General features: G+C 45.9%; 1 protein-coding gene, 1 long non-coding RNA gene and 1 other non-coding gene across 11 annotated transcripts; 1 reads left to right on the top strand and 2 right to left on the bottom strand.

Annotated features, from left to right (window-relative positions):
* Positions 1–19,521: 19,521 nt before the first annotated feature.
* LOC132342605 (uncharacterized) lies at positions 19,522–27,322 on the bottom strand. Its single transcript, XR_009491053.1, has 2 exons — positions 26,518–27,322; positions 19,522–22,826 (listed from the first exon to the last, which is right to left on the bottom strand). It is a non-coding gene; the product is annotated as an uncharacterized lncRNA (long non-coding RNA).
* A 30,878-nt stretch (positions 27,323–58,200) lies between these two features.
* SFSWAP (splicing factor SWAP) lies at positions 58,201–139,222 on the top strand. 9 transcript variants are annotated; one of them, XM_005217656.5, is made up of 19 exons: positions 58,201–58,568; positions 61,103–61,272; positions 61,856–61,987; positions 66,166–66,251; positions 74,299–74,524; positions 75,429–75,541; positions 76,429–76,564; positions 96,086–96,326; positions 97,275–97,406; positions 97,977–98,070; positions 98,827–98,998; positions 105,792–106,022; positions 107,073–107,263; positions 118,882–119,147; positions 123,792–123,947; positions 125,189–125,314; positions 137,065–137,220; positions 138,502–138,574; positions 138,907–139,222. In XM_005217656.5, the coding sequence occupies exons 1-19, from the start codon at positions 58,351–58,353 to the stop codon at positions 138,970–138,972; spliced, it is 2,985 nt and encodes a 994-aa protein (XP_005217713.1). In that variant the 5' UTR covers positions 58,201–58,350; the 3' UTR covers positions 138,973–139,222. The 9 variants fall into 9 exon arrangements, with proteins under 9 accessions (XP_005217713.1, XP_005217714.1, XP_024832950.1 ...); XM_010813821.3 differs by lacking the exon at positions 58,201–58,568 and adding an exon at positions 59,022–60,695 and having other exon boundaries at positions 61,103–61,225; XM_005217657.5 differs by lacking the exon at positions 105,792–106,022.
* On the bottom strand, positions 99,171–99,259 carry MIR2285AF-2 (microRNA mir-2285af-2). Its single transcript, NR_107827.1, has one exon. It is a non-coding gene; the product is annotated as a microRNA mir-2285af-2 (primary transcript).
* Positions 139,223–144,179: the final 4,957 nt, after the last annotated feature.

Below are 144,179 nucleotides of genomic sequence, written 5' to 3'. Positions count from 1 at the left end.
AGCTATCGTATCACTTGTGATACGAGTGTTAGCAGGAGACCTTCATGTGGGGTATGGTTTCCTATCATGATGCAATACCCTGTTAAGTTTAATCTAACATTTACTTTTGTTTCAAGAGTGTGCTTGGAGCTTTGGAAGAGGATCATTCATGAGCAGTATAAAACTCAAGAAAATTATAAAGCTTTAGCCAGACTCATTAAGTAAAAGGAGAAAAATAAGAGAAATGAAAGAGGAGAAGGTACTACTGAAACCGCAGAAACACCAAGCAGCCTAACAGGGTACTATGAATAACATACACCAATAAAGTTGGCAACCTAGAGGAAATGAATAAATTCCTAGAATTTGTGGTCCCCTAAGGCTGAATCAGAAAGAAATAGAAGATATAAACAAACCAATTCTCGGGAATTAAGTTGAACAAGTTTTTTAAAAACTCCCAACAAGCAAAAATCTAGGGTCACAAGGCTTCACAGGTGAATTCTACCAAACACTTAAAGAGATAACAGCCATCCTTCTCAAACTACTCCAAAAAATTTAAGAGGAAGGAGTGCTTCTGAACTCATTCTACTAGGCATCACCATGATACCAAAGTCAGACACAAATATCACAAAAAAGGAAAATTACAGGCAAATATCACTGATAAACATAGATGCAAAAATGTTCAACAAAATATTAACAAATCAAATTCAACAATATAGTAAAAGGCTCATATACCACAATCAAACTGGATTTATCCTAGATATGCAAAAATGGTTTAATATCCACATATCAGTCAATGTGATACACCACATTAATAGACTGAAAAGTAAAAATTATCATCTCAATAGATGCAGGAAAACCTTTTTTTGCCAAAAACTTTTTACAAAAGTCACATCCATGATAAAGCTAATAAAGTGGGCATGGGGAAACATACCTCAACATAATAAAGGTCACATATGACAAACCTACAACCAACATCACACTCAGTACTGAAAAGCTGAAAATACATTCTCTAAGATCAAGAGCAAGGCAAGGATGCCTACCATTACCACTTTTATTGAGCATAGTATTGGAAACCCTGGCCACAGAAATCAGAAAAGAAAAAGACAAAAAAGAATCCAAATCTGAAAGAAAGAAGTGACTATCACTGTTTGCAGATAATGATATTATTTAGAGAAAATCCTAACGATGTCACCAAAAATCTGTTAGAACTAATAAACTAATTCACTGAAGTTGTAGGATGCAAAATCAACTTACAGAAATCTGTTGTGTTTCTATACACTATAAATGAACTATCAGAGAAATTAAGAAAATAATCTAATTTACAACTGCATCAAAGAGAAGAAAATACCTAGGAATAAATCTAACCAAAGAGGGGGAAAAAACCTATACTCAGAGAACTGTAAGATATTGATTTAAAAAATGAAGACAACACAAACAAATGAAAAACTATACCATGACTATGTATTGGAAAATTTTATATTGTAAAAATGACTATACTACTGAAGGCAACCTGCAGATTCAACACAATCATTATAAAAATACCAATAGCATTTTTCACAGAACCAGAACCAATCATTCTACAGTTTGAATGGAAACACAAATACCCTGAATAGCCAAAACAAATCTTGAGAAAGAGAAACAAAGTTGGAGGTATCATGTTCCCTGGTTTCAAACTATACTACAAAGTTACAATAACCAAAAAGTATAGTGCTGGCACCAAAACAGATACATAGATGAATGGAACCCAATAGAAATCCCCAAAGTAAAGCACATATGGTCAATTGATCTATGACACAGGAGGCAAGAATATACAATAGGGAAAAAATAGGCTTTTCATAAATGGTGTTGGGAAAACTGGACAACTGCATGTGAAAGAATCAAACTGGACTACTTTCCTACACTATTTGCAAAAAAAAAAAAAAAATCCTCTAAATGAATTAAAGATTTAAATGTTAAAATGATCTTAAACCATAAAACTCCTAGAAGAAAGCAGACAGTCTGCTCTTCAACATTGGTCTTAGCAGTATTTGTTTATATGTACCTGCAGACAAGAGGGGCTTCCCTGATAGCTCAGCTGGTAAAGAATCCACCTGTAATGCAGAAGACCCGGGTTTGATCCCTGGGTTGGGAAGATCCCCTGGAGAAGGGAAAGGCTATTCATTCTAGTATCTGGCCTGGAGAATTCCATGAACTGTATATAGTCTGTGGGGTCACAAAGAGTTCAACCCAACTGAGCCACTTTCATTTTCACTTTCAGACAAGAGAGATAAAGCAAAATAAATGGGACTACATCAAACTATAAAGCTTTTGCACAGTGAAGAAAACCAACAAGACAAAAAGGCAGTCTACTGAATAGGAGAAGACATTTGCAAATGTCCTGAGTCGCTAAGTTGTGTCCCACTCTTTGTGACCCCTTGGACTGTAGCCCGCTAAGCTCCTCTGTCCCTGGGGATTCTCCAGGCAAGAATACTGGAGTGGGTTGCCATTCCCTCCTCCAGGGAATCTTCCCAACCCAGGATCAAACCTAGGTCTCCCACATTGCAGGCTAATTCTTTACCAACTGAGCCACCAGGAAATAACACATCAAATAAGGGGTTAATATCCAAAATATACAAAGAACTTGTATAACTCAGCATTTGAAAAAAACAATTTAAAATTGGGAAAAGGTCCTGAATAGATATTTTGTCAAAGAAGACATTTAGATGGTCAACAGACACATGAAAAGATGCTCAACATCAGGGAAATATAAGTCAAAACCACAATGAGATATCACCTTAGACTTGTCAGAATGGCTGTTATCAAAAAAACAACAAATAAATCTTGGCAAGGATTCAGAGAAAAGGGAACCCTCATGCACTGTTGGTAAGAATGTAAAATTGGTATAGCCACTATGGAAAACAGTATGGAAGTTTCCCAAAAACTTAAAAATAGAACTAACATATAATTCACCAATTCCACTTCTGGTTATTTTTTCAAAGAAACAAAAAGTCTAGTTCAAAAGATACATGCACCCCAATGTTAACAGCAACATTGTTTATAATAGCCTAAATATGGAAACAACCCAAGTGTCCATCGCCTGATGAATGGATAAGAAAGATGTGATATGTATGTGCAATGGAATATTACTTGGCCATAAAAAGAGTGAAATTTTGCCATCTGCAACAGTGTGGATGGACCTGGAGGGTATGGTGCCAAGTGAAATAAGTCGGACAAAGAAAGACAATCATATGATTTCAACTGTATGTGGAACCTAAAAGCTCAGATAAGAATGAACACAACGAAACAGAAGCACAGACACAGAAAACAAAGCTGTGGTTGCCAGAGGGTAGGGTGATGTGGGGATAAGTGAAATAGTGAGGGAGATTAAGAGGTATTAACTTCCAGCCATAAAACAGAAAAATCAGGATGACATGATGTACAGCATAAGAATATACTCAGTAACACTAATTACTGGTACGGTGACAGATTGTAGATAGACTTTACAAGGTGAACAGTTTATAATGCATAAAAGTATCAAATCACTATGTTGTACACCCAAAACTAGTATAATATTACGTCAATTATACTTCAATTAAAAAATAATAAGAAATCTCAAGAAAATAAGGAAATTGTGTTAGTCAACACTCAGTTTTACTTTCAAGCAGCCATATTCTTCTCTCTCCATATTCTCTTTCTGTCTGTGTGCAAACTTTGATTTCCTTTGCCTCATATTGACTGTTCCCCACAGACCACCTAAACTGCTATAGAGACTCACACTTTCAATATAATCCCTCGATATATAACAGATAAGATCCTTCCCTCCATGATTCTGATTCAGAGGTCTCTACATGTTCCAGTGGGTGTCAGCACCCCAGCTTTAGACCAGTTACCACAGCTAGGAAAGGGACTCAATTAAGAAGGCTGAAATTATGTTTAAGAGAAGCATCTTCCAGAATGAGGTGGTGTGATATCTTACTGCATCGTGTATGTGGATGATAAATGCATGAGTGACACCCACATGCACCCCTTTCCCAAGAGTTTTTCACATGATATCCTATTTCATTCTCAAAACCTCATTGCCAACTACTTCAATTTTGCAGGTGAATAAATTAACATTCAGAGAGAAAAATTAATTTTCCATACTGATTAACCCACTGGGTGGTGGGGCTGAGATTCTAATACACATCTGACTCTTAGTGCCACCTGCTTTCTGTGCCACTGATTACAAGAACAGTTACTAAACTTCTGCTTTCAATAGTCTTTCTAGGACACTTGAAAGTTATTTTTCCCCATAATGATGTTTCCTAGGTTCAATCAAAGGTCTCTTCTAAGACTTCTCATCTTCCTTTAGCATGTACATTGATGGCTTATTTGAAACATTTTCATGGGCTGCAGAGAAGTACACTGTCAACCACATCTAATGGACCACTGCTCATCATATGCTTCTGTCACAGGAGGAGACAAGTATGTGACTCCTGACTTTGGAAGGAAAGGTGAGCTTTCACCAAATGCATACACACATAACATGCTCACATATAATCACACTCAAATATACATATACACACTCACAAAGACACATGTATGAACACATAGTCACCTTTGAGAAGTCACCCCAATATGCTCTTTGACATGCATCTTCTTCTCCCCACATCTCATGGAGCCTGGGTCTAGGCACTATGTCAGTTCTGCCCAGAGGAAAGAAGTCAGGGCACTTGTGCACATTGAGCTGGACACAACTGCATATTTCGTTACGGAGCCTGAACAAGTCACTGCTTCTCTCAGAAGAATGGCATTCGAGTAGTGGAAAGCTACCAGATGGACAAGGAGATCATTTTGATCCGGAGCTAGATCTTCCTTCTGCACAGCATCACACTACTTGGATTACAACTTATATGCCCTATGCAAAGTTGGTCCTGAATATGTGACAATGACACCTGAAGGGCAACCTACCATCCATGTGTATGATGTGGGTGAAGAGGAATTCCCAAGTTCAGCTGGTGTTCAGCTTTCCAGGACCATGAGATTACACATGGCTAAGTCCCTGGAGGGCTGTGGCATCATTACACCATCCATCCATCCATCCATGTTAACCAAGCTCCTAATATGTGCAAGGAAATGCTACATTTTTAGGTAAGCAAATAAGAGGAGAAGAATTAGAGGTACAGTAGTCATAACAGGCTGAACTGTGCTGCATGAACAAGATCAAATTTTCATTAGTTTAGAATATTAAAGATTTGTTCATCACTCATGCTACATGTTCATCATGAGTCATTGCAGGTGGACCAGCCAACAACATAAATGCTGGCAGTTGCCAAGAATAAAGAGAGTCCTTGAGAGTTTCACATTGGCAATTAAATGCTTTGATTGGACGGGCATGTGTCATTTTCATTCAAAACTCATTTGAAGTGCAGTCTCCTTGTTTGCAGAAGGGTGATGAGCAGATATACATGGTGAACATCACTGTGACATCACATTGGGACTGTCTCTTTTATCGTGGTTTTGCCCTCCAACTTTTCCAAGGCTTGCTTCTGGCTCAGACCTGGAGTTTAGGACATGGAACATCTTTATTCACCTGTAGTTTTGTCCTAGGGACCTTTCTATGGAGAATGAGACTTGACATTGCTACTTCCCTGTATTCACCATCCTGTAAGGACTAGATAACAAATCCTTACTGATGATCTATAGATAATGAGTCACTCACTTGTGATGGAAACTTTAGCAATGCCCCACCACCCACTCTTGTGGTATAGGATTTCCTAAGATGCTCCTAAGAAACTACTTCTTACTGGAGGACAGGTGCTATCGGGTGACTAGGATGACCATATATATGGAACAATCTTCCAATGACTATGGACTTTCCTTAAGGCAGGCAATTCATCTGCGAGGAAGGAGATGAATTTGTAAATCTGAAAAGTTTGCAAGTGTCACATTTTTTAGTTCACATCACAATACTCGCTTTTATGTTTCTCTAGAGCACTAGTTTAAAAAAAAATATGTCACTTTCTATTCCATATAAAGGGAGGTGGACTTGAGACTGAACATCATGGGATTTTATGTCCTAATGCTCTCCGGTATTTTGGTTGAGGTTTTTGGTTCACAGGTGTGGGCTCTCCTTCCATGGAAGGCAGCACAGGAGATGCCAAGCCCATTATCTCTGGAAGACATTCCCTCTTGGCTGAACAATGGCTTTGGCCAATCTTGTACAGGATACACGTGTGAAAAGCATAAGTCCTTGTCCACACTGTTTAGGGTTAATTACTTTATGACTTCAGTTTTCGGGGCTCCAAAATCACTGCAGATGGTGATTGCAGCCATGAAATTAAAAGACGCTTACTCCTTGGAAGGAAAGTTATGACCAACCTAGACACCATATTAAAAAGCAGAGACATTACTTTGTCAACAAAAGTCCGTCTAGTCAAGGCTATGGTTTTTCCAGTGGTCATGTATGGATGTGAGAGTTGCACTACAAAGAAAGCTGAGCACCTAAGACTTGGTGCTTTTGAACTGTGGTGTTGGAGAAGACTCTTGAGAGTCCCTTGGACTGCAAGGAGATTCAACCAGTCCATTCTGAAGGAGATCAGTCCTGAGTGTTCATTGGAAGGACTGATGCTGAAGCTGAAACTCCAATATTTTGGCCACCTGATGCAAAGAGCTGACTCATTTGAAAAGACCCTGATGCTGGGAAAGATTGAGGGCAGAAGGAGAAGGGGATGACAGAGGATGGGATGGTTGGATGGCATCACCGACTCAATGGACATGAGTTTGGGTAAACTCCGGGAGCTGGTGATGGACAGGGAGGCCTGGTGTGCTGTGGTTCATGGGGTCGCAAAGAGTCGGACGAAACTGAACTGTGTTCATAATACCCATTTATTTTATATAAATGATGTCAGTGGTTTATACTCTTCTTTTTTAATATTAATTTATTTTTGGCTATATTGGGTCTCAGTTGCCACATGCACCATCTTCATTGTGGCACAAGGGCTTCTCTCTAGTTGTGGCATGCGGGCTTCAGAGTGTAAGGGCTCTATGGCTGTAGCTCATGGGCTTAGTTGCTCTGCAGCATGTGGGTTCTTAGTTCCCCAACAAGGGGTCAAACCCACACCCCTGCATTGGAAGACAGACTCTTAACCACTGGACCACCAGGGAAGTCCCTATACTCTTCTTTTACCTTCCACACCATGGTTGGAAGAACCATGGCCCAGATACATATAGGTTCCATCTACAAACTGCACTTGCCCCCGAGTCTTGGTCAAGCCATCTAATATCTGTTGAGATTCAGGGTTCTCCTCTGATCAATGACATCATAACGCTTAGCCCTTGCGGCTGTGGGGAGGGTTAGCAAGGATGGGAGTGTGGGGTGGATTTCCATTCTTCTTCGTGAAAAAGAGCAGGACCCTATGGTCCTTGCCCCTCCATGTCCTCTGCCTGCCTTTTGCCTGTGGAAAAACTTCAGTCAAAAAATAAGTTTAATTAGAGAAGTGAGAAAATGCAGAAGCAAAATAAAACAGGACGAAATAATAATAGTTTAGCCATTAAGCATAGTCAAGAACTTTTAGTTCCTTCTCAAGGGCTAAAGATAATATTCTGAGCCATACCCTGTGAGCTGTCTTATAGATACTGAAACCCCCCCACCAGGTGGAATAAATTAACTGCATGAAGACCAGACTGTAGCCAAGACATTAACTGCCACAATTCCAAGAACTGGCCTCAAAGAAATGGGAACAAACTGATCCTAGAACTGAAGATTAACTGTACTTAAAACAATCAAGAAAACACTGCTCAGAACACTGATGACCAATTTCAAGATGACAGTCAGAGCTGACTGTGCTGTATCTGCATGTAGCCTTCTCCCTTTGTCTATAAAAGCTCTTGCCCACTGATTGTCATCAAGGGGCTGGAAGGGGTTGGCCTTTGGACATGAATTCATACTACCCGCCCCCACCCCAGTTGCCAGCATCCAAAATAAAGCAAACTTTCCTTTCCACCAACCTTGCCTCTTCATCGGCTTTTGAGTGGCAAGCAGCCAAACCCCTGCTTTCAGTAACGTTACCTGTGGCTCTGGCCTGAGAGGCGTGGAGGCTGTGGAAGCCCAGAGGTGATCCAGAGTCTCTTTTTGTCCATTTCCTCAGGAGACAAGACCAACTTTACCTGCCTGGGGTCAGGAACCTGGCTGGGATTCTTGGGCAGCAGTTGGTTTTTTTCTTACATGCTTTTCACCTGGCTAGGATTTAGGTGCATGGTTTTTGAAACATTTTTGGAGATTGAGGAGGAGTCCTATACAGGACACTATACCCGTGCAAAGTTCCAAGAACTGAGAGAAACCCATTTACTGTCATGTTTCATGGTGAAACATCAGTGTTTTCCCGCTGAAGTCAGGAAAACATATAATGTCACTGACATGGACTTTTGTTGAAGGATCTGGGTAATGAGTGGCACAAGAAAAAAAGTGGTAGAATACTGCAAAGGAAGAGATGCAACCATTCACATGTGCAGAATAGACAATTGTCTATATGCATGCATGCCAAGACGCTTCAGTTATGTCTGACTCTGTGTGACCCTGTGGACTGTAGCCTGCCAGGCCTCTCTGTCCATGGGATTCTCCAGGCAAGAATACTGGAGTGGGTTGCTGTGCCCTCCTCCAGGGGATCTTCCCAACCTGGGGATTGAACCCATGTCTCTTACTTGTCCTAGCATTAGCAGGCATGTTCTTTATCACTAGCGCCAACTGAGAAGCCCAACTGCCTACACAGAAAACCCAATAACGTATTGTATACCCACGATTCCAAACCACTTTAATTTTTATTACTTCAATAAACTACAATATAAAATGGTAAAAAAAAAAAGAAAAGAAAAAAAAAGAAAACCCAATAACGAATATCACAAATCATAAGGACATAAAGAAAAATTCAATATAAAAAATCAAGATTGTCCTCATTATTAGCAATAATCAATTAGAAGACTCAATGCAAAAGTAATTTTCAATTTACAATAGCAGTGAGATTTTAACATACATGAGTGAACCTAACTAATGTGCGAGATCTTTACAAAGATGATGGCACATCTCTGCAAGACACCGAAACTCCCTGACAGGAGGGAGCAGCAATTTGCTGCATCCCTAAATAGGAAGCCTCAACATTACGTGGCTGACTTTCTTCCATTTTCATCTACATGTTCAGTACAATACCAACCAAAAGCTCAACATAGATTTTTAGAGATATTGACAAAATTCATCTTGAAGAGAAATGGCAAGAACAGTAAAGATAAGTAGTGTTAGTCGCTCAGTCGTGTCTGACCCTTTGCGACCCTGTAGACTGTAGCTTACCAGGCTCCTCTGTCCATGGAATTCTCCAGACAGGAATACTGGAGTGGGTAGCCATTGCCTTCTGCAGAGGATCTTCTGACCCAGGGATTGAACCCAGGTCTCCTGCATTGTGGGCCTTTCCTGGTAGCTCACCTAGTAAAGAATCCACCTGCAATGCAGGAGACCCTGATTCAATTCCTGAGTCAGGAAGTTCCCCTGGAGAGGGGATAGGCTATGGACTCCAATATTCTTGGGCTTCCCTGGTAGCTCAGCTGGTAAAGAATCCACCTGCAATGTGGGAGACACCAGGTTGATTCCTGGGTCAGGAAGATCCCCTGGAGGAAGAATAGTCTACCCACTCCAGTATTCTTGCCTGGAGAATCCCCATGGACAAAGGAGCCTGGCAGAGTACAGTCCATAGGGTCGCAAAGAGTCAGACACGACTGAATGACTAAGCACAGCACAGCACTCCTGCATTGCAGGTGGATTCTTTACCATCTGAGCCACCAGACGGAAGCCCCCCAAAGATAAGAAAGGAAGAAGAAAAAGAGGAAGGTGGGGGAGAGGGAAAAGGGGGAGGATGGAGAGGAAGAGGGGGGAAGTGGTGATTCTCTCTCCAGGTTGGGCACATAACAAAAGTACATAATAAGGAGTGGTGGAGCTGACTGAGTAGAGCAAACAGATCAAGCAGGCATAATGAGAAGTCCAGAAACAGATTCATTAACATACGTGATATTAATATACAAAAAAAGATATGTATCGAATCCTCAGGGATCAATGGCATTAAATGGTGTTGAGACACTTGTCTACTATTACGAAAGAAAAATAAAGTTAATCTTCAGCCTCACACCATTTCCCAAAGTGATTTCAGGTGAATTGCAGACCTAAATGTAGAACAAAACTATAAAAGCATTGGGCAAAATATAAGAAAGTATAACTTGGAGAGACAAAAGACCTCAAACAAGACACAGAAGATGCAAAGGCTAAAATACAGAACACATAAGCTTGACTACCTCAAAATTTAAAATCCCTATACGACTCAAGATACAGTTAAGAATTACCCACAGACTTGGAGAAAACACTCACACCATACAAAACAAAGGATCACAAATAGAACATGTCATCCCTTTCAAATAGTAATATGAAAAAGATAAGATAAGCAACTGGTAGAAATTCAGGCAAAGGATATAAACACACAATTTGTGAGAGAGAAATTACAAATGACCAACAGACATGAAAAATTCTCAGCTCAGTAGGAATGAGGGGAAAACACGTTAAAACAAGATATCCTTTCTCACCTATTTGATTGGCAAACCTGTGCAGGACAGACAACAGAATGTGTGAAACAGGATTCTCACATGCTGCTGGTGAGAATGTAGTTTGAATGGGTTTTTGTGGAGAGGAATCTGGGCACATCTATTGGTACAAAGACCTCACACACCCTGGCTTCTCCACCTCCCAGATCTAACCTGGAGACATGCCCATACGTGTGCAAAGTGGGTGAGAGACAGAGCATTCCCCACGACGTTCCCTGAAGGAGTCAGAGCTCGGAGAAAAAATTAAATGTTTTGCAGCAGAATCAATGTAGAGGAATCTGGTGGTTACGGTTCACAGAGCCTCGGAAGCCTGGGGGAGGGTTTGCTGTAAAAGGATATGTGAGATAGTGTGGTTGTCAGGGAGGGGCGTGCAGCTGCCCACCCCCGAACTATGACGCAGTGAGGCTGGGTTGGGGGTCTGTAAGTCTCACAAGGTGGTCATCACTGCAGGATGGACAGCGAATCTCAGCAAAGTAGTGCCTGTGCTTCCCTGGCTGGGCCAGACCCGCCCAGTGGGCAGCGCCCTGACTTGTCAGTGTTTGCACCATACCGATCCTTGTGGTATTAGGTTTATGGGGCTCTCTCACCTTTCACAAGGATTAGCTGGTGTTGGACTTCAGAGACACAGGATGGAGGCTGTGGAGACATGGCTACCAGGTCCATGATGAGAGTGCATCCTGCCCACAGGGCACTGCAGCCTGGTTCAGTGTAGACCCCGTTCCTCCCTTATCACCAGCACATTGAAACATGCCTCCTGACCCAGGAGGCTGCAGGGGTCCTCTCCCCTTGCTGGTCCTGGGCCTCAAACACATCAACCTCTGAAGTTTGCAACCGAGAGAGATTGTTGAGTATATTTAGATTCCTCTCTGTGAATGCAGGTGAAATTGTAATGAGCAAGATTAGTGATGCATGGGGTATTGTGTGATGCATACAGAAGAAATTACCCCTCTGCTAAGCCAGCTCTGTGCTTTCATACACATTGGATCGATACTGGGAAAACAAACACAGGCACCAGGCATCCTGGGGACCCATTCTGGGGGAGAATCCATGGCAGGAAATGCTGCACTAATTAGCAGAGGAAACCACAATGGTCTGTCCTCAGGGGTCCCTCAGGAGGCTTTGTGGAAAGGACCCGGGACATGATGGGTTACATGGGAACCCCCCAGGGTTCTGAGCATGGGCCCCGACCCACAGGGGAAGACACAGGGGTTGCTGAGCCCCTAAAGTTTTGCTACTCAGACTGGGGTCTGTGGACCAGCAGCATCTGCATCACCAGCAGCTTGTTATAAATGCAGATTCCCAGGCTCTCCCCTCCACATCTGCCCTATGGTTGGAAAAGAACCCTGAGCATGCTCAGGACACATGGCTGCCCAGGGTAAAGACCACACTTCCCAGCCTCCGTTGCAGCCTCAGAGGCCGTCTGGCCAATGGATTTGAGTTCTGACCAATGCACTATGAGCAGAGGTCACAGGAACAACTTGTGGGATACCCTGAGAGGATGGAGGGGAGCCCTCCTCTCTCCCATTCAACCCATTCAATGGCTGAATGAGGCCCAGTCAGCTTGGGTCAGCTTATTATCCAGGCCCAGGAGGACCCAAGGGAAAAGGAGATTTTGTGAACTTTGGAGAAATGTGACCTGCTTCACGTGGTGATCAATTAGACCCCTGTGGCGGGGCTTCCAAAGCTGTGACATAGGGGTGATGATGGTGGTGGTGATGGTGATGGTGATGAAGATGGTGCCTTTTGCCAGGGAGATGAGGAGCTGTGATGAGGGAATGGCACAGCTTGGGGCAGGAGATGCATGTGGGTTCCCCAACCCTGTATTACAGGCCTCATTGAGCCTGGGGTCCTGGAAGGCTCACTGACATAGCAAACCCCGTTTCCTGCACAAGATCAGTGGTTCCCGTCATACGTGGCTGAGGGGAATCAGGAATGGACATCAGCGGCAGGTGCTGGGACACTATGCTAATGGGGTTGATGTGCCCACCTCCTGGGGAGTTTCCAGGGGATGCATCAGAGCCATCCCTGCAAGGAGGTGGGCTGGGGGTCCCCCGGCTGCTATCTACATTCCAAAGCACATTAGCCTGGATCTGGAGGCAGAAGTGTCACAGACCTGCCTGAGCATCTTGCCTCGTGTTTAATTGCACTCTCCAGTCCTTCTCTGTGAATGCCTATTCCTAGCATCCGCCCACTTCTTTGTCAGGTTTTCTCTGCTTATTATTGATTGGTGGAAGCCCCTTAGATGGTTCTGTGCCAAACCTTTGTCTGTTAAACATGACAAATGTCCTTCCACGTCTGCCCTGTGTCTTTGCCCTTGTGTGGGGGGTGGCGTTTTCCCTTGAGGGTCTACAGTTAATCACAAGCTCTGTGAAATGAGTTTTCTCACCTGCCCCTCCACTCTGCTCTCTCCAGCAACCAGTGGACGTTTCTCAACTAAATTGAATTCAGGGCAAGGCTTTGGAGAACTCAAGCCATCAGGAGGGAGAAAGTCTAATAACACAATTTTCCTGGCAGTTTCTGTTTTGACACATTTCCCCAGGAGATGGATTCAAGCTGGAGGCATTTGTGACCAGGCCGATCTTTGCCTGGAGACTGGGAGGCACCCGTCCCTGCAGGCGTCCCTGGAGCCCCTCCCAGTGGAGGTGAAAGGCCGGAGGTGGAGCTTGGGGGAATCTTTGAAGACCCCCAGGAACACAGGCTCTGGGGTCAGAGCTGTGGCATTTAGGGGGAGCCCGCAGACCCCAGCTGTTTTCTGGGCCCTGACCTCCCTGCTCCGGGCTGCCCCTCACTGAGCATCCTGCTATCGGGGTCCAGGTCTGGAGGAGCGCCCCTGGACTTGTGGATCTGGGGCTGTCTCAGCGTTCAGGTCTCTCCTAAGGACTGGGAGAGCAGCAGTCCTTCCCCTTCCTGCCTGGACCCCATCTCTGTAGGATGAATAATGCATTTCTCTAAAGCCTGTGATGAATGGTGAGGGCAGAGCATTTGCCCTGGGCTGTGAGCGGATTTGCTGCCCTGCGTGCTCATGAGAGAACCTGACTGAGAGCTGCGAGCTGGGCCTCCTGTGGGAGCTTGGGGGTGGGGTGGGGAGGGGAGAACCAGGAGCCCCAGGGACAACACAGAGCAGGGGGGCTGGTGGCCATCGGAGCCAATGTGCATGTCACCTGAAGGCTGCCCTCGCCCCCAGGGGTCCCTGTGCCCCTGCACCTCCTGGTTCCATGCCTGGGGGCCCCCCTCCACCTCTCTCGGGCCACAACCCCCGAAGTCAGCTTCCAGAGTAGCCTCAGATATGACCGTCCTCATTCAGGTGGCTTCCTGTATGACTCAAATGTTCATATTTGCATCTAAACTATTGTAAATATAAAAATGAGTAGCAAAATTTATGCTAACAACCTAAAATTTTAATTTTATTTACATACATAAAATAGCAGATGAAAAAGCCCATGGCAAGTCTAGAGCAACCATGGAAGAAAGAAAGAGCTCACATTGCAGTCCCAGTAACAGTGATTCTTCCTGATTCTAGAACAAGGGGCTCTGCAGTTCATCTTGCTTTGGGCCCACAAATCTTGCCCCTGACTACTCCTGAGAGCCCCTGGGGGGTTGCCATGTCCCCAGGCTCACCCTCACCCCCAGGCCTGCACCAGGCTCTCAGTGGGGTGGCGGGGGAGGCGCCAGTCCATGCCTGAACTGTGTCCCTGGAGACCCCACTTCTCTGAGGTCAGCTCTGCTGGCTCTGGGGCTTGGGGGATTGTCTAGGCTGCTGGGGAAAAGCTCTGCTCTTTGGGGCACGTGTGACCCTCAGAAGGGGCTGGGGGACTGAGGACGAGGGGTCCTGGGGGGTCTTGAAACAGGAGGCCCAGGGACAACTTGGAGGCCCCTCCAATCCCCACCCCTTGTGCTGAGGCCTCTGTGGGGCCCCAGGATTGCAGGTCCCTAGAAGACAGGGTGATCCTGCAGGAAGTGTGGGGAGGCCCTTGCAGAGCCCTGACAGGCTGCCCCTCCCCCTGCTGAGTACACTCACATTCCCAAGGGCTGTTTGAGCCAAGGGTAGCACTTAGCCCAGGTCTATGGACATAGGTGAGCAGAGAAGCTGGGAGCATCCATCCTGGGGTTCATGCTGTCCTGTCCCCAGGATGGATGCTCAAGGACAAATTGGAATCATCACCCAGAGTTGTTCTCCGCAGGGAGCACCCTCCCAAGCTCCTGTCAATCACACACAGTTTAGAAAGAAATGCATGAATTAAAACATTCGACAAGCTGTGAGTCATGCACATGGTGCCCAACGAATTGAAAAGAAAATCTTGAAAAATGCAGGCCTTACTTCATTCTGCACCACAAAAATGAATGTGCTGCTCAGGCTCATAAATTTTTGGAAAGGTATTTTTGTCAAAGAATCAGAAACATTCTATGCTCTCACAGCTATGACACAAGATCACAGCCTCCTCCAACCAGGAGAGACTCCCCTCAGTCCCTGGAGATGCCCAGGGACCTTCACCCATGGGACCACGTGGGATCCTCAGCATTGAGGGCTTGGATGGTCCCAGAGCTGGGATGGATTGAATTTAAGAGGATCCCTGGAATGCCAGAATTCATAGACAAGCTTGTTGATCGTGGAGAAGCCAGAGGTGAAACAGCAGGAAAATGGGGTGCCGACAGGTGACAAAGGGTGTCACACTCTGGAGCATCAGGAAGATGGGTCTTGCCCAGTCTTCCCTGTGTGAGTTCTTCCCACCGCCATGTACATGCCAGCTGTCCTGTGTGTCTATAGAAAGATTTATTGTGAGGAGTTGGAACAGATACTTGTGGAGGTCTGTGCATCCAAAATCTGCAGGGTAGGCTGGAGACCCAGGAGAGCTGATGGTGAAGTCCCAGTCCGAAAGCCATCTGCTGCAAAACTCCCCCTTGACCTTAGGGTGGTCAATCTTTTGTTGTATTCAGGCCATCACCTGATTGGATGAGGCCCACCCACACTAGGGAGGACAATCTGCTTTACTACTCAGCGTCCCCTGATTCAAATGTCGATCTCATCTAGAAACACCCTCACAGAACACTGACCAACTACCTGGGCACCGTAGCCCTGCCAGGCTGACACATAAAACCACACCTCACAGCCCCTCTCTCACATGTGCCCAGGCCATCCATGTCTGATGTCTCTACTGGGGAAACCATCCTGATGTGAACTCAGGACCAGGGGTAGGAAGGATGCAGGTGTGCAGAGGGTGGAGGGTAGTGTTGTTCCTGGCCTCAAGGTGTGAGCAAAGCAACATTACAGCAAAGCAGTGTCCTGTTGGGGGTCCACAGGGAGGTTGGGGGTGAACAGGCCAGTGAAGAGGGCAGGGGCAGACATGGGGTGGAGCTCACGGATGGGGAGCCCTAGTGGATGTCAGCTCCTTCGGGCCCAGCAGAGGGGCCCCTTCCCAGGTGCAACTCTCTGCCCTCCCCTTGGTTCATGGGGGTATGATTCTTTGTGTCCACTCAACCCCTGAGAGGTGAGGGCTCATCTACCTACCATGAGGGAAGCTTGTGGAGCAGGCAGGTGACCCATAGGAGCCCATTAGAGACAGGTCATATCTGAGTTAGAACCTGGGGAACCCAGGGAGCTCTCATCCCACTACCCAGGACCCTAGAAGGTTGTGGCTGGAGCTGCTGCCACCACCTCATCACCTTGGAGATTTTTCAAACTCATTAACAAGCTTTGAACAAGTAAATCGTGTTTTCTTTTATAATAGCAACAAACATTAAGGCCCATTATAAAAGTGGAATAGAGTCAATGTTCCATTGTAGAGAGGAAAAGATGACGGTTTAGACTTTCTGTAATAACCAAGAGTGTATAAACAAATATCATAATGATGTGAGAATTGCACTGTGCCAAGAGCATCGCTTATTTCCAGCTGTGGCCATTTCTGCTCCAGAAAGAACACCCCCCAACTGGTAACTGGCTGCTGAGGAGACCTCTGTGGCCTCTGCCTGAGAATTTACAAGGTCACTGTCACGAGCCGCTCGTCCACCTCGTGGTGTAGACAGGGTGAGCATAGAAGTGTTTATGCTGCTCTCAGAGTGACCTGCTAAGTGTGCATTAAATAACATCAGCTCGCTCTGCATCGCTTGCCTTGGAGTAATTTTAATAACAAGCTAAGTAGGTAAAACAAGTGGAGAAATGAGCTACTTCCTGCTCCCTCCCATCAGCTGCCCCCATAGCAGCACTGAAGTCTTCATTAAATCCATAGCTCTGGAACGCACTGAGGATAAAATCCAAACTCCTCCCCGTGACTGAGTCAGAACACACTGCCTTCCCCACCTCCCACATCTTCCTCCTCCCGCCCCCTCCCAGCCACACTGGCCTTCTGTCTCTGAGCCCCTGGGTCCCTGGCCTCAGGGCCTTTGCACGTGCTCTTCCCTCTGCCTGAGCACTCTTCCTGCCTGTGGTCCGCTGGCTCCTCCTCACAGTGCAGGTCTCCCTCAGAGGAGCCTCAGACCAGCCAGGACAGAGACCCCGTTCTGCCTGCCCAGCCCCCTAGAGCCTTGTCGTCTTTCACTTCTCAGCCCTAGCACTGTGGATTTATCTGATGTCTGTGTGCATGCTCAGCCGCTTCAGTCATATCCAACTCTTTGTGAACCTATGAACTATAGCCTGACAGGCTCCTCTGTCCATGGGAATTTCCAGGCAAGAATACTAGAATGGATTGCATGCCGTCCTCCAGGGAATCCTCCTGACCCTGATATTGAACCCGCGTTGCAACAATTCTTCACCCACTGAGCCACCTGGAAACCCTGTCTAACGTCTCCATGTACTCATTTCCACAGGGTCCTCTACCTGTCCTGGAGTAAACCAGCACCCGGCACGCAGCAGGTGCCGCAACCAGTGTGTGTTGAGCGAGTGAACGCAGGCCTTGTTCAAGGTGACGGTGGGCTGTGAGAGGTCAGTTACCAGGTCCAACTTAGATACCAAGGCGAGCAGAGGAGGAGAGTCTAAGGTCATGGATTCACAGGTGGACCCAGAAAGACTGTTTCAGCTGACATTTACAGCATATCACAAACAGCAGGATATTAATTATTAAACTCTATCAAACTCATTTACCTTTAGGCAAAGCCAGAAATCAGGCTTTGCAGTCACCTATCCTTCTGTAAATTGCATTCTCAAGACAGCTCCCGAGAGCAAGTGAAAGCTCCATCCTCCATCACGTTCCTGTCGCTCTGACCTCCACCCCCAGTTCTGAGCTCCTGCTTTTGTCCACCTGGGATCTGAGCACCGCACACAGGACAACAGGTGGGACCAGGACTTCTCAGACACAGATGTGCGCCCGCCCTCCTGGACTCATGAGAACCATTCCTGCCGCATCGTGATCACCACCCCAGAGCTGTGGTGTGAGAACCCTGCGGGAACCGCACAGCCCAGCTGGGCCCACATGCACCTGTCCTTCGGGCTTCCCTTCGGGTGGCGCTAGCGGTAAAGAATCCACCTGCCAAAGCAGGACACAAGAGACGCAGGTTGGAAATGGCAACCTGCTCCAGTATTCTTGCCTGGAAAATTCCATGGACAGAGAAGCCTGACGGGCTACAGTCCATAGGGTCACAAAGAGTCAGACACGACTGAGTGAGCACACACCTGTCCTTCTTTGACCCTCTTTTCTTTTCTTTTTTTTTTTTTCTTTTAAAATCCCTGACATAACTCTAGACAGCTAACATGCACAAGTCCGTCGAGACCCGGGTGCGTCCTGCCCGCGCTGTGCACGCTGGCGGCTTAGTCAAGCTGGCCACATTGCTCTTTTCATCAATGTAGACAGCTTTTAGAACCACTGCCTCAATTATTGGAAATCACAATGCACTCAGCTTAAATGACTGACGACTACGCTAGTCTGTCCTCGAGCCGAAGGGGCACCCGTCTTCCTCCACCTCCGGCGCCCGCGGCCCGCCTGCAGCGCAGAGCCTCGCGGCCCGGCCGCCGCCGCCGCCGCCGCCGCCGCCCTCCAGAGGGGCCGCGCGGGCGCTCTTCGCTCGGCGGGACCCGCCTGCCGCCGACCCTCTTTTCTTGACACAGCCTCCTTGCCTCCAATGAACCCACGTCTGGCACCGACAGCCCTTCCTTCCAGGCAAGTGGGCTCCACTCCAGCATCAGACCCAACTTCCCGCTGTGCCTCTTGACCGAAAGGGACCCTCCACCCACCAGCTGCCAAGAGAGCCATTATTTCCTCAAATAAATACCCTGCGCCTGGAATCACCCTGCACCCTCACTTTTCTCAGCAGGAATGTTGAAGCCGAGACCCCCTCCCTCCAGACCAGCTGTGCGGGCTCTGGGCTCCTGCAGCTCTGAGCCACCCTGCCTCTCCCAGGGGTGCACCAGGGCCAGGGCTGGGTAGCCCCGGGGAAGGTGAGCGCAGCTGGTGCAGGTTGGTCTGGGGAACAAGAAGCACTGCCTTTAGGAGGGGCGGATGCTCTTCTGTTCTCCGCAGTCTCCACCCACCCCCATGACTCACCTCCAGGCACCTGCACTCCTCACATTCCTGTGTGTCCCAAGGACACGTGAGTTCATGGCCTTGCCCTCAATCATTGTGGGGAGCTGTGGGTTGGAGCTGGACATGAGGGGCTGAGCTGCCTGGAAGTGAGGGTCCCACACTTAGTGTCATCCTGGCAAGACCCCCCTCTTCCCAGGGCTCTGAGCCTCCTAGATGGTTTTGGGTAAATTAGAAATGGACCCTTCCTCACACTTGTTACTGCCATCTGCCAGGAAACCATCCCAGTGTGTGTGACTCCTACATGACTGTGGTGTGAGCTGTGCTGTTTGAGTGACACAGCACGCAACCTGAACAACAGCGCCTGGCAGCCCTGCCTCCTCCTCTGCCGTGCCCCCTGCTCCTTCATCCTTCCCCAGGGTGCCAATCACCAGCCGACCTTGTATATTTTATCTAATAAATGTCTGTTTCACCTTTTGAATATATTCTCCATGAGGGCTGAGAGTTCGGTCTGTTTTATTCAAGATTGCGTTCCAGAGAATAAAACTGTCTAACATAAAGTAGGGACTCAACAAAAATGTGTTGAATAAATGAACAAATGAATGCAGGAGTAAGTTCTCCTTCTTTCCCCTCTGCATCTTCCGTTGTCACCAGCAGAGACAGTGAGCAGAGGTCACTGAGTTATGTGCTGCCCTGACCAGCCTCAGGGATCTTGGGCTTGATCCAGGGGAGATGCTCAGAGCAAATTTGGGGCAAATTCCTGTTTGTAGAAGCTGCATCTGGGCACAGCTGCCAGGGACTCAATTATGCTGTTAAGTGAAGACAAAGAAAATGAACCAAGTTAGTTTATTAGGTTTGAATGACTGCACAGCTGCCGAGGAGCCACTAGTGAAAAGTCAAGCTTTGACAGAAGTTTTGACTTCTGTAGAATTAAATGTTTACATTCAATATTAAATTCCTGAGCAGTGGAGGTGGGCTGGGAGTGGTGGTGCCTGAGGGAGGAGATCACTTCCTAATTAGATGGAGGGAAGCTGATTCCATCTCGTGGGATCCTATTCTAATAACATAATCTCCACCCCATGACCTGGCGACTCTGTGAAACTCCAGAGAAAGAAGCAGTTTATTTTCATTGCTTTAAAGATGATAAAATGTATAAAACATCCCACTTCTGCTCCAGTGAAGGGTCAGTGAGCTCAGGGGTCTGTCACCTCCTCCCAGGTTTATCCTGAGGCTTTTGCACACACAGGATAGGGGTGTTAATCCAGCAGTTGTTGGTGCTCAGACAGTCGTTGAGGGACAATCACACCCAAACTGACTTTAATCCCAGGAGTTCTACTCACATGACTGAAGCTGCAGGGGCAGGTGGGGGCCAGATTCCAGTCGGCAGGTCCTGGGGTTCAAGGGACGTTGTTACCGGGTCTCCCTGAATCAGACACTGTCTCTGTCTCCAGTGAGTCCTCATCCAGGGAGCCTCTCCCCTCCTGGAGTACACCGTCCACTCCCAGCTTAGGACTCATATGCTCTCTGCTGACCCTCCTTTCCATTGTTCCAGACCCTGGGGTCCCACATCACATGCCCAATGCAATGGTTCCTCATCCTGAGCCCCTCCCTGTGACCTGGGCCCTGGGGCCACTCTGGAGCCTGGCAGCAGACACGGGGGTAACAGTGCCACCTTAGGTCCACACACCAGACAGGAGGGGGACTGCCTCCAGGGATGGTGGGAGTGGACCGTGCTCACAAACCAGGAGACGCCAGCACCCAGGACCCAGGTGAGCAAACAGGGCTCCCAACAGGTGACTGAGCTGCTGGGCCACACGGCTGGCAGGAAGCAAAACTGGGGTCCCAGGGGCTTCCATCTGTCTGTTTGTGTGCCTGCGGGGCCCTGTCCTCACCAATCCCCCCCAGGCTGTGTGTGCAGTGGCCACTCCCACTCGAGCATCTCTCCTGCTCCCTGAGTTGGAGGTAAGATGTCATGTGGATGTTCTGTGTATGTGAAGGGAAATGATGACAGGGACTCAGGAGGAGCTGGGCAGTCTGCTCCTCAGAGATGATGGAACGACATGTGGCCGCAGAGTGAAACAGATACACAGCTCCTGGGTCAGTGCAGGAACTTGCTGACCCGAAGCCCTCTGTCCCAGATGGACTCGCCCGCCCCCCTCCATCTCCTGGGGTGCAAGGCTCCGATGGGTACATCTTTCTGGTAGAGAAATGGCAGCTCCTGATTGACTGCTGTGCAGGCAGAGAGGGAAGTGGAAGGCACAGCAGGGACTTGGAAACAGAAATTCAGTAAGCACCCTGATTATAAAGGCGAGAGCTGAGAGTCAGGGGAGGGCACCCTGAGTTTGGCCACAGAGGAAACTACTGCCACAAGAGGGCTGGAGAGTGATTGTTGGGAGGGGTGAGCAGACCAGGGGCTGGGTCTCCATCAAGTCCAGAGGGTCAGGCACAGGTGTCCAGAGTCCTCTCCCCCGAGAAGCCACCCAAGAGATCATGCCGGCAGGTCATGCCAGCACCTGTGACACGGTGTCACCATGGAAGCTCATCAGACACTCAGTGCCCAGAGTTGCATTGGGGGCTGGCCAAGTAGCCACCCTCTGCCTGGCATGTCCTCAAATCCCAGACCCAGGAGGGAAGCAGGTGCCCAGCATCAACCATGTTGTCTTCACAATGGTTTAGATGGGAGGATGGGCATGGGGGAAGTCCTCTTTAGCACTGAGAAAAAATTCCCATCCATATCGGGAACTCTCCATGGTCCTGCTCACAGGCCCTTACCCAAAACAACTGCCAGCAGCCTTTCTAAGAATCGTGGTTCATGTGCCAGGTTAACTCTTTTCTGTACATTTTCTCAACAGGGCTGTTCAAGGAACAAGATGGAGGTCCAGAGAGTTCACAGGCCATTCCCACAAGGGGACCCTGCAGAGAGTTAGTGCATCCAGAGATGAGGACAGGAGGGAAAAAGAGGAAGACTGCACCTGACTCCCCACAGAAAAGTCAGCTTGAAAACAACACACGGTCCACAACCTTCATGAGATGGTTACAACTGGGTGAATAGACACGAAACATATGGAGATGTCATTGTGACATGGATGAGATAAAGCAGCAGGGGGGTTTGTAAAGAAGTGGGGGTTTTATGAGTCTCCAGTCCAGGTTCGATGCACGATACTGGATGCTTGGGGCTGGTGCACTGGGACGACCCAGAGGGATAGTATGGGGAGGGAGGAGGGAGGAGGGTTGAGGATGGGGAACACATGTATACCTGTGACAGATTCATTTTGATATATGGCAAAACCAATACAATATTGTAAAGTTAAATGAAATAAAATTTAAAAAAAGAAATAGGGGTTTTGTAGGTAACTGGAGGTAAGGTGTTATCAGTTTAAAACACACAGTTATGTCTATAAGATGTCTTCTGTAATCCCATTGGTAACCACTCAGAAAATACCTATGGAGGATGTACCCAAAAAATGAGAAAGAAATCAAACATATCACTATATGAAAAACAAAACACAATGGAAGGCAGTAAGAGACGAAAGTCACTAAAGACATACAGAAAACAATGTATAATGGCAATAGAAAGCCCTTCCCCATCAGTAATTTACATGTAATTTAATTACATGTAAACGGGTTAAACTCCCCAGTCAAAACGTATTGAGTGGCTGATGAATAAACAAACAAGATCCAAGTATATGCTGCCTACAAGAGTCTCACCTTAACACACGAGGATGGGGACTTCCCTGGTGGTCCAGTGGATAAGACTCTGAGGTTCCAGTGCAGAGGACATGGGTTTGATCCCTGGTCAGAGAACTGAGTTCGCATGTGTCATGCGATGTAGCCAAAAAAACAAAAAAAAAAACAAATTAGACTCAGGGACAGACACAGGCTTAAAGTAAAAAGATGGAAACAGATCCTCCACCAAACAGTGACCAGAAGTGAGCAGGGGGAGCTATACTTATACCTGATCTCACATTATAGACTTTAAGTAAATACAGTCACAAGAAACAAAGAACATTGTATGATGATGAACGGTCAATTCAGGAAGACATAACAATTGTAAAAATATATCCACGCAACACATAGTTCCAAATCACAGGAAGCAGCATTGGTAGAACTGAGGCGAGGCATAGATAGTGATGCAGTGACAGCAGGAGATGCAGCTCACTTCCAGTGAGTGATGGATCAGCTGGACAGAAGTTCAATAGAGAGACACAGGCTAAAGTAACACCGCAGGCACACGCAGAGCATTGCACCCAATAATGGCAGATACACACCCTCCCCCAGTTCACACAGCGCATCCCCCAGCAGAGACAACACACTAGGGCACAAAATGAGCCTTATCCACTTTAAGAAAATTGAGATCATACAAGTATCTTTCCTGACCAAAGCGGAATGAAACTAGAAATTGGCAACAAAGAAAAGCCAAGAACTCACAAACACATGGAAATTAAGACACGGTCTCTTAAACAATCCATGGGGAAAGAGGGAATCACAAGGGAAATTAGAAAATATCTCGAGATGAATGAAAATGGAACTCCTCATACCAAAACTTATTTGATCCAGCAAAAGCAGTGCTAAGAGGGAAGGTTATAGTAAATGCCTACATTTAAGGAGAAGAAAGCTCTCAAATGAGCAACCTAACATTACACCTCAAGGAACTAGAAAAAGGAGAGCAAATTAAACTAAAAGTTAGCAGATGAAATATTTAAGATTACTCCAGGAATAAATAAAATAAGAATAGAAAAAAATCAATGAAAGTAAATTTGTTTTTTAAGGATCAATAAAATTGGCAAATGCTTAGCTAGAAGAAAAACAGAGAAAAGACTTAAAAATCAGAAATGAAACAGAGACATTATAACTGATGCCATGGAAATACACACAATCATGAGACTTTCTTAAACAATCACATCCACAAATTGGACAACTGAGAAGAAATGGATAAATTCCTAGAAACATACAACCTACCAAGACTGAATCAGGAAGAAATAGAAAATCAGACTTCCAATGAATAAGGAGGTTGAATCATTAATCCAACATCCCAACAGAGAAAAGCCCAGGACCAGGTGGCTTCAGTGGTGAATTCTACCAAGCATCTGAAAATTAACACCAATCCTTCTTAAACTCTTCCAGAGAGTTCAAGAGGAGAGGACACTTCCAAACCCATTCCATGAGGTCCATGTTATGTTGTTAAATCCAAATCAGACAGAGATAGTATAGAGAACTAAACCAATATCCCTGGTAAATATTGATGCAGAAATCCCAGCAGGCCCTAAGATCCTCCAGAACCCCTGGAGAGAGGCTAGAAATGAGATGGCTGGGACCCACCTCCTTCCCATCCACCCCCCTTCCCTGGCCTCATGGGACCCCGGGGGCCCTCTTGTTTGGACAAGAAGCCAGCAGCATCTGATGCTGGTCAGGCAATCATGCTGCAACAAAGACTCCAATGGAGCTGATGAGGGGCCAGGTTGGAGGGGCACCTGCCTTCTCATTAGCTGGCCTAACGAGCCTGCACCCCATGGACCCCATCTCAATGAATTATCAGCTGCTAATCAAAGGGACAATTGCCAAAACCACCCCACTACATCGTGGGAGGGAGCGAGTGGGAGACTCCACCCCACCCCAGCCTCCAGGGACACCTCAGATGTGATTAAGTACATATCCTGAGACAGACAGAGGTGAGTGTCCTCCTCCCATCCCGACTCCCAGAGCCGAGAGGCCAGCAGAAGTACCCAAGTCCACTGGTGCTGGATTTGGTATGAAAAGGTCTGGGCTGGGGGAGAGGTGGTTTTAAAGACAAACAGATTGTATAGCTTCCCTGCTCCACACCCTCCAGTGGTTTCTTGACATCCTGGAGCAACACAGTTTCAAGCTTGATCTTCAAGGCCCCTCTGATGCCCTCAGTTTACTTCCCCACTCCCCTCCCTTCTCTCTGTGCAGCTCCCACTTCAGGACTTTGCACCTGCCATGCCCACTCCCAGGACAGCCCTTCTACCATCCTTACCGACTCTCCCCCTATCTTCTCCCAGTCATCTGCAAAGCACCGCCCCTCAGGAGCTCTGTCCTGACCCAGGCCCTGCCCTGCACACCCACTGCCCAGTCACCTTGCTCCCTTTCCCCATGCATTTCTGTTCACTCCCCTACACATGTATTGCTCTGTCTGCTCACGGATCTGGGCAGCTCCATCTCTGAGGTTCCTGGGACTGCTCAGGGTCATCCTTGGAAGTTCCCTTCCTGAGCTCTGACCCAGGAGGCTTCCCTCCGTTTCCCTTGCCTCCTCCCACAGACCTTTCCCATCTGCCTTTCAGGAGCCTGGCCCAGCTGCAAGAGCTCCTTAGCCTCCCTTGTTCCTCTGGTCCAGGCCGCGATCAGGTCTGAACTTCTAGCTCTCCCTTCACTTGCTGGGCCCTCAGCCCAGGGCAGCAGAGCCAGTGGACATATCCTCTGTCCACTGTCACTTGGAGACAGGCGAGCCCTCACACCTGGCAAGGACTTTGTTCCTCCATTGCCAGGAGGTCACGCAGTGATGCTAAAAAGTCAACAGTATGGAACTGGCCTGACCATTTAGACTAAGATACTGAGGCCAGTGGTGGTGTTGATGGTGTTTGATGTCCCTAAATAGCTTTTTTAGCACAAGGGTCTGGGCAGGGCCATGTCCCCTCACAGCCAGGTCCTGGGTGGTCCAGTTGCACTAAGAGCCCAGATGGAGTCTGCCATCCCAGGAGGGCTGTCACCAGGGCCTTAAAGAGCTGGAACCCTGCCCATCCTTCCCCAGGGGCAGCACAGCCACTGCGCCCTCACACCTGTAGGGGGCGCCATTCATACATGCACCCCTCTCCCCTTCAGATTCTCCCTCTTTGATGGAGAAACTACCAGGTTGCAAGATCCCATCAGCACCTGCCTCTGCTGCTCATTCTCACACTCACTTTGAAATTAGAACACTTATTTCTCTTACGACCGTGTCCATTCTTGGTTTGCAAATCACTCTGCAGAAACTCCCCATCCAGTAATTTCCCTGCCCTGCTTTTCCCTGGTAATGATCACCCACAATTAACGAGCTATGTTGGATTAAAGTCATAAAGAACAGAGCTCGTGTGAGCAGGTCCTGGAGGAGTCGTTCCGTGAGTGAATGGAGCAGCCTCAGGGAAGGGCCCGCTGTGCCTGGGCTCCCTCCATGGGGAGGCTCACCCCCTGGTGGATGCGCCATTTCTGGAACTTAAAATCCCCACGTGGGTACCCAAGGGGCTGCTTCAAAGGTGGTTCTGGATGCCGGGACCTCCCTAGCCCCTCTGCCCAGCTGCCCCAGCTCCTCTCTGCCCCACCCTTCAGGTAGACCATGACTCAGGGACCCAGGACTGCTCCACAGGTGACACAGCTCCTGACACCCAGCCAGCTCATGGGAGCAGAGAGCCCATAGGAAGGCTGGGCTCCGAGGCTGCTCCTGGCTGCACTCGCTCTCCCGGCTGACCTCCAGGAGACTCCTCGGACACCTCGTGACCCTCACCTGCTCTCAGGGGCCCAGGCCTGGCCACGTGCACATCTCATACCCTGGCCGCCGCCTTCGGTTCAGGGCTGGACACAGGCCCCGAGTCAGAGAGGTGAGACGCTGTCGCGGACGTCTGCCCGGACTCTGATCACGTGGAGGGCCTGCTTTCTCCGGGGCTGGAAGCTGCAGGACGCCTGCCCGCGCTCAGTAACCGCGCCCGCTCAGGTCCAGGGAGACAGTCTGTGCGCAGAGATGGGAGGGGCGGCCTCAGGCTGCTGTCCGAGCTCGGTCACCCCAAGGATGCTCTGCCCGGGACTGTCAGTTACAGAAGACGGCGCTCGCTCTCTGCGCTCACCTAGTGTGTGATGAGATCCTGTGACTTGTGACCAAAACCTCTGGACACTTGACCGTTGTTAACATTGAACAATAACACAGTTTTATATGAGCTGAGAAGGAGGAACTGAGGCCAAAGCAAGGAAGAAAAGCCCTCCCTGTCCCCACACCCCCTCGGGCCCCTCCCCTCTGATGTCACTCTTCCTGCAGGGACAGCGGGGACAAGAGACGCCTCTTCCTCCAGATCCTGTTTCCGTCACCCCTCAGCTGGCCCTGGAGTCATGCCTCCCCACCCTCTGGACACAGCAAGTCAGCCTTCTCACAGGTTTGCAAGCTCAGAGGAGGGACAGGCTCCCAGGGGGACCAGCTGTGGCCCCACCTGAGAGAGAGGCTCCAAACAAAGTGCCACTGGGATGGGGTGGGGTGTGTTCCCTGCAGGGGCTTCTACAGACTGGTTATTAGTGTTATTGCTCAGACCCTGGTCCTGCATCCTTGGGGAGAAAACCACGTGTGTCCTTAAAAAAGACAACAGAAAGGTCAGGAAATCAGAGAGACCCCAGGAAAGGGGCATCTGCCTCAGGAGGACTTGGTTGAAGCCAGTTCTGGTCCTTCCCGGTCAGAGCTGGTAGCTTTGGGAGATTCAGGAAAATGAGATGGAATCTGGGGCACAGAATGTGAGGTGGGATGGGGCGGAGGAGCAGAAGGCTTTTCCTGTTTGCGTCACCTAAGCCAGAGCCGCTTATGCGAGAACAAGATTCACTAGTCTTTTATGCGGTTAATCTGATACTGCTTGGAGGTGTTTGAGTAACAACTTCACTAAGTATTAAAAGAGAGGAATCAAGGACTTTCCTGACAATGCAGTGGTTAAGACTCCACCATTCCACTGAAGGAGGCAAGAGTTTGATCCTGGTCTGGGAGCTAAGATCCCACATGCCATGCAAGGTAGCCAAAAAAAATTTTTTTATAAAGGGGGAAGGGCAAAGAAATTTGTTGGCTTATGTATAAGGGCAATTCATGGGATGAAGGCTCTGGGCACAGCTGGACCTTGAATTTGCCCCTGCTGTATGTCTTTGTGTTCTCTGTCTGTCTTTGTGTCTCTCCTGACATTACCAGGCAGTTGTCTCCCTGTGGTCACACCGGGGGGCACCTAGCACCTTCAGGCTTATACTTCCCAGATCTCTCTCTCTCCTGAGGGCAGAGAAGGGGACTACATGGTCCAATTTCCCTGTGGACCACAGAGTGTTCCCTGTGCCCAAGAAATGGACTGTCCCCAGTCACCAGACTTGAATGACATGCCTCCTGCTGAGTGTATAGCTGGGTTCTGCCCCCTCGAGTGAGGGACTGAGAACATGGTTGTGGTTCCCGAGGAGATGCTGGGCGGGTGCATGTGTACACACGCTCATCTGCACTCACAAATGCCATGCACACATATGTACACACACACCTATTCCAGATGGAACAGAGAAAGCCCTGGACTGGGAACTGAGAGCTCCCTTTCTGATGGGGAACCCCAGGCCGGCACTTTCTGGGGGATGCTCACCGCCCACCTGTTTATCAGGGTGTGGTGAGTGTGGACTCTAACCAGGTGGGACCAAGATCAGGACAGGACAGGTCAGGCAGAGGGTGAAGGGCAAGTGGATGGTCCATTCTAGTTAAGCAAATGGGGAGCAGGGTGCAGGAATGTGACCACATGGCTTCTAGGTCAGCATCCACCCACCCTTCCCATCCTCCCCACTAGTGAAGAGCCACACCAGCTTCCTGTCCAGGGAGGACTTGGAGGGAGGGATGGGGCCTCAGGGGGACAGAGGCAGGGGCTGTGGATACTGAGTGGACCAGACTAGCCTCCAGCGAGTGAGGCTCAGGAGGACTGGCAGGAAGCCATAAGAGGTTTCCTCTACTCTCTGATTCCCCAGGGAAGCTCTCTGGGGTACTAGGGGCACACACAGCTTTCCTGTGTGGACAGACAGAGATGGGAGCCCCCCAGGTAGGGTCCATGGAGAGGAGATGAGTGAGACCCTGCAGTGCACACCTGGCCCCATGGCCCTGGGCACATGTAGAGAGGAGGTCAGGGCCCTGGGTGTCCCCAGGAAGCGGGATCAGGGGACAGAGGTGAGGCAGAGGGTCACATTCCTCGGGCATCCTGCACAGCTGACTGATGCTGGGTACTCCCCTCCACAGACACACAGTTGATGTAGGTCACTGGGCACCTGGGTACCATGGTGACGGTGCCATAGCAACCCCCACCCCTGCAGTCTCCACACCAGTGCAGGTGGAATTAATGAGTTTAGATTCATTTAGTAAAGTAATTGACCTGGGGAGTCAGAATCTAAAGCCACTTTGGATGCTAGGCTCTGGCCATCCAGGACCCACCATGAGAGGACAGAGAGAAGACGAGATCACAGGTGGGATCAAGAAGGAGCCAGAGCTCCACGACTCCTGTCTGCCATCACCGCTGCCTCTGTGGCTGTGGGCAGGGGAAGAAGAAGGAGGGGCCAGGGCTGAAGGTGTGGGGTATGTTTACATGGTCCCTGTGGCTGGCAGCTTGCACGTTGGGTGGTTCACACTTGGGACATCATCAGGACCATAGCAACCCCGAGTCCCTCCCAGGCTCCCTCCCACTTCCTCCCAGGTACCATCTCCTCAATCCTGCCTCCCACTTCACCATGTACTTGTTTTTGTTTTAACCCCCTTCATGCATCCTTCACACACAGAAGTGACTGTGATCACTCTGCACATTTACGGGATGTAATCATCCAGCCCTGATCCCCTGTGACTTGCTTATTGTGTTCAACTTGAGTTTTTGAGCATCTCTGTGTTAAAGGGCCTATTGAACATGCATTCTCAAAGCTGTATACAATTATTTGTACCACAATTTATTATCCATTCGATGGCTATTCATTCCGCACATTTATTGCTTTGTTCTGTGAACAATGCTTCCATGTAGCTTGTCGAGAAGATTAAATTCATCTATCTTATGTATCCATCCATCTTTCTGTCTACCTACACTGAGTGCCATGCCTGGCAGACAGAAGGAGCCACAGGTGTGTCATTACCATCCCTCACTGTAGGATCAGAGACAGTGCCTGAATTGGGCATTGTTAGCCGTGCCATGTGAATACACAGGTACACTAATTCACACACTCACATTCACCCTCACACAAGCATACACTCCATGGCTGGATGTTATCAAAAGACACCGTGGACTGATGTGGAGAATGTGGCCCCACCCCCCATCAGTCTCATCTCTGACCTGTGACAGCTACACAGGGAAATAGACCCCAAGCAAGTCCAGCCAGGCTCTCTGGACAGACAGAGGTGCAGGGTTCTGGCCTAGGGGAAGGGGTGAGAAGGAGAGGCTAGGAGAGGTTTTCTAGGGCTAGAGGGAGGTGAGATTTCCCCAGACCAGAGAGCTGGGATCCACGGGCATGAGGTGTCAGAGGTTTACCAGCTGTCCACCACTAGGGGAATCTGAGGGCTCCGTGGAGACACACCAGCACACCTCATCCCACGGGGAATCAGTAGTGAGATGGCTTGCTGACCTCAGCATGGGGCCCCAGACTCATTCCCACAAGTCTGGGGGCCGCAGCCGGGTGGTCCAACGACCTCTGAGAACGTAAAGATCCAAACACACTGCTCCAGAGTGAAGCTGACCCGAGGTAGCATCTCCTGACCTCCATCCTGCTTCGGTCTCCACCCCAGAAGCCAGAGCCCCTGCCCAAGTTCCCTAGAAGGTCTGGGGGAGGGGAGGAGTCTGGGGATGAGTGATTTGTTTATGAGCGAGCTCATTGCAGGATATTCTCCACAAAGTGGTCTTTTCCTGTTTTCCTCACAGATGTAAACCCACTGCTCAGGGCACCGTGGACACATGGTATGTAGTCAACATACCAGCAGGATGTGGCAGGACTCACAGGTCTCCCCTGGGAGGTGGGGCCCTGCTGGGATAGGGTCCAAGGGGCCAATGAGCAGGCAGGAGAAGCCGGCGCTGAGATCAACCCAGAAAGAGGAGTTCCCACTGTAACCAAAATTGGGGTCCAGCTGTTCACTGCGTGAAAGCCAATCAAGAGGCCAGGTTGGTGGAAAGGAAAGTTTGCTTTATTTTGGATGCTAGGGGTGAGAGCAGACTCCTGTCCAAAGGACTTCCACTGACCACCAGCGGGCAAGAGCTTTTCTAGGCTGAGGGAGGGGGCTACATGCAGAAACAGCATGGTCAGCTCTGCCGGTCATCTTGAAACTGATCATCAGTGGTCTGACCAGCATTGATTGTTTTAAGTAGTTAATCTTCAGTTTCAGGGTCAGTTTGTTCCCATTTCTTGGAGGCCAGTTCTCAGAACTGTGGAAGCTTATGTCATGGCTACAGTCTGGTCATCATGTAGTTAATTTCTTCCACCTGGTAGGGGTTTCAGACTCTATAAGCCAGCTCACATGAGATGGCTCAGAATATTGTCTACAGCCCTTGATGCTGCTGCTGCTGCTGCTAAGTCGCTTCAGTCGTGTCTGACTCTGTGCGACCCCATAGACGGCAGCCCCCCAGGCTCCTCTGTCCGTGGGATTCTCCAGGCAAGAACACTGGAGTGGGTTGCCATTTCCTCCTCCAATGCATGAAAGTGAAAAGTCAAAGTGAAGTCGCTCAGTCGTGTCCGACTCCTAGCGACCCCATGGATTGCAGCCTACCAGGCTCCTCCGTCCATGGGATTTTCCAGGCAAGAGTACTGGAGTGGGGTGCCATTGCCTTCTCCACTACAGCCCTTGAGAAGGAACTAAAAGTCCTCTGTGTTGCTTAATGACTGGAATGTTATTACTTGGTCTCCTTTGACTGTTTTCCTTTGTTTCTGTATTTTCTCACTTCTCTGGTTAAATTTATTCTTTAGCCAAAGTTTTCCAGAGACAAAAGGCAGGCAGAGGGCATGGTGGATGTTGGGGGGAGAACCATAGAGTCCTGCTCTGCTTCACTGGGAGCAGCAGGACTCAAGATGAGAGAGGGAAAGAGCACTCCTGCTGAAGGAGGCTGGGGTTGTGCCTGTGTTGCTTTAACGAGGTTATCTGTCTACTCCCCACAACTCAGTGATGCCAACATGATGGCGGTCCCCATTTCACAGATGGGCAAACTGAGAGTCTGGGCAGTGCCATCATTGTCTCATGTCTCAAGGCTGTGAGGTAGATTCTGGCTCAGGTTTGGGCAACCTCTCCACCTGTGCTTTTCACGTCCTTCTGCCCCAGAGGTGGGTGTTCTGCTGGCACCTCCTGGAGTCCTTGGCATATGGAGACCATGGGGCCTCCTATCCTGAATCCCAGGTTCTTCCCCACCCACTACAGCTGAGGTTCTGGCTTTTCTTTCCTCCCCCTCTCCCACCAGCACAGATGCAGACCTGGGGGCAGCAATTCATAATGTCAGGGGAAAGCCACCTTGGATGGCACCTGGTCAGGACCTTTCTGACTCAGTCTCCACAGACTCTACATCACCAGCAGATAAACTTTGGTGGGAATCCTGGGGCAGTAAACTGCAGTAAGCTCACTACCAGGAAGTAAGGGCACAGCTATGGCTCCAGGGATGTGAACCTGAGTGACAGAGCAGATGAAGCTTTATCAGGAGCCCAGCATCCCAAGTCATCAGTCTGCAATCCAGTTCTCATGGGCTGAAGACTTAATTTGTCACTCAGGTGTGAAATAGGCAGGGCTTTCAGCCCTTTTTCCATGGTGTGGGAATGATGGATGATGTTTGAATGCACATCACTTTCCCCAGGGCTTAACTAAAGTCTGACAAGCCCAGAGAGCTTGTACAGAGGGTGAGTGGACACAGCAGTTCTTGAACCCCACACGACGACCTTCAATGAAAGTCATTCTCATAGAAACTAACAACACTGTAAAGCAATTATACTCCAAAAAAAAAAAAAACCTACAAACCACATTTAATGTTTGCTTAATTGAATCAAAATTCTAAAGTCAAACATTATCACAGAGTTAAACTTTTTGCCCTCAAATTATCCATGTATTGCTTTCAAAAGTCAAATAAGTTACTTTTAAAAGGCCGAAAAATTTGAAAATATTATTTTCCTTAGTTTGGGGAACTCATAGTACCACTGCTGGTTTTGAAGTTGGTCTGTGTTTGTGCATGTACGAGCCAAACACAAGATCCCATGTGTGCTGTGCTCAGTCACTTCAGTCATGTCTGACTCTTTGCAACCCCATAGACTGTAGCCCACCAGGCTCCTCTGTCCATGGGATTCTCCAGGCAAGAATACTGGAGTGGGTTGCCATGCCCTCCTCCAGGGGATCTTCCCAACTGAGGGATCGAACCTGTGTCTCTTGCATCTCCTGCATTGTAGGCAAATTCTTTACCACTGAGCGACTGGGAAAGCCCATACAAGAGCCTATAAGCAACTCTTAAGTTAAAATCTAAAAGAAAAAAAAAAAAGGTTACTCTCCACCACTGACTCTGAGCTTTTCCTCCCACCACCCCTCCACCTCTTTTGTGAATGGCTTTCCTTTAGGGGTTGACCCCCATATACCCCCCATCAGTTCAGTTCAGTTCAGTCGCTCAGTCGTGTCTGACTCTTTGCGACCCCATGAATTGCAGCACGCCAGGCCTCCCTGTCCATCACCAACTCCCGGAGTTCACTCAGACTCATGTCCATCGAGTCAGTGATGCCATCCAGCCATCTCATCCTCTGGCGTCCCCTTCTTATCCTGCCCCCAATCCTGCCCAGCATCAGGGTCTTTTCCAATGAGTCAACTCTTCGCATGAGGTGGCCAAAGTACTGGAGTTTCAGCTTCAGCATCATTCCTTCCAAAGAAATCCCAGGGCTGATCTCCTTCAGAATGGACTGGTTGGATCTCCTTGCAGTCCAAGGGACTCTCAAGAGTCTTCTCCAACACCACAGTTCAAAAGCATCAATTCTTCGGCGCTCAGCCTCCTTCACAGTCCAACTCTCACATCCACACATGACCACTGGAAAAACCATAGCCTTGACTAGACGGACCTTTGTTGGCAAAGTAATGTCTCTGCTTTTCAATATGCTGTCTAGGTTGGTCATAACTTTCCTTCCAAGGAGTAAGCATCTTTTAATTTCATGGCTGCAGTCACCATCTGCAGTGATTTTGGAGCCCAGAAAAATAAAGTCTGACACTGTTTCCACTGTTTCCCCATCTGTTTCCCATGAAGTGATGGGACCGGATGCCATGATCTTCGTTTTCTGAATGTTGGGTTTTAAGCCAACTTTTTCACTCTCCACTTTCACTTTCATCAAGAGGCTTTTTAGTTCCTCTTCACTTTCTGCCATACCGACCCGTATGTCAGTGCTTGTGGTCTAGGGAGGCCCTTTATGTTTTCCTACCTGTGAATCGTATGACTTGAGTCCAGGTAATAAATTAACAGCATCCCTTCTCACAGCATTATTTGGGGTTTGGGCATGTGACCCAACCTGGACCAATCAGAGTCTTATCAGGGCTGTTGCAGGAGCTATTTGGGGAAGTCAGTTGCTTTCTCTGGAGAGCAGATGAGGTTGGAGGACCTGCAGCATTGATGAGGCTACAGCCAGAGGGGGTCTAAGGGCCATCAGGGGACACTGGGGGACCTGAGGTTGAAACCCACACAGAAGGCAGAGCTCAGAGGATAGACAGATGACTTCCATATGGTATCTTCAGAGACACCAATGCAGTCACACCTAAGTCCAAGTAAAATACATAGATTCCTCTATTACATGAGCCCTCTAGCTACTGACTAGAGTCAGGGTTTCTGGTGCCTTCCACAGAAAGTGCCCTCTCCACAGCCATGGACAACTAACCTCAGGGTGGTGAGCAGATGTCACACTGGCTGGAACCTTAACCTTCCCCCACCCCACAAGACTGCAGATGAGTGTGCAGCTAGTGACAGCCAAGTGACCAAAAGTCAGTTACTCTAGTAAATCCTTTTATTTGTTAAAAACTAAAAAAAATTCCCAATCTTGATGCCTTGCTATATATAAAAAGTTGCTTTTAAGACTGCACAAAAAAGATAGTGACACAGTGGTGTGTTTTAGAGGTGGGATAAGAACAACTGAACATGGGACTTGCCTAGTGGTCCGGTGGTTAAAATCCACCTGCCAATGCAGGAGACATGGGTTCAATCACTAGTCCGGGAAAATTGCACATGCCGAGAGGCAACTAAGCCCATGCACCGCAGCTACTGAATCAGCGTTCCAGGGCCCCAAGAGCCACACCTAATGAGCCCTTGAGCTGCAACTACTAAGGTCTGTGTGCCCTAGAACCTGTGCTCTGCAATGAGAAGCCACCACAATGAGAGGCCCGTGCACCACAACAAGGAGTAGTCTCCTCTCACTGAAACTAGAGAAAGCCTGAGCAAAGCAATAAAGACCTAGCACAGCCATATAAAAAACAATTTTAAAAAATGAACAGAACCAGTTCTACTAGTAGAGTCTGACGCTGCTGTGAGCTGTGTCCTCCTGCTTCAACCATCCTTGTCCCCTGCTTCCCTGCAGGAGAACCCTGGCTTGATTACTGTGTCTCAGTGTGTTCCTACTTGGGTTTATCCTGCCTGGGACTCTCTGTGCTTTCTGGACTTTGTTGACTATTTCCTTTCCCATGTTAGGAAAGTTTTCAACTATTATCTCTTCAAATATTTTCTCAGGTCCTTTCTCTCTCTCTTCTCCTTCTGGGACCCCTATAATGCCTGTAATACCAATGGTGTGTTTCATATTGTCCCAGAGGTCTCTTAGGCTGTCTTTTTTTTTTTTTTTTCATTCTTTTCTGAAGCAGTGATTTCTACTATTCTGACCTCCAGGTCATTGATCCATTCTAATGCCTCAGTTATTCTGCTATTGATTCCTTCTAGTGTATTTTCATCTTTGTTTGTTCTTTACAACTGTTCTTTACAAAAAACAGTTTGACCTGTTCTTTGCAGGTCTTTGGTGAACATTTCTTGCATCTTCTCCATTGTTTTCCTGAGATCCTGGATCATCTTCACTATCATTATTCTGATTTATTTTTCTGGAAGGTTGCCTGTCTCCACTTCATTTATTTGTTTTTCTGGGGTTTTCTCTTGTTCCTTTATCTGGGACATAACTTTCTACTTTTTCATCCTGATTAACTTTCATCATGATTAATTTAGCCTCCTTCTTAGATGCTAAGAGCCTTGTGTAAGCTTCCTGATGGGAGTGCCTGGCAATGGGAAACACTGGCTTTCTCTCTGGTGGGCAGGGCCTTGCTCAGTAAAACTTAAATCCAATTATCTGCTGATTGATGGGGTTGTTCAGCTCAGTTCAGTCACTCAGTCGTGTTTGACTTTCTGTGACCCCATGGATGGCAGCAGGCTTCCCAAGCCATTGCCAACTTCCAGAGCTTGCTCAAACTCATGTCCATAGAGTCAGTAATGCCATCCAACCATCTCATCCTCTGTCGTCCCCATCTCCCCCCCACTTCAATCTTTCCCAGCATCAGGGTCTTTTCCAATGAGTCAGTTCTTTGCATCAAGTGGCCAAAGTATTGGAGCTTCGGCTTCAGCATCAGTCCTTCCAATGAATATTCAGGACTGATTTCCTTTAGGATGGACTGGTTTGATCTCCTTGCAGTTAAGGGACTCTCAAGAACACCACAGTTCAAAAGCATCAATTCTTCGGCTCTCAGCTTTCTTTATGGTCCAACTCTCATATCTGTATGTGACTACTGGAAAAACCATAGATTTGACTATATGGACCCTTGTCAGCAAAGTAATGTCTCTGCTTTTTAATATGCTGTCTAGGTTAATCATAGCTTTTCTTCCAAGGAGCAAAGCATCTTTTAATTTCATGGCTGCAGTAGCCCACACCCATTTGTGGTGCTTCCCACCAAAGTGTCTAAACCAGCACACCTGGGTTTAATCACATGGCAGATGAGCCCCATGGTGCCTGCAGAGGCTTCTTGAGTGGGAAGCAGGAGGGTCGTTGGGTGAGCGCATGAAACTGCAGGAACAGCAACTGTTACGTCCTCTTGAAGCCTTTGGGTGGTATTTGGGGGGCTCTGAAGAGCTCCAGTACCACAGTCCTTTATGTCTCAGCACAGAAAAGATTTCAGCCAGAGGCAAAGTGATAGATAAGAAGTGATTTACTAGAAGAGGACACTTGTGAGGCTTACAAGTGGGCAGGTGAGGAGGTGCCTTGACCCAAGAACTTACTGGGCTACAGTTTTATGATCATGGGAAAAGTGGGGAGAAAAAGAACTTCATTGTCTTTCTTGTGTAGACATCATGCTTCCAACATCAGCTCCTCCTCCAGGTTGAGCTGAGTTTTCTTTTCCCTGCATGGTCATGCTAGGTCTGTGTACAAACAATATGTCCTAGGGATCATTAACTTACTGAGCAGGATGTGGGTCTCCTGCCACCATTGTTTTACTGTTTGGAGTGCACATCTCATGCTTCTGTTGCACAGTTTTGTTGCTAAGCAAGCCTGCTTGCTTGGTTTTGTGTTTAAATAAACATGCTTTTGGAGTAATCATTACTTTACAAGGGTCTCCCATATTTTTTCTACTTACAATCCCCTAATGAGAGTAACTATTTAATCATCTACTTTATCCCTTTATTTTGTCCCTATCATTCTGGCTTAAACAACACCATAAGTCACATCATCTAAGGGTCATTCAGATGGGGGTCTCCTCCCCTCCCCAGACAGGGGAGCATGGAGTTCACTGCCAGTGGGTGCATCCTTGTACTCATTTCTGCCCTGTGAACATGGAAGTTATATTCACCTATATTATGCTTTAAATAGAGCTTGAAATGTGCCCAATTGAGGAAATATTTACACATGATCAAGGAAATGTGACAGAAAAAAAGGTTCAACTGCAGGAAATGGCCCTGTTCTTGGAAGGAATCCAGATAGGAGTGCAGGCCCTGCGTGATGAGGCCACTGCAGAGACTTCATCCTGCACCTTTCCCTTCCCTGTCTCTGGAGCCATGTCCTCAGGATGTGCTTCCTTCCTCTGTGTGGAATACCTGCTGAGCCATCAAAGAGAGAAAGGGTAGTGGGAGACGTGGCCACAGGTCCTTCCTGAAATGCCCCCCCACCCATTCCCCTGAATGCCCAGAAGGTGTGCAGTGACCCTTAGGACCGAACACAGGCTGGGCAGGTGTCCTCTCAGGTGCCCCACAGGTGAGGGCAAGGGGCGATGACGGGGATGGGCACAGAGGCTACTCCACGTCCTGTTACTTCTCAAGGAGGAAGCTTTCCCTTCTGCCTGTGCCCAGTAATGGAGTCTGCACACAAAAAAACTCTACATCCTCTCCAAGACATGTCAGGCATCATGGAACCATAGCTTCCCACTGCGCTTGCTCGTGACACCAAACACCTAGTCTATGCCCATGGAATTGTCCACTTCTGGTAGCAAGCTGGCCAGCACATCCTCTCTGTGTCTAAAGGACATGGGGCAGCTCTTGTCGGTCCTGAAACTGATTAGTGTCATTTCTGGGGCCTCCAAAGAGCTCCGGTACCACAGTCCTTTATGTCTCAGCACAGGAAAGAATTCAGCAAGAGGCAAAATGATAGATAAGAAGTAATTTATTGGAATAGGATGATTGTGAGGCTTACAAGTGGGTGGGCAAGAGAAGGCATGCCCAATAACATACTGGGTTACAGTTTTAGAATCAAAGGAAAAGTGAGAAGAGGGAAAATTTTTCTTTGTCTCTTTTGAGATGTCATGCTTCCATCATCAGCTCCTCTTCCAGGAGGAAGCTGGCATGGGAGTTTGGGCATGGGAGTTTTCTTGTCCCTACATGGTCATGTTAGGTCCACAAACAACTGTTTTTCATGTGTGCAGAGAGCATGTCTTAGGGACGGGATCATCACTTACTGAGCTTACTGGGCAGGATGTGGGTTTCATACCACCACTGTTTTATTGTTTTGGGGTATATCTCATGCTTCTACTGGAGAAGGCGATGGCACCCCCACACCAGTAGTCTTGCCTGGAAAATCCCATGGATGGAGGAGCCTGGTAGACTGCAGTCCATGGGGTCGCTAAGAGTCGGACACGACTGAGCGACTTCACTTTCACTTTTCACTTTCATGCATTGGAGAAGGAAATGGCAACCCACTTCGTATTCTTGCCTGGAGAATCCCAGGGACGGGGGAGCTGGTGGGCTGCCATCTATGGGGTCACACAGAGTCAGACACGACTGAAGCAACTTAGCAGCAGCAGCAGCATGCTTCTACTGTATGATTTTGTTGCTAATCAAGCCTGCTTTCTTGAGTAATTATTACCTTAACAGGGGTCTCCCACATTTTTTCTACTTACAATCCCCTAGGGGGGTTAACTATTTAATCACCTACTTTGTCACTTTACTCTGTCCCTATCAATACCACAGTCAGAAGAGATGTAAAGGTGAATGAGACCTGAGATGCCTCCAGTAGGGTTGGAGGCAGGACCAAGATTATATGAAGATCTCCCAAGACCCCAGGGGCAGCTGCTGTGGATTGACCTGGCTAGAGAGGGTTACCAAGTCTAAGCTCGTACTCCTTCCCACACAACAGGCCAATAATTGAGAGAGGAGTTATTGGGACAAGGAATAGTGACTTTATTGGGAAAGCCAGCTAACGGAGGGAGAAGATGGTAGACTCATGCCCCAAAGAACCATCTTGCCTGAGTTAGAATTCAGGCTCCTTTTATACTAAAAGTGGAGGAAATAAGGTCAAACACTTCATGGTTCCCATCAGCCTCCGGATGGGCTGTGTTAATTACGTCCTCCCTGCAGTCACTCACAGGTGGACCTGATCAGGCTATTTCTTGTGAGCCAAACATAAGTACTTTAGCTTAATGCTCATTGCGTGGGAGCTGGGGTGCCCAGAGATGAGCCATTATGTAAAATTTAAGCTTATTGGCAACATCCCCTCAGTGATTATCCTGTAATAGAATACAAAGCGTTCTTCCCTATTACAAGAGGACAGGAGAGGGAGGAGGTGGTGAGCCTGGACCCCAGGAGGTGACTGGTAGCAGAGACAAGGGAGTGGAGTCATAGAGGGAACTCCTGGGAGGGTGAGCTCCCCACCCCAAGCTCAGGGGGTGAGGGTGAGATCTAATGCACATTTTCTATCAACTGATTAAATTTATCTTAGCTCCAAGCAGCAAGGGACACTCACTGGTCCAGCGTCCTCTGTATCCTGCTTCTCCTCCTGCATCATGTGACCTCACATGCCACAAACCAAAGCCCACAGCTCACAGGGGATGGAGCAGGCATGGTTTCAGTCTCTCTGACCCTAAAGTCACTGATGAACCACTTCCCCGCCCCGGTGGGGAAGCAGGGACTGGACATAGTGGGTCCATTGGTCTATGAGGACAAGGGTCCAGGGCTCCTGGGGAAATAGCTAACTCTGGGGCTGGAGCAGGAAACACACAGGTGAGCGGGTAGCCTCTGGTGGTGTCAGAGATGAAGGAAGTGTGAGCACATGTGCACACACACATAGGCCCATGTACATAATCACAGGACAGCACAAATGGTCCACTGGAAAGAGCTCCCATGGCCAAACTGGCAGAATTTGAACAAGGAACGTAAACTTATATTGCCTTGTAACTCAAAGTTTGAAATAAACACCATGAATTTATACTGATATTGAGTAAATAAATGGTGAAGGATATTCAAATCTCCAGTGCAGAAAAATCCCCAATAAAGTAAGTAGATCTCCCTCCTCAAGCAGGTGGACTTTTAAGTGTGGGCTGAGTCAGTGACTTCCTTCCAAGGAGGACAGTGTGGAAAGGAGGGAATGGTAACTGTACAGGAGAAACCCTCAGACACTGCCTGGCCAGGCAATCAAGGTCAACATCAAGTGATGAGTCATGCTGATGGGAGGTGTTCTGGCTGATGGGATGGGAGGGCACTTCATCTCTGTACACCCATCACCCCAGGGTAATCATGAGAAAAACACGAGACAAATCCCAGCATGAGATGTCCCACAAAGCACCTGACCAGCGCTCCTTGAAACTATCCAGGTCATCAAAACTGTCCAGGTAATCAAAACAAGGAAAGGGAGAAACTCTGAGCCAAAATAAACCTAGGAGACACATATTTAAATGTAGTGTGGTCCCTGGAAGGGATCTGGGAACAGAAAAGGGACATTCGGGGCAAGTGAGGAAATCTGATGAAGTGTGGAATTCAGTTAAAAATGTATCCATGTGAAGTCAACTATACTCCAATAAAAAACTATTTTAGAAATTAATAACAATATCAGTTGCACCAAAAAATGCATCAATGTTCATTCATTGATAGTGACAAATGTACAATGTCAGTCACTGCAGAAGCTGGCTTGCAGTAGATGGAAACCATCTGTACCATCTTTGCAATAATTCTGTAAATCCAAAAGTGTTCTAAAATGTGAAGTGTATTAAAATTATATGAATACATATAGTGGGCACTGGGGTTGTGGAAAAAAGGGTGAAGATCCATGACCCTTGAAGTTCATTTCCAGCATGAAGTTGGATGTTGCCATGAGAACCCCAGTCCTGAAAGATCTGCTCATCTCCCCAAGGCAACCAAAGCACTCTCAGCACATTATACTTGTATGTGTGGTTATGCTTCGTTTACTTCCACCCCAAATGAGGTATGTGATGCTTGAAAGCATGGAGTATATAAAGGGATTCAGTAGGGGGACTTTCTTCTTTGTTACTTTGGCCACAAAGCCTCCTGATAGCCTCATTGGAGATAGTCAGGATGTAAACAAGTTTATACATATATATGGATGTATATCTATAGGGCTTTCCTGCTGGCTCAGATGGTAAAGAATCCACCTTCAATGCAGGAGACCCAGGTTCAATCCCTGAGCCATGAAGATCCCCTGGAGAAGAGAATGGCCCTCACTACAGTATCCTTGCCAGGAGGATCCCAAGGACAGAAAAGCCTGGTGGGCTACAGTCCATGGGGTTGCAAAGATTCAGACACGATTTGAGCAACTAACACACATACATGTGTATCTATACATACGGTTTGTCTACAAATGGTAACACATATATATTTGTATACTATACAACCTTCCTTTTCTCAATGAACAAAAATCTCAAAGATTCTTCTGCATTAGAACTACCTGGCCATCACTATGGTCCAAGCCTGCAGGGCATCCATGGTTCAGACGCCCACGATTCACTGAAGTGATTTCCTCTCTGCAGACATTTATCTCTGTCTTTTGTTAGAACAGACAAGCCTGCAGTGAACATCCTGGCACTGACGTCCTTGTGCGCATCACAGCACTATTTTTAATGCCTGCTCAGAGAGCTGCGGGAATATTGCATGATCATTTATATAATGGATCCCTGTTTTTAAACATTTAGATTGCCTCCAATTTTTCCACCATTATAAATAGCATTGCTATGATCATAAATCTTCATACACACCCCGGAATATTTCCCTGGGATGAATTTCTAGAAGGAGGTGCTGAGTAAACAGGTTTTAACCTTAAAGCTGCTTCAAGTTCATTTCATAAGAGCTGAGTCAGGCCTGCTTTGTCTGGTGGTGCAGGCTGCACACTGCTGGGAGGTCTCAGAAGGAGCAGGAAGGAGCCCCTGGTCCACTCCTCAGGTATCCAGGTGTCCCCTGGAGCAGAGAGCTTTTTCTCATCTGCACAAAGCCACTGCAGATGCTAGCAGGGCTCTAGCTGAATTGTCAGAGTTTGAGGTCAGAGGAGCCTTCTGAGTGGAACCACCTGCCTGGGCGCCAGAGCCCCAGGGAGTGGGGTCAGTGCCAGCAACTGGTCTCATTTAGGTGGCCCTGCGCATCACCTGGGGTGAGGGGCAGTGAGATCTCCCTTCTATCAACAGCCCTGGGCCTGTTACCAGCAGCAGGCACGGAGTCCCCCACCGGTCCCCAGCTGAGCGATGCTTCCCTGGGTGCTGAGGGCTTGCCCATCCCCATAAATCACCCCACGTGGACTGTCCATGTCCTGTGGTCCTGAGAGCCTGTGGACCCCAGAATGGAGGGCAGGGCCTGGGCAGCAGAGCGATGGTGCTGGGGGCAGTGGGGAAGTCCCTGCCCCTGACACGGGGGTTGGATGGATGGGGCTGGGGGTGCTGCTGAGCTGTGGGGCCCCTGGTCATGACCAGCACAGCGTGAGGTGTCAGAGTCCAGATAGCAAGCTATAGAAGGGAAATCAGGGTAGTAGGGAGATGCAGACAGACACTGTTTTGTGAAAACCCAGTCCCCGGGCTGGGGAGCCACCTCTGTCTCCAGGGGCCTGCTGGGGGTCACCCAGCACCTCTGCCATGAGGGTGGGTGTCTCAGCTGAACTCTCCCAAGGTTGTCATGATTATACTTTCTGGTAAAATCCTGGCAGAGAGGCAGCCTCCATCCACAGCAAATAACAGCAGTCACCTAGGAGCAATAGAGTGGATCTAAGTGGATGAAAATACACTTAGAGTAACCTCTTCTATGACGATGTTCCAGACAGGTTTGCAGGGTCTGAATGGAAGCAGCCCTTCCAGGCGACCCTATGATGGGAGAGTCAGGACCATATTCACCGCAGAGGCAGCAGCAAGAGTTCGGGAGCTTCCAGCAGCCTTTGATTGCAGTTAATGCACTGACCTTGTTCGATTTCAAACCCCTGCTTGGTGCAAAAGCGGCTCTTCGGAGACAATGGGCTTTTAATGATCACCCTTGACCTTGTCAGCTCTGTGACTAAATTTACGAGAGAGAGAGAGAGAGAGAGAGAGAGAGAGAGAGAGAGAGAGAGAAACAGAGACAGGGACAGAGAGAGGGAGAGAGAAGAAATGGCATCAGGACTGTCTTCTGGGAGGTGCAGGGCGGCCCTGCCAGGACCCTAGTCTCTAGTCCTGTGAGGTGGAGTCTGGGCAGGGGAGAAATTTGGCATTCTCCTTTTTCCTTCCTTTGCAAAGAGAGGAGGAACGAGAGCCAGAGGATGGGGGCGGAGAGAGGAAGAGAAACATCTCATGTCTGCTCCGGGGTCGGGAAGCACTGATCCCAGTGGGCACGTCCACGGGTACCCCTGATGGTGTCAGACCGGATCAGGGAGAGAGCAGGGCAGCTGGGCAGCTGGAAGGGTGGTGCTCATGACACAGTCAGCTGCCACCACCTCCCAACCCTCCCCGCCCTGTGGCTTTGAGCTCACCTGGCCCCTGACAATTGTTAGTGTTGAAATAACATGAATGAGTCTCTAAATGTGGTGAACAGGTACTGCCCCAAGTTCCCTAAGTGCCCAGCCTTCTGCCAGGCTCCCACATAGATCCCTCAGGACCCAGTGACTAAGGGGTTAATGCCTGGCGAGACTGAGTCAGGGAGGGTTTGGGGAGGGACACACTGAGTCCCCAGGGAAAGCTACTCCCCAGCCCCACAACAGTGTTTCCACACCAGAATCACCAGAATGTGGCCAAACATTCCAGTTCTTTGAGAGTAGTTTCCAAATATGTAAATATTGCTTCAGACTTTTATGTACTTTTTTTTTTTTTTTTTTTTGGCCAAACTATAAGGCATGCAGAATCTTAGCTCCCCGACCAGGGTGAAACCCATGCCCACCCCACCCGCCGGCCCCCAGCAGTGGAAGGCAGAGTTGTAAGCACTGGACCATCAGGAAGTTCCCAGATTTTAAAAAAAACCCTCTGTGGATCAAACTTGACCCATTCCAGACTGAATGCAGACCGTAGGCAGCAGGGAGAGCTTTTTGGTCCAAAACCCACCTACGTCTTCAGTTCATTTCAGTTCAGTCGCTCAGTCGTGTCTGACTCTTTACGACCCCATGAACCACAGCACACCAGGCCTCCCTGGCCATCACCAACTCCCAAAGTCCACCCAAACCCATGTCCATTGAGTTGGTGATGCCATCCAACCATCTCATCCTCTGTCATCCCCTTCTCCTGTCCTCAATCTTTCCCAGCATCAGGGTCTTTTCCAATGAGTTAGCTCTTCGCATCAGGTGGCCAAAGTATTGGAGTTTCCACTTCAACATTAGTCCTTCCAATGATCACCCAGGACTGATCTCCTTTAGGATGGACTGGTTGGATCTCCTTGCAGTCCAAGGGACTCTCAAGAGTCTTCTCCAACACCACAGTTTAAAAGCATCTGCACTCAGCTTTCTTTATAGTCCAACTCTCACATCCATACATGACCACTGGAAAAACCATAGCCTTGACTAGACGGACCTTTGTTGGCAAAGTAATGTCTCTGCTTTTTAATATGTTGTCTAGGTTGGTCATAACTTTCCTTCCAAGGAGTAAGCATCTTTTAATTTCATGGCTGCAATCACCATCTGCAGTGATTTTGGAAAATCACTGCAGAAAAATAAAGTCAGCCACTGTTTCCACTGTTTCCCCATCTATGGGTCATGAAGTGATGGTACCAGATGCCATGATCTTAGTTTTCTGAATGTTGAGCCGTCTGCTGCTGCTGCTGCTGCTGCTAAGTCACTTCAGTTGTGTCCAACTCTGTGTGACCCCCATAGACGGCAGCCCACCAGGCTCCGCCGTCCCTGGGATTCTCCAGGCAAGAACACTGGAGTGGGTTGCCATTTCCTTCTCCAATGCATGAAAGGGAAAAGTGAAAGTGAACTCGCTCAGTCAAGTCTGACTCTTAGTGACCCCATGGACTGCAGCCTATCAGGCTCCTCCGTCCATGGGATTTTCCAGACAAGGGGTTGAGCTGTCTACACCCCCTAAATTCTGCAGAGCTTCAGGACCCCTAAACCCACCAATTTTCATTTACATGGGGATTCAGACTTGGAAGCCCAGTGGAGCCAGGGCATTTGGGGACATTGCCCAGGGGGTGCTCAGGTGGGTTTTCTCCCTTTGACAATCCCCTCCCCCACTCATTCAGAAGACCCTGATTGGGCTCCCAGGGCCATGGGCAGGGCTGTGAAAAGCCCAGACAGGTTTACTCAGCACCTTGACAGAGTGAATGTGATCCCTGAGATTTAACTCTGGGAACACAACAGTGCCCCAGATACAGGAAACACTGTTTGTCACCATCATTTCTATGCTATTCACTCACCAACCATCATTTATATGCTAATCAGCCTCTCAAGCCTGTTGGACACCAGGTATTACTTGCCTCCATTTCTGTGTCTGGTCCCAGCACTGAAGTCACACCTCTGGGCTTCTTAAATCAGAACTTCCGGGTTTAGCCCACACCCCACTGCTTGTTACCACCTCAGAGTCTGCCAGGTTGGGTGCCCCGGCTGCCAGCCTCTTAGGCAGGAGGTAGATGGTTCCCACTGACCCCCCCTGACCCCAGGCCCTGGGAATCAGAAGGCAGAGGCCAGCTCTCTGTGGATTGGGCTCAGATTACGAAGACTGTCCGTGCACGTGCTGGCCTCACTGGCTTTTACTGGGTGAATACCTCCCTAACAGATCCTCCTAATGGCAAAACTACACAGCGCTGGTAGTGCGGGGGCAACAAATCCACCTGCCAATGCAGGAGACGCAGGTTTGAATCCTAGGCAGGGAACTAAGATCTCACTTCAAACCACGCCCACTGCTGTCTCTCTGAGATCAGATGCATCATCCAGCAAGGAGGCCCACTGGGAGGACATTTCTCTTCCTGGAGCCCCCAGAGGAGGCAGCCATGGTGGGGGTGAAACAGTCCCACTCCCTGAGGAAGCACATCCCTACAGGGCAATCCAAGGGGACAATTATGGGGCAGACGCTCGGGCTGTTCCAGGGGTCTGAGAAGCACTGATCCCCTCAGGGTCCCCCTGCCAGAGCCCCTTCATTAAAGCATGATTTGGCTGGCTCAAATCACATTTAAAAGCATGTAAAACAGAGATTGCAAAGTGGTGACCTGAAGGAGAGATGTTTGTTTGGCCAGCTTCTTCCGACTTTAAAAAGCAGCAAAAGAGGTTCACATTAACACCCCAGACTTTTCACCTGCTCGTCAGCAGCCCTGGGCTAAGGTCCTCTTCAGCACTGTGGCATCCTCATTGGCGTCATATGCCTGACATGTTTCATATTCCAGATGCAGAGGCCAAGACTATTTGGAGATTGCTTTTTTAAATAAAATTTGTATTGGAGTATAATTGCTTTCCAACGTTTCTGCTGTATAACAGTGTGAATCAGCTCTATGTATACATATATCCCCTCCCTCTTGGACCTCCCTCCCACCCTGCCATCCCACCCCTCTATGTCATCACAGAGCACTGAGCTGAGCTGCCTGTGCTCTTCAGCAGCTTCCCCCTGGCTGTCTCTCACACATGGTAGTGTATATGTCAATCCTAACCTCCAACTTGTCCCATCCTCCCATTCTTCCCATGTCCATGTGTCCATTCTCCATGTCTGCGTCTCTATTTCTGTTTTGCAAATAGGCTCATCTGTACCTTTTTCCTAGATTTCACATATATGTATTAATATATGATTATTTGTCTGTTTCTGACTTACTTCACTCTGAATCATAGACTGTAGGTCTATCCACATCATTACAAATGACCTAATTTTGCTCCTTGTTATGGCTGAGTAATATTCTGTTGTATATATGTACCTGATTTTCTTTATCACTTCATCTGTCAGTGGACACTTGGCGGACTCTTAAAGAACCAGGTTGTTTTGGGGGTTTTAAGGTTTTGAGGCTTAGAAAAGATTTAATATGGGATAGATCAGTGAGTGGATAGCTGATTTGCCAAGACCACCTGCTCCTTGTGGAAGGAAATCCACTAAGAATTGGTCTCAGTGTCTCAGGGGAAAAAAACATTTTCCCACTTTGCTTCTGCCACTGATTTGGAGCAGAGTCTTGAGTGAAAGACAGGGTCTTTCAAGAATGACCCTGCATGAGGGCAGTTTAGTGCCACCATTTTCATTCTTTCAGGGCTCATTTGACAGGTGGCAAAGAATGTTACTTGACAACAGCATACTAAATGTTCTCATGCCTGTTTCACAAATCACCAGTGAGCCTGCAAACACTTTATACATTATGTCATGCCATGCTCTGCTGTGCTAAGTCGCTTCATGTCTGACTCTTTGCGACCCTATGGACTGTAGCCTACCAGGCTTCTCTATCCATGAGATTCTCCAGGCAAGAATACTGGAGTGAATTGCCATGCCCTCCTCCAGGGGATCTTCCCGACCCAGGGATCAAACCCCATCTCCTGCAGCTCCCACATTATAGGTGGATACTTTAGTAGTGAGCCACAGGGGAAGCCGGCTTGTACATTATGCATGCCCCAAAATTAACCCCCCCACCACCACCACCGTGAGGGGCTGAATGCTGCCTGCAGTGTCCTGGGCTCAGAGTGCCATGGAGCAACTAAGCTCAAGGGCTACAACTACCCATGCTCCACAACAAAACAAGCTTCCACAATGAGAAGCCTGAGCACCACAACTAGAGAGTAGCCCCCAATCTCTGCAACCAGAGAGAAGCCTGTGCAGTCAGGGAGATCCAGCACAGTCAAAAATAAATACATATATAAAATTTTTTTTTAAAAAAAGGAACTATGTCAGTATATCACAACATATGGAAAAGGCCATGATTTTTATATGAGCAAAAGATTTTAATAGGCACTTCACCAAAGAATATATCTGAATGGCTAAGTACATGAAAAGACACTCAATATTATTCATCATTAGGGAAAAGCAAACTAAAGCCATAATGAGGTACACACCCCCTAGAATGGCTGTGAAATCAAAACGATGGACTATGGAAAATGATGCAGCTATTTGGAAAACAGTTTGGCAGTTCCCCAAAAGTTAAATACAGAGTTACACATGTCTTCATTTCCCACTGCTGCTGTAACAAATGACCACAAATTCAGTGGCTTGAAACAACACAAATGTATTGTCTTACACCTCTGGAGGTCAGGAGTCTTAGAGGCTGAAGCCCAGGTGCCAGCAGGGCTGGTTCCACCTGAAGTCTCCAGGGGAGACTCTGTTTCTTGCCTTCTTCTCTTCTAGAGGCATTGGCATCCAATCTGCTTCCATGTTCAAGGCTGGCCCCCCTGACTCCCAACTCCCTCTTATGTGGACCCTTGTGACCACACTGAGCCCAAGCGGATGATCCGGGATAATCTACCTCAAGATCCTTAACTTAATCCCATCTGCAAAGCCTCTCTGGCCACGCTAGGCCACATTCACAGTGAATGTGTGGGTACTGACGCTGAGACACATCTAACAGGAAAGGTGAAATGGGTATTCCAGATAATGGCTGGGAGGCACGAGACAGCTCAGGGTCAACTGCCGACGGATTTCACACAGGAAACCACTTCCCTTCTTCCCGACTCTCACAGAGCACCTCAAGCTCTGACCCCAAATTTATCACAATGGCTCGATTCAGATGAAACAGTCCATGAATGATACCAAACAGTGAAACTGGAATACAACTTCAATGGATAAAATGATGACAGGTAACAATTTGGTCGAGGGTAAAACGGATATCCTCATTTTCTTTAAGATTTTTAAAGTAACATTTTTTTCTTAAAAGCTAATATGTGCATAACAGGAAACCAAAAAACAAAGGCATTCATATCACAGGCAGTTGACCGTCTGATGTATCCTTCTAGGTGTCATGTGCGTATTTTTGAAACTAAGAAATCCATTTTTATGCAACTAAGATCACACAGTTATGTATCAGGCTGTCCCACACATCATGAATATTTACCATTTCAAAGTCCCAAAGCTATGAATATTCTGATAACCAAGAATATACTATATCAACTCAATCTGGAAGGAAAAAAAAAAAGCAATCCTGCCTTTCTTGGTGACAAAAATTTCAGAAAACACAAAAATGGCAACAGGCCTCTAAAGATACTAGCAGAGTTATGACTAAAATATTACATCCCCTTAACGTTCAATTAAAAATGAGACATAAAGCAACAGAGTACAAAAAGAATAATGCCTCCAAGAGGATTCATTATCTGATCTAAACTGTTAAAATGTTAGCAAAAAGGTACGTTTCCATTGAATTACTGAACAATGAACTCGTAGCACAGCCAAGAGATGTGCACACATCCATAAAGTGAAGTCCCTCAGTCATGTCTGACTCTTTGCGACCCCATGGACTGTAACCTACCAGGTTCCTCCATCCATGGGATTTTCCAGGCAAGAGTACTGGAGTGGGTTGCCATTTGGTCATCATCAAAATACAAACATGAACACATCCACACACACACCCCTCCCTTATACTTCCTTCTGCCCTCTGCCGCTAACCTAATAAACAAGTCCTGACATACATTTCTCAGAGACAGTTTAAGAATTCCATGTCCAAGATGTTGTTTGTTTGTTTGTTTTTAATCAATTACAACAAAGACAGTTGGGCTTCCAGGTGACTCTAATGGTAAAGAACCTGCCTGCCATAAGAGACACGAGATGCAAGTTCAATCCCTGGGCTGGGAAAATCCCCTGGAAGAGGGCATGGCAACCCACTCTAGTATTCTTGCCTGGAGAATCCCATAGTCAGAGGAGCCTGGTGGGTTATAGTCCATAGGGTCACAAATGGTCGGACACACTTGAGGCAATGTAGCACACATTCACAACAAATACATTTACAAATTGGTTAATTTACTAGCTCAACTTATCATACATTGTCACCTCAGGACTTCTAACAAGCCAAGATGTTGCAAAATAAAGAATGAACCTTGTCCACAATAAACTAGGTACTTTACAAAAATGCAGGTAAGACCTAAAACTGTCTTCTAGATATGGACATATTAGCCAAGAGCCCTTTCCCTCAGTGTTCCTCTTACCCCTCCTCCAGCATTTCAGCAATGTACCAGACAACATCCAGCTCCAAGACACTCCCAGGAGACACAGCCCTTCCTAACAACAAAAGGACATCTCTAAAGGGGTTATTTTACTATCTCTGCTTTTAATGCACTTTGGGCATTGAAAAGAAAAGTGGGAAAGGGCTTCTCTGGTGGCTCAGACAGTAAAGAATCTGCCTGCAATACAGGAGACCAACGTTGGAACCCTAGGTTGGGAAGATCCCCTGGAGAAGGGAATGGAACCCACTCTAGTGTTCTTGCCTGGAGAATTCCATTGACAGAGGAAACAGCAGGCTACAGCCCATGGGGTTGCAACGAATCGGCAACAGGCCTCTAGATAAAGATATTGGCAAGAGTTATGATTAAAATACATTTCCTTAATGTTCAACTTTGGGCATTAGGACTTGCTTATTCTTTAATACACAGCAATATGAACTAAAATGCACAAACAGAACAATGGCTAGACAATCTGAACTTGTCTAAAGGCTAATGGGCCCTGAGAGCTCCTCTCTGCACTTCCTTCCCTGTCCCCGACTCCCACCCTCACCCCCAGTGAACAGCCAGCTTACTCTCCAAGACTCGCTTAACAAGTCCACTCCCCAAACATAACCATTCCTGTGAATTAACAAAATACATACTTAAAAGATGCTACTTTAACTCTCTACTTTCAAAATAGGCTGTGTACTTTTACACATCTAGAAAAGCTAGATGTTTCAAATAAGGACTTAAGTTTGTCCAGTATACATACACGTAGCAGCAATGAGTACACTGCACACAAAGGCTATCTAGTCCAAAGTGTCATCTAAATAGAACCACTCTAGCCAAGAACCACACCCCTTCTCATCTCTAGCAACCCAGTGGACAAATCTAATAAGCATCTGTAATGCTTAGAAGGGATTTTAACAACTTCACTTCCACCAGTTGTTTTCAGAATCTTTCCTATGAATTTTAATATAAAATGTACCCAATGTATTTATTTGCTATTTTTTGTCACACACTGGCAATCTCTTTATAGATGTTGTAAACTTGGACATTTATGCCTTATGTACAGCAATGAGATCAAACTAGTCAATCCTAAAGGAAATCAACCCTTGGAAGGACTGATGATGAAGCTGAAGCTCCAATACTTTGGCTACCTGATGCGAAAAGCTGACTCATTGGAAAAGACCCTGATGTTGGGAAAGACTGAAGGCAGGAGGAGACGACAGAGGATGAGACAGTTGGATGGCACCGACTCAGTGGACATGAGTTTGAGCAAGCTCCAGGAGATGGTGAAGGACAGGGAAGCCTGGTGTGCTGCAGTCCATGGGGTTGCAAAGAGTTGGACACAACTGAGCAACAATACTTCAGTTCAGTCGCTCAGTTGTGTCCGACTCTTTGCAACCCCATGAATCACAGCACGCCAGGCCTCCCTGTCCATCACCAACTCCCAGAGTTCACTGAGACTCACGTCCATGGAGTCAGTGATGCCATCCAGCCATCTCATCCTCTGTCGTCCCCTTCTCATCCTGCCCCGAATCCTGCCCAGCATCAGGGTCTTTTCCAATGAGTCAACTCTTCACATGAGGTGGCCAAAGTACTGGAGTTTCAGCTTTAGCATCATTCCTTCCAAAGAAATCCCAGGGCTGATCTCCTTCAGAATGGACTGGTTGGATCTCCTTGCAGTCCAAGGGACTCTCAAGAGTCTTCTCCAACACCACAGTTCAAAAGCATCAATTCTTCGGCGCTCATGTATACTATATACACAGGTATGTAAAACAAAATGCAGAGACACATAAGGGACAATGGTTAATCTTGCTTCACTACAAACATACTGGTATAAACGCCCTGGTACTTTCTTTTTCCCTGAACCAGCACAAATAAAATAATGTGTACTGCTCAGAGAGGTGGTTAAATCATTCCATTTCTTAAAAGACAGTAATTCATATGAATTTTTTAAAAAGGATATATCTACAAAATATATTATTTCATGACCTCTATTTTTAACATACTTTGTGCACTTTTAAACATCTAGAAAGACTAGATGTTTCAAATAAGATGTTTCAAGTAAGACTAGATGTTTCAAACTTAAGTTTATCCACTATACACACAGTAGTGTTGAATAAACTAGACACAGGTAACAATGGCTATATTCAAAAGTGTCCTCTACAAAGGAATATTCTAGTCTAGAATCTTTCATTTCTCCCAATTCCTCCTTTTCACCATCCAGCCAACAGTGGGCGGTAAACACAGGCACATATGTTACTTAGATGTGGTTTACAATTTCACTTCCAAAGGTCCTTTTCAGAAGACAGCCTTTCAATGAATTTTAACACAAAGTGTACAAAATGTGTTAGTTTACTAACCCTATTTTTGTCATTCACTGGCAATCTCTTTAATATCTAGAAACTAGATATTATAAAATTGGGACCCATTTCTCCAGTATATATACATCAAAGTTAAACGAAATACATTTAACATAAACGTTAAACTGAAATGTTCTAGTACACATCTTTTGCAATCTTCCCTCCCACCTCCCTCAACCCAATGAAAAAGAACAGAGTATACTGTTCAGACAAGAGGTTTAACAATTCCATTTCCAGTAAGTGGTGGATCTGTGCCATTCATAAATGAAGGTGACCACAGCCTCAGGTGTGATATGACCAAGTCACACAGCAAGGAACAAAGATCTATCCGTCCAGCGTGTTGACAGCAGGAATAGAGATCTCCCCTTACACATCTGAGCCAAGCAGCGGCCCAAGTAGGAAAGAAATATGAAGCTGTTTACAAAAGTGCTTCACTGTAACTGCGTAGAGGCTTTCACTCTGAAAATTAGATTTCAAAGAAATTTAGGAGAAAGGCTAAATCAAGAAATATACTAGGGAGTTACAGTTCAAGATGATGGAGTAGAAGCACATGAGCTCATCTCCTGCGAGAGCACCAAATCACAACTAGCTGTTGAACAACCATCAACAGGAGGACACTGGGACCACCAAAAAAAAAAAAGATACCACACGTCTAAAGACAAAAAAGAAGCTGCAGCGAGACAGTAGGAGGGGAACAATCATGATAAAATCAAATCCCATACCTGCCGGGTGGGTGGCCCACAAACTGGAGAATAATAATACCAAAGAAGTTCTTCCACTGTTGTGAAGGTTGTGAACCCTATGTCAGGCCTCCCAGGCTGAGGATCTGACAAAAGGACTGGGAATCCCCAGGGAATCTGACCTTGAAGACCAGTGGGATTTGATTACAGGACTTCCATAGGACTGGGGGAAACAGAGATTCCAGCCTTGGAGGGCACAAACAAAATCTTGTGCACACCAAGACCGAGGAAAGGAGCAGCCACTCGACAGGAGACCGAACCAAAACTACCTGCTGGTATGGAGGGCTCCTGTGGAGGCGTGGGTCAGCCGGACTCACCACAGGGATGGGGGCACTGGCAGCAGCTGTCCTGGAAAGTCCCCATTGGCCTAAGCCCTCTTGGAGGTCACCATTAACCCTATCATAGAGCCCTTAAACCCAGGGCTGGGTCACCTCAGGCCAAACAACTACCAGGGAGGGAGCACACCACCACCAATCAGCAGATAATTGGATTAAAGCTTTAGTGAGCAAAATCCAGTTTTTCCCATCACCAGCCTCTTAGCCTCCTCCATCAGAGAGCAGACAGAAGCAAGAAGGATCATAATCCCACAGTGGCTACACATTACACAAAGTTAATCACAAGAAAAAGGTAGAAAGTTATGTCCCAGATAAAGGGACAAGATAAATCCCCAGGGGGAAAAAAAAAAAAACAAAAACCTAAATGGAGAGAAGCAATCCTTCAGAAAAAGAATTCAGAATAATGATAGTGATGATCCAGGATCTTGGGAAAACAATGGAGAAGATGTAAGAAATGTTTACCAAAGACCTACAAGAACTAAAGAACAAACTAACTGAAATAAATACACTAGAAGGAATCAATAGCATGTACGAACTTCCACTTACTGCCATCACTCTGCTTAAGCCCCCAAATTGTATGTAATTATTTTATATTGTTATAGGTTAATCATGTTCCCATTATGGCTTTCAACTGTAATCATTTTATTTTTTGTCTGGCTACTGATTGTGAAATTTGATAACCATCTTTTGCTACTGTGATAATGTTAACTATTACCTAATCATGTTATATCATGATTGGTCAACAGAAAAATAATAGAATTCTATACCACCAAACTATCATAGTTTAATCTGTAATCACTTTTTAAAATCCAGATGCATAATCAGAATTATCAGATAATCAGAATTATCTTGGAGTTTTTTGAAAAATACAAATGCCCAAGTATTGGTTTTTTCCTCCAAAGCTTCAGATATGTTTCTGATGAGCAGCCATGTTTAAAAACAACTGGACTATATGAGGATCTTGTAATTTTACCTAGTTTGTTTCACTTTTTCTACTTCATATTCAGTGCTCTCACTTCATTTAGTTTGTTTTCCAATTTCTCTATCTCTTCTATGTTCTTTCTCAAGTTTTTATCAATTGTAGTAGAAAAGCTTTTGAATACATATATATAAATAGTATGTATAACATATATGTCTAGAAAACTTCTGAATTTTTGCCTAACTAAAAAATAAAGAGAACTCTTTACATTAAAAAAAATTTTTTAATAGTACTGGTGAAGAGAGATTAAAAAAATAAGAGATGTTTGTTTGTAGTCCAAGTTTTTGTTGTTATTTTTTGCTAAGAAATGCTTCTCTTCCTGAGGTTCCAAAGCTTCTGAAAATAACAAAATGGAAGGGATGGGGAAGAAATTCACTTGTGAACAGTTAAATATATGGTATCTTTAGTCTTTAAATAAAAACAAGATTCCGTCACCAACCCACACACTACTGTACTGCCACAACACTATATTTTTTTCCATCTTCAAACTAGGTTATAAAATATCCAGTTGAAGGAGACAAGCCCGGCTCACACTGTAGACAAGATGCCTTCATGTTGAGAACATAATAGCAGAGGTGGACTGGAAGGGCATTCTAACATTCAGTGTATAGCATGAGAAAGCATCCCCATAAGAAATATCCACTTACAAAATATTCCAACAGAACAGATTTATCTTTACATGTCTGTCTCCCCACCTTGATCATGAGCCTTTCAAAGACAGGGAACATCAACTCTCTTATTTCCAGTGCTGAGCACATTCGGCCTGGCAAGACAGTTGCCTTGATGGGTAGGAGCACAGGCCCTGGGGGCATGCAGCCAGAGATGTGTGACCTTGGACAAGTTAACGAACATCTCCAGGTAAGACTGAGATCACAGGACTTCTATCAAAGAATAGAATTCAACTGAGCAAACCTTAAAGATCTCACTGGTTTATTCAATGATTCATATATCAGGTAGCATCCAAATTAACATACAGAAAGAAGCACCAAGAAGCTGTACAAAACAACTTTTATAGGGGACTTCCTTGGTGGTCCAGTGGTTAAGACTCCATGCTCCCAATGCAGGGGATCCGGGTTCAATCCCTTGTCAGGGAACTAGATCCCTGCATGCCACACCTTAAGACCCAGCACAGCCAAATATATATAACCTTTCATAGGTAGAAGGGAGCAAGAACAAGAAGTCATACTAGCCCCCAGACAGGTTGATTATTGCAAGATTACTCTCCTGGAGGAGGTGGCAAGGGTCTAAAAAGCAAGTCACCTAACTAGTGCTAACTAGTGTTTATCAGGTGAATCCTGATTTGCTGATTTAAGATTCCATTTCTAGGAGAGCCAAAACCATAATTAAATCAAGTCTTAGTCTGATGACTTAGCATCATCAACCCCATTTGGGGACTGTTGTCTTGTTTCTCACCGGGTCTCATGAGGACCAAATGGGTCCTACATGTGCTCGGGAAGGCACCTATCTGCCCTCATGACCACTGATGCCCTTCCATCCAGTGTCACAAGAGGCTTGGCCTGCAGGCTGAGCATACAGGCTTCCCAGCCCACTGGCTTCACCTCCGGACAACAAATGCTGTTTGGGTGCTGGAGGGCAGAGGCCGGTGTATTTGTCTGCTTCTCTGTTTTATCTGTAGTTTCTTCCTGATTCTAGGTCTCCACTCAGCCCTTCTTTCACAAGCAAAGCAGGTACCCCACCCCAGCTCTGAGGAAGCAACCAACTCCAGCCTCCACGGTAGTGGGGGTGCTGGCTTGTTGGGCTGAGGGTTACCCCCACCTACCTGTTTTCAGCTCTTTCTAGACCTTTATTGGAGAAGGAAATGGCAATCCACTCCAGTATTCTTGCCTAGAGAATCCTGTGGACAGAGGAGCCTGGTGGGCTGCCGTCTATGGGGTCGCACAAAGTCGGACACGACTGAAGCGACTTAGCAGCAACAGCAGCGGACCTTTATACTAGCTCAGGGTATTAATTTCCCTCTGCAGAACCACCTTTGTTTTCTTAACTGAACCCGGATTCTTAACCACTGAACCACCAGCGTGCTCCATTTTAGCCTGATTTTGACTGAATTTTAGGATTGGAATCACAAAGGTACTATTTGCACGTTTCGGTCTTGCTTCCTTTGCTCAAAATTGTTTTCCATTCATCCAGTCTCTTGCTTGTAACTGCAGCTCATTCAGTTTCATTGTATATTCCACCGTGTATATAACTACACTACAATTTATTTGAGCATTCTGTTGTCGATGGACACCTGGGCTGCTTCCAGTCTGGGGCCATTCAAGAAGATGCTATAAACACTTGCATCCACGTCTCCTACAGCTTTCCGCGCATCACACGGAGGGTACCCATCAGGGTATCCACGGACAAATGGAACTGCAGGGTACAGATAAACACGTTGAACTTCATCGGAGTGACAGTCTCCAAAAGTAGTTGTACCAGTAAACTAAACAAATAAGAGTAAGAGACGAAACAAACCAAAGCAAAATCACCCCGCAAAAACAGGTCTCTACAAACGGAGTTCCCACCACTTTCCTCCCACACGGGTCCCCAGGACCAAAAAATCCGTCAAGGCAAGAGCCTTCGCATCTTACTAAGATCTCTGACAATTGCTGAGGAAACCTTCTGAGGTAGGCGAGACCAGGGTCATGACCCCCAGGACCAAGAGCTTCAGAAAAGCCATGCGACCTGCTCCCAAGGCACACCCTTGTCAACCTCCCGGGCCCCAGAATCCCCGGCCCAAAGCACTCGACGCAACGACCCATGGCCCCCCTGCCTCACGACCCCAAGACCCCCAAGCACTCGACTCCACGGTCCCCGAGCCCAGAGCACCCGACCCCAAACAGCCGACTCCACAACCCACGCCCCCGAGTAACCGACTCCACCGTGCTTCGGTCCCAGAGCTCCCGACCCCAGAACACTCAACCCCACGACCTCATGGCCCCACGGCCCCCAAGCACCCGACCCGACGGTCCCTGGCCCCAGAGTGCATGGTCCAGGGCCCAGCTGACAGAAAAGCCTCTCCCAGGAACCAAGGGCACCCGCCCCACCAAGCCGCGTACGCAGCCCACGAAGCACCCGCCCTCCTTCCGCAGGGCCGGGACGCGCCCGGGTGTAGGTAACGCACGATCCGAAGCCGCGCTTTCGCCACAGCTCTGGACTGCCGCTGCAGAAAATCCACACCAAAAACGCGCTTTCCTCTGATAACGGAAGTTCCTAAGGTGGCGGCACCTCCGAATGCGAAAAGCTAGAGTCAAATATTTTCTAGAGGCTCAAACGACGCGAGTGGATTAACTAATCAGTGGAATCTGCTCGCCGGAAGTAGGGCTGCACCTCGCCGGAAGTTGCGCTCCTCCATTTTATTGCCCGCAATGGCGGCAGTGTCTAGTTTGGGGCCGGGATGCGGCGCTCTTGACTGAGCGGGTAGGCCAAGCGGAGGCTTCAGGGACATCGGCCGCGGCGCAGAAGAAAACCAGCCTGGACGCCGAGGACGCTGTCATGTACGGCGCGAGCGGAGGCCGCACCAAAACCGAGAGGAAAAGCGGCGCGAAGGAGGAGACCGGGCCCGGCGGTGCCGGCGGTGGGGGGAACCGAGTGGAGCTGCTGGTCTTCGGCTATGCCTGCAAGCTGTTCCGAGACGATGAGAGGGCCCTGGCCCAGGAACAGGGACAACATCTCATCCCCTGGATGGGGGACCACAAGATCCTCATCGACAGGTCGGTTCCTCCCCCCACCCGCCGGTCCTCCCCTTCCCTCGCCCGCTTGATTTCGTCTGATGTTGACTTGATGGCCAGGACTGAAAGGGGGTTTTCTGGAGTCATCGGGGATCTGGGGGACACCCCTTCCCTGTCCCCACATCCCCCTGGTTTTGGGGGGGGGAGGGGATGGTGAAACCTGCCCTAAGGCACTGGCTGGAGCTGCGTGCCGCGTCTGTCGCCGGAGGGATCGTCTCTGCTCCCGCAGCCCCTCACGACCCCTCACTCTTGTCGCTGGGTTGCAGTTGCCACTCCGGGCAGTGGAAGCTGCCCGGGCCCTGGGCCTCTCCTGACCGGCGCTCTGGGGCCCTCCGTGCGCCCACAGCTCCGTGTGGTGGGAGGGCAACCAGAAACGCCGCAAGCTGATGTCGCGATTAGAGACCTCTTGGACCCCAGGAGTTGGCTTTGAACCTCTCTATCCCCAAGGCTCTCTGTGGAGCGCCGGTATTTTGCCGTCATGATATTTGATCTCCCCCCCGCCCCAACCCATTCCTCCCCCTTCCTGTGTTGATCTGATGAGTTTCACAGATTGAGGCTGAAGTTGCCAATCATTGAAGGCCAGTTGACTTTTTGCAGACACTGGCCTTGCTCTTAGAGGTACTGTTCTTAGGGCTGGTTTCACTGTCTCTTAAAACTGAAGGGTGGAGCTGAGACAGAGGTATGTTCTTTTCAAATCAAACATGCTTTTAGGTAGTCACTCTGGAGGGTGTTTGGCCACTTTGGACGGAGGGGTCCTGGGACTGGAATTTCTAAAGATGTTTGATTTGAAAAGGGTGACCTTACATGATGTAGGTTGTTTGCTCCCCTCCCCTCCCGTGTTTTCAGTCCCTCTTTCTCCTTGGGATTTTTGTTTGTGGGTTTGGTTTTTGCCAATTTGGCAACTCTGCTTCTGGGGCCCAGACTGAAAAGTAACCGTGACCAACCATTAAACTGTGGAATAGTCTCTCCGAGTGAAGGAAGCCCATCGTTTGAGACAATTAAAACTGGATTCTACAAAGCCCTGGAACCTGACTATAGGGATGACCTCTGAGCTGGCCAGAATGGACACATTAATGACCAAACGCCTTTTCCATCCCCGACGTTTCCACTTGGAGTTAGATCTAGACAAGAAGAACTCGTGGAGGGAGGGTCGCCAGCTCAGGTCTGGACCTGAGGGCCCCAGCACTCTGTTCAAGCATGCTGTACCTTCAAACCATGGTTTCTATTGAATGATGCTGCCTGAGTTGTCAGGCGGCTTCCTTTTGAAAAGTGTTACTTGTGGTATTGTTAAAGTTTGATAAGCGAGTAAGTCTGAGCTTTTTTACAGTTTTCCATATCATTCTGTACATGATGTGAGTTAGGTCTTCCAAAACCAGTGGGGAGCAAACGCTACACATGTAGATGTGTAATATTTTAAGATAATGATCTACATTTGTAAGTTAAGGAGGTTTACAGCGTAGTAAAAATAATTTTTAAATTTAATAATATGCAATAACTTGGCTACCCTGAAATATTTGGCCGTTTTTCCTGTAAATGTCTTTTTCCCCCCTGTATTTTCTAGTCCTCATTACAAAAGTCAGCACTAAAAAATTAAGCAGACTTTTGTCTCTCTACATCTGTTTCTGCAACCCTAAATCTTGAGTGTTTTAAGTAAAATTCCCTAATTCACTCATTATCTGAGAGTTGCACTTGGACAGCATCTTCATTGAACTTTTTGTATTTTAAGCATAGCAGAAAGTGCTTGCTTAGTCTTCATCTGGCTAACATACCTATGGGTCCGCGCAAGTGCACATGGATGTGTGTTCATGTATGTTATATCCTGGGGGCGTAAAGTTTAGAAGCACATATTTTATGCTGCGTCTTCTAATAGTTTTGCTCTGTTTCTAGTGAACCTCCTTAAACTGCACGTATATGTCACTGTTCCTATGTATGTGTGTCTCTCTATCACATAACCCAGCACTTATTTCCTCAGCCAAGTGGCTAGGGGGCGAGCCTAGCCAAGATTTTACCTCCAATGGACGCAAGTTTCTTTGGTGAAGATATCTCCTGAGAGTTCGGGACTAGCAGAAAGAAGCGAGGAAATTTCGACCGTTTGGTTCTTACGGATAGGTATTTATGTATTCGGTTTGTGTGAATGTAAGCTATGATATTTGACTTTTCAGAAAAAAAAGTTTTTTTTCTTTTTTTTTTTTCTTACAAATGGCATTGAATGGTTAACCAAACCATAAAGGGTAAGAACTGCCACTGACGTGGATACCATTTAAGCTATTAAAGGATTGTTTACCTTTAATTATAAGTTTTATCATATGTTAGAAAGGAATTTAGACTTTGTTAAGATAACTTGAGTTTAAAAGTAGGTGAGATATGACTAGCCAAATTAAATATAATGAGAAGCATTTTTATGTTTGCTTTAATATTTTTATTTATTTTAATTGGTAAGTATACATAGAAAACGTCACACACGAACCAACCCAAACGTTAATTTCTTCCCATTGACCAGCATGTTCATATTACAGATATGATGGGCGCGGTCACCTGCATGACCTTTCTGAGTACGATGCTGAGTATTCCACATGGAACAGAGATTACCAGCTCTCCGAAGAGGAGGCACGAATAGAGACCCTGTGTGATGAAGAGAGGTATTTAGCCTTGCATACGGACTTGCTTGAGGAGGAGGCAAGGCAAGGTACTGCTCAAGAAAAACTTACTTAAGCAACAAACTTTTTAAAAAAATTTTAAGTATTTAAAAGTTTACTCCCATTCATTTTTTTATACTCACTCTTTCTGATATTATCTTGACAGTACCCAGTGGATTGGAAAAACAGCAGTCTTTGCGTTCTGAGAGGACCTCAGGATAGTTTATATATAGAGCCACAGAGAATTTTCCCAGCTTTTGAGGGCAGACTGGGATTTGAAAAAACAAAAACCAAACTCTTTAACTGTTCTTCTTTAACAGTATCGTATAAATTAAAATTGATGTTCTTGTCTTTGCCATAACAATCTTTAATACAGTTCTTACTCCCCAAGTTTCTCACCAGGAAGAAATTTTCCACAAAAGACGTGTAATCCGCTGTCTGTGGTAAACATGTACTGGCAAAAGTACATATTGATAGATGTGAAGTGTGAAATTTTAAAAAACATTATTGCCTCGAAAAGAGGTTGGAAAAAGTGTGTTGTATGCTTTACTGATAGCCACAACTTTAGAAATATATAAAATGTTTCTCAGTAAATTTCTGCTTCTGTTAACATAATTCTCATTTTTGTTCAAGAGGAAGAATACAAGCGGTTGAGTGAAGCACTGGCAGAGGACGGGAGCTATAATGCAGTGGGATTCACGTACGGCAGTGATTACTATGACCCATCCGAGCCCACGGAGGAAGAGGAACCTTCCAAACAGAGAGGTGAGGTGAGGGGGCTGCCCAGGTGATGATGTTGGGCAGGCACTGCGTGTAACCATAGAGTCTTCAGAGCACGATTATGGGCACTAAACAGCCGCAGTGTCACCGTGGGACAGAGAGGAAACATGATTGATGTTAGGGTAAAACAAAGCTAAGAAGTAGGAAAGGAATTGTTGGAAGTGGGGAATGAATTCAGAGTTCAGTTATCTTCCAAGGATCTGGTTGCCTTTTCCTTTCTTTCTTTTGGATTTATGGAGCAGGAAGTTACTCTGGATTCTGTGTTTCCACATGGACAGTGTATGTGTTGAAATGCACAGTAACTCATTCACAGGGCATTGAAGGGACAGGCATTAACCACCCTCCTGCTAACCTGCTTCTTCATAGCCACTCCATGAGTGAAATAATGACAGGTGTCCAGTGGAAGGACACCTGTGGAGTCAGTTATTATCAAGCAGAAGATAGCACAGGTGTCCTGGTTAGGCTCGATAGGCCCTAGGACATAGACTTACCACAGTATTTTAAAGTAAGTAATATTTACCTAGAAATAAAGATTCTAAATTTGTGCCTTTTTGGATTAACTCTGAATATTTTTTTAAATAAGCGATAGTGCTACTAAAAAAAACTGGAGCTGTGCAGTTCAAAAATAAAGTCCATATTCACTTTGGTAAGCCCTGAGAGCACCTTTATTACAGCCCTGCATTCATGATCAGTCATGAATCATCAATAATGATAACACACTTGAAACATTAAGAGTGGATCACTTTATTCAGGATATTCTGTTTAAAGAGAAGAAGAACTTCAGAAACCTATTCAAATGTTCGGAGTAATGAACTGGAATCACATCATAGAGAGATGGAATTCTGGAGCTAGCTGAACCTGTGATATGGACTTACTTAATTGTTTTCTCCTCAAGTAACAAATCTTCTGGCAAGTATGAAGTGACTGTGGCAGTTAATATTAAAATGCCGTCTGCCCTGCAGCCTCTCTAGGGTTCTCCCAGCTTCTTCACCACGGGGCATGACAGCAAGATGTGGGGGCCAGCTCATACAGACACTTGCCTCATGGCCCTTGCTTTCATTCTGCTCATTACTTTATGGGCATAAGAATCACTGTTACACAGCTCTGTTCTGCAAGCTTCTCAAGAGTTTTCCCAGATGTAATTTCAATCATACTGAGTTAAAGCCTAGTTAAGGTATTAAACACCTTCTAGCATTGACTTTTGAATCTGAGCAGACCTCAGAAGTTAGGGTGCGGTGGACGTGTTCTTGCAGGTTTGAGAAGTATACACTCATTCCTTAATCTAGAATAAGTCGTCCATCTTAGGATTCCAGACAGTTCCAATTTTGTTGTCTCTGAGCCTTGTACATTCCGTGTGCTTTAAATATGCAGTGTTTGATCAGAAGGAAGGAATGCACACTATCTCCATTTCACAATGGAAGAACTGAGATTCATAGAACCCAGATGTCTTTTGCAAGGTCAATCGACTATTTTGGGAAAATCTACAGTAATATTTTCTTAACATTTTAGATTGGGGATCAGCAAACTATGACTGAAGACCCAGTTGGCGCATTTCTGTGAAGTTATATTGGAAGAGCCATGCTCATTTGTCCCTGTTTTGTCTGTGTGGCTTTGCACTTCATTGACAAAGTGGAGTAGTTGAGACAGATGCCACCTGGCCAAAGAGCCAGGAATATTTACTGTCTGGCTTTTTGCAGAAAGATGTCGCAAACGCCTGTTCTAGGTGTTGGGCACCTGTCTCAGTGTAATTGTTGGGCTACCTGATGTCAAATATGGTTAGATTATTGAAAACACTTCAGTATTCTTGCCTGGGAAATCCCATGGGCAGAGGAGCCTGGTGGGCTACAGTCCATGGGGTTGCAAAAGATTTGGACACAGCTTAACAACTAAATAACAACACTGGATTTTAAGAACTTCAATGTGGCTTAGTTTCTCTTCCAAGTTTTACTGTGTTTTCTCTTTAATGTAAATTCTCCATATGTAAAATCTTGTTTCTGTAACCACATTCTCAGAACTTTGCTTTGTGTGCTGATTAATTTTTTTAATGGAAGTTGGGGCCCTGTAAAACTTACAGCTCAGCTTTTACTTTACACTAGTATAAATAAAATGCCACATATACAAATAACATGTACGCATGCACATGCACACATACATACATACTTGTATGTGTACCTATGCATACACACACTTTTTAAATAGAATAGTTTGGTACCCTGTACCACTGCCAACCAGATTGTACTTTACTGCTGCATTATCTTACAGTCTAAAATTATAATTTTGGTTTCTTTTTCTGAATCACCAACATGTCTCAATATTCCTTGATTTCCAAAAATGCCATACAGTTGACCATTGAGCAACACAGGTGTGAACTGGAGAGGTCTGCTTATTTTCAGATTTTTTTCTTCTTTCAATAAAAAGCAGTACTGTGCTGTTGGTCAAATCCACAGAAGTGGAGCCACAGATATAGAGGACCAGCTCTGGGACTTGAGCATCCCTGGATTTTGGTGCCCCTGCAGACACTGAGGGGCGACTGCACTGTCCTGGTGTTCGACTGCTGTAAACCCTTGTGATATTAACCAGAAGCCTTTGACGGTGCCTTTAGTTCTGTGTAACTTTTCTCTTCCCTTTCTGCAGCTTACTGTTGCCAGCCCAGTTCCATCCTTTATTTTCACAGGTTTTCATCATCATCTATCCCTTTTTTTAACAAAATATTTAAATTTATTTGAATCTGAATGAGCATTACAAAAGTTGGTTTTTATTTTGTGCTACTAAAACCATTTTTCTGTGAAGAAAAGTATGTGTAAGAACAGAGCAAATCTGTAACCTTCCTGTTCCAAATAGCTCTTTTGCTCCAAGCTCCTTTATTTTTGAGAACAGCTTAGCACTAAGGAAAGGCTATTTGAACAAAGTTTATACCACTTTGTCATTTTAGGGAGATATGGTAAAGTTATACTTTTATATATTCACACCTTTGGCCTCATTCCCAAAGAAATTTGAGGGTTTTAAGCTGTTACTTGGCATGTTGCAAACCAGTGTTTCTAATACTAACCAGTTCTGCTGTGTCATTTGGTTATTGGAGCTGAATAGAGGGGTTGCTGATTACAGGGAGCTTTCAGGCCATAGCAAGTCTTCAGTTCTTGGCAGAGAGGAAGGGTATGTGAGCTTGTGGGACAGCGGTGAATACTCCTGCAGATCACTCTGTGTCTCGTCAGACTGCAGTCAGCAGGTCTTTGTGTACTGTGAAGCCTGTATAAAATTCCTTCTTGGCTTCGCAGAATTAAGTTTGAAATTGTTGTCTCTTCAATAGAATCCATTATGTACAATGGAGATGTTTGTTTTGATGAAGACTTAACTGTTTATTTCACATCATCTTTTTTGAAGAAATAAGTAGATGTGAAATTCTTAAAAATGTTAGCTTGGTTTTCTAATATGTTTTCATACATTTCACTATATCCTCTTAAATTGTTCATTAAATTGAGATGTATATAGGTACCTTAGAATTCAGAAAGTTGCAGTGTGTAGTGTCTTGTCTGACTTCCAGTAGACAGATGTTTGTTAAGTGAACCGTTAAACAAGAAATGAAAGTAGACATACATCTGATTATTTGTGAAGAGAGAGGTGGTTTGCTTGGGTGGAGAGGTCTTGGCAGTTACACGCAGGGATTTTCTGGTTCAGTGATGAAAACGGTCGTCTTGCAATAGAGCACCCTGTGCTGTGCCTGGCCCTCTGGGGAACCCACCCAGATAGTTTGGGGGGTGGGCTTAGCAGATCAGAGGGGCTGGGAAGGAGGAGAGCTGAAAGTGTGTCACACGCCTGCTACGTGCAGAGCCTTGGGGTGGAAACAGTCTCATGCGTTGTCTCCCTGCACCCGCGCCATGGCCCTGGAGTCCACGCTGCCACCATGTCTGTACTAGGAGGAAACAAACAAGAACAAGGGAAGCATGAGCCACCCCAGCCCCTCTGGGATCTGGTGAGGTGCTTTTGCCCACAGGTGGTACAGTGAACACAGAAAAGAGTGGAAGTGTTTCTGGGAGCTGATGTACAACAAGACCACGAGGGGCCAGGTGATGCTCCTGCCGCTGTCCCCTCCACTGTTGCTTACTGATGGTGGCGCCCTCTTTTCAGGTTGTGGTTCTGACGTTTTACATTTTCTTTTTATACAGAAAAAAATGAGGCTGAAAATTTGGAGGAAAACGAGGAGCCTTTCATTGCCCCATTAGGACTGAACGTGCCGCCTGATGTGGAGCTGGTAGGTCTCTGTCCTTCACAATGCTGTTCACCGCTGTTAGCACTTACCGGGAAGTACTCGTGTGAGAGCCTCACCACAGTCACAGCCGCCTTACAGTTTGTGTGATGCTTTACACTTATTTTTGAGTTAATGGAGGAAAAATCATCACACACCACCTACTTTTCTCTAAAGAAAAAAAGAAACATTACAGTAGAGTCACTAGACCAGAGCATCAGGGGCTGGGGGAGCTGGCTCACTCTCAGAGACCATGTGGTTGAATCCCCAGGTTTTACCAGTGTGGAAAAACCTAGTCAGAATTCCTGGTGAGGGGACTGTTAGCCACGTTTAGGTGTAAAAACCCTCTTACTCTAAGCAGCTTGGCTTCAGTAAAGTTGCTTTGCCCTATCTTTCTCTACTGTAGTTTTTGTGGGCACTTAAGATAAGTGTCCAGAGAAGGCGATGGCAACCCACTCCAGTGCTCTTGCCTGGAGAATCCCAGGGACGGCGGAGCCTGGTGGGCTGCCATCTTTGGGGTCGCACAGAGTCGAACACAACTGAGCGGCAGCAGCGGCAAGATAAGTGTCTTCACCTTGACATTCCCTTGGCACACTTCCACCTGGTTTTCCTCTCTAGTATGTCAAGACCCTGTGGTATCTCCAGGCAGCCCCTGCACTCAGGAGGAACATCTGGGTGGCATCCTGTCCACCTTAGTGCCCTGCAGCTGGTTACTGGCAGAGTTGGATTAATCTCAGCTCACCTGGCTATTTCAGCTACATTTGGTTAAGGTTACATTGTAACAGGCCTCATCAAGGGTTTTCCACCTATTACCTCATTTAATGCTGGTGGTCCTATGAAGTAGCTTCCTGTTTTGTCTCTCTTTCACAGATAAAGAGAAGTGAAGAAGTTGGGTCACACACAGCAGGCAGGAACTCTGACTCACAGTCTTTTAACTGTCGGGCCGTCATAAATTGCTATGCTTTGTAGCATCCCTACATGTTTATTAGGGATGTTTAAAACATTTTTGTTGCATGTACATACCCAGAAAAGGGCTATTTGTGCTCACTGTAAAGATTTTTCTTTGGCATCTTCCTACCATGGATGTGGGTATTCCAGGAACTTCTGTGTGTCCCTCTGTACCATCACTGAATAAACAGTGGACACTGAAAATTCTAGTCTTTCGCATTCTGCTCACGTGTGCATGACACCTCCCATATTTAGTGCAGCATAGGTTTGATGATTCTTCCTCTTCAGTTTTGGTAATACAGAGTTTTACTATTTTTCTGTTGACCAGTCATGATACAATGGTATTAATTGTTACATAATCACAATAGAAAAAGATGTTTATCAATCAATGATCAGACAAAAACTAAAAGATGATTACAGTCGCAAGCCATAATGGGAACATGATTAACTTCACAGTATAAAAAAATTACATACAGTTTGGGGGTGTCAAGCAGAGTGATGTGGTCAGTGGAAGTGCATACGTGCACATGTTTTCAGCTGCCCAGTCAGTCTCTGTCTTTTGGTTGGTGCATTTAATCCATTTACGTTTAGGGTAGTTATAGATACATATGATCCGATTACCATAGTCTTAATTATTTTTGGTTTATCTTCTGTAGGTCTTTTGCTTCTCTTGTGTTTCCTGCCTAAAGAAGTTCCTTTAGTATTTGTTGTAAAGCTGTTTTGGTGTTGCTGAATTCTTTTAACTTTTGCTTGCCTGGAAAGCTTTTGATTTTTGCATCAAATCTGTATGAGAGTCTTGCTGGGTAGGGAAATCTTGGTTGTAGGTTCTTCCCTTTCATTGCTTTAAATATATCTTGCCACTCTTTTCTGGCTTGTGGAGTTTCTGTTGAGAAATCAGCTGATAAACCTGATGGGAGTTTCCTTGTATGTTATTTGTTGTTTTTCCCTTTCTGCTTTTTATATTTTTATCTTTCTCTTTAATTTTTGTCAGTTTGATTACTGTGTGTCTCAGTGTGTTCCTCCTTGGGTATATCCTGTCTGGGACTCTCTGCTTCCTGAACTTGGTTGATTGTTTCTTTTCCCTTGTTAAGGAAGTTTTCAGCTATTTTCTCTTCAAATATTTTCTCAGGTTTTTTCTCTCTCTTCTCCTTCTGGGACCCCTATAATGTGAATGTTGGTACGTTTAATAGTGTCCCAGAGATCTCTTAGGCTGTCTTCTTTTTTTTTTTTTTTTCCATTCTTTTTTGTGTATTCTGTTCTGAGGCAGTGATTTCCACCATTCTGTCCTCCAGGTCATTTATCTGTTCTTCTGCCTCAGTTACCTCAGTTATTCTGCTATTGATTCCTTCTAGTGTATTATTCATCTGTTAGTTTGTTCTCATAGGTGTTTGGTAAACATTTCTTGCATCTTCTCCATTGTTTTCCCAAGATCCTGGATCATCTTCACTATCATTATTCTGAATTCTTTTTCTGGCAGGTTCCTTCTCCACTTCATTTAGTCGGTTTTCTAAGGTTTTATGATGTCCCTTCATCTGGGATATAACTCTGCTTTTTCATTTTGATTAACTTTCTGTAATATGGTTTTTGTTTTAGCCGCTTTGGGACTGTGCCTCTTGCTTATTCTGTCTGTCCTCTGATGGAGGAGGCTAAGAGGCTTGTGTAAGCTTCCTGATGGGAGGGACTGGCATGGGAAAAACTGGATCTTGGTCTGGTGGCCTTGGCCTGGCTTGCTGCTGCTGCTAAGTCATGTCAGTCGGGTCCGACTCTGTGTGACCCCATAGATGGCAGCCCACCAGGCTCCCCCGTCCCTGGGATTCTCCAGGCAAGAAAACCCAAGTGGGTTGCCAGTTCCTTCTCCAGTGCATGAAAGTGAAAAGTGAAAGGGCCTTGCTTAGTAAAGCTTTAATCCAATTATCTGCTGATGGGTGGGGTTGCACTCCCTCCCTGCTAGTTGTTTGGCCTGAGGCAACTCAGCTCTGGGATCTGCTAGCTCTATGGTAGGGTTAATGGTGACTTCTAAGAGGGCTTACGCCAACTGGTACCCTCCCAACCTGATGCTGCCAGTGCCCTGGGCCCCGCAGTGAGCCCCTGCCAACCCACGCCTCCACAGGAGGCCCCCCAGCACCAGCAGGTAGTTTTGGTTCAGTCTCCTCTGGGGTCACTGCTCCTTTCCTCTGGGTCTTGGTGTTCACAAGATTTTGTGCCCTCTAAGACCAAAGTCTCTGTTTCCCCTAGTCCTGTGGAAATCCTATAATCAAATCCCACTGGCCTTCAAGGTCAGATTCCCTGGGGATGCCCAGTCCTTCTGTCAGATCCCCAGCCTGGAAAGCCTGACGTGGGGTTAAGAACCTTCACAACAGTGGGAGAACTTCTTTGGTATTATTGTTCTCCAGTTTGCGGGTCACCCACTCAGTGGGTATAGGATTTGATTTTATCGTGATTGTGCCTCTCCTGCAGTCTTGCTGCAGCTTCTTCTTTGTCTTTAGATATGAGGTATCTTTTGGGGGCGTTCCAGTGTCCTGTCAATGGTTGTTTAACAGCTAGTTGTGATTTTGGTGCTCTCGCAGGAGATGAACACATGTCCTTCTGCTCCACCGTCTTGAACTGGAAATCTGCTCTCTTCTGATGTTATTATATAATGGTCTCTTGAGCAGGAAATTGCTCTGTGTAGAAACCAGTTGTGAGTGCTCACTGGGTCTCCAGTGGACAGCTTGCTTTTCCTTTATGGTGATGTCAGTAGTGGATTTTTCATAATCACTGTGAATTGGAGCAGTGATCCGCTGTGTGCATTATACACTGTCGTGTCCACGTTAGTGGAGGAGCTCTAGTAGACAGATGTCTGTGTCATATATTCCATCTCGGTTACTAAATGTTGAAACTGCTGGCATGTGTTTATATGGACGCATGCTGCCTGGGTGGGCAGGGGCTTCTCTAGCTCCTGGCCATGCGGGGCTGGGGATGGTAAAGAGAGCAGGTGCTTGGTTTCTAAATTAAGCTTTTGGTTTAGAACCCAATGGCTGCAGGGGCTCTGGGGTTTCGTGTGAAGGGTTGGGAGCAGTTAAGAGGTCACGGCACCCTGGGGACGCATGCTGCTGCAGGCTCAAGGCTGGCCACTTGTTTCCGGTCCAGCCCCTAGACTAGACTCAAGCCCTCAGGTGGCCTCACAGCTCTATTTTAGCTTTTTACACTGCCTCTGTGGGGCTACTTGTATGTTTCTTGGGAATTAAGGACCTAGTTTTTGCCAGAATGTGTAGCCCAATGCTTGTCTTAATGGTGTTTTCAGTTACCTGTTCCTTTCCCAGGCTTTGTCACCTCCCGAGTTCTGCACACGCCCAGGCCCGTTTGTGGTTGTGTTGTCTTGCACTGCAGGGAAGGTAGAGGGCGTGTCTCAACCTGCTCTCTCACCCACCTGAGATGCCATGGACCTTCTGGGCCTGTCTGTTCTGTACTTTCTTGCGTTTCCTTCAAGCCATGGGACCAGAAGTGCTGCTGCTCGGCACACCCATTTGAGTGTGTTCACATGGGAAATGCGCTTTGTTGTTCAGTCGCCCAGTCATGTCTGACTCTTTGCGACCCCGTGGACTGCAGCATGCCAGGCTTCCTTGTCCTTCACAATCTCCCAGAGTTTGCTCAGACTCATGTCCATTGAATCGTGATGCCATCCAACCATCTCATCTTCTGTCATCCCCTTCTCCTCTTGCCTTCAATCTTTCCCAGCATCAGGGTCTTTTCCAGTGAATCAGCTCTTTGCATCAGGTGGCCAAAGTATTGGAGCTTCAGCTTCAGTATCAGTCCTTCCGATGAAATGTGCTTGTTTAACTTACTTTATGGACAGAAGGGAAAGGGGGAAGGATTCAGTGCACAGTTCCCATCATGGGCTGGGTTTCCGTCCAGTAGGTTAATAGCAACAGCAGCTAAGGAGTGTTCATTAAGCAGGTGCTGTGAGCCAGGCACTGTGCAGCTCGGCTGCTCAGTCCCCCTGACACCAGTATATCTGTGATGGGGACACAGGCTAGAGCTGTCAAGAGCAGCCGCCCCAGGTCATCTTGTGGGTCAGGCCTGCACTTGCAGCCCAGAGCCATTGCAGAACTTGGGGCCACATGGTTACGCTTTGCTGAAGGTTGTTCTGATTAGAGCGTTAATTCTCACCATGTTCAGCTGGTGTGTTGCCATGGGATGGAGGTGGGGGAAAATTTCATTTACCCATGTCCGTGTGGAGTTCGTGTGTTTTCTCAGGAGATTGTGAGGACTGTCCGTATATGATAAGCGCTGACTAACCCGTGGTCCAGCACATGTTGTGCATGTTTGTTCTTCTGTGCTTTGTCTCTTAACTGTTTGTCCCTCTTTCCATGCAGAACTTAAATGTATTTGCAAAAACACATATGTCACCATGTTCCTTTCTGGCTTCAGGATTTTGAATCTGGTTTCAGTAGACCTTTCCCCCCTGACAGCCCTATATTCCCTGCTGTTACATCCATAGTTTTGTTTTTACAGTGCAGTTCATGACTCAATCTGATATTTATTTGGGGCTGTGATCACAGAGGACTTCCCTAATAGTTCAGTTGGTAAAGAATCCACCTGCAAATGCAGGAGACCCCAGTTCGATTCCTGGGTCAGGAAGGTCTGCTGGAGAAGGGATAGGCTACCCACTCCAGTATTCTTGGGCTTCCCTTTTGGCTCAGCTGGTAAAGAATTCTCCTACAATGCAGGAGACCTGGGTTCGATCCCTGGGTTGGGAAGATCCCCTGGAGAAGGAAATGGCTACCTACTCCAGTATTCCTGCCTGGAGAATTTGATGGACTGTATAGTCCACAGGGTCGCAAACAGTTGGACACAACTGAGTGACTTTCACTTTCATGATCACAGAGGAGGAAAGGGCCAGCCCAGCTACCCCTGGGGTTCCTCACTTATTCACCCCATGTGCCACCCAGTCTTACCCCTCATTCTCCCCTGGCTCCTGGATCTGAGCTCCAGTCTTCAGAGCTTTTCGGAAATCTCATACTGGTGCAGGTTTTCTGAACTCACATACTGTTGTCCCATTTTCAATTCCTACTCTGGAGTTCTTAGAACCACATTAATTTTGGGGGATCTGGGAGGTGTTAGCCCCCCTTCTTGGGCTCAGTCACTTTCTTAAATTAGAAAATCATTTTCCCCCGTATCAGTCTTTGTAACATGCATATTAAACATTGAGCATATCCTTAAAATCTCATCTTTTAGTGGGAATGATTATATTCTTAAATGGAAAAGGATTTTTCTAAAACTTACATGATAGAGCAAAGAATGTCTTTCTCCAGACCAAGCATTTGTCTTATATATACTTGCTTCAGTAGCAGATCTTGAAAGGACGTTCATAAAGTACTTTGTTTCTCTATACTCATCATCGCTTTGTGAAAGTACCTGTTTCTCTGTAACCACTGTAGCCATAATACTGCCCAACACGTGGGTGGGTCATGAGAGAATATCTCTACATGTGGGGGCAGATGGGGTTATATTTTCCTATAAGAGTCGTTATTCTGAAGTAATCATAAATGATTATATATGCACTGACTCAAAAATTAATCTTCCTGTTGAGGCAAAGCCACTGAAAACATGCATCAGCATCCAGACTTAAGTGCCCAGTGGGCCTTTAACATGGCCTCTGGTTTATTTTAGGATCAGTAAATAGCTTTAATTGTAGACATTTATGCTGTTCAAGAGTGAAGGACGTCATTAGTTCAGGAGTCACATTTGAGAATTAAGGCATTGGTACTTTGAAGGATTCAGGCCTCAAGTGACAATAAGCATCTTGACTGTGTGTCATTAATGAGAGGTCATTTCCCACTTTATTTGCATGTAATTTTCTAGTGTTAATCTTTTCATTGATATTAATAAAAGTATTTCAGATGTGTGGCTTCCAGCTTCTGGTCTGAGGGGCTGTCTGTGTGGGTAGGAATTGCTCAGCTCGGGATGTGGTAGAGGTAACTTAGCAGCAGGTGCAGGAGAGAGGCGGGGTCTGATTCCTAGTAGTAAACTCACTCTGAGGCAACAAGATGATTCACCCAGTAAATGTGGGTGAAACCCTCCCTGTTCTGGCCAGACCATACCTTGCTGTTCAGCTGCTAAGTCATGTCCAGTTCTTTGCAACCCCATGAACTGCAGCACGCCAGGCTTCCATGTCTTCACTATCTCCCTGAGTTTGCTCAAACCCATGTCCATTGAGTCAGTGATACCATCCAACCGTCTCATCCTCTGTCACCCTCTTCTCCTCCTGCCTTCAATCTTTCCCAGCATCAGGGTCTTTTCCAGTGAGTTGACTCTTTCTGTTACATGACCAAAGTATTAGAGCTTCAGCTTCAGCATTAGTCCTTCCAGTGAATATTCAGGGTTGATTTCCTTTAGGATTGATTAGTTAGATCTCCTTGCTGTCCAAGGGACTCTCAGGAATCTTCTCTAGTACCACAGTTCAAAGGCATCAATTCTTCGGTGCTCAGCCTTCTTGATGGTCCAGCTCTCACATCTGTACATGACTGCTGGAAAAAACTGATTTTGACCATATGAACCTTTGTTGGCAAAGTGATGTCTCTGCTTTTTAATACGCTGTCTAGGTTTGTCATAGCTTTTCTTCCAAGGAGCAGGTGTCTTATAATTTGATGGCTGCAGTCACCATCTGCAGTGATTCTAGAGCCCAAAGAGAAGTGATTCTTAGATCCTTGAAAAGCTTGTTGAAACATTCACCCTCTCCTAGAAATATGCATGTGTATGTGCCGAGTTTACGTACAACTTCCCAGAAGATTCATAACCCTCTGAAGCCTGTCTTGGAACCGTGTTTAAGGGTGCCCAATATACGGAAACCTGTTGATTTTTTTTACAGAAATCTTCCCCCTGTCAATTCAGTACAAAGCTAGAATGTCCTGCCTCAGCATGGGAGTTTTCTCCTCACAAAATTCAGAAACTGGGTGTCTTGTGACAGGGGCCAGTGTCACTCTGTTCAAACTGGGCTCTTACCATTGAAATGTCTATAATTTCTTATAGCTGGCAATAAAAACCAGGGTCATTTCTATGTTTTGAGTCATGTAGTCAGTGAACAAGAGAACAAAATGACATGAATGTGTGTGTTTTCTCATAGCCACCAACAGCCAAAATGCACGCCATCATTGAGCGCACGGCCAACTTCGTGTGCAAACAAGGTGCACAGTTCGAGATAATGCTGAAAGCCAAGCAGGCCCGAAACTCTCAATTTGACTTTCTACGCTTCGATCACTACCTCAACCCTTACTACAAATTCATCCAGAAAGCGATGAAAGAAGGACGGTATACGGTACTGGCAGAAAACAAAAGTGAAGAGAAGAAGAGTATGTGAGACCGTTTCTGTCCTGCGTTGGTTGGGGTGGAGTGGGGCAGGGGTAAGGGGGGACCCTGGAGAAGTGTAGGGAGAGTCATCCTCACAGATACAAGCTTGAAGTCTGCACTGCAGAACCTCCAGAACGTTTATGAAGTCCTGCTGCCAAGGCCCGAGGATTAAACCTGCTGGTGCTCCGTAGTCTAGTGTGACACTCTTCCTGATAAGTCTGAAAATATATTAGATTCTTAATTAATATTTTTATAGATTGGTGATGTAAAATTAAATATTGATGCCATCAGAGCATATCCATGTAGGTTGGAAATAATTCCTTCCTTTGGGCTGTTGAACGTGTCACAGAGAAAGCAGCAGGCTCATGCTTTGTGGATGGTTCTAGGGTACACGCCCGGTTAGGGCGTAGGGTTGAGTGTCTAAAGGTGGAGTTCTTACTGCAAAGGCTAATTAAGTATTTCGAATAGCATCCTGAGACAGCAGTATATCTGTCTGCCATTGAATTTTTCTTTCAGCTGAAACATGATTTTCAAAATCAGCTGTGTCAGTCTTACTACAGACCTTACCTTCTCCATATTGATCTCCTGCAGGTTTCTAAAATACCTGTTGCTGTTATTTTACCTTCATAAATCAGTAAGATTTTTGCCTCTTTTGTAAAAAATGTGAATATTCAGTGGCCCCCGACTGGTAAATGCCAGAGGGGAGTTGCCACTGGGCCACACCTTTCTCACCACTTGCCTTGCTGTTGAGTGACTTGGTGGGCAGTGAGATGGGGAGTATTTCCCAGAGGGATTATTTGGACAGATAACCAAGGAATGGCAGCACATAGTTCTGCCTCTGTCTGTTCCCACATTCCCACACAATATACTTGTGCCTTAAAGTCTTGAAATGTGCTTTGCTTTCAGAGTCGGGCGTCAGCTCTGACAATGAAGATGATGACGATGAGGAGGACGGCAGTTACCTGCACCCGTCCCTCTTCGCCTCGAAGAAGTGCAACCGCCTGGAGGAGCTCATGAAGGTGCTGGTCTCCTTACAGAACAAAACTGCTAATTTAACCTTGGGAAGTTGTTAAGCATGTTTTTGTGTAATAGCTCTATTTCATTTTATGATCATTGAGGTATATTTCACCGTTTTGTTTGACTTGGCAGTAAAGGATTTGGTCCCTTTATTTCTTACATGTCCTGTTTTGTATAATCACAAGCAGATTATTTTCATTTTATTATATTTGGGATTATTTTTACTATTTGGGATATTTAGAATGAGTAAAATGTTGGTTAAGACTTAGAAAATGGGTTTTTCATACAGATTTTATTATGAGAGGATTTCATAGGTGCACAGAGTATGTGCTGCTTGAAACCATCTGTCACAGGAAACATAATGTGTTACCTAAAAACCTAAATTTATTTTTTCATCCTTATCATTAGGAGTTAATCCACAGCCCTCATGCTGCCATTTGTGATGTGAGAAAACAGGTCCCTCAGACCTAAGCTTATCTTTTCAGCAGTCACGCAGTGCGGCTGATCAATTGGACCTTAAAAGCTGTTGGTGATTAAAAATGAGAAATTGCTTTGAGGAGGGACACAGTTTGAGATTTTGAGTGAATTTGGAGGCTGACACTTTTCTCAGCAGCAGTCTAGTCCTATCTCCCGTCCTTACTTTCCCTCATGTCATTAGGAAGAGTGAAGTGATTCATTTATTCAGTTCCTCTGGATCTCACGACTGGCTAGAGCTCTCAGCCAAAATTAGTCAGGACCTCCTTGTGTGCACGCATGTTTACATGCATGTGCTGAGGTTTTTCTGAAGCGTAGATACTGTTCTAAAGTTGAGATGAACCTTGCCACAGACGGGTTCTGCGTGACTCAGAATGCAGGAAATGGTGTGACCTGGCATCTTCTCTCTCTGCAGCCTTTGAAGGTGGTAGACCCTGATCACCCCCTTGCAGCACTGGTCCGTAAGGCCCAGGCCGACAGCCCTGCCCCCACCCCACCCACGGCGGATGGTGCAGCCGTGCAGCCCTCCCAGGTGGAGTACACCACTGACTGTGAGTATTTTGTTGTGCGCTTCCCAGCAGGGTGTCAAACAAATCTGAAAGCTGGCGGGCAGGTCTGGTAGAGGTGCCATGAGGAACCTTTATGTTGAGCATCCTTAGCGTGTGGCCTTATCCTCTTGCTGGTTGCTTCATTTTGGCAAGATGGCTGCCCTATCCCCAGCATCAGCCCTGCATTCCAGGACAGATGAAGAGGAAGGGCAAGAGCAGAAAGCAGTGTCATATGGTCTTATCCTACAGCGTAGGCTGGGGAATGGACTTTCATTTGGACACATTGCTGACCTAAATAAAATCAGTCCTGTTAAGAAGAGCAGGGAGAACAGACATTGGTGGACGTGTAGTGTTGTCTGCCATGGTCACTTTGCTGAAAAAGGGCTTAAAACGGGGCTTAAAACAGTGTCTAATGTGCACCTTGGAATTGTTTTCGGTTCCTACTTATTCTCTCTGATTGCTACTCTTCTTAATCTTAAGATTACTAATAGAATGCAAATCTTCAAGTTTTATTCAGGAAATTATTTGAAAGTATTTAACCTTGGTCTTACTACCAGGTCTTTTTAAAATTATTTTATTCAGAGGTTAAATATTGAATGAGAGAAGAACCTTTAGCAAAGCCACAGGAATTCTGTTCAGCCTACATCTGGTATCTGATATAATGAATCCATCTATAAAGCTTGTCACTCTCAGCGATTAGAGGGTCAGCCTGAGGTTAATTCCATTTTATAATGTATAAAGTGCTTGTTTTGGGGGAATGAAGCTTTTGTTAAAAATGATAACTGTGTCCTTATGCACTTCCTGTCTGGCACTGGCATGCAATAATGTGTAATTTTGATGTGCTAAATTAACATTTTTAGACTTCAGAAATCAGTTGCTTTAGTGAACTTAATGCATATGTCCTTATTAAAAAAAAACTCTTAGAGAACTCAGGTAACATCTTTAATGCTTAAATCAAGTCAAATGAAATTTCTTTAAATGTTCAAATCAAAGAGCAGATCTGGCCCTGTTTCATCTCACCTGCTGGTTAGGGTTTGGGCTTGGGGTGTGGTGGACCTGTCCTAATAAGCAGAAATGCCTGCAGCACTTTGTAAATCACTCCCCAGGGGCTTTCTGTGTAGACAGCCCGCACAGGCGAATCTACTGCTGCCTCAGCCCAAGGTGCAAGCCCGCTGAGCGGACGTCTCCAGTTTCCTTCTTCCTTGCTGTCTCTTTTCAGACCCGTCCTTGAATTTCCTTAAGTTCAGTGTGCTGTCCCTGCACCTCTACTAGATTCGTAGAACTATCAGACTTCTTTAAATTGGGAAGGAATAGAAATTCGGGATTGAGTGGCAGTTACCTGGTTATTCTCACTGCTTATCACTAGTGTACATGCAGTTAACTGTGATATCGGTAATGGCTCAGTGTGTCTAGAGACCCTGTAGGACTGGGCAGGGGAGTAGCTGAGCGAGAGAAGCTGCTCAGTGACTCAGGATTTCACTGCAAGGTCCCGTGGTCTGGGCCAAGTAATGGCAGGTGAAAGGTGTGGGCAGGTCCCAGGGAGCCCATGACTTCAGTCCCTTCTGCCACCCACCAGGGGCCCCAGAGGCCAGGGTGACTCATGGCAGCCTCTTCCCCCAGTATAATCTCACCCTTGCTCTCTGCAACTTCTGTGAACCAGTTCATAGGTGAGAAGTCTTGGTTCCCTGCCTGACCCATGACCCCAGATGGAGATACTCCAGTCAGGGGGCACCATTAGTAACTGGCTCTTCCCCTCAACAAAATAGTTGTTTTGATGGTCATCATTCTCTGGTGGCCCAGCTGGCAAAGAATCCACCTGCAATGCAGGAGACCTGGGTTCAACCTCTGGGTTGGGAAGATCGCTTGGAGAAGGGAGAGGCTATGGACTGTATAGTCCATTGGGTCGCAAAGAGTCAGACACGACTAAGCGACTTTCACTTCACTTCATCTCCTACACATGTGCAAGAGTGACAGACATGAGTAGGAGAGGGCCTTTGGGGGGTCTTGCCTGGGCACACCCTGCGTCAAGGGCAGCCTCACATCTGCCCAGGCCCGCAGAGATGAAGGAGTTGGTGCTGACAGAACGTGTGGGTGATTAGACATGGCAAGGGCAGGGACCAACTTCTAGGTATTCCAGAGAAGCAAGGAATCTAGCATGTTTGGGTAAAACATCTCAACTCACAGATGTTGGCAGTGAATTCATACCTTGTAAAAATATAAGGCAGGCCAGCAAAACATGCAGCAAGCCAGATGCTACTCACAGGTGCCTGTATCAAACCTCTGCTGTGGGTGCAGGAGGGATCATAAGCTGTGGGTCAGAGGGAGGTCACAGAGCTCCTCTGTGGAGACTGCTCAGCAGTAGTCAGCTCTGCCTAGAGGCTGGGGAGCAGGCTCTGAACATCCTTCAGATTTCACACAGATTTAAATGTAATGTTCGAGGAGCGAGACCAGTTTTATTGAAATGAGGAGGACAAAAACCAGATTCCTTCCTGGTAGGAAGTGAATGGGTGGTGTGCACGACCCCTTGGCCCCTTCTTGGAACTTGCCATGCGGGGACAGCAGGTAGTGAAGGAAACATTCCCTGAGAGCCCTCCCTCCAGGATCAGACCCTTGGTTTCCCATGACAACAGCCCATCTAGCATCCAAGAGTCTTAGGGTGGGAGAGGTGGCCTGGGTATTCCCAGGAAGAGCCCTGGGCTGGAATTTGGCTCTGGATCAGAAAAATGCTTAGAAGAAGTAAATACAGATAGCTGTACTTGGGTTCTCAAGTTTGTTTTTATTTGTGGTTAGATTCTTAAAAATTAGCGAGCAAGAATATGAAAAATTAGAGGCACAACAAAGGGCCACATCTGATGTGGCCCATAAGATTGCCGGGAGAAATATCAATCACCTCAGATATGCAGATGACACCACCCTTATGGCAGAAAGTGAAGAGGAACTCAGAAGCCTCTTGATGAAAGTAAAAGTGGAGAGTGAAAAAGTTGGATTAAAGCTCAACATTCAGAAAACGAAGATCATGGCATCCGGTCCCACCACTTCATGGGAAATAGATGGGGAAACAGTGGAAACAGTGTCAGACTTTTATTTTTATGGGCTCCAAAATCACTACAGATGGTGACTGCAGCCATGAAATTAAAAGACGCTTACTCCTTGGAAGGAAAGCTATGACCAACCTAGATAGCATATTCAAAAGCAGAGACATTACTTTGCCCACAAAGGTTCGTCTAGTCAAGGCTGTGGTTTTTCCTGTGGTCATGTATGGATGTGAGAGTTGGACTGTGTGCCGAAGAATTGATGCTTTTGAACTGTAGTGTTGGAGAAGACTCTTGAGAGTCCCTTGGACTGCAAGGAGATCCAACCAGTCCATTCTGAAGGAGATCAGCCCTGGGATTTCTTTGGAAGGAATGATGCTGAAGCTGAAACTCCAGTACTTTGGCCACCTCATGCGAAGAGTTGACTCATTGGAAAAGACTCTGATGCTGGGAGGGATTGGGGGCGGGAGGAGAAGGGGACGAGAGAGGATGAGATGGCTGGATGGCATCACTGACTCGATGGGCGTGAGTCTGAGTGAACTCCGGGAGTTGGTGATGGACAGGGAGGCCTGGCGTGCTGCGATTCATGGGGTTGCAAAGAGTTGGACACGACTAAGTGACTGATCTGATCTGATAAGATAATCAAGTGACATGTTAAAATAGAAGTCTGAATTAATTGGTGATTTAAGGAAAGCGTGTGATTAAAACAGGTCTAAAAATGCTCCGTCCATGCGTACCTGAACGTGTGCCCCTATTGACTGACTTTTGGTATGGGCCACACCCTTGCCTCTCACGGGCGTACTCACCACGGCCAGCCTGGGTTCTGTGAGTTGAGGTGAGGTGAGGTGCACGTCAAGAGCAGAACCGCAGGCTTGCGGTATCTTCCTTCTGCACTTTCACAGTTCTTTCTCCCTCCTTAGGTTCCACAGCAGTTTTTTGTTGTTGTATTTTAAGCAATTGGTGTTTTAACCCATCTTTTAAAGGATTCAGTTTCATTTTCACAGAAACAGCCATTCTCTTTTCCCACCCAGATTTCATCTGTTTGCATACATTTTAATTAAATACCTACATTCCAGTACATTTAACTGGAAAATGTTTAAAAGTTAAAAACTCTGCTGGTAAAAGCAGAAAGGCTCAGCCTTCTAAGGAGGAATGTCCTGGCCTGGTGTGTTAGTGCCTCCTGGGGCCTCCCCAGCACAAATCCTAGGACACTCTTCAGAGGGAGAGGATGAATGAGCCCCCCAGAGACAGGTTCAAATGAGGAAGGGCTGGCTTATGAAAAGCATGGTGTCAGGAAAAAGCTATTCAGAAAAGATCCCATTAAAACCTCGCCTTTTATCTAATAGAATTGCTTCCAGGTTTAAGTGCCAGATGTGAGAGTCTCAGGAAAGTAAGTATACTTTAACAGATAAAGAATCATCTATTTAAACCAACAGACATGATATTTAACTAATGGAAAAAAATAAAGCCATCAAGAAAGCAGAGAAAACTAATAATACACAAACAGCTTTTACAGTCAAGTAGGAAAAAAAACAGTCCAGTAGAAAAAATGAACTGTAGTATGAATAATTCACAAAGGTTAAAATGACCATACAATTTGATTTTTTAAAGGTTTACCCTTGCTGCTCACTCAAATGGCATTGTATCTGCTGACTTTAGAACCTAACTAACCTCCACAGTAAATAAAATCCAACATTTCTTTTAAATCAGGCTGCAGCAAATATATGAAGAATCTGAGACTTCATTATGATAAAAAAATATCCATTTTCAAGCACATGAGAATACTTTGAAATTATATATCTTAAGATAAAATAGAAGTTTCTGGGCTATGGAAAATGTTCTTTTGAGTATACCTTTTTTAATTGCTTAGTAATCACAGATTAATTAAAAGAGATGCAAATGACCCTGCAGTGACATGCCGGTTTTCAGCTGTCACATAAGCAAAGGACAAGGCTGACAGCACTCGCTTGTTGCTGGTGAGAGTGTAGGCTTATATCCAGCAGAGTGGGGGGCAAGTGGACAGTGTAGACCAGAACTAAAACGCACCTGCCTTTGACCCAGAATTTCTCCTTTATTTCTCCTATATTTCTACAAATATATGTGTAAAGATTGAGCTACAAGAATGTTCACTGTGGGACTTCCCTTATAGCTCAGTTGGTAAAGAGTCTGTCTGCAATTCAGGAGATCTGGGTTTGATTCCTGGGTCAGGAAGATCCCCTGGAGAAGGAAATGGCAACCCACTCCAGTGCTCTTGCCTGGAGCATCCCATGGACAGAGGCACCTGGCAAGCTGCAGTCCATGGGGTCACAAGAGTCGGACACGACTGAGTGGCTAAACCGTCACCAGCACCTGGTGGCCCAGTGGCTAGGACTCTGTGCTCCCAAAGCAGGGGGCCTGGGTTTGATCCCTGGTCAGGGAGCTAGATCCCATATGCTGCAGCTAAGACCCAGAGCAACCAAATAAATAGTTTAAAAGAAAAAAAAAGAATGTTCATTGTAAAAAAGATTTTTATTAGTAGCACAAGGCTGAGCTGCCCTCTGTGTCCTTCAGGGAAGACTAATGGAATAAGCATCAGGGCATGCATGTGTGTGGCGGGCTGCTGGAGTTAGAGAGGAGCCGGAGGCCCTGCCTGGGGCACTTGGCGTGGGTGAGGGCAGAAGGCCCAGGACTAGGTTTTGGTGTGAGACCATCAGCATTCAGTTCAGAAGTGGAAAGACAGGTTAGAAACTGGTACTCACGGTGCCCTCAGAAGAGGACCTGGAAGAATAAAGTGCAGGGCAAGGAGAGTGACTCCTTCCTTGGCCGTTTGTAGTGCTTTAAACCTTCTCAGAAAAAATACAGATTTGGGTGAGGCTTATTTTGAAACACTGGTATCCTGAGTTAATTCTTTGCAGTTCTGTGATTTAATGACAGGACTGTTTTGTCAGCTCTCCCTGTATTCTGTTGAGGCTGAAGCAGTCCCGGTGGCAGCTTTTATCCCAGAAAACAAATGCTGTGGTGCCCACCTGCTGGGGCCTGTCTAGGTAGCTGGAGTCTCTAAGTTTTTCTGTCTTTTTACATGACTTGGTGTTTAATAACCTTAGAATGTACTCAGTTGTCCTTTGTTATTTACTTTCTGCTGATCAGAGATTTCCCTAGATTTGGCAGTCTAGGAAGAAAAGCATTTGTTTTTATTTTAAAAGAATTTTTTCTCGAAGTTCCTTAAATATAGATACATGAAACTCAATCTCTTTCACTTATTAGTCTGACAGTGAGCTGTCATTCATGCTGTTAGCTGTTCTTATTTGGCTGTCCTATGCTGTTTAGCTATAAATCCTTACAAAGAGCATAATAAATAAAATTAATTATGCAGGAAGCAGTAATGCTGAAATACTAGCCACTATTATAGCATGTGGTTTTTTTAAACTAAAATGCCAACTCAGTTTTTTTAATGTTCTATAAATAGCTTAAGTGAAATTAAACCACATCACGTGGCTGCAGTAGATATTTTCTTGCTTCTTCCCAGTTTTTAAAATGTGATTTTGCTGTTGCTTTTAGCATTTTTTTCCCTGCAAAGTCATGACCTTGAAATGCTTTACTTACCTTCCAAACTCTCATTTAGAAATAGCTTTATTATAATTCAAGAGAAGTAGAAGGGGAAAAGGGGAAAAGTAAAAGATGCCACCATCCAGAAATAGCCATTTTTAACATTAGGTGAACATCATTGACAGTGGAAAAGACTGAGGTAATCATGGGGACAAAGGGGGAAAAAAGAAAGCTCACATCTTTAGGATACAAAGATAATTTTTATGAAAAGTTGTTTTTAAAAACTTATGTGTAGATAGAAATATTTGTGTTAAAGTGGACATAAGCTTTATAATTTTACTTGAATTTGGCTGAAGAACCTATAATCAAAATCAAAGTGAAGTAATTCCTGAATGTCAGATAAAAGTTTCTTCGAAGAATTCAGTTCTAAAGCTTAAGAGAACATTAGAGTGGTTGGAATTGTAGGGTGTGGGTTTTTTTTCTTAAGCTTTTTATTTTTTATCTTAGACATTATTAATCAACTAAGTAGAGAAAATTAAGTCCTCATTAAAATACCTTCCCTTCACCCCTTCACTAACTCATTTTTTGTTTTTGTCTTTTTAAAGAAATATGCTTAGATTGTGAGAGTTAAAAGTAGGGTTTATGTTCAGTTTTGTAACCATAATTCCCTGGTTGATTATTCTGAGTTCTTTGGGTTAGATTTTTTGTCAGAGCATCTCTGTTTGAGTTCTTTATCTGATTCATTTCTTGGTCATTATAATTTCATAAATAAGTAGTTTTTTTGCAAGGTTTCTGTTTCATACATACTTTAAAAATACCTGCCTTTGACCCTGGTGTAGAAAGGAAAAATTGTCTGGGTATAAAATTCTTGGGTTGCGTATTCTTTCTTTGAGATCTTTGTAAACTGGAATTTCACATGGTTCTTCCTCTCAGTGAAACCTAGGTTGGCTGACTTTTGCCACTGACTAGTTGTGTAGGTAAGTTGTTTGGTTTTCATTAGTTGCTCCTGGTTGCTGTTCTCTGAGATCGCATGTTCGTGTTGTCTGTGTTGCCCTTTGACATAAATAGCAACTTGGCTGAGAATAGTTCACTTACTCACACTTGCTTGGAACTTGGGAGAATTGCTGAGTGTTGCTGTGAAAAGGGAGAGAGTGGCCAGCTCCATCTCCCCCCTTAAGAGACTGCTTTTTCTGACTGAATACCTTAAGAATTCTTTCTTTGTTCTTAAATTTTAATAACTTTCAATGAAGTCCTCAGTTTTCCTGGAATTTATTGCATACCCTTTTCAGTTGAAGATTCTGTTCTCATTTCAGGGAAATTATTTTGTACCTCTGAATGTCTTTTAAAAGATGCCACCTTCCTTATTTTGGATCATCTTTTTCTTCCATGTCTGTAATTTTCTCTTTTTTGTTTTAATCTCAGTTTCTCTTTGGCATTCAGCATGATCACGTCCACCTCCTGTCCCATCTTCTCCTTACTTTGATTTTTTTCAGCTGTGACTGTTCTGTTCCTTACAGTTTAAAATGTACCAGCTTGATAGCAGTGGTGTTTGGGTCCTCGGTTTATTTTCTAAGCTCTTCAGCAAGGTTTGCAAACCTTTCCTGTAAAGGTCCAGGCATAAGTGTTTCTAGTGTGGTGACTGAGTGCACTCTGTGACCGCTGCTGGTGGAGTGTGAAAGCTGCACTGACTGTTGGGAACAGAGGTGTGTAACGGTGCCTGATAGAGCTTGATTTATGGACACTGAAATTTGAATTTCGTAGAATATTTGCATCGTGAAATGTTGTTTTATTGGGTTGTTTTTGAACCATTTGAAACTGTGAAGCCATCCCGAGCTCTCCCAGGCTGTGCTGAAGCAGACACACAGGGCTGGTTCCTGACCCTGCTCAGCATGATCCCTTCCATCTCATTGCTTGCTTTACTTCCTTTCTTTGTGCTCGATTGAATTCCTGTCTCTCCAGATTCTTCTGTGGCCCAAAAACTCAAAAGGTTGCTTGGGTTCTGTTTCCTTCCAGACTCAGTTCCTTGCTGTCTACCTGTCATGTTCCTTGCTGGATTCCTTTTGCGGGGCCTCTTCCTTTTCACCTTCCCCTTCACCCCTCACCCTGCTTACTTTGGCAGCTCTGTCCAGACCTCTAGTCCCAGAACCGGGCGCCCCTCCTCTACACCATTCACACCTGCTCTGAGATGCTTTGTCTGCCCTTACAAGTGCAGCTCCTCTGGAGACTCCATTCTCCTCTCTCCTGGGATCCTAACAATGCCCTGGAGCAGATGTCCTTCCCCAGGTCGCCCCCCATACCCCCGCAGCCTCGCCTCACCTGGGCTCCTGGTCACACACTTGAGCCTCCTGCCTTCTCCACCCAGACTCTCCAGAATCCATTCTTATGTAACTTGTCTCCAGAACCGAAACACAGTATAAAATATTCAGATCATTTTGCTTGAGGGTCACTGATGAAGACTTTAAGTAATGGTTGGAGACAGGGCATCCTGAGAAATAACTTGTATTTGCAAAAAATAGAGTGATTACTTTTTAACACTGGCCTTAAAGTTCCAGAGTCACATGTTCACATGTCTAAAACTGATCCCCTTGAGTGGTTTCTCGGCTTTACAAGTGAGATATTCTCAGCGTCACTACAGAAGTCTTCAGATTTTCCTCTTCCAGTTTGATGACAGCAGAACAGGTCTCCTTTTGTTCGGGATTTTTTTTTTCCCTTGAACACTGGGCTGGGAAGTTTCCTGGCGGTCCAGTGGTTAAGACTCCATGCTTCCACTGCAGGGGCTGAGGGTTCCATCCCTGGTCAGGGAAGTAAGATCTGCAGTTGACTTTTTTAAAACAAAAATTCCACTTGTGGAGGGGAAAGCGTTTTAGCTTCAGAGTAAATAGAAAATGCTAGGTGTGTGACACTCTCCCAGGTGACATACCACAACCCGCAGACAGAATCCAGCCCACCACCTGTGTGTGTGACCATGAACTAAGACAGCTTTACAGTCATCTTGGTGATGGGGACACTATGAACCCCAATTCAGTGAAAGTTTTACTGTGTAAAAGGAATTGTATTCTTCCCACTAATGGACCTCTGCCCCTCCCCCCCAAAAAAACTTGCACTCAATTATTTTTACTGTATTTTGAATTTCAGCAATTTAAAAATATGTGGGAATTTTGTTTTTACTCACTATTAAGTGCTTGTATGATATCCTCGGTGTTGCTGCTTGATCCATGACCCTAACATAATTACTACCTGAGTTTCTATAGGGAAAATTTACCAACCTTTGGTCTATCCCAAAATTACTTAAGAGACTTTACCTGAATATGAGTATTCTTATTTTATTTACTCCTTTTTTATTAGTATGGTAGCCCTACAAACTTTAACATTATAGCAAAGACCTGTTTCGTTAAGACTCCAGCATTTACAGTGTATTGTTGTGGTAGGAAGTGTCTGTGTGTTTCCAGCCCCCGCCGCACCTGCCTTCTCACCATCACCCCCTAACTTGAGTGCATCCAGAGCAGGACTCTCGTCTTGGCCCCCCCATGCCCCTGTTCAGGGCACAGCACCAACCTTCACTTTGTCATTCAGGCTAGAGCATCAGGCGTCACCTCAGTTTTCTCTTCCCAATTCCCACATCTTGCTGCGCATCCTTGGGGATCACGTTCAGGGCCTCTCTCGAATCTGATACTCCTCACCACATAACACTACTGTCTCTCTGGCCTTGTCATCTGTTGCAGCCCCTGTCAGTCTTGGGGAGCCTTCCCGTAGCCTGTGCTTCCTGTGGTGGTCAGTGGAAGCTGCCCTGGCACCTCCCTACGCAAACCGTTCTCTTGATTTCCCATGTCATTTAAATCCCGGAAACTTGCCTCCACTCTCGCCTTGCCCTGCACCATCACACTGTGCTTCCTGTGCGGTGGGTTCTGACCACAGGGCTCCTGCACTGGCTCCTCGTCAGCCTGCAATGCTGCTGCTCAGACCTGTCGCTGCTCAGGTCAGGTCTCCCTGGCCTTGCACAGTGTCCTTTCCTCTAGTTCATCCTCTTCTCACATACCCTGTTCTGTGTTTCCATAACCCTTGTCAGAACTGGAGCTTACTTTGTTTATTCCCTGGTTTACTTTCATACTCTAACTTGCCATACAGAAGTTCCCAGAGGGTGGGGTTTGTCTGTCGTGGGTACTGCTGGATCCCCAGCTTCAGGTGCCTCTCTGACGCAAATATTGGCTGGATGGACCGAAGAAAGGAAAGACTAACCATGAAGTAATACATTGAAGAGGAGAATGAATAATGTTGAACTCTGAACTCTTTGGCCTGAGCTCAGACTATGGTAAATAGGATAAATTACTTATCTCTTTGATTAAAATAATTTTTAAAAGTGTCCCAAAGTAAAACATATTTTCAAGTCAAATAATAAATGCTTTAACTGTTGCAAGTTTTTGAGGATTCCTCCATATCTCTGAATAATGCATTTATAGCACCGTCTCTGGATTTATCAGCTCTAGATTTTCTCTGACATCTCTCTTGCTATGACAAATGATGATTCGGCTCACTTGTGCCCCTATGAAGTCTGCTCTAATACCCTAAATTTTGCTCATATTACTCGTTTAGTTTTGGTTTTGGCTACTTTGTAACTTTAATATATTTCAACCTCTGTTTCCTAATCAAAATTCAAAAGGGAGCAATTCAGAAATAGTTTATTCATGAATCCTGTGCACCAATTCGATTCCTCTACAAAGTTTTGGACCTGTCTCTCTGTCCTGATCTCTGTCAGAGGAGCCCCAGCTATCAGGTGCCAGGACAGTCAGCCAGGTCACTGCTTTGACTTCCTCGCCTCCAGTTTGCAGAGACAGTGAGTGATGCGGGCACTTGCTAATGGTGCCATCTTTTTAAGCGAGTCTTGATGCTGGATGCTTCGTGTTTGCTTCTGCGGCAACTTCTCTGTGATATTGGTGGTTGCATTCACGGTCCGCATTGTGGTGACTGACAACTGTGTTTCTGAGCTGTATGCCTTGGGTACCAGTCTAGACAGGCCCTGTTCCCAGCCTGCAGCCCAGGATGTTCCGGTGACTTCCAGGCATTGCTTTCCTGTGTTAGGGCTGTTTTCTCCTGGTTGGTTTGTTTACTCCTGTATTTTACTAGAGTACATCCTCCGGTAGTTTGCCAAGAAAGAAAGGGTACACAAGAAGACCGATTTTTTTATTTTTTTAATCCTTGAATGTCTGAAAATGTCTGGATACTGCTCTCAAACATGATAGGTCATTTGGATGGACCCAGAATTGTGGGTTGAATATTGCCCCTCAGAGTTCAGAAGGTTCCAGAGTTCTGTCTCCTAGAAGTCTTTGCTCCGTGTCATTCCAGTTTCTGCTCTTCCTCTTGTGATTTATACGGTCATTGAACAAGCTGGCATCGTAGGCAACCGATGCTGGGGATAGCCGTAACAGCGTTTCCTCCATCGCGGAGCATCACAGAATCAACAAGAGCCCTGGGGGAGTGAGTGCACAATGCTGGCGGATGGAGCCAGGGAAGCCCTTGAGCCAAGGCTTTCAGGGCCCCGAGGCCTGAAGGCAGGTGCCTCACAGAAGGGGAGCGTGGCTGGGGACCTGTTGGGGAGGGTTTCCAGCAGAGGAGTAATCTGGCTGGGTGGGCAGGGAGGGCTCTGTCTAGTTGAGGGAGGGGACCCTGGAGCTTCCAGGGCAGCAGTCAAAAGAGATCTGATCCTGGGGAGTCGGATATGGGTCTGAGAGACCACGGAAGCCAGGATGACCCAGTGGGAGGAGGCTTGACGCAGCTGCAGGAAGCAGGAGATGTCCATGTGTGGGGACAACCCTGTTCTGGACACAGTCCACCTGTGAGGTTTATGAGACGTCCCAGTGCAAGTGTTGAGTAGGCACTTAATGTACTAGTTCAGCTCAGGGCTGGAGATGGCAGTTCTGGAATCAGCAAGTATAAACAGGATTTAAAGTCATTGAACTTACTAGAAAAGTCCCGGGATGCAGGCTAGGGGCCAGGCGCTGACCTTGAGGGGGCGCAGCTGCTGCTGCCCAGGCCCACTCAGCTGGTAACACAGTGCTGCTGCTTCACATTCTCATGTGAATAGAGTAGATCGATTTTTTAAGAATATACTCATTTCTCCACAGAACTCGGGAAAGCTATTTTTATTTTTAATACAAACACATGTTTATCTTCCAGAATTGACAGCAAGTATTGCTTACCAGGTCTCTAATCTCCAAGAACCCTTCCAGTGCTGACGTTCTCTTCTGAGAGTTAGATTTATTTATATGAGATTTAAGGTTGCATACAGATATCAGTAAATTAGCTCTGATTTTTGCAAGAAGCTAACTGAATAGAAGGGCTTTGAAGTAATTAGGCAGGTCTCTGTGACCCTGGGTTCCACAGCTGTCTAAGCACGCACAGTATCGAGGAGGAAGTGCTTAAGGATGTGCCTGGTGCTTTTAAGCCACTTGATTTTTTCCATACAACTATACCTGCCTTTGGAAAGTGTAGACCCTCACTGAAATATCTCTCTTGGGTTTATTTGGAGTAGGTGTTTGTGGTACTCAGTGATTTTTATTAAAATCACATCAATATTTAACTTGGGGTGAAATCCAGTCCCCTCTTGGAAAATTCACAGAAAATCCTGAGATCAACAGCAGACCTAGTAAGGAGGAGTCTGTCATGGAAGCTCAGGGGGAAACGGAACCGCAGGGGCCCTTTGGAACCCTGCACCTTCCCTCTGCCCCTGCCGCCCGCCCCAGTTTAGTCTGGGACACGGTGGTAAGTTCCCAGGAACCAGACCTCTGTCTGTTCTTTGCTCCATCTGGTCCAGGCATTGTCAAAACTTAGAAGAATTTCTGACTTGGGAGCTATACACAAAAACATTTGTGCTCTAGTTGGTGGTCATTTTAAAGGGTTTCAAGGACTTAAAGAGCTGTGAAGCCCCACAGGGCAAGTGCACGTCTTGAGCGAGTGTTGTGGGGTGGTGTCGGGTGCCCAGCTTCTCGCTCTTGCAGAATGTCTCAGCCCAAGGGTCTTTAGGAGGCGCATGCGCCCTGCAGTCAGCAGGCTTCACTCTAAACATGTCTCTGGTGCTTGCTCTGTCCTGGGAGCTGTGCAGGTGGTCTGGCACGGCCCTCTGTGCCAATAGCCCAGATTGCAGAGAACAACCCCAGCAATGTGTGTTCAGGAAGGCAGAGCAGAGCCTCCTGGGGCAGAGGTGTAAGTTGCAGGTGTTCAACATAGTGATTCACAATTTTTAAAGGTTATATTCCATTAATAGTTATTATAAAATATTAGCTGAGTTCCCTGTGCTGTGCAGTATGTCCTTGTAGCTTATTTTTTTAGTAAATTTTTTAAATAATTTTTTAAATTTTTATTTATTTTTGGCTGCACTGGGTCTTTGTTGCTGCACATGGACGTTCTCAAGTTGCAGTGAGCAGAGACTACTCTAGTTGTGGTGCTCAGGCTTCTCATTGTAGTGGCTTCTCTTGTTAGAGAGCACAAGCTCTCTGGCACGTGGGCTTAGTTGCCCCACGGTTTGTGGGATCTTCCCAGACCAGGGATCGAACCCGCATCCCCAGCATTGGCAGGTGGATTCTTAACCACAGGACCACCAGGGAAGTCGCACTTATTTGTTTTACACATTATAGTTTGTACCTCTTATTAATCTCCTATCCTTGTCTTGCCCCTCCCCCCTTCCCTCTCCCCACTGGTAACCACTAGTCTGTTCTCTCTGTGAGTCTACTTCTTTTTTATATTCACTAATCTGTTGTAGTTTTTAAAATTCCACATGTAAGTGATGTCATATGGTATTGGTCTTTCTCTGTCTAACTTATTTCACTTATAACATAATGCCCTCCAGTTCCACCCATGTTGCTGTGGGTGGCAGGATTCCATTCTTTTTTATGACTGAGTTGTAGTCCACTGTGTATATATACTACATTTTCCTTATTATTCATCTGCTGATGGACACTTAGGTTCCTTCCATATCTTGGCTATTGTAAACAATGCTGTGAAAATTAGGGTGCATGTATCTTTTCAGGTTAGTATTTTCTTTTTTTTCCAATATATGTTTATTTGATTTTTAGTTTTTTGAGAAACCTCCATGCTGTTTGCTACAGTGGCTACACTAATTTACATTCCTACCAACAGTGTATAAGGGGTCCCTTTTCTATACATCCTCATCAGGGTTTATTATTTGTTGGATGTAAAAAAAAAAACTAGGAAGGACTTCATAGCAGGCAGAAGACACAGTTTAGAGGTGCCAGGGTCAGAAATGAGGGACAGTGCTGTTCACCATAAACTGGGGGGCAAGACAGGACAGGCATGGGTCTTTGCTGAGATTGGCCCTGTCACATCCACCCAGACCTCAGTGTCTGTGGTGAAAAGAAGAGAAACAACTTTCTCCCTAAAATCTTTTCGTCTGTGACATTCCATGCACAGAGAATCTTGGAGAAACGGCCTCATAATTGGCCACAGTGTTGAGTCCTCAGCTGTGGCATTGCCCCAGCAGGCACCTCGCAGCAAGCAAGTCTGCATTCTCAGTTCACCACGCCTCCGATGTTTCATTGCCATCAGGGTTATTTTTGGATGTACAGGGATTTTCAAATTCCTGTTCACCTTTGCAAGGTATAATTAGAATTTATTGGAAGGGACTCACAGAGTTCTTGTGTAAGAAGTGAGAGGGCATCCTGGACATGTTGTCCCTGGGTTTCTGATTCCAGTCTGTCCTCTGCAGGACTCCCCAGAGTGGGTCCTGGGGTGGCCCTAGGGTTTGCAGCCTGAGCCCCGTTTGCAGCCTGGGAATCCCCACATCCTGAGTAAGCCCAAGGCTTAAGAGATGCCTTCGGGTTTGGAAGCTTTGTTTGATTTTCACACCTGGAGATGGATTCTTTTCTTCTTTCTGAGCTCAGCTATGCATTTTAAATTTCTCCTTTATTTTAGCACACGTTTTTAGACGTTTGTAATGGATGAGTTCTTGAGTTCATCTGCCATTTCTCTGGCAGGCCTATTTTTAGTCTTTGTTTTAATTTAATATGATGGGTAGCTCAGGTATAGACTGATGGTTAATCTGCATATTCATATCAAACTTTCAAAGGGATGTTACTCAGTTTTTAAAATAATTTATTCACTTCTATTACATAAAGGATGCATTAAATTATAATTGCATAATATATAATCAGAACTTAATTACAGACTTTTTTTATTTCATATTTGTTTCATTGGTTATGGCTACATTTTTTAAATGTATTTTGACTTGTTTTCAGGCAAGAGGCTAACTGTCTGGAACAGGACATGGAGTGTCCTTTCCTTGAGGTGTGACATTTTGGACAGCACTTGCTGTCCCCTCTCCCTAGTATACACAGGGGTGTGCTCTGTCGGGGGGTAGGGGGCAGGGCACACTCTGATCTTGCTGATGCTGCCTCATTCCTCCTCTGATGGTGGCTCTGCCCAAGGGGTGAGAAGAAAGACCCTGGTAGCTTGATTATCTGAAGGGGATGAAGGGAAACATAATTCCATTTTTTCAAGGTTATGGTTTATCTCACAGAGGTTTCTCTTCATATTCAGATACCTCCTTTGGTTAGGAAAAGCTTGTATGTGAACGTCCTATCAGCTTGTCCACCCATCAAACTCTGTGTGCTGAGTGCTGGGCTTAGAGAGCTAACCTCCCTTTCCTCACTCAATGCCCAGCCCTTTGTGGTCTCATCTCTGCCTGCGCCTGCCTTCAGAGGTGTGGTCTGAATGTCTCCATGCTGAAGATCACGTAGAGAGGATGTTGAGGCCACACACACTGCTCTGAAAATGTGGAATATTGTTGTCAACGTGAACGGTGGTTGGTGCACAGCATCAAGCCAGAGAGTCACAACCTAGGAATTGAGACGTGTATAATTAACAGAGAGTAGGTCATTAGCATCTGCGGATACACCCGCAGCGCATGTGAACTATGCAGTCGTTCCCGCCGAGGGCGGCAGGGCTCTGATCCAGCTGTTAGGAGATGTAGGGAGCTGCTGCACCTCCCGCATCTTCCCTGCATGGCCTCCAGTGCTGGACACCACGGGCAGTGAATAGGTCTTGCTATTTGTGTTTTTGTCTTAAAGTAAGTTAATTGAAAATCAAAATATAATTCCTTACTTAGAAAAATCTTTCACCATCCTCTAATGAACAGGAAATTAAATCTCTGTAGTCAGAACCAGTTGCTTATCTACAACAGGATTAGAAATTTAAATGCTTAATTATATCATTGGGTCTTCTGTGGTTTGCTGGTTTTGAATTTTTTTCCCTCACCAAAAAAAAAAAGAATAAACATACAGGAATTTTTATTGGGTTTTTTTGTTTGTTTTGTTTTGTTTTTGCTGTTTGTTTTTAAATAGGTTCTGTCTTACAGATACTAGCCTGTGTGGGCTAAATATGTAAGAAGTTATTGTACGTCACTGTTTGTAATAATAAAGCCCCAAAGTGATCTCAGTGTCCATTAGGACTTCTTAAGTAAATTGCAGTGCATCTCTGCGCTGAGGTGGGGACATGCAGTGGTTACAGAGCAGCACGGCTTTGTAGACGAGATGACTTACTTCCAAGACGAATGTATGTTTGTTTATTTTTGAAGTGTAGTTAATTTACAGTGTTGTGTTAGTTCCTGCTGTACATCAAAGTGATTCAGTTTTTTGTATCTACACACACACACACACACACATACACACACACAGATGTATATGGGCTTCCCTGGTGGCTCAGATAGTAAAGAATCTGCCTGTAGTGTGGGAGACTTAGGTTTGATCCCTGGGTTGGGAAGATCTGGAGAAGGGCATGGCAACCCACTCCAGTATTCTTACCTGGAGAATCCCCATGGACAGAGGAGCGTGTGGGCTACAGTCTATGGGATTGCAGAGTCATACACAACTGAACGACTAAACACACACATACGTGTATATACATGTATGTATATGAGATGTATCAGATTTGTTTATTATATCTATTATATATAATAGATGTTCTTTTTCAGATTCAGTTCTATTATAGTTTATTAAAAGATACTGGATAGTTCTCTGTGCTATACAGTAGGACCTTGTTGTTTTATCTATTTTATATATAGCAGTATGTATCTGATAATCCCAAACACCTAATTTATGTCTCCTCCTTCCCTCTTTGATATTCTTTTCTATGACTGTGAGACTGTTTCTCTATTGTAAATAAGTTCATTTGTATCATATTTTGGATTCTGTGTGTGAAAGTCACTCAGTCATGTCCAACACTTTGCGACCCCATGGACTGTATCCATGGAATTTTTCAGGCCAGAATACTAGAGTGGGTAGCCTTTCCCTTCTCCAGGGGATCTCAACCCAGGGATCGAACCCAGGTCTCCCTCATTGCAGGCGGATTCTTTACCAGCTGAGCCACAAGGGAAGCCCAGGAATACTGGAGTGGGTAGCCTATCCCTTCTCCAGCGGATCGTCCTGACCCAGGAATCAAACTGGGGTCTCCTGCATTGCAGGCAGATTCTTTACCAACTGAGCTATGAGGGAAGCCCATTTACATTCTGCATGTAAATGATATCAAATATATTTGTCTCTCTTTCTGACTTAGTTCACTAAGTAATAATTTCAGGTCCGTTCATGTTGCTACAGATGGCATTATTTCATTCTTTTTTGTGGATGAGTAATATTCTGTTGGGTTTTAAGAATCCACCCACAATGCAGGAGACACAGGTTTGATCCCTGAGTCAGAAAGATCCCCTGGAGCAGGAAATGGCAACCGCTCCAGTATTCTTGCCTAGGAAATCTCATGGACAGAGGAGTCTTGGCAGGCTACAGTCCATGGGGTCACAAAAAGAGTCAGGCACGAATTAACAACAATAGTATTCCATTGTACATATATATCACATCTTTTTTATCCATTCATCTATTGATGGACATTTAGGCTGCTTCCATATCTTGGCTATTGTAAATAGTGCTGCTTTGAACATTGGGGTGCGTGTCTTTTAGAATTAGGGTTTTCTCTGGATGTAGGCCCAGGAGCGAAATTGCTGGATCATAGGGTGGCTCTAGTTTTTTAAGGAATAAGGAATCTCCATACTGTTCTCCATAGTGGCAGCATCAGTTTACATTCCCACCAGCAGTGTAGGAGGATTCCCTGTTCTCATACCCTCTTCATCATTTACTATTTAGACTTTTTCATGATGGCCATTCTGACTAGTGAGAGGTGATACCTTGTATTTTTAATGCATTGCCCTAATAATTAGCAGTGTTGACCATCTTTTTTGTATGCTTATTGGCCATTGTGTGTTTTCGATGGAGAAATGTATTTGGGTCTTCTACCCATTTTTTGATTGGGTTGTTTGTTTTCTTGTTATTGAGGTATATGAAGTTTTTGTATATTTTGGAAATTAAGCCCTTGTTGGTCACATCATCATACTTTCTCCCGTTCTGTGAGTTGTCTTTTCATTTCATTTATAGTTTCCTTTGTTGTGTAAAAGCTTTTATTGGGTCACATTTGTTTGTTTTTGCTTTTGTGTCTGTTGCCTTGGGAGACCTAAGAAAAGGATTTATGCCAAGACAAATTTTTAAGAGAGGAAAGTAACAAGTGTGAAGAGTGGAGAGTTGTTGTCAAACAGGGAAGCCAGTGGAGGGGTTTAGTCCTCAGATGGTCGTCTCACAAGACACACAAGGAGGAGAGCTGGTGTACTGGACGGGGAAGTTTGTCCTAATCTGCCATTCTGCAGTCTGTGTAGGCAGTGAGCTTCTCTGAATGTCCCCATGCATGTTCAGATTCCATTGTTCCTGGGTGTGTGTCTGGACATTGTCCAGTTCTTCCAAATTGTGTTGCCCCCTGGGCATCCTTTCTTATATCAGAAAAATAAAGAAAATACATGATTGACATTGGACAGAAGGGACACTGCATTTGAGCAAGTGTCCCTTTCTCCCTGCATTGTGTATTCTAGCCAACTGGCCCATCATTTGCCACTCTCATGCCCTCAAAATGTGTCTCTTCACAGCAACGGTGGCAGCCATGTACTACAGCTACTACATGCTGCCAGACGGCACCTACTGCCTGGCACCTCCCCCTCCAGGGGTTGACGTTGCCACTTACTACAGCACCCTGCCTGCCGGGGTGGCCGTGTCCAGCTCCACTGGAGTGACTGCCACTGCCCCACCCCCTCCAGGGACCACGCCACCTCCCCCACCAACCACGGCGGAGACGAGCAGTGGGGTGACCTCCACCACCATCACCACAAGGTATGCTCTCCTGCTGACCACCTGGAGCATGTGTGTTCTTGGATTGGGCTTCTTTATAATGTGGGTCACACAGAGGGTCTCTGTTATCTGAGTATTTATTATCTAAGTCCCCACGTTACAGGGTTGATCATGAGGCACTTAGAGCAGTGAGATTTAACCAACTGAGAAAATTCCCTCACTGTTAGCATCCCACACCCCTCCCCTGAGCCCCAGCATCTGTTCTTTGTGTCACCATCTCAGGTAGACAGTATAGGGCATAGTCAGTATGGAGTCCAGTTATTTGCCAAAAACTCGGATTTCGTAAAGTTGATGCAAGTGGGAAACGGGAACCTGGCCGTCAGCCCAGCAAACCATTGACTCACAGAGCTAGCACAGCAGGGACTAAACCCCCAGCCCTTGTCAGGGGTGGTGTGGAGGGGACTCTGAGTGTCTCAGTTGACCAGGCACTTTGTAAGAGGCACTGGAACGTGCTGAAAATATGCTCAGGAAACTTGACAGAACACTTGGGTATTTTTGTAGAAATGACCCACTTTCTGAACGTGCTAGAAAGTCAAAGATGAAACTATGGGTGATGAATTATGCTAGCCAGCATTTTTAAGATAAAAAAATCCACACTTGGTTTATTCTTGGTTACTTCTGAGAATTAGCAATTGGAGGGAAACGGAAGGAGATGATCCTATTTTCATGACCTTAAGTGTCACTTTGAGTAAAACCCCTATTTTCACAATCAGCAATGATATTTCAGTCCCTGTTTCAAGTGGGTTGGCTTTGATTCGTTTTCTGGAGTCCCAGTCATCTCAGATAAGCGCATCCCTGTCTCTGTGTAACTTACCTATTGGTGGGAACTGAGACAGTGCAAGTCCTCCTCCAGCCGCTGTGCTGGCTGCCCCGACCAGTGATCTGGGGGAGGGCCTAGTGCTGTGGGTGTGACTCTGTTCATCTTTGCAGTGCACTTGCTCCTGTGGCCACCATCATCCCCCCACCCCCCGACATCCAGCCTGTGATTGACAAGTTGGCAGAGTACGTGGCCAGGAACGGCCTTAAGTTTGAGACCAGCGTGCGGGCCAAGAATGATCAACGGTGAGTGAAAGAGTTTATATGGGATAGGAAGATGGTATTTGAGGTTTAGTTTAGCTTCTTTTTTTAACCTAGCTACATAATTCTTTATATGTATACATATATATTTAATCCTATGTTTAGATAAATACATCTTGTTCAATTACTTTGAGGTGGGGTGGTGGTCTTCTTTATTGTTACAATTTTTTATTCATTCAGTTTGTTTTGCTTCATTTTTTAAAAATATTGGACCTGCCTAAAATAAAAGTCAGTAATTCATGCTTTTCAAGAATCTGCTGTTGAAGTTTAGACCCAACTTCACCTTGTGTTTTTAATCAAATAATGTTCCATGCTCAGATTGTTAACGTAAAAACAGGAGGCTGTGGTTGCAGCATGATCTTTGTACCGTGGATGAGCTCTCTGCCCCTGTCTCCCGGGTCTGTAAACTGAGTGGGGGGTGTTGTGGCTGCCACAAGGGGTTGTTGAGATCCTAGGAGTCAGTCACTGTGAAGTTGGAGCAGGTGTGGTTGGTCAGATCTGAGGTGTTGCAGTGAGTGTGTCTTATTGAATGGCTCAACCCTTCTCTGTTGCTAGGTTTGAGTTCCTGCAGCCTTGGCACCAGTATAATGCCTATTATGAGTTTAAGAAGCAGTTCTTCCTCCAGAAAGAAGGGGGTGAGAACGCACAGGTATGTGTGGGAAGAACGGTCTGATTCTCAAGATGTGTATTAATAGGGCTTATACATTTTACACTTGCTTTTAGGTGTAATGGATGTCTTGCTTTTACTGACTTACTTTCTCCCCTCTCTCTGTTTTATACCTGTTAAAACCTTTGACCACATTCACAGTTCGTTGATGATCATTTGTCCAGTCAAGGGTGCTGCCCACCATTGTCCTTGAGGGCCGCCTGCTAGCAGCTCCCTTCACAACTTCCCTCCCTGCAAACGGCCCCACGTTTGATTCTTAGGTACCTGTTGGAAGCATTTCTTCCTGTCCTTATAATCCTTCTTCTGCCTCTCCTCTCCTCTCCTTATTTACATGGACACCCTGATGTTTTTCAAAACCTGTTTTGGTAGAAAACATATCAGTGGATTTCCTCAGGTTTTTATCTCTGACTCCTCAAACTGAAGAAAACCGACTTATCTGCAGGTTCCAGGCATAATTTGGTGTTCTAAATGTGTTCTCAGTGATCCATTTCCACAGAAGTTGTGGGCATTTGTTCCCAAAATGGTGTTAGAGGGGAAATACCTCCTTATACGCCTCTTTTCGGTCTGTTCTATCAGAAAATAGTAAATCTGAGTTAGAAAGTATGCTCCTTAGTGTTACTTAGACAGTAACATAGCAGTGCTATTGTCCCATGAAATATACACACACTGTGTCTGTTTCCTGACAAATCCTGCGTCATTTCCGGTGAGCAGTTCAGAGTCATGTTGTAACCTCTGCAGGCTGTGTCAGCGCCAGAAGAGACTCCTGCAGAGCCTGCTCCTGAAAAGCCGAGTGACGCTGGGGAAGATAGTGTGTCTGAAGACGCAGCCGACGCAGGGGGAAGAGGTGTCTCCTCGGGGAAGAAGGAGGCGTCGTCCAGCAGAGCTGTCCCAGACGGGAAGCTTGTGAAAGGTACGCTGCCCTCACTACCGAGAGTTCCATTCTTGATCTTGTACCTCGTAGGTGTCACTTTAAATTAACAAGGAAGAGTGCTAGACCACTCACGGTCAGCTGCCTTCAACCACAGGACAGGAGGGAATGGCTGCCCCTTTTAAGTTGCTGTAATGAAACTTGCTTACTTCATAGCATATGGGTTAGCCAACAAGTTTGTTCAAGTTTTTCTGTACTGTCTTATGGAAAAACCTGAACAAGCTTTTTGGCCAACCCAATACTTTCTTGATTTTGAATTTGGGGTCATTTGGATACAAACTCATCTTAGGTATACATTTGTTTTTAACAGTCTGTACTTGTGTTAGGGCTAATGGAAGCGTTTAGAATTTTTCAAATAATATTTTGTACCCCCTTGGACTTCTGAAGCTACATTCAGACTATTGTGCCGATGGAATTAGTTTTCTTTATTTGTTAAGGCAGTTCCCTTGAGGGTCTTTACCGGGCAGTATTCCATTCAGGTATTCCCAATGTGGGAGACCTGGGTTCGATTCCGGGGTCGGGAAGACCCCCTGGAGAAGGAAATGGCAACCCACTCCAGTATTCTTGCCTGGAGAATCCCATGGACAGAGGAGCCTTGTAGGCTACAGTCCACCGGGTTGCAAAGAGTCGGACACGACTGAGCGACTTCACTTTCACCAGGCAGTATTCCATTCACTCCATTCCAGTTTCCCTTTATGTTCTTGGGAGGAGTTTTTCATCTACCAGGACAGACATATAGAAAGAAAAAAGCTGACACAGGCACATTAGCAGAGAACCCTGTGTGGGTAGAACATGCGAAGAAGCAGTGAATTCCACCAAGTGGGAACAAGAAAGGGCGTGCAGAGGGAAAGGGACTCCCAGAAACAGGCTCACACCCAGGCATGGGCGGTGCCATCTGAAACGCGTGGCTGGTTCAGAGATGGGAAGCGGTCCGAGCGACTCAGGTGTCAAGTGGGGCATCCCCACCAAGGTAGCCTCAGCCAGCTTGTGGGGCTCTGCCCTCCCGGTGGGTCCTGAGGCTCCCGACAGGGGCAAAACACCTTACAGCTTAGATCAGAGGAGTCTCTTTGCCCCGTGTGGGGAGTGTGTGAAGCAGAAACCACGTGGGAGGTTTGCAGTGAAGCTGATGGCCTCAGGTGGAGGAGGGGCACTGGAGCCAGTGCTGGGGCGAGAGGAGAGGCAGGAGGTGCAGGATGGGCCAGGGCCACAGGAGGGCCTTTCCCAGCAACCAAAGACAAGGTTCTCAAGAGGGACCAGAATGACCCAAACAAATAACTAGGGAACCAGTGATTTAGGAGAGTAGGAAAGCATCTGTAAGCCTCTCAGCATAGGAGGTTCCCTGAGCATGCGTGTTTCATCTCTCACCCCTCCCGGCTGTCTTCAGACTCTCCTTGGAATAACCAAAGGAATGTAGTAAGTAGAGAGTAAAAACCGTTACTAGTAAAGCAATTATTCTTCAATTAAAAATTATAAAAGGAGGGTGGGGTTGGTTACTGCTCCAAAAGCTGGGGGAACATGCTTAAGAAAGACAAGCCGGCCCATCTGGATTTTAGTTAATAGGAACAAGCCGGACATTTGGGGAGTCAGTGGCAGTGACCCCCAGGAGAACCCACTGTCAACCAAAGAAGGGAGCAGACCAAAGACCAGAACAGCCAGGAGCATCTGAGGGCAGCTGGGCCCTGTCAGTGTGATCCAATGCAGTGGGTCAGCCCCTCAGCCGAGGTTACTGCCCTCCATGAGGCACCCTCCACTCTCCTGTGAGTGCCCGGTAATTCAGCAGATGAAACCATGCTCGCCTCCTTGCACTCTCTGAGCCTGAGACGCCTGAGAGCTGCAGGTGTCTAACAGAACCCACCCTGCCCGAGACAGGTCACTGCACCTGCAGAGAAGCAAGAGTTCAGAAGGACATGCATCTGAGCCCTTGGAAGCAGTTACTAAGTTATAGAAAAATTCTTTTACTCTCTGATTTCTATTCTCACAGAATTAAAAGGTACTGTAAAATTAGTGTAACTGATAATCCAACATCTGGAAAAGATTTAGAAAAAGATTGCCAATTTTTAAAATATAATAAAGCACTCAAAATCAGATTGGATGAGAAAACAAGTTCAGAATTTTCCTCAGATTTCCAAGGAAAAGGATAAAGATGGAAGAAAAGCCATCTAGAAAGAAAAATAGGTTGTTCTCCACAGGGGGAAAAAAGCAGGCTGGCACATTAGACATGTATCTGTGGCATTAAATGCCAGGGAATTAAGGTATATCAGATTCTGAATGCAAAGTATTCTAAACGCTGGAGCAGAGTTTACAGATGTGGCATGCCCTAAAATAGTCAAAGAAAGTGAAAACGACTATTATCAAAAAATTATCAAATGTAGTGAAAACTTAAAAGAAAAACCTATAACTTCTTATGCTTGTGTTGGTAAAGAAAAAATGAAAACAAACCAAGCATTCAACTCAAGAACCTAGGAAGAAACTATAAAATGCATGTAAGGAAAGCAGAAAAGAAAATCACTAAAAAAAGCAGAAATCAGTGAGGAAATACTAAAAGACCAGTAAAACTTTTCATCATTGTGCAAGTTTAATACAGTGTAGAAAAGAAAGCAAATGCACACATAATGGGAAAAAAAGGAAGAAAAAAACTTATTTTTAAGTACACAGAAACAATATATATAACTAAATTTGAAAATTTTGAAAATAAATGATAAAATTGTCTAAGAAAGTATGAATTGCTAAAATGATCTCCAGAGAGGCAGTAAAATAGATCTATAGGCCTAAAAGAATTTAGAAAACATTGGTCAATGAAATACCTCTAAAATCAGGCAGGCCAGGACAAAGTCAAGGTCAGGGTAATTGTGATTTAAGCTCCTCCAGAGCCCAAAGATCGAAAGTTTAAAAGTTCATGAGCCCCAGTACCTTAGCCTCACAAAGCCTAGCAATGTGCAGGCCAGGAGCCCTGGGAAGCCCAGGTGTTAGCTTCTTAGATGGAAGCAGGTTCGGAAGGGCAGTAAGAGCAAGTGTGGGCAGGTGGGGTTCCTTGCAGAAGTCCCAGTGTGGCACCGTGCCACAAAATCTCCCAGTACAGCCAGTCTTAGCACCAGACAGGTGCCGGAACAGCACCCACAGTTCCCGAGATGCTTATGAGACAGCTTCCCTAGTATGACAATAATTGAAGTTGAAAAAACAGGCTCTCCATTTGAAAAAAATTAGACTATTACACCCCACTTGACAATAAATAATGATTCCAGACAAAGTGTTTAAATGCAGAAACTAAAACCATGAAAGGAGAAGAAAATTAGATAGTTCTTTCCTAGTCTTTAGAGTTGGAAAGGACTGCCTAAGAATTTAAGCCATAAATGATAAAGAAAGATTAATAGGTCTGACGGGAGCTGGGCCCATATAGAGTTGAAAGACAAATGTCAGGACAGCAGTGATTGCTAATAATAACAGAAGATAAAAGGTCAAAATCCTTGCTATATGAAGAGCTCTTGTGAATCAATAAGAAAAGTCACTGCAGTAGAAAAACAAAGGGCACGAAAAGATAGTTCACAAAAGAAAAATAGGTGGTACGTGAACAGATTTTTAAAATATATCTTCACTGACAAGATACTGTTCTTTGCCTCCACTTTGGTAAGTTAAAGTAAAAGAGAGCGTGTGGGCGGCTGGGCCCTCACACACCGTCCGTGGAGTGTTGTTGATAAGACCTCTCTAGAGGAGGAAGCCTGATGGTGGAGACCCACCTTAAACACAGACGCCCTCCCGCTCCTGGAAATGGCTGGTTCCCCAGGCTGTCTCAGCCAGGTGTTCATCACAAGGCTCATGAGCTTTCAAAAATAAAAAATTGGGAACAGCTGTGGGAGATTGAAATAAACTGGCAGGTCCACACTAAGGATATGACTGCCATTTATTAAAATGATGTATGTTGACATGGAAAGATGTCTACACTTGTTAAGTGGAAATAATAAGCGGGCTAAAACCTGTAAAGCATGGTCCCATTGTCCTGTATTAGTGCACATGCGCATGTTTGTGCTTCGGAACCATCCACTGATAATATTCAGATCGTTTTTTTCCCATATCCAAATTGCAGTTGGTCTTTCATTTTGTTCACCTGTGTTTTCACAATTTCCCACCAAGAACATATTTTACCATAGAAGTTAAAAGTTATTAATGACCTTAAGAAAGGAAGCATATCTGATGTGGAAGGCGGAGGGCCAGACACTGTGGGTTCACGCACAAGTGTTTCCTGAGAGTCGGTGCAGACCTGGGCCACATTAGTGCTGCAGTCCTTGCCTGTTCCAGGCTCCAGGTGAGCAGACCACACACTCAGTACAAACTGTGAAGAGTGGCCTGAAGGAGGAGAGGCCAGCAGGCCCTGCCGAGGAGAGGCTTCATTTGAGGAGAGCCGAGGAAGAAAGCCAGGCGAGGAAAAGCGGGCGACAGCTCCAGTCGGAGGACAGGGCTGGCCTGGAACACAGTGGGAGAGGTGGCCAGGAGCCTGGGCTGCCTCCTAACACAACAGGACACTGAAGGCTGTAAGAAGTGCTCTTCATATGTTATGATGTGACTTGCGAATAAGCTTCCATGTAGAAGCAATAGTTGTAAATTGAATAATTCTACAAAGGAAGTAATTCCTAATCGCCTGCTTTCTGGCTGAGCTACATTGGGAAAGTTACTTCACCTTTTTAACCTGCTTCCTTATCTGTAATAGGGAGGCCTGCTCATTTCTGTCTCTTCCTGGGGTCGCAAATGTGAAGTGAGGTGAGGCGTGTAGACTGCGTATTAGTCAGTTCTCTTATTTTAAGTCACTTTAAAGTACATGCATGGTGTTGGCGTGCATTAAGCTGTGTTCCAGATGTTTTCCTTTTAATGTATTTGTTGGTTGAATTTATTTTAGTTTGGAGGCCTGAAGATGGGGAGTAATTGTTTTAAAATTGTTTTATGATATAGTACTTTAGCCCCAAGTTAACTTGAGTAATTCTGATTAACAGTTAACTGAAGTTTTCTTTTATAGTGACATGTTTCTTTGACTTTGATTTATTAAAGAGACATAGAGGCAATACAGGGTTAATGTTATGATACTTTTTTCTTATGAAAAATTTCAAACAAGTGCAAAAACAGAGTCTGGCAGAATAGTCACCACACACACGTGCAGCACTGAGCGTCCAGCTCCCGTGGCCAGCACGGACTGATTTTATCTATACACTCAGTCCAGCCCACCCCTAGGATATTCTGAAGCAGATTCCAACATCTTGGCGTTTTATCCATCAGTGTGAGTGCATGTATCTCCAAAAGATAAGGGCTGTTCTTAACCACAGCGATTAATATTGACTCTCCCAACAAAGTGTATTTTTCCTCCTGTGTTCTTTGTCTGGGGTTTATTAGGAACGTGCACCACCCTGCACAGTCCAAGTGCATAGCATTGCATACTCCACACAGAGACTGATTTTGCCCCTTTGATTCTGACTATAAAAAAGCGCTTTGTGTGTGCCTTAGTCGCTCAGTCGTGTCTCTTAGCCACCCCATGGACTGTAGCCCGCTGGACTCCTCTGTCCATGGAATTCTCCAGGCAAGAATACTGGAATGGGTAGCCGTTCCCTTCTCCACGGGATCTTCCTGACCCAGGGATCAAACCCGGGTGTCCTGCATTGCAGGCACATTCTTTACCATCGGAGCCATCAGGGAAGCCCACTTTACCAACATTGAACATCTTAGAGTGTGCTTTGTAGCTTGAGGTGATTATTGACAAGAGATGATTATATGTTGCTGAATGGGTTATTTGCCAGCTTCAAGTCACACATGGATTTGGAACCATAAAATGCTGAAAGTGGGGATGCCTCGGGGGTCAGCTGAGTCAGCTCACCCTCACAACCCCAGCCACTTCAGAACCTGCCTTCATTAACCCAGATCCACTTCCTTCTCAGAGTCAGCCCATTTGTGCTGCACTTAAAATCACCCTTCATTGAGGTTTACTTGAATAGCTTCATCAGTAATAACACATGGTTTTTAAAACAAAGTATCTTATTACAACCAATTAGGTGTCCTTAGAAGCCATTTACCTAGTGTCTGAGGAAGAAGGGACCCAGTGAGTGAGTGATGAGTGGATGGGGGGAAGGGGAAGAAGATTGTTTCCTTTTGGGCCTTTGTATTTCTCTTAAATTAAAAATTCCAAATATTCTAGGAGAGAAAAAATTTGAACCACCTAAATTTTTGTTATCTTTGGTTTAAAATTGTCTTACAGGTTCAGAGAATAGTTTGACATAATGCCTGGCACAAAGTAGGCACCCAGTCAAATGTTTGCTGAATAAAGGAAGAGATTATCTTGCTTTTGTTTAAAAAAAAGAAAAAAGTTTATTTTATATAGTTGGGATTTTTTTTTTTTAGAAGTAACTTTTAATAGTGGAGTCGCATCATATGCTTACTTACAGAAACTCAGCTATGTGCTGAGCCCAGAAAAAGAAGGAAAATATCAACAGAAATTGACCATTTGGCCCTGAAGTGACCCCAGCTGGCACTCGGTGTGTGCGTCCTGACGTGGCCCGAGTTGGAGCCAGTGCTTTGCAGTGCCCTGCATCTGGCCTGGGGTGTGTGACATCCTTCTAAAGGCTCTCTGACATCATGGGCACTACGTACAGCCCCTAGACCCTCCCTCTGCGTAAGATGTGGCTCCACTCCAGATGTTGCTCCCACCAACTGATGCTCATGTGAATGGTGGGGCCGAGATTTTTGCTCTGTGCTTCCAGTTACTTAAAAATGTATTACCATTTTCACCTTTTCTCAATAGCTTCATTTGCTCCAATAAGCTTTGCAATCAAGGCCAAAGAAAATGATCTACTTCCCCTGGAAAAAAATCGTGTTAAGCTAGATGATGACAGTGATGATGATGAAGAAAGCAAAGAAGGCCAAGAAAGTTCTAGTAGTGCTACAAACACTAACCCGGCAGTTGCCCCACCCTGTGTAGTTGTTGAGGAGAAGCGGCCTCAACTTACCCAGGAGGAGCTAGAAGCAAAGCAAGGTTTGTCAAATGTTTTAAACTTCTTAAAAGAAAAGTATGTACATACAAGATTAACCTACTAAGCCAAAAGCGCGGGACTGCCGACTAGAGCCTCCAGCCTTTGGAAGCCGACCACTGGGGAGCTGTGTGATGTTTTTGTTCAGCTGAGAAGCGCTCAGTCAAGTGAGGAGCACTGCTGTTCATTAAGCTCAGATGCAGTGCCCTCGGCGATTTGTTTTCCGAGGAGGAGCTGAGAGTGGCCAAGAGTGCTTTAATAGCAGCCCTGGGGCAAATGCTCAGCCCATGTTCCCAGCTCGGGTTAATGTTTTGAGCCAGCAGGTGCCCTTCTGTGAGGCCTCTCCCTACAGAACCATTGGACCCTTGAAGGGGCCGGGGCCCCTGCTGGTTTTCAGACTGCGGCTCGTCTTGATGGGTCACAGTGTGGCCGCCGCTCGCCTCTGACGCATGACCAGCAGTGTTCTACCCTTCTTTCAAAATAAGCACTGTTCTTCTGGTTTTGTGAATTGCTTTTTCTATGTATACACAGACAGATCACATAGCATTGATAAAAGATAACTCTTTAACCACAGGAGGTCCTAGAACTTGCGATATGCTGTAGTTCCTCTCCCCAGCACACGTGTGTTCATGCCTGTGTTGCTAAATCTACATTTACTGCGTGTGAACTCAACTGTGTGTCGGTTCATTTGGCATAAAACACTTTTCACAGAGTGTTCATTGCCTGGTATGGCTGTTTGGGCACTTGTATATGAGAACCATTCCAAGAGTCTCATCATTCCAGGTTTCACTGCTATGGAACCCCATCAGCTTTCTGACTTTGAGTTTGAAAGTAAATTTATGAAAAGTACTAATAATAAGCATTATAAACTAATTCTCTCAGAAATCTGTTTGCCTGATGTGTTGACCTTTCCTGAAATCAGTATCATGTTCATGTTTTTAAAGTAACTGCATTGTATCTCATGGCCATGCTACTGCCCGTGAAAATTAAGACAGCAAGGTATTTATACAATACTGCTTGCTCTAAACATCTTTTTTCTTTGTTTATTCCTTAAGCAAAGCAAAAGTTGGAGGATCGACTGGCAGCTGCTGCCAGGGAAAAGCTGGCCCAAGCGTCTAAGGAATCAAAGGAGAAACAGCTCCAAGCAGAACGTAAAAGAAAAGCCGCTTTATTTTTACAGACCTTAAAAAATCCTCTGCCAGAAGCAGAAGTCGGGAAAGTTGAAGAGAGTCCTTTCAGCATAGAGGTGAGTTTTAAAAGGGTCCACATCAGTGCTCTGAACTAAGCACCATTGGTAGAAGTACCTGCGTGTGAATCCTGCAGCCTCTCAGCTCTCGAGCTGCGTGAAGGCTATGAGCAGCCCCTGCGCTTCTCCCCGGTGGGATGGAGCGCCTGTCCAGGCAGACCGTGGAGGGACCATGGAGTTCAGTTCCAGACCTGGCAGCAAAGTGAGGCACGCACATTTCTTGGTTTCCCCATGTGTGTAACAGTTATTACACTATACCGTAGTCTCTGAAGTGTGCAAGCACATATGCCTGAAAGATAAATATATACTTTAATTTAAAAATCCTTTGATGCCCAAAAATGCCAGCCATCATCTGAGCCTTTAGCAAGTCGTAACCTTTTTGCAGTAGTAACTTCGCTGATCACAGATCAAATAATGAAAAAGGTTTGAAATAATGCAAGAATTAACCAGACTGTGACACAGATGTGAAGTAAGCATATGTCGTTGGGAGGATGGCCTTAATAGATTCACTTGGCACAGAGGTGCCACAAACCTGCAATTTGTAAAAAAAAAAAAAAAAAAAAACAGTATCTGTGAATTCCAACAATTTGGGAAAAAACAAACCATAGTGGTATCTGTGAAAATGAGGTCTGCCTGTACTGTATAGCTGGCGTCAGCAAGAGTCTGATGAAAATTCCCATAACTCACATACACACACCACATTCTGGGTGCAGGGTCAGAGTCCAGGCCTCTGGGCCCAGGTTGGGAGCCTGTGCTTTGTGGTGACCTCACAGGAGCAACGGAACTTCACCTCGCACCCACCTCAGGCCTGGACAGACCCACCAGAGCACTCATGTTCCTGCCGTCACAGCAACCCTGAGCTCACACTTAGGCTTATGGTCTTACTCAGGGATCTAGGTTACTATCAGCATTTCAATTAAAAGAAAAGTTAGATAAGATACGGTCACTGTCATCTTCTCTTAAGACAAGTTGTGAGGTCAGAGCCTCACAACTCTTTCGTAAGCTGTAGGACCAGAACTTAGCCCCCTGGCCCATTTCCTCCCTTCAGAAGGCTGTGGAGGGGGGCTTGGACCACTCAGAGCAGGGCTCACGCCACTTCACCAAGTGTCCCCGAAATGTCTTTTGCAGCTCTTTCCCCTGTAATGTAGAACGGGCCCTGTGCGTCTTTTACTTTAATTACGTTGACATTTCTAAGAGTTTAGAGCCATTATTCACAACTGATTTTTGCTACATGTAGCCACAGGTTTATTTGTTTCTCCATGGAAAGCAGCATTTTTCAGCATTGTGTTGAAGGTCAAATCAGCTTTCTCACCTCAGGAGTCAGTCAGAAATTCAAATCTGGCAGGAGGCCTCAAAAATAATAGCTGGATCAGACTGGGGAGCAGCGAGCGCTGGCTTACATGGCACCTTCAGACGCGTCCGTCCCCCCTTGGGGAGGGCCTCGCTGCCACCAGCCGGGCCAAAAACAGGAAGGCACCCTCAGTCATCGCCCAGCTTTGGGAGGACCTCTGGACCAGTGCAGGGGTGAAACTAGCAGCCACTAAGACTGCGTTAGATGTAAAAGGAAGAAGAGGCAGGATATGGAGCAGCTCCACTTTTATGGTTGCAGCTGTAAAAATTATGCATATAGCACCAGGGCAGGGAACTTAGGAAGACAGGGAACTGCCTCCACGGGAGGGCTGTGAGTGGCTATTTTCATTTTCCTTATTGTTTGGATGTGACTTGGGCAGTGAATAAAGGACTTAATTAAAAGTTTTCCACATACATAGATACTTTAACCAATTATTCTACATGGGTGCATCTATATTTTCTAATAAAATTGTGTCTAAATGCAAACTCAATCACAGCCAGAGTCATTCATCCTTAATCCAGTTTTTCTGTCTGCTGTACTGCCAGTATTGTCACAGGTACCAGAATCGCTTCTCTATAAACACAAGATAGCCTGAGACTTAGGTTCGTACCCTGTTTGTCTTTTTTGTGGCATCTCCCACTGTGTTCTTTTCAAGCATGTATTTTAAATCTGTAGTACCTTAGAAATGAATGCTTATGCTTCATGTTTAAATCATTGGGTCGATCTTCCTGGACATCTAGTGGGAAAGATTATAGCTACTAAACTATTTCAACAAAAATGTTAACAGTACTTGCAGGTGGTGATATCTTTAATGACTTTGAAACAAAATACGTGAATTAAATTGGCAGCTATCATAAATGAGATTCACACTTGAAAGTATTTTCAGTCTAAAGCAGCTTCTGGAGACAGGTGACCCTGACTCTGTTGACCATTTCCTGTGCACTTAACTCCCAGGCTGACATGTCCGACCCCACTGCTCAGGTGTATTATTTCAGTGTCCAGGGGACTTGGAGTTCAGTGGCGTCAATTTTGGTTCCAGCTTGTGCTTCTTCCAGCCCGGCGTTTCTCATGATGTACTCTGCATATAAGTTAAATAAGCAGGGTGACAATATACGGCCTTGACGGACTCCTTTTCCTATTTGGAACCAGTCTGTTGTTCCATGTCCAGTCCTAACTGTTGCTTCCTGACCTGCATAGAGATTTCTTAAGAGGCAGATCAGGTGGTCTGGTATTCCCATCTCTTTCAGAATTTTCCACAGTTGATTGTGATCCACACAGTCAAAGGCTTTGGCATAGTCAGTAAAGCAGAAATAGATGTTTTTCTGGAACTCTCTTCCTTTTTCCATGATCCAGTGGATGTTGGCAATTTGATCTCTGGTTCCTCTGCCTTTTCTAAAACCAGCTTGCACATCTGGAGTGATGCTTGGTATGTAATAAACACTTGGTAACTGTTCACTGATGACCATCAGTCCTTTCACACATCAGCCCTTATATCAAGCTAATCTGCATGTGCTGTGCGCTGTTCACTCCTCCCTGCTCTCGGAAGCACGGGCCCTACTCAGGGTTTTACTGTATGACGGCTCCTGTGACTTGTGCGCTCACTGAGGTGAGTGTATCCACAGAGTAAATCCCTGACCGTGGAATTGTTATTACATTTCCGATTTTTAAATTTAATTCACCATTAAATTAGGCCCTACAGTGATTATTTCGGTCCCGGACTGGGGTGGGACGTTTTTGTTTTTTTGTCTCCCTTGTGTATGAACATAGCTTTGTTGCCTCCCTGCCAGCGCTGGTTATCATCCGCCTTAATTCTCAGTCTGACAGGTGGGAAAATATGTTATCTCTTTGGTTTAACTGCATATTCTAATTATAGGGGACATTGAGTAACTTTTCACAGGTTTCACGGCCTTTCTGTTCTCCTGCTGAGAACACTCTCTATGGCCTTTGCTTTTCTCCTGGCTGACTGTCTGTCTCTGCTGTTTTTGTGTTAGCTCTGTGTCATCAGCATTACCAACAGTTTCTTTTTTGTCTTTTAATCTGCCCCACTGGGAATTTACTTCACTTTGAGGAGCATATAGCTAGGCACAATACAAACCACTAAATCACATCTTTTCCCACTAGTGTAAAGGGCTCCCTTTATTGTATACTAAATTCCCGCTTGTGTTTGGTCTATTTTTACATTCTTGTCTGTTAGTTCCATTGGTCCCTTTGTTAGGAGAGGTGATTTTATGTTTAGGTATAACTTTTAAGGTGTCTTGAAGTGTATTTATTGACATGGACAGATACTAGTTACGTTAAATGTTTAAGCGGTGTATAAAATATATACAAACCTGTTCATGAGTAGCACTTGGAAATCTGTGTATATACCGTCCCATTTTGTGTATGTGTGTCTGTGCACACGTGCACTGTTAATTCAAAATGAAGAGAAATCAGAAGTTTTGAATCAAGTCTCTGTTGAATCATGGCATCATTTCCGTGGTAACAACAGACTTCAGTACTTTGTTTAGATGCAGTAACTTTTTTCAGGTTAATGATCCTGCCAGGTTTAAGGTCCAGCAAGAGTTTGAAAAGAAAAGGGGAACAAAAATAACCCATGTTTGCTGAGCCTCTGTGATAATTCCGGGAGCTTTGGGGTATGAATTAGAAACCTGTTTCTCATAACCAGTCACTTTTGAGTGGTTGGCATCTACACGTGAACATTTCTACCACACCGGCCCTGTAAGGTGCAGAGCAGCTCTGAGTGTGTGGGTGAGGGCCTCGGGCCCCCAGGACAGCAGAGGGGGCACCGGGACTGTGAGGAACCTGGATCACTTGGAGAGGTGACAGTAGCGAGGAGGCCCAGAGGCTTACCTGTGGGGGAGGCCGGTGAAGCCTGTGCAGGCAGTAATAATGCCTGCAACCCTGCATCGAAGGGTCTGTGGAGGAGGCGCAGAACAAGTCATTGACACAGGCAGGTCTGGGAGAGGCTGGACCACTGGCTGCAGTACAAGTGGGACACTGACGAGCTAAAGCAGTGTTTCCACGGGAAGGATATGTATGGAGTAGCATTGGCAAGGCTGGCAGCAGCACGCCCAAGCAAACACAGCTGATGAGAGGGGAGGAGAGGGTGCCAACAGAGTGGAAAACGCAGGGTCATCTGGACAGAGGCCTCAGCAGTCAGACCTGGGCCATTGCCCTGCTGGGAGGGTTGCAGGGCATGCCCAGCACGGGTAGAAATTTGCAAATACAGTTCTAGAGGATGCATTTCAAAGTCTGATTTCAAACGTTACCTTGAGTCTTTTGCATGATTATCCCTTTTCCTAGTTAATGTAGTGTTACTTCAGAAATAAGATTTTATTTTAAAATGTGTGTTAGTCTGCTTTTGAGCAATTTGTTTTCCCACAGCAGGAAATAGTAGTTGCTAGTTTGTGTGCTAACTTGTTGACAAATATTTCATTGTGATCAAAGACAGATTAATATTTTTCAGTGTTACCAACAAAAGGGATGTCAGTTTTTAAATACGCCTATGAGTATCTGATCTTTCTAAAGTTCCTTTTGATTTTGCCCGCTCACAACTCAAACCAGCCTATGCTCTCCCCACTGCCCATGATGATTTGTGCCTTAGTCATCCTTGCTGTAATATTAACATTCCGTCCCTGAGAGGCCGCTTTGCTTGTTTGGCACTGGTTGCCATGTGGTTCTGTTGCTGTGTCTCCTGTGGGCATCACGGGCAGCTTCTCACAGGTCATTGTGTGCAGGGCCTTAGCCAGACACCTTCAGAAACCAGACACAGGACATGTGGGGCTGCAAGGAAGGTCTTGACTCAGCAGTGGCTTAGTCTCTCAGGTTATTCATATAATTTATAGTATAAATTAACGGGTCATTTGCCTCCTTCAGGATATACACTATACAGTATGGTAGCTGCTAACCACATGTGGCAATCTCAGTTTTGTTTCTGTTAAAGTTTTTTTTTTTTTTTTAATGTAGACCATTTTTAAAGTCTTTATTGAATTTATTACAGTATTGCTTCTGTTTAATGATTTGATTTTTTTGGCCAGGAGGCATGTGGGAGAGACCAGGGATCAAGCCTGCAACCCCTGCATTGGAAGGCAGAGTCTTAACCACTGGACCACCAGGGGACTCCCTGGCAATTTCAGTTAAACTTAATTAAAATTTGGGCTTCAGGTCCTTGACCACACTAGCCATATTTCAGGTGCTCCATAGCCACCGGTAGCTAAATGCAGCAGATGGTGCAGAAACAGAACATTTCCACCACCACAGCACGGTCTACATTACAGAGCTAGCTGGGTTTTCATTCTTTTTTGCCAGTAGTTTAAAAATCCATATTGCTGCGTCAGTCAGGGCTCTATATTATACATGCTAGAAACCTACCCTACTGCCCCCAAACGACTTAAGCAAAACCACTAACTAGTTGGGTTTGCTTTCTGAGTTGTGAGGGTAGCCTAGCTCACAGGACGTCACAAGGCATCTCAAGGATGCATCCACAGGCCCAGCCTCCCCTGGCTGGCCACACTCTCCAGGTCTGTATTGTGACAGCTGTTATAAAATCAGTGTGCATTAAAAAAAATAAAGTAAAAATTGATAAATTTCTGTGTAGCCATTTTAATACTGAAGATGGAAGAAAAACATTTTCGGCATATTATTCTTTATTATTTCAAGAAAGATAAAAAATACAACTGAAATGCCAAAAAAGAAAATGTGTGCAGTGTATAGAGAAGGTGCTGCAGCAGATCAGATGTGTTAGAAGTGGTTTTTGAAGTTTAGTGCTGGAGATTTCTCACTAGACAAGGCTCCATAGTTGGGTAGACCAGTTGATAGCTTTCAAATTGAGACATTAATTAAGAACAATCAATGTTATACCACCTGGGAGATAACTGACATACTCAAAATATTCAAATCAGGCACTGAGGATCATTTGTACCAGCTTGGTTGGGTTAATCACTTTGATGTCTGGACTCCATGTAAGTTAAGCAAGAAAACCTTCTTGACCATACTTCCCCATGCAATTCTTTACTGAAATGTAATGAAACAGTCCATTTTTAAAACAAATTGTGACAGGTGATGAAAGTAGATACAATAATGTGGAACAGAAGAGATCATGAGGCAGGCCAAATGCACCAAAGGCCAGTCTTCATTCAAAGAAAGTGATATTGTGTATATAGTAGTATTGGAGGTGAGTCCTCTATTATGAACTACTTCCGGAAAACCAGACGGATTAATTCCAACAAGTACTGCTTCAAATAGACAAACTTAAAGCAGCACTCAACAAAAAGCGTCTGGAAATAGTCGACAGAAAACAAATAATCCTCCATTGGGGTAACACAAGATCACGCATTTCTTAATGATCAGGCAAAAACCACCTGGCTGAGGAGGCAGCTGTTTCCTTGGCTGAGAAGTTCTGATCCATCTGCTGTATTCACCAGATATTGCACCTTCAGATGTCCATGTATTTCGGTCTTTACAAAGTTCTCTTGGAAAAAATTTCAGTTTCCTGAAAGACTATAAAAGGCACCTGGCTCAAAAAGATAAAAAGTGTTGGAAAGATGGAATTACAAAAGTGAGAGAAGTCGCTTAGTCATGTCTGACTCTTGGCAGCACTATGGACTGTAGCCCACCAGGCTCCCCCTCCATCCATGGGATTTTCCAGGCAAGAATACTGGAGTGGGTTGCCATTTTTTTCTCCAGGGGATCGTCCTGACCCAGGGATCGAACTCAGGCCTCCCACATTGCAGGCAGACTCTTTACCCTCTGAGCCACCAGGGAATCCCTGGGATTACAAAACTGCCTGGAAAACAGTAGAAGGTAGTAGAACAGAATGATGAGTATGTTGTTCAATGCAGTTCTTGGGGAAAATGAAAAATGTATCTTTTGTTTTTACTTAAAAACCAAAGGAGCTTTTTGGTCAACCCAGTAGTTCCATGGCTTGTGTCATAAATATCCATGAACTACTTCCTCTGTGTTGCTGGAGTGTGTACCCCACCGCCAGCTGTGCACACAGGAACGCCTTTGGTGTAGTCGGAGAGGCCAGGACGCACCCCTGCCCTGTTGTGTGCCACGTGCTGGGATGCTCCCCGACACTGGAGGCCAAGAAGCCCACTTCCGGAGCAGTCATGGGGGCCCTGGGAGACCAGGTCCTCCTGCTTATGTTTGGGTAGAGCACCTGCATCTCTGCAAGTCTCTTAAACTCTGCATTTTTACTTACATTCTGGGCATAGGTACCCCTGTGGGCTACACTGGGCTTCTCCCTTGACTGCTGGTGACCCTGCATGAGAGGCATGACCTGAGTCTGTTTCTTCAGGTGCAGTCACGAGAGCCACTGCCCTGGGCTGTAGGATGCATCTTAAAGTTTCTGGGTTTCAGAAGCACTGGCATGTTGCGGAGAACGTACATCTCCAGACTGCTGAGACATGCTGGCGCACACAGCCTGCCCCTGGAGCCACCACTGTGGGGGCTACCACTGGGCATGTAGGATTGGTTATCCCGTTCTGTTGTTATTCTCAAGTCTAACTGCTTGGTTTTTAATGTCCTCTTTGTATTTTTAAGCTGAAAAAACAGTGAGGTCATCAGAATGCATCATCTTAATTCTGCCCAGCCAAGCGCCACCCCCACCCCCACCCCCAAGTTGCTGATTTTTACTTTAATGGTGAAGGGTAATAGATCATTTTATTAGAATAAATGTATCTATGACTTAATTGCAAGTTATATTTTTAATATATTGATTTACTTATTCCCTCGCCTCAAAATGAAATAAACGATAACCACAGTGGTAAAATAAGTGTTACTAACGATGGGCATTAGGACAAAGGCAGCAGAAGCAGTAATGAAGCTCAGAGATACAAATCATCAGGCTGGAAGTAATATATAAATAGGGATTCATCTAATGAGCTGCCTCTCCCCCTCCTGGCCTGGTGTGGCTGCCTGCAGCGCCCTGTCCCCCTGGTTCCTGTCCTTTGCAGACGTCCTTAGGGGGACATATTTTCCCCTTCTCCCCCTCCTAGTGCAGCGCTCATTATCACTCGTCAGTGCCATTCTTCTATCCCCTGTGCTGGAGAAGGAGAAAGCCATCCTGTGTTTCTCTTCATTCAGCCATCACTTAGATAAAAGATGGAGTCTCAGTTCTCCTAAAACGGGCTCTCTGGTTCCCAGGGAAATTCCCCACAGCAGCCCCGACTGCCCTGTGGTCCCTGGGCCCTGACCTTCAGCATTCCTAGAGGCCTCGAGTGTGCTGGCCTGGAAATTCTTAGTGGTGACTTATTACCCCCAGTTCCATCTCACTTTTTCATGCGGGGGGTGTGTGTGTGTGTGTGTGCTCAGTCGTGTCTGACTCTCTGCGGTCCCATCAACTAGCCCACCAGGCTCCTCTGCCCATGGGATTCTCCAGGCAAGAATACTGGAGTAGGTTGCCATTTCCTCCTCCATGGTATCTTCCCGACCCAGGGATCCAACCTACATCTCTTGCATCTGCTGCATTGGCAGGTGAATTCTTTATCTCTAGTGCCACCTGAGAAGACCTACATATATTCCTAATTTAGAGTCCATGGTTATTGGGGTTTTTTAATGCACTAAAAGCTGGTTTTCCAGCCTGGCAACAGCAGAGTTCTCTACAAGCCGATGGATGTGGGGGTGAAGGGGGCAGCATTTCCCTTCCTCCAACCTCTAAAGTTAGAAACTCACTACATTTTATTAGTCTAAATTTATTGTATCACTTTGTATGTGTGTTTAGAAGTGCCAGAGTGGGAATTAGGTGTTCTTATATATAAAGTTTTGTATCTACATGTTAGAATTGTTTAACAACAACCAATTATTTTAAAATTTAACCTGAAAAAATATTATTGCAGGACTTCCCTGGCGGTCCAGTGGTTAAGAATCCTCGATTCCACTGCAGGGGGCACAGGTTCGATCCCCAGTTGAGGAACTAAGATCCTTCAAGCCATGCCAAGTGACACCAAAAAAAAAAAAGGAAGAAACAGATTACTGCACTAAAATAATTTGAAGTAAGAAAGACATTTTTGATAAGAAGAACTGTCTCATGATGAAATGGTTTCCCTGGAGACAGTTTAAGCAAAACCTTAAAAATGCCCTGGGCCGCATTGCCACGATGGAGAAGAGTGAAGGCCGGACAGGAACACCAGGCGGCTATGTGCCCTTCCACAGGGGGCCTGGTTACTAAGAGTATTTTCGTGGTAATAAACTGCTTTGGGAGCAGGGCATATTGTTCTTGAGCGATTCTCAGCCCCACTGCCTCTCAGCTCACAGTGAATGAAAGATGTGAAGACAGTGTGTTGTGAGTGTAAACGACAGGAGGCTGGCAGGAAGGCAGCCCTGTTCTCTGGGCATGCCTGTATCGGAGGGGCGATATCTTTGGTGGCTGTCCCATAAGACCACCATCACGGTTCCTCTCAAGTCAGGGGAAGAAGCATAGCTTCAGAAGAATCATTTGCACAAAGTGTTGTTTTGCCTCATCCAGTTGGCCTTATCCAAATGGACCCAAGGAGAAGGGAAGCCAGGCCTGCTAGAGCCCACCACCCGCCAGCAGCTGCACCCACTTGGGGCTGCAGCCCCTGCCTGGGATTTTTTTTTTTTTTTTCATGAACCTTAACAGCTTGAAAGTTCTGAGGCACAAAATGATAAATTCCAGATTCTTCGGTGTCTCTCTGTGTATGGTGTTTACTGGCTGTAGTTAAAACTCACGTAAACTGAATCAAGGAAACGACCTTGCTCAGGATGAGGGAAGGGCTGAAGGGGGTGGCTGCAATTGCAAATATGAAATGCGGTTTGGGGGTGTTTTTTGTGGTTTTCTTATGTGTGGCTTTTTTGTTTTTGTTTTTTGTAAATTCTTTTTTTTTTTTATCTTACATTGTGACATGGACAATGTTAATGTCAATAAAATAGGACTACCACATCATTTTTAAAGTTGAGTAGTAATTGCCTTCCTGGTTGGACCGTAGTGAACAAGTTCTGGAAATGGGACTGCTCTGGATGCACACTGCTGAGAGTGGTGGCTCCTGGATGTATGCGCTGGTGTCTTGACGTGAAAGTTCAGTAGGCAGCAGCCCTAAGATCTGTGCACTCTGTGTGTCTGTCATACTTGGATACAGAGGTCTGAAGACTGATAACCCATTAAGTGAAATTCCTTGCTGTGTTGATACATGTGGAGTAAGGCTGGGTTGCGTTGATGGGATTGTCTTGTCTGTGGTTCCTGTTGGTGGCTTTATTTTTTTACTTTCAGTTTTACTGAGGTATAATTGTGTCACCTGAGAAAAGGTGCACATCAAGTTTTATTTGGGACAAAAATGAGGATGATAGCCTGGGGAGACAGCCTGTCAGACCTCTGAGGAACTGCTCCTGAGAGGTGGGGGGCAGGGTCCGTGTATACGTGAGTTTGGTGAAGCGGAATGTGCAGTGAAACACACGTTTTGGCGGAAGATGGCTGCTTATCAGGAGGAGCAGATGTCTCTGTTAGTAATGTTAGTGCTTTTCCAGGCATGAGGAGGTACAAGAATCGCTCTTAGAATCTTCTCCTGTAAAGGTCTAACTATCTGAAGGCACGTTCTGCCAGTTTTTCCCAGAGCACAGAGGGCCTCTTTCCTGATCTCTGCCCTGAACTTCTTTCAGGGTGTCAAAGGTCAGCAACTCCAGTGACCGGTGACTTCATCCTTGTAGCACCAGATGGTGAGGGACCATTTTCCAGTTAGCCGTTGACATGTAGCACTGTGTGTTCAAGGTGCATGGCATGATCTGACTTACATAAAATACGCAGTAATCGACACAGTAAGTTAATATCCACTACCTCATACAAAGAAAGAAAGTGTTCTAGTAACAAATAATTTTTTTTTTTTTTTAAATCAAAAAGGAACCTCTTTTGGTTCAGGCAGAGCAGAGATGCATAAAAACCTAGTGCTAGCAATTTGAAGAATCTCCTTTTTAGTGGAAAGTCACAATTATTTAGGAAAGAGCAGGTGGGGCTCGTTTCCTAACACAGCCCTCCATGTGCCGCGTTTCTTTTCTCAGATCCAGCCTCCAGAGCCTGGCAGGCTGGGGACGGGACCCTGCACGGGAAGGCTCGGCCGTGAGAGGTAGGCATTCGTGCTCTTGGCCTCTGAGGAGCCATCATTCTCCCAGAGATGCCGGGGGTATATTTAGAGCCACAGACGGAGGCATGGGCTGCTCTAACAGATGAGAGAGCGCCAAAGTCGGAATCTTATACACACATTTTGAAACAGCCTATCTTCCTTGCTGAGATCCGGACGTGTGCTTCTGTTTCCAGGAGGCTGGTACCGTGCCCTGTCCTCTACTGGCTGGAGGCAGACCTCTGCCAACTTTAGACGTGAAGCCTCCAGAAGGGCGCTCGAGCCGAAGCAAAGACCCGCCGAGAGAAGAAGAAAGAGAGAGGAAAAAGAAAAAGCACAAAAAACGGTCTCGAACAAGATCGCGGTCTCCCAAGTATCATTCGTCGTCCAAGTCCAGGTCTAGGTCTCACTCAAAAGCAAAGCATTGTCTTCCCAGTGCCTATCGGACAGCGCGGCGCTCGAGGTGAGTGTGCAGGGCGCTGCCGCGGCCGGGCGTCGGGTGCGGGGCGGATCCCGCTGCTCCTGCTCGCCAGCAGGGGGCGCGGGGCTCCCCTCCCCCGGCTTGCCGCAAGCACAGACCCACACACCTGCGTGTCTTTACGCAGAGATGCGTCCTGCAATCTCTTTTCAAAATATTTTTTAACCTGACTTTCCAAAATTCATCAACTATTGCCAGGTTTTTCTTAGAAGAGAGGTATTTAAATTTTTAACAGGTCTTGGGAGCAAGCCTAGCGTATTTGCTGAAAATGTGTGGAAAATTCACAGGGTCGGGGGCGTTTTGTTTGGTGAATGAGTCGACTTTCCCAAGCTAATTCCTTTTGAATGTGTATCTGCCAACACGAGAGACACGTGCACTGTGGCTGTGTTCAGCTTCACTGGCACAACACCTGCAAGTGCCCGTAAAGGAGGAAACACAGGCACAGATCTGCTTTCTCAATCAATCTGCTTCTCCAGCCTCCCACTAACAGTCACTGTTCCACCAAAAGCCAGCTTTTGAGGAAGCAGCTTAAGGTTTTATGCAACAGAAATAATAAACACGAAAACCTGTAAGGATCACAGAATTGAGTGCTTAGTGAAGCAGGTGCTTTTCTGATTTTTAAAGCATCTGACTTACAGGAGGTTTAGAAAAGCAAGTTTCTAGTTTTAAAACTTACCTCACGCCTTCTGATTTCTTACTGAATGTCAATTGGACTTAGTTTCTCTAGCACAGCACTTGTACTAATCTACTTCTTCTACAATTGATGTTTTCTTTCCTTTCCATGTGAAAAATGCAGATGGCCCTATACTTTTTATTTTTTATGTTTAAAAAAACTGTACTGTATACACATTAGCCTTTCTTGAATATACCCTAAAACAACATGCTTCCCAGTTTTTACCTAGACCAGACCTTCAAGGCTTGACAAGTATTTACCCTTGTCTACAATGAAATTAGGCTTACCTCCACGATAAATAAATTTGATCTTTGGCTCTGCATTTTTGCTAGTTCTTTATATGTTCTATCCCTTGCTCTCCCTCTCTCTCCCTCTCCCTCCCTCTCTCTCTCTCACACACACACACCTTGTTGTTTAATTAAATGAACAACTTTGCTGACATATTTCCAATTTTTGAAAGTCCCCAGGAACTTGTATGTATATATCAAAACTAGGGTTTCTTATTTGAAAAAATTTCTTATAATATAGTGGAAGTAAATAGACCTGTACAAGCCCTATGAATAATAACCATACCCAGTAAAATCCTTTGTAGATTTCATTTATTTCAGGGCTCAAAGAGAAGAAATTATAATCTACTCCTAAATCCCCTTCTAGGGGCCTGATAATGCTCAGGGCTCCTTAGGTCGCTTCTTATGTAAGAAATGAGTTGGTTTTCGTGGTGCATGCTGAGACAAACAGTAGGTGCGGGTGCCTGGTTCTTAGGTGAACCCATCTGGTCAGACCTGATGGCCACAGACTTTTCCCCAGGTTGGTCTGTTCAGAACTAGAAGTGTTCATGAAACACTTGGAATTTCAACTCTCTAGGATTCCATGGTTTTTATTGACTATCTATAGTAGAGTAAGTCATTGTGTATATTATGTTAGTATTTTTAAAATAGCTTTTATTTTAGAATAGGCTTACATATTTTATATGCAAGTGTATTTTATATTGTTTAGACTTACATATTTTATATGCAAGTGTATTTAATATTGTTTTCATATATTCAGTGCTGACAAGTGCAAGAAACAAAATCCTAATCCTTAGTGTATAATTTTCAGTTAAAGAAAAAGATTAAAAAATTGTTAATATGAGTTCTGTGATGGCAGGCCGACAATTTTACCTTAATTTTACCAACAAAGTATTTTATGTGTAAAGAGAGCTGAGTATTCTCATAATTCTCAAACTTTTAAAAAAATCTTAGTAGTATCTATGAGGAAAGAAATGGCGACCCACTCCAGTATTCTTGCCTGGAGAATTCCATTGACAAAAGAGCCTGGCAGGCTACAGTCCATGGGGTTCCAAAGAGTCGGACATAACTAAGCGACTAAGACACACACACAGAGTAATATCTATGTGATACTTTCAGTTAATTTTAGTTAAATCAGCTGACTTTAGTTAAATCAGCAGATCTTTGGTGTTTGATTTTACAGCTTAAATAAAGTATCAAGGCAAAGTGCAACTTTATTATAAATTGTTTTTTAAAAATACTATTAGAAAACAAAACCTTCAAAGTATTTGTCCAGGAAGTTTTGCCTTGAAAGCTTGTATGTGACAGTGATGCTGCTTGAAATCAGACCACCTCTGAACTCAGGGCGCTGAAGTGGGTTTCAGGTCTGGTTGGATGTATGGAGGAGCCCACCTGTCCTGTGGTTGGTCTCTGGGTCCCAGCGACATAAGTTACCTTCACCAAGTAGGATCCTGCCTCAGCTCTTATTTCTGAGAAGAGTGAGTTTTATCTGATAAAACTATATATTTTTCTAAGCTGGTTATAGACCTGCTTTCTTAATCCAAGCTCACATTAATAATTTCTAGGGACCCAACTGAATTTCGAATGCAGCAGTTATGAAATGAGGGAGGTTGGTGTTCTTGGTAATATGAATTGTTTGAAATGTAAAAGAAAAAAATTAAATTTTAACCAAAATATTGAGGTTGCTAATGATAACTATCATAATTATTTCTTTAACTGTCTTTTCAGATAGAATAACCCATTACAGACATAATGTCTACATAGGATATATCAGACTGTTTCTTGGGCCTGACACAATTTAATCGATTGTTTTAAAAAGACTACTGCCAGCTTCAAGTAAAATGACTTTTGTTAATATTTCTGCTTGGGGTAGGATGCTACAGTTGAAATATATTTTCTTTTGTATATTAAATTACTAAAGTCCTATGTAAAATGTAGAAAGTTAAGATTAAAAAGCTTTACTATCATAAGTAATTTTTATGTTAATATATTAATGCTTGTGTGGTTGAAGTCCCATTTATCAAGTATGTCTAAATTACTGATGACTCGGGCTCTCCAAAGGTGAATTAGTCATAGAAAAATCTTTAGTTTTGGAAATCAGTCTGTTGCTTCTCAGAAAGCACAGTGATTACCGCAAGGCAGTATTTAGTGTCTTTTAAATCAACATTGATTAAAGTATAAGACTTCTTTCTCTGTTGTTTTCTGCTTTTATATCACATTAGGTTTTATATCTTAATGGGATAAAGATGTATTCATGCAATTTACTGCCTAAAATTAAAATCCAGTTTTAATAGTTTAGGTATTTTAAAACTAAACTCAATGAGACTAAAGCTTGAAATTCAATTTATTTGTAAAGCTTTTAATAAGATCACCTGTGGTGTCATTTCATTGGTTAGTTTGTGTCTAAGGGGAGGTTTCTAGGTAGAACTCTGCACCCCCACATTTTGGGGTGTTCTCTGTGGAGGATAATGGGCCCTTGTGTCACTTCCTGAAGTAAAGTTCCCTCAGGGCTTTCACTCAAGGAGAGGCTGGAGGTTAACGTGGCTTTTGTAACAGTTACATTTAATGTTCAAAAAGAACTCAGGTGGGCCAAATTGGGGTCATATTTTAGTTTGAAATTTGTAATTCCTCACTTCTTCCACTGATAAACTGCATATCTAGTCAGTGAGTGAGTGGTTTATCTCCTGATCCTGATCTTTGAAGGAACGTGGGACACTGATGTTCCCACGAGGAGACAGTTCACATGCTGGTTTCCAGGAAGTGAGTCGTAACCCCAGACAGAGCCACAGCCATTGATAATAGTGTTGGGGAGAAAAGCTGTGGAGACACTAGCCCCTCAAGAGAGGAGGAAGGATTTGTGAGTGAAGTTGGGTCCACAGTTCAAAAGTTAAAAGAAGTAAAACCTGGGATCCTCTTGGTTATTCAAGCCAGTTGGTGCCGGATCCTTGCTGCCAGGGCACCAGTGACACTCGTTGGGTTCCATGAGGACCTGTGAGCAGTGAAGTAACAGGAATGGAGAAGTGGGTCGCAGATGTGGTTAAACACTGGTAGAAGCAGCTATTTATAAATATCTCATCATTCAGACAAAAGGTTTCCTTATGCTTTTATTTGACAACAAACTGTTATTATTATTTAAGAAAAAAATATCCAAGTTGCATTATGCTTGAAGTTTTTTGAATTCAGACTATTGCATCTCTATAAGAAGGCCTCTGGTCACGTTATACAGATGATTTAAGGAAAGAATGGAATTCCTGTTTCTTGAACTGTGTCGTGGTAGCAATATTAAGAGCCTACTTAATAGAATAAAAACATTAGAGCTTCTTTAATCAAAATAAAACCCAAGTGTTATCTGGCATAGCTCATGGCCCATAATTCTGAGATGGGCTTTTTTCCCAGATAACTTGAAATCTACTGGTAACAGCCTCTTCACTTTAAAGAAATCTAATACTCATAGCCACCGCTAAATGGTATTGTATTTCAAAGTTACGAATTTGCAAACATTAAAAACTAATCCATTTTCCTGATTATTGAGTTTATTGTAGAATTCTGCGTCTGAGCGTTCCATAGGTGCGATAGTTTTGATTAAGCAGAGCCCTTTTTCAGGGTTCTAGTGCTGCCCAGCTCAGCACATTTTATTCTGAATGTGAAGTGTGTACCTCCATATCACAGACCCACAGCCTCCCCAGGGACGCTGAGCACGGAGCCTTGTCAGAGCAGCTCGGCAGTGGCAGCAGCAGCAGAGCGGGACAGTTATCAGGCAGCTTCGACCACGAGCAGATTTGCCTCCTGGAGCTCTTTTGAGGGGAAACCTGGTAAAATGTCAAGGTGTCTGACTGACCTCACCTTTGTAATCTGTTACTTAAATCTTAGGAAAGGTCTGGAAAATCAAAACCGCTGTATAAGCTGAGAAGCAGTTGTGTGGGAGGAGCCCCAGAGTCGAGGGGAGTTGATCCCGGAGCAGGTTCATTCTGTGGTTGTGGTGTTTTTTCAGGAATGACTCAGGGTTTTCTCCATGACACAGAGGGTGGAATGTGATTACAGGCTGATCTTTGCAACAACCATGTGTGTTGTTTGGGAGGTTTGGTTGTAACTGGAATGATTCAGTGTAGAATATTTTTAGATGACAAAAATCAAAACATCTCTTCTTTACATTGGTTTTGAGTGTGTTGTCATAGAAACAGAACAGAAATAAATTGTTTTGGTTTTGGGGGGTTTTTTTTGTTTGTTTGTTTTTTTGCTCAGATATCTGCTTATTTCAGATTTCCCCAAAATAGTATTTTCACTGAATGGACAAAAAACTTAAATAAGAGTCCTAACCCTATTATTAAAGGTCTCTTCTTAAGGACCTGACCCCACAGGTGAGGGTCTGGAGTTGGAGCTCTATGTGCTGGTGTCTGTGGGACACTGCATGAATAGAATAGTCCTTTTCCAGGCACAGGAAAGGGGAGAGTAAAACATTAGAAATCTCAGAAACAAATGATTTAGCCAAAATTTTCGCGGGAATGGCATGGTCTGAATTGGATTGAAGGTTTAGGCTTCCTGCCAGTGGGCCTGCAGCCTGTTCTTCATGCTAAGAGCCCATAAGATGAGTGCACACAGGAGAAATTTCAAGTCACCTTCTAACTTTATTCTTTTTAGTTTCTTCCTCTTGCCAGTATTCAGAACAAGTAGAAAAACTCACTAGAGTCTCAATGCCTTTCCATCCCTAATTTTGATAGAAATATCAGTGAGCTGAACTTTTTAGGGCAAAGGCAAGAGGGAGGAAGAGCAGCAGCAGGCCCGCGTCCACCAAGACCTGCAGGGAGACGCCCAGTCGGGGAGCTGGCCGCTGCCGGCCAAGAGCACATGGCTCCAGCCTCAGCATTAGTTGTGCCCCGGTTAGAAGTTTAGCACTGGCGTGACAAGCACTCTGCCCCTGAGCCTGGATCCCATTCTGGGTCGGCAAGAGTAGGGAGGTTGGGGGCGGGCCTCAGAGGACAGGCCAGGGCTGGCCGCCACCTCAGTGGTGGAGGTGCTCCCCTGCCCCCACACACAGAGAACTGAAAGGCCCGCCTTCCTCTGCCCAGGTCCCGGTCCCGGTCCCCTCGGAGACGAGCGCACTCCCCCGAGAGACGACGGGAGGACAGGAGTGTCCCCACCGCCTACCGGATGAGTAACAGCCCTGGAGTCAGCAGGAAGCGGACCCGGTCCAGGTAGGCAACCAAGCTTTCGCAGATGTGGGACCTGTACTGGGAAGGTGGGGCTTCCACATCCACAGCACAGAGCTGTCGGGAACCAGGGAAGCAGTTACTTTGACTGATCCTGAGTCATCCTGGCAGCGTTTCCACTGCTCTGGAACTCTCACAGGCAGAGGGGAACTTGCCATGCTAGAGCCAGGGACCATCTGTCTTTGCAGTGGGTCATGGGGTCTCCATTTTCCCCAAGTCTAGGTGCTCCTCTGGACCCCCCACACACAGCACCTTATCCTCTACCTGTCGAGAAGGGAAAGGACAGTAGGGATGAGTGTCAAGGAAAATCAGAAGTTCAAGTCTCAAGTAGGTCCCTGCTGCTCAGGACCAGGCCCCAGCTTCAGCTCCCAGGAGTGGGCCTGAGAGCAGGGACAGGGTCCGTCCTCTGACCCCTTGACCATTGGAAGAGACCTGTCGAGGAGGGTGAGAGAGCCAGGTTCCCACATCACCGCCGCCCCTGGTCTGGGCCTCTGACACTCAGCAAGCCAGGGCCCCCGCTCTCGCTCCCTGGGAGAGAGCTCTAGGGCTGACCTCTGCCACCAGAGGCCCCAGTACCACCACTGACTTGAGAAGACACAGAATCCAAGCCAGGAGCAGGGCTGGTGGCTGGTGGACCAGTGGGCGTTTCCCTCTCAGCTAAGCATTGCCATCTGGAGACCATCCCGTCCATTGTGGGAGGTGCCACCTGAATACTTTAAGTCACTTGGCTTCTGTATTTCCATTTGCCCCAGAAATGAGGCTTGTTGTTTTTTGTGCCCTGGCTCTGGAATTAAGCAGGCCCCAGCTGTTGTAGGTGGACAGGAGTATTGCTGTCCCAGCGACTGAGGCATCCAGAAACAGGCAGGATGCCATTGTTGCCCATCGTAGTCTCAGATTGCATGAGACTATGCTGCTTAGTGTTTGTGTGTGTCAGGACATCCAGAGTTCCAGAACCTTCTGGAGCCTTCCAGAGGACAGATCTGAATTTCAGGTGTCTGCCATTCTTGGGCAAATGAACCCAACCATCACCCAAACCTGCCTCAGAGGCCCGCCTCCATCAGCACTGCCCTTAACAGGAAGAGTTCTAAAAGGCATTGCTAGCCAAATAATGTTCCTGCAGTCTGGCTAGTTATGTGATCGTTCCATTAAATGATAAAATGTCATCTCATTTTCTTAAAACAGTAAAAACAGAAAAATCAGAAAGGAGCTGTGAAGCTAATATATTTCAGCAAAGGCTTCATGTACAGACTCATTCCGTCTGTTTATAAATTTCATTTTGTGCCTTAGAAATCCCTCACTAAGCGTACGTGACTGTTCCAGGATAACATGATGAAAAGTGAAGTCCATTTTAAATTTTATTCCTTATTCAAGTAATTGACATTTGAAATTTATCATCACCCTTGGTATATGTAAAGGGCATGGTCTAAAATTAATTCCTTGTAGCCGAAAATCTCTCCTAACAGAAGAGTTCTTGCTTTACCCTCAAAATTAGCCATTGCATTAAAAGAGCTATCACTTGAGACTATGGTAATTATATTAGGATTCATCAGAGCTTGTGTTATCATCGGAACTTTAAGTCAGACAAAAGAAGTCAAGATTCATCCCACTACAGGGCCCAGCTGCCCTGCCCTGGTGGATGGGATTAATCCTGTGACCTGACTCTGAGGGGCTGTGGGCAGTGGTGGATTCAGGGGGAACCCAGAAGAGTTGAACATGTGCATGATTACTGGTCAATTTCATGGTGGTGATTATAAACTGAGTTGTCTCCCAGTTCAGTTCAGTCACTCAGTCACGTCTGACTCTTTGCAACCCCATGAACTGTAGCACACCAGGCTTCCCTGTCCATCACCGACTCCTGGACCTTGCTAAAACTCACGTCCATCGAGTTGGTGATGCTATCCAACCATCTCATTCTCTGTCATCCCCTTCTCCTCCTGCCCTCAATCTTTCCCAGCATCAGGGTCTTTTCTAATGAGTCAGTTCTTCTCATCAGGTGGCCAAAGTATTGAAGCTTCAGCATCAGTCCTTCCAATGAATATTCAGGACTGATTTGCTTTAGGATGGACTGGTTTGATCTCCTTGCAGTCCAAGGGACTCTGAAGAGTCTTCTCCAACACCACAGTTCAAAAGCATCAATTCTTTGGCACTCAGCTTTCTTTATCGTCCAACTCTCACATCCATACATGACTACTGGAAAAACCATAGCTGTGACTAGACAGACCTTTGTCAGCAAAGTAATGTCTCTGCTTTTTAATCTATCTAGGTTTGTCATCACCTCATGGCAAATAGATGGGGAAACAATGGAAACAGTGACAGACTTTCTTTTCCTGGGCTCCAGAATCACTGCAGATAGTGACTGCAGCCATGAAATTAAAAGACGCTTGCTCCTTAGAAGAAAAGCTATGACAAACCTAGAGTTGTCTCTAGGTCCAGAATATGTTTTTTTAGAGGGCAAGTTATATAAACCCAACAGTCAGGCTGTTCCCTCTGTCCTTCTACTCAGAGTAGCTGCTGGGGCGGAGAAGGGGGTCTCTGCTTCAGTACAGCAGCAGGTAGCTAATTATGCACCAAGTCAGGGCGACTAATCCCATCAGGTCCCCCAACTGAGGGGAAAGTGCCTCCTCCCAGATTTGAAGGATTATTCCTACAAGCTGATCATTGAATGCAATGCTTCTTTCGCTGACTTTTTTTTTTTAATTTTAACTTACTAGAAAGTTTTTAATTTACTTAGAAATAGTACAGTGAACAGCCATCTGCGTGAAGCTTGTAGCTCAATTCACTGTTAATGTTTTTCCCACATTCGCTTTCCTCTCTCTCTCTCCCTCCCTCCCACCTTTCTATGTATGTATTTCATGACTTACACGAGTCCAGGCCAGTCCAGGTCATTGAAGACCCCACACTCTGGGTTTGTCTTACTTTGTCCTCTTGGCTGTGTTGCTGTTAAGTATCTGCGGCAAGAGTACTGTATACTGTATAAATGTTGCCGTGTGACTTCCCATGGTATCACACAGATGCACACGTGTCCCTTTGCCCCGTTACTAGTGACTCTGAGTTTGATGGCTTGGTTAAGGTTGCACTTGCTTTTGCCTTTTCCTCTTTGAACTGGCAGGTAGTCTGTGGGCGGCGCTGCACAGTGTGAATGTCTGCTGCCATCGACTTTCTCCTCATTTTTTCTCTAAAGACACCCCACCCTTTGTTTAGTATCATTGTGGATTTGGGGTTTGGGGAATTTGTTTTATATTGGTTGCATAATAATCCATTGCCATTATATTCCATTTGATGGTGACATCGTCTCACATTTGACCCCGTTGTTCCTTGAGCACTTTGTCACTTTTGACCCAAGATACTCTAGGTTTAGCTGTTGCTTCCCCTACCTCGGACCTGGGGTCAGTCATTTCTCCTAGGAATCATGGTTCCTTTTAGTGAGTGTTTAGAAATCTAAATTTGGGTAGAGTGAATATTTTTTAAAGTAAAATTCATGAAAATGTTTAGCCAAATCATATTACCATATACTCCAACAGGAAGTCCCCGTTACTTTATAACAGTAAATAGTTAGTGATTGATTGGGGAGGGGGTGGTTAGCATTGAATTCCTCCAGCTCATCACTGCTCTGAACACATCAGTAAATGTTTATCAAGTAAGTGGGAATATACTGCTGTTCTACAGTTCTTACATCATACATGCTGCTGCTGCTAAGTCACTTCAGTCATGTCCGACTCTGTGCAACCCCATAGACGGCAGCCCACCAGGCCCCGCCGTCCCTGGGATTCTCCAGGCAAGAAGACTGGAGTGGGTTACATCATACATGAGATGTTATTAATTCATTGTAGACTATGACTGTTAAAGGTTGTAGAGCAACCAGTTAAGAAAGGCTAAAAATCTAATAGAGACTGTTAAAGAGAACATTAAAATGCTTTATTAATGCAAAAGAAAGCAGAAAAGTGGGGAGGGGAAGGGAAAAGAACAAATAGACAACTGGAAGGCAAAAGAGATTGTTAACACCATCTGTACAAATGATTACATTAAATGTAAGTAGACTAAAAGCTCTAGTTAAAAGGCAGAAATTTAGACTACATTAAAGTGCAAAACCTAATACTAAGCTGCTTAAGGGACACCTGAAATACACAAAGACTTTGAAATCTAAAAGACTGAAAAAAGATACACCATACAGGGCTAATAAGAAGAAAGGCAATATGGCTGTTTTAATAGAAGACCACATAGACTTGAAGCAGTGGTGCTAGAAATCAAGAAGGCCTTTTCATAATGATGAAGGGATCAGTTCTTCATGAGCACATAATGTTTTAAATGTGAGTGTTGAATAAAAGCTTTAAAATACTTGAAACAGAAACTGAAAGAATTAAAGGGAAAAAGGCAGGCAGTATAGCAGTACAGATGCAGCAAACGTGAGCAGAGCATCAACCACCTGAACACTACGCCCTGCAGTGAGGCACGCACTCTCATGGCGTGTGCGTCGTGGCGTGCTCGGGCCAGTCACCAAGCTAGACCATTCTCTGTACCACTGAATTAGTGCCAGTACGTTCACATAACACAGAGTGTGTCTTCCGACCACATGACTAAGTGTGTGTGCGTGCTAAGTTGCTCAGTCGTGTCCGACTCTGTGCAACCCCATGGACTGCAACCCGCCAGGCTCCTCTGTCCATGGGATTCTCCAGCCAAGAATACTGGATTGGGTTTCCATGTTCTCCTTCAGGGGATCTTCCCAACCCAGGGATTGAACCTGAGTCTCTTATGTCCCTGCATTGGCAGGCGGGTTCTTTACGACTAGCACCACCTAGGAAGGCCGACTTTAAGTATAAAAATCTGTAAAAGGATATCTGGAAAGATCCCAAATATTTGAAAATTAACATATTTGAAAATTACCCATAGGTCAAAGAAGAAATCACAAGAGAAAGTAGAAGATAGTTTGAAATGAATAATAATGAAAATGTGACACTCAAGTCTGTGGGGTGCAGTTGTGCTCAGAAAGAAGTTACTAGCTTTAAATGTTTATATTAAAAAAAGAGCAAAGTCTAAAAACAGTGATCTAATCTTCTGTCTTAAGCTAGAAAAAAGAAGAACAAATTAAACCAAAAGTAAGTAGAAGCAAGGAAGTAATAAAAGTAAGATCAGAAATCAACAAAACAGAAAACAGACTCACAGAGGAAAATAGTAAAACCAAATGATGGTTCTTTGAAAATGATTTTTTTAATTGATTAATCTGTTTTTAGATTGATCAGGAATGAAAGACCCAATAGATATTAAAAGAATAATAAGGAAATAAATACCATGCCAATAAACTTAACAATTTAGGTGAAATGGACAAATCTCCTTGAAAGAAACAAACTACAAACGGACAACAGAAGAAATGGAAAGTCTACATAGTTCCATACCTGCTAAAGGGATTTCATTTATAATTTACAACTTCCAAAAAACTCAGGCCCAGATGACTTCTGTCAGTCGAGTCTAACAAACATTCAAGAAAAAGGAGAACACAGTATATTTATAGACACTTCGAAGGAAACAGGAGAACACTTCATGAGCCCACCCTGAAGCAGATGGCCACGTGTGTGCACATCTGTGTGGTGTGGAGTGTGTTTTGTCAGGGGGTGTAGATGTAGTCATGAACTAATATTCTCAGGAAAAGAAGTGCAAACATTCTTAACAAAATGTTAGCTGATTTGAGTGTAGCAGTTTACTAAAAGGATAATAACCAATACATCGGGACCAAATGGGATTTGTCTCAGAAGTGCAGAGTTCTTTAACATTCAAAAACCAGTTGTTGTAATTCACAGTGTTGACAAAAAAATTGAAGAGAATCATATGACATCTCAATGGATGCAGAAAAAAGTATTTGACACAGTTGATCACCCATTCATTAAAAAGAAAAATGGAGGGGGGGGATATTTTTGGCAAAAGCAGGAATAGAAGGAAATCTTTTCCATCCAATTTTATTTTTTGCTGCACCCAGCAGCTTTTGGGAACTTAGTTCCCTAACCAGGGATTGAACCCTGGCCCTCGGCAGTGAAAAGGTGGTGTCCTAACCGCTGGACCACCAGGGAATTCCTGAAGGGCATCTTTGAAAAATCTGCAACTAACATCACACTTCCTAGTGCCTTCCTCTGAGATGAGAGACAAGGCCAGGGTGTCTGCTGTGTAATAGAATTCATAGCCATGACAGTAAGGCAAGAAAAAGAAATAGAAGGCATAAAGATTGCAAAGGAAAATGTAAAACTATCTTCTACATAATTATGTAAATCTTAAGGAACCTCTTATTTCTGTATACTAGCATAAAACACGGAGAAGGCAATGGCACCCCACTTCAGTACTCTTGTCTGGAAAATCCCATGAACGGAGGAGCCTGTTGGCGTGCAATCCATAGGGTCGCTAAGAGTCGGACACAACTGAGCGACTTCACTTTCATGCATCGGAGAAAGAAATGGCAACCCACTCCAGTGTTCTTGCCTGAAGAATCCCAGGGATGGGGGAGCCTGGTGGGCTGCCATCCCTGGGATGCCACCTGTGGGGTCGCACAGGGTCGGATGTGACTGAAGCAACTTAGCAGCAGCAGCATAAAACAATTAAAAAATGAAGTTAAAAGCAATACCATCCATAACAGTATCAGAAAAGCAAACTAAATATGGATTAGTGTAAGGAAACATGTAAGATCTTTCTACAATGAAAAACCATAAAACATTTCAGAGAAAATGTTTAGGAAACTTAAAGAAATGGAGAGAAACTCCGTATTCATGGATTGGAAGGCTTGGTATTAGTCAGATGCTCTTCTCCACAAATTGATCTGTAGATCCAATACAGTCCCAATCAAAGCTCTCATGGGCTTCTTGTAGGTATTGGCAAACTGACTAGCAGTCAGAACAACCTTGAGGACTTCCCTGGTAGTCCAGTGGTTGAGAGTCCTGCCATTGCCAGAGTCACGGGTTCAACCCCTGGTCCAGGAAAATCCCACATGCCACAGAGCCACTAACCCCACGAGCCACAACTGCTGAAGCTCACGCTCTAGAGCCCACGCTCCACAAGAGAAGCCGCAAGCCTGCTCCTCAGCGAGAGAGCAGCCCCTGCTCGCCCAAGTGGAGAAAGGCCCGCGTGTAGCAACAAAGACCCGGCGCAGCCAAAAACAAAAGGAAATTAGAAAAGAAAGAAAAGAAAAAAACTTTGAAACTAAATTGGAGGACTTTTACTACTAATTCAAGACTTACTAGAAAGCTTCATCAATCAGACAGTATGTGCTGTACACCTTTAAGAGGTAAAGAGCCAAAATAGCGCAGTGAGGAAAGTCTTTTCAACAAAATTTGCTTGAATAACTGGATACCAAAGTGGAAGAACAGTGACCTGTACCCCATATACCAAGTTTAACTTAAGATGTATCACAGACCTAAATGTGAAAACTGAAACCATTCTGTGTGTGTGTGTGTGTGTTTGTGTTTTTTTTTAAGAAAATAAGGAGAATACATTTAATGAAGTGCCAGAGAATCTTGAGGATATAGACAATTCCACCATAAGAAGAAAAGATTATAAATTTGACTTCATTGAAATTAAAAATTTCATTCAAAAGGCACAGTTAAACTGCATTGACAGGCCCCAGATGGGGAGAAATATTTGCAGTGTGTATCTTTGACAAAGGCCTGTGTCAATACCGAAAAGACAACCCCATAGAAAAGGGGCAGACTGCCTGAAAGATGTTTCATGACAGAATATATTTAAGGGCCTCGTCTCCATCAGTCTGGAAGGACGTTGTTGTTGAGCTGTCAGGGAGAAAAACTACCATGGCTTCCAGTTCTCTGATGGGCGCTTGGATGCACAGCCTTCTGGTCAAGCATCTGCGACTTGATATTGCTGTAGCATTTACCGTGTGCCTGGGAGTTGAGTTTTTCTCTTAAGTTTGCTGTGGGTGAATCAGGAAAGAAGGCATACACGGTTTCCTACACAAATTGTGATTCCATAAAAGATCTGGAGGAGATGAGGAAGGCTGGTGTCTTTCAGGGTGCAGAGTGATTTGGGAATGTAAAGGATTTCTTTGGGTTGAGTTCTGTGGTAGTTAGTCACTTGATCTGTGTTCCTAAAGTATGAACCATGAATATCTGGGCTACGGAATAGTTTCTCTTGATAAATAAACAACTAATAAATACTGTGCATGAGAAAAAGAATATATTTAAATAGCCAGTGAAGATAGGGTATGAAAAGATGCTTAGCTTCATTAGTCATCTGTTAGTGAAATGCAGATTAAAACCACAATGCAGTGCTGTTTACACTGACAGGAATAGCCGGAAATAAGCAAGCCCGGTATTACGTAGTAAGTGTCGACAAGCGTGTGAGCAGCCGTAATCCTGAGACGTAGCTGCAGGGCGGGGGCAGGGTGGTACAGCACTTGGGAAACAGTTCGGCGGTTTCTTACAGAGTTCCGCATGTACTGCTCCAGGGCCCGACTCTGCTGGTCCCAGGTGTCCACTCCCCATAAACATTTGCCCGCAAATGCCCACTTGATTCGTAATTGCCAAAATTGGCAACAACTCAGGTATCGGTTAACAGGAGAAAGCCTAAACTGTATGAAGGCAGATTCATACAGTATATAATCAAAGTAGGAACCATTATAATCAACACATTCTTTTGCCAATGAGAAATAAGTTTGTCTCTTCTTATAGCATAAAAATCTGTGCTTCGGGATTCAACCAACTCTTGGAAAGCATTTTCTGCGTCCTGCTGGTTGCAGAAGCATGTTCCCTGCAAAAAGTTGTTGAGATGCTTGAAGAAGCAGTAATCACTTGGCAAGAGGTCAGGTGAATATGGCGGATGAGGCAGAACTTCGTAGCCCAGTTCGTTCAACTTCTGAAGCGCTGGTTCACAGAGTGCGGCTGGGTGTAGTGCAGGTGAACTGGGCCCGTTCTGTTGACCAGTGCCGGCTGCAGGTGTTGCAGTTTTCAGTGCATCCCATCCATTTGCTGAGCATACTTCTCAGATGTCATGGTTTTCACCAGGATTCAAAAAGCTGTAGTGGATCAGACTAGCAGCAGACCACCAAACAGTGACTATGACTTTTTTTTTGGTGCAAGTTTGGCTTTGAGAAGTGCTTTGGAGCTTCTTCTTGGTCCAGCCACTGAGCTGGTTGTCGCCACTTGTTGTATAAAATCCACTTTTTGTGGCATGTCACAGTCCAATTAAGAAATGGTTCATTGTTGTTGTGTACAATAAGGGAAGATGACACTTCAAAAGGACAATTTTTTTTGACTTGCAGTCAGCTCATGAGACACCCATTTAACAAGCTTTATCACCTTTCCAATTTGCTTCAAATGCCAGAAGACTGTAGAATGGTCAACACTGAGTTCTTTGGCAGCTTCTCGGGTAGTTGTAAGAGGATCAGCTTCAGTGATCCTCTCAGTTGGTCGTTGCCAGCTTCCAACGGCCGCCCACTGCACTCCTCATCTTCAAGGCTCTCCTCTCCTTTGCAAAACTTCTTGAATTACCACTGCACTGTGCTTTGGTTAGCAGTTCCTGGGCTAAATGCATTGTTGATGTTGTGAGTTGTCTCCGACGCTTTATGACCCATTTTGAACTCTAATAAGAAAATCGCTCAAATTTGCTCTTTATCTCACATCATTTCTAAAATAAATATAAATAGCAAGTAATAAGTCATTAGCAAAAAAAAACATAAAGCAAGAAATGTATGTTAAAATGATGTATATAACAAAACTGCATTTTTTTAAGAATGTATTCCAGTGTCAAACAGCAAAGTTCAGCAGTGCAAAACTGCAATTACTTTTGCACCAACCTAATACATGCTAGAAATCAGAGCAGTGGGTCCTGTGAGGGAGGGGAAGGGGGTGCAGATGGCAGAGCATCAGTGGAAGAACCTTCTGGATGGTGGAATGTCCCTGATTGTGAGAGGTTTCTGGGTTTCACCATGTCTGCAACTTGGCCAGAATCAACAAATAGCACTTCAGACATTTGCATTTTGCTGGATGTAAAGCACACCTCAATTTAAAATAATACTATTAATAATTAGATTACTTAATTCCTTAAGCAAACACTTGGAAAGTTTTGTTATGAAGATCAAGTTGTAGTGATTTACAGGTCAGGATTGCTAACCTACCTTTATTTCATATCAGCAGCCCCAGGAGCTTAACTAGATTTGGGGTTGAGGTCACTTTTTTTTTTTTTTTAACCCTGCTTCCTTTGAAATCCTAGACATTTGTTTATAAACAAAAATTCGCAAAAACCTCTGCAGTATAAGAAGTAGGCCTGTGGTATTATGCACTTTCCACCTCTGTGTCCAGCCCCAGGAACAGCCTCTTCTTTCTCGACCACTTCTCTTCATCCAGGCCTGCACAGAGGCCACCTCCCCACAGCCCAGCTCACTGGGGGACACTTCCCGCAGCTGAAGTCGTCAGGCTGTCACCACCCAGGGCCAGACCCTGGTGCTGTGGTTGAGGCAGAGCCAGAAAGCTGTGCCCTGCCAGACAGGACGATCGGCTTGCTTCTCTGGCTCAGCAGTCTGCTACGCCAGGGGCCCATGGGAGCTGAACCGGGGCCTGGACTCAAGCACGAGCCCCCTCAGGTGCCTGGGGTGGCCCTGCCTGTACCCCACACTCTGCTACCAAGGCGGATAGGGGCACCAGGGAAATACCCTGGTGAGTGACAGGTCGGGTGGCAGGTGAAATGGTGAGAGGACGTGAGGACAGACCCTGGGGTGTCTGCAGGTTGGGGAGGGCCTGCAAGCTACCTGAGTCCTGAGGAGCCGGGAGGAGTCTGAGCTGTACAGGCGGTGACCTGGGGTGTCCGTGTTTAGAGCAATAAATATTTTCAGGGGTCACTATAGCACTGGGAGCCTGTCATCCACCCTCCAGCTGGCACCCTGCACAGTTTGGGCATCAGGCTCATGAAATTCACGGTGACCTGTGTCTGCAAAGAGTCTCCCAGAAATGCTTGGTCACAGCAAGAGGGCAGGCTGCGGAGGCCCCTGTGCTGTGTGCCGGGGTGGGCTTCTCAAGGACTGGCAACAGGTGGTCTTTGAGAGGAAGCCCAGAGGAGGGGCTCAGTGCCCGTGTGCACTTCCACGCTTTCACCATCTACACACGTTCCCTCTTTCTTCAGGCGTTTTAGGGGCACGAGAAGGAGGGTCACAGGGCAGAATGTAGCACGAGACCTTCGGGAAGCTCAAGGATGTCTTCTCTGGGCGGGGGAGGGTCTGGAAAGGGGAGATGGAGCTGGGGGCACATTTCTGACGTGGGATTGCAGGCCTTAGTGACTCGGAGCGTGTGGGCTAGTCAGCGAGACGTGGCCGTGGGGACCAGCGGGAGCACAGGCAGCCCCGGAGCACTGTCCACCTCAGGCCAGGACACACTGAGCTTTTGTGTTTGCAGAGCTTGGTTTTAATCATTTTCCATTTCTGGCTGGAAATTCCCGTTAAGTCAGCATAAATGAACAGGAAGCATAAACAGCACTCAGTTGCTTATCTTGAGTGTTTAAATGCAGATAAAGCGCTGAGTGTGTTATAAACCCACAGGCATCTGACTTCAGGACTTCTGTCTCAAAGGTGGTCTACATTTCACTTCTTGCATGGCTTTTATATTGTTACACCCATCCAGGTTTCAAGTTAAATGTACATAGTTCTTAAAAAGAGTTAATGTGTATAGAAGGGGGAAGTTGCCGAATTCTCCTGGAATACACCCAGCACTCCTTCAGAGCCAGCGCGGTGCCTTTGTCTAACACTGCTTTCCTTCCAGGAGCCCCCACGAGAAGAAGAAGAAGAGACGCTCACGGTCACGGACCAAGTCCAAGGCCGGATCTCAGCCAGCCTCCCCGAGCAAGCAGCCCGCGCGCCGCCACTCGGCCAGCATCTCTCCTGTGGAGAGCCGGGGCTCCAGCCAGGAGCGCTCCAGGTAGCCCCGCCGTGACCCGCCCCGACCTCTGGGCCGCGCAGGGCAGCTGAGACGGGGCAGGCTCGCTGGCAAAGCCCCAGACCCCTGCTCCCACGCCCTCCTCTCTGTGTCACTCAGGCTCAAAATGAGCCTAAGGCGGACACAGAGGTCAGAGAACCTAGGCTGCCTCCTGCACCCCGCACCCTGGGCTGCCCCCACCCCCCACCCCCCACCCCCCGTGAGCAGGTGGGGGGCCTCCCCTCCCAGACCTGGGTGCGAGTCCTGGGGAAGCGCCTGCGTCAGATGTAATGTGGCAGCAGCCGTTCCCTGATGATGGCACCTCTGTCCTCACATGGGCCGTGTGAGGTGGGAGTCGCCCCCGCTGCAGAGCCTCTGTGACCACGGGAAGGGAGCAGGCATAGGAGTGCACGGTGACTGAGCCCCAGAACCCCTGTCAACCCACTGCTCATTCTGAGCCGGAGCAGACGGGTGAAACTTGCTGAGCACACAGGCTTCAGGGCCGTGGGAGTCCACACTGACCATCACAGTCTCCCCATGCCCACGAGGTGGCTCCCCAAGGACTGGCTGCCCTGGCTGCTGGGAGGTATCTGCCAGACAATACCACTTCATAAAGCCGCCCCCACCCATCCACCCAGAGGGGCGCTGGGATCATGTCCCCTCCTGCTTGTAGACCCACTGTTTTCATGAATGTGAATTTTGGCCCATCTCCCCCAAAACTGGCGGGTGAGTGGCAGAGACAATAGCTCAGTTGCTGCTGCTGCTGCTAAGTCGCTCAGTCGTGTCCGACTCTTAGCAACCTCATGGACTGCAGCCTACCAGGCTCCTCCGTCCGTGGGATTTTCCAGGCAAGAGTACTGGAGTGGGTTGCCATTGCCTTCTCCATAGCTCACTTGGGGTGAATCAAAAACTAAGCTGTGGCTTCTTCAAAGGTGAAACTGAGTACAGGCTCCATCATCACTTGTGTGTCACATCCATGCCCCCAAAAGTCCAAAAAATGGGCCGGAGGTACCCACTCAGGTTATGGTCAGGTTCTGAATGCACGCCAGCTCTCTGTGCTGCCCTCCTTTTCTTCATCATTTTGTAAATGTGTCTTACATGATGTTTATATGAAAATATCTTTTGAGTTAGATTACATTTTATGAAATATTTCAAATTTCTGTTACATAAAATAGACAAGTAAAATACATACATTTATAAGGTTGCTTTATTTTTTAAAGATACTGGAAACAAAATGGCTTGAAGTATTTTTAAGCCCCCGATTTCTCTTTCTCTTTGCATTAGGGGAGTTTCTCAGGAAAAGGACGGTCAGATCTCCTCAGCCATCGTTTCTTCAGTGCAGAGCAAAATCACTCAGGTAAGGTGGGAATGGGTCTCTCTTCCCTCCCTTCTTTTTATGAAGGGGCTAGCCTTCACTTCCTTCTCCTCTCGTGGGTGCTGATGGGGGTCCTGGGCTGCTTGCCTGGAGGTCCCAGGGTGGCTGAGCCCTGAGCTTCCCTCTCCGGGCAGCCCTGCATCCTCCTTCCCGGGTGACCTGTGTGGACGACTCCTGGGCCCTGAGCCTGTGATCCTACCTCGGGTCCCAGCAGCGGGGCTGGGACGGAGCCCTGCCCTGAGCACATCCACGGCCCCCAGCACATTGCTCCCAGTCTCCTCTGTCTTCACCTCACCTTGTCTCTTCTCACACAGGACCTCATGGCCAAAGTAAGAGCGATGCTAGCAGCTTCCAAAAACATGCAGACCAGCGCCTCCTGAGACACAGGCCTCGGGCAACTGGGCGACTGGGCTCCCAAAGCCGGCAGAGCAGAGAGCCCCGACCTGCACAGACCATCCCCCCGGGGCTCCTGGACAGTTGGCGGGTTTTGTAAATTACTTTTTGATGACATTTTCAGTTGAAGATTTTTGACCAGCAGTCTCTTACCTGTATATTTGTAAATAATATCATGTTTCTGTGAAAATGTATTATCAAATAAAATGGGAGGAAAACACCTTTTTTAGCTAGTAACTGTGGGCAGTTTCTTCCTTGTCTGGCTTGTGAGTTTTTTTACTGTTTGTCGTCTATCATTGGCCTCTAACACTTGTTACGTGGGCATCAGGGGACGTGGGGATGGCTGTTGGTTTTGCCAGTCTGACAACACCCCTACCAGGCATACAACCACCACTACCCCCGACCCCTGGCTCCTGCACCCCTGACTGTGGTCAGAGCTCAGCACTCCCTGCACCAGGGCGCAGGGGCATCGCTGTATGGGTGGGTTCCTATCTTTAGCACCTGTGTCCTCCACGTTCGCTCAGATGGATGGTGCCGAACACAGCTATCCTTTCACTGAACCCTGCTCGCTTGGCCCCCATACCTCGTATTTTCACCCCACTGTAGGCTTCGGCCACAGCCATGAGAGGCCACCTTGCTTGTGTCACGTGGGCCTTTCTCTGCAGAGTACCCACGGCCCCGGGTGTGCGCAGATGCCTGTGCCTTATTTAAAGTGCCAGCAGCGAGGGCCTGCTGTCTCTTGTCCATGGTTTGACCTTCATCCTCCCAGTAAGAAGGTTCCACACCGTTCACTCACACACCCCCCTGTGCCAAAGTCGGAATTCATCCTGGTTCTGCCAACTTTCCAGAACCAGAAAATGGATCCTTGAGATGTTCCTTCTCAGAAAGCAGACGCCTTTCCAGGGGTCTTGCTGAGGATGGTCAGGAAGAAAACGACACACCCCTGGGGAACGACTGTCCAAGGCCAGGTTGGAGGAGGACGCGGCCGGGGCGCCGAGCCCGGGTGCACGCAGAACTGAGGGCGCGGAGCCACTTCCCGCTGCGGCTGTGGTCCTGCTGCCCGTTGGACACGCATGCACGCCCGTGTCTCACACACCTGTCCCTGTGCATGGCAGTGGCGTGCTGTGCTTTGTGGAGTTCTGTACTTTGTCCTACGGGCTTGCCTTGTGACGGTGCCCTGTCAGCATTTAAAGCCCCACCTTGGCCACGACCATCCAGCAGACACAAGCCTGGTGCACAGACCCGGGGCTTGCACGTCGGGGCGTCCTCTTTTTTTCCTGCTGTCTGAACAGTCCCCGCATGACAGCCACACTGGACATCCTGGAACAGACATCACCTAAGCACACAGGTACCATGGAGTCTGCAGTGGAAGTCTCAGGGTACATACCCTTTTGATTTTGATGCAAATAATTGTCCTCCAGAAAGGGCTCTTTGCAGTCAAACATGAGTGTCTTTTCAGCATCCACATCAAAGCAGTGTGACTCACACGTCACCTTGGCTGAATCAGAGAGATGAAAAGTTCTCACATTTTCATCTCGTTTCTTTAATTATGAGCAAGATTGAGCAACTTCTGTATTTATAAATCCCTTTGTATTTCTCCTCTGCAAACCAGCCCTGTGCTTTGGCTCTTTATTGCTATTGAGTTGCTTATTGCACAATAAGCACCCCTTTCTGTATTATTTACTTTGTAAGTAATTTTCTCCCAATTTGTCACCTCTCTTTTATAGGTTTTTTTGAACCTGCAAAAATTGTTTTGTTTTTACATGGTCCTTCATTTTCTTCACAATATCTGGGTTCTGTGTCCTTAGACCTGTGGGCACCGACCGTGACTTCCATTCTGTCTGCTATTTGTACGCCTCTGTTGCTGGGTTCAGGGCCACTGTTTAGCTGTTCCACTGTGAAGGAACTGGGAGCATGAGCCAGACAAAGATTCTTGGCAGGAAAAGGATGACTTGGACCAACGCCAGCAGGACACCCACTGACTGAGCACTGTGGGGTGGGGTGTCCGTCGTGGGCCCACATCCTCTGATGTCCAGAGTCATCCGTGAGGGCAGCCGCAGGAAAGCGCTGGCAGACGATGTCAGGGCTGGGGCTGGGGCCTTCGTCCAGGCGTCTGTCAGGCCCCGTCTAACACGTTGGACATTTCTGTTTGCAACCAAGTGCTCCGGGTAATGGCACGCAGCCTCGTCTAGAGGCTCCGGGAACATGGCAGGTGACATCGAGCTGTCAGGGGAGCATCGTGGTATGGTGAGGAAATACGGTCTTTACACAGATGTCCCCCAGACGACACCTGTCATGGACTCTCTGTCTGGGGTCCACGAGACTGGCAACCACCATCACCGCAGCGGGAACGGGAGGAGAGGCCCCGGTCCAGCACGGGTCTGGGCGGGAACCCCGCTGTGGTCTCCCTCACCGGCTCAGCTGCCCCCGGTCGGAAGACCAGGCAGCCGCGGCAGCCCCCGGCCCCATCCCCTCGATGAACAGCACTCTCTCGCATCCTACAACTGAAAATGTCAGGATATCAAGCCAAAAAAACCTTTCTCTCCTCATCATGCATGTGCAGTATGGATCCGGATCATCTCTAAGACTCTTAACATGCAGTAACATTGCTCAAAACACACTCCCACCTGTTGTCAGTAATGCTTTGTCTCAACATCCCTACAGCCCAGAGGTGGGTGTGGCTCAGGTCCGAAAGCCCTGCCCTCCACCCCCTACCCCCAGCCAGACCATTCCGCTCCCCTGACCCAGTGAGAGCTCAGGGCCCAGCCACTCCCTCCACATTCCCAGAAAGAAACAAGGCTGCTGGGGAAGGCGCTTCATCCAGGACAAGACTGCAGTGGCAGAGAGCATGGAGGCGGTGGTGGGCGGGTGGGAAGGGGCCAAGGGGAAGCATGGGCGGGTGGGGCAGGGAGGCCGGACTGCTGCCGAGAAGACGTGGAAACTCAACCCCACAGCCAAACATCTCAATCCAGCAGGTGGTTTTCAGCAGCGTTTGCGGTTTCATTTGTGTTGAATTAAGTGATCATTCGTATGGTTAAATGTGAATGATCCTGGTGCCTCCTTCCAAGTTGCTCTTTACAACTACAGGGAAATAGGAAGTTGTGGTCTCCTTGGGCTTCCCTGGTGGCTCAGCTATAAAGAATCCGCCTGCAATGCGGGAGACCCGGGTTGGATCCCTGGGTCGGGAAGATCCCCTGGAGAAGGAAATGGCTACCCACTCCAATATTCTTGCCTGGAGAATCCTATGGACGGAGGAGCCTGGTGGGCTCCAGTCCATGGGGGCTCAGAGTCGCACACAACTTAGCGCTGTCTATCGGTTCACTGATGGTGACAAGGCACCACAGCACATGTGGTGTTTACAACAGAGGAAAGTAGGTACAGGGTCATCCGCACTTCTGTATGGTCTTCACAGTTTTTCTATACATGTAAACTGTTCCAAATTTTAAAGTTTTATTTATTTGGGTGTTTTGTTTGTTTGTTTTGAGCATGAAACATCTTAGTTCCCCAACCAGGGATTGAACCCATGCCCTCTGCAATGAAGCACAGAATCCTAACCACTGGACCACCAGGGAATTCCCAAGGTTTATTTAAAAGACAAGAAGAAAAGAGAAACTCAAACACAAAAACTCTGCCTTCTAAAGCTGGGACTAGGAATGCCTGGTTTTGAAAGCGTGGCAGCTTGAAGGATGAGTGCACATGAGCTATTGAACCTACTGACAGGGGCTCACTGGGAACCCTGGGCCTGAAGTCCAGCAGGGAGAAGACAGGAGGAGTGGCCTCAATCATGGGCGGCACTGCCTGCAGAATGCCTGGGGGGCACCGTCTCCCACTGCCAAGGCTGCCACCAAACACAGGTGCCCCACGACTGGGCTCCAGAGCTAATCTTCCACGACGTTGTGTAAACCGAAAGGAGAGTATTCCCTCCACCACAGAGCACTGGAACCAGGGGACTGAACACTAACAAAGGAATATCTGTTGACTTCAATAAAGTCAAGGCTTAGAGACACATTGCCTGTTCTCATTATCTGTCACAGGCTTGTTCAGAAGGAGCATGCGTGCATGTGCTAAGTCAATTCAGTCGTGTCTGATTCTGCAACCCTATGGACTGTAGCCCACCAGGCTCCTCTGTCCATGGGATTCTCCAGGCAAGAATACTGGAGTGGGTTGCCATGCCCTCCTCCAGGGGATCTTCCCGACCCAGGGATCAAACCCATGTCTCCTGTAGCTCCTGCATTGCAAACAGATTCTTTACTGCTGACCCACTGGGGAAGCCCTCAGAATGGGCACTTTTGGTTAAAGACACAGTAAGGACTTCCCTGGTGGTACAGTGGAAAAGAATCCACCTGCCAATACAGAGGACATGGGTTTAATCCCTGCTCTGGGAAGATTCCACATGCCACAGAGCAATGAAGCCCACAAGCCACAAATACTGAGCCTTCATGTTGCAACTACTGAGCCAGTGAGCTGCAAGTCCTGAAGCCCAAACACCTAGAGCCCATGATCCTTGACAGAGAAACTCTGCTCACTGCAACTAGAGAAAGCCTGAGCAGCAACAAAGACCCAGCGCAGCCAAAGTGAATAAATAAAGAGTAAGCTACTCTACAGAAATAACAACCATGCCCAGGTTCATGGCTGCACCCTCCACCGAGTCAGGGGAGCAGGGTGGGGGGAGGTGAGGCACCGAGTTTGGGGACATGTGGGGGTGCCTGCCGTGGTTCACCCACAGGAATGTCCAAGGAGGAGGCTGTCAAACAGGAGCCACAGGAGTCAAACAGGCCATACCCTTGTGCCCACGGGGTGTGGCTGGTCACGGAAGTCTCCAGGGTCAGCTGAACAGGAGAGAGGGACCCAGGATCAGTCAGTGGGGACCCCACACTGAGGGACCGGGAGACCAGGAGACGCTGGACATCTGGAACCCCGACAGTGGTTGGTCCCCTCAGCCTCCTGACGGTGGGCTAGGGCAGCCCCCCCTCCAAGCAGAGGACCCTTTCTGAGACCATCGTGGTGCTGCTGGGAGACCGTGAGGGCAGGACGGCAGTGCCTGGCCTTGGGGGGAGCCCAGAGTAAACATATGAGAATGGACCAGAGGGCAGGTGGTAAAAACTGCATGGAGAAAAAACCAAACGGGGAGCAGGGGCAAGGGCAAGGGCTGCTTCGCAGAGGCTGCCGCACGGAGCCACCTCTAAGGAGGTGA

This window comes from Bos taurus, chromosome 17 (genome assembly GCF_002263795.3).
Source record: "Bos taurus isolate L1 Dominette 01449 registration number 42190680 breed Hereford chromosome 17, ARS-UCD2.0, whole genome shotgun sequence".
Lineage (NCBI taxonomy): Eukaryota > Metazoa > Chordata > Mammalia > Artiodactyla > Bovidae > Bos > Bos taurus.
Note: the sequence above shows the minus strand (reverse complement) of the source record. Positions and strands in the feature narration are given on the sequence as shown.

What these genes read in the sequence shown, in the direction of transcription:
- SFSWAP (XM_005217656.5), top strand. Translation starts at nt 58,351, where the DNA reads ATGTACGGCGCGAGCGGAGGCCGCACCAAAACCGAGAGGAAAAGCGGC. An exon ending in AGGAAGCGGACCCGGTCCAG is followed by an intron (nt 125,315 to 137,064) that starts GTAGGCAACCAA and finishes CTTTCCTTCCAG; the next exon opens with GAGCCCCCACGAGAAGAAGA. An exon ending in TGCAGAGCAAAATCACTCAG is followed by an intron (nt 138,575 to 138,906) that starts GTAAGGTGGGAA and finishes CTTCTCACACAG; the next exon opens with GACCTCATGGCCAAAGTAAG.